General features: G+C 33.3%; 11 protein-coding genes, 1 long non-coding RNA gene and 2 pseudogenes across 18 annotated transcripts in view; 4 read left to right on the top strand and 10 right to left on the bottom strand.

Moving 5' to 3' along the window:
- Positions 1-22562: 22562 nt before the first annotated feature.
- LOC132803198 (receptor-like protein EIX2) lies at positions 22563-24006 on the bottom strand (annotated as a pseudogene).
- A 650-nt stretch (positions 24007-24656) lies between these two features.
- LOC132803197 (receptor-like protein 18) lies at positions 24657-25142 on the bottom strand. The gene has a single exon (XM_060815477.1). It carries the CDS (start codon positions 25140-25142, stop codon positions 24657-24659), a length of 486 nt encoding a protein of 161 aa, XP_060671460.1.
- Positions 25143-45773: 20631 nt separating this feature from the next.
- LOC107433511 (receptor-like protein EIX2) lies at positions 45774-48270 on the bottom strand. The gene is made up of 4 exons (XM_060815476.1): positions 47722-48270; positions 47392-47470; positions 46722-47109; positions 45774-46449 (listed from the first exon to the last, which is right to left on the bottom strand). Exons 1-4 carry the CDS (start codon positions 48268-48270, stop codon positions 45774-45776), a joined length of 1692 nt encoding a protein of 563 aa, XP_060671459.1.
- Positions 48271-58357: 10087 nt separating this feature from the next.
- Positions 58358-64524, bottom strand: LOC107433523 (uncharacterized; annotated as a pseudogene).
- Positions 64525-66182: 1658 nt separating this feature from the next.
- On the bottom strand, positions 66183-67510 carry LOC132803196 (receptor-like protein EIX2). The gene is made up of 2 exons (XM_060815475.1): positions 66845-67510; positions 66183-66334 (listed from the first exon to the last, which is right to left on the bottom strand). Exons 1-2 carry the CDS (start codon positions 67476-67478, stop codon positions 66183-66185), a joined length of 786 nt encoding a protein of 261 aa, XP_060671458.1. The 5' UTR covers positions 67479-67510.
- Positions 67511-67551: 41 nt separating this feature from the next.
- Positions 67552-70052, bottom strand: LOC107433512 (receptor-like protein EIX1). Its single transcript, XM_060815474.1, has 2 exons — positions 67705-70052; positions 67552-67558 (listed from the first exon to the last, which is right to left on the bottom strand). Exons 1-2 carry the CDS (start codon positions 70050-70052, stop codon positions 67552-67554), a joined length of 2355 nt encoding a protein of 784 aa, XP_060671457.1.
- Positions 70053-70662: 610 nt separating this feature from the next.
- On the bottom strand, positions 70663-76700 carry LOC107433519 (uncharacterized). The gene is made up of 10 exons (XM_016044804.4): positions 76464-76700; positions 75633-75855; positions 75169-75326; positions 74911-75056; positions 73742-73804; positions 73550-73642; positions 73222-73383; positions 72577-72668; positions 72036-72196; positions 70663-71398 (listed from the first exon to the last, which is right to left on the bottom strand). Exons 1-10 carry the CDS (start codon positions 76558-76560, stop codon positions 71097-71099), a joined length of 1497 nt encoding a protein of 498 aa, XP_015900290.2. The 5' UTR covers positions 76561-76700; the 3' UTR covers positions 70663-71096.
- A 284-nt stretch (positions 76701-76984) lies between these two features.
- Positions 76985-82074, top strand: LOC107433528 (probable zinc metalloprotease EGY1, chloroplastic). 3 transcript variants are annotated; one of them, XM_016044814.4, is made up of 10 exons: positions 76987-77657; positions 78256-78720; positions 78875-79015; positions 79500-79601; positions 79691-79902; positions 80209-80259; positions 80337-80406; positions 81256-81324; positions 81493-81543; positions 81628-82074. In XM_016044814.4, the coding sequence occupies exons 1-10, from the start codon at positions 77250-77252 to the stop codon at positions 81784-81786; spliced, it is 1728 nt and encodes a 575-aa protein (XP_015900300.1). In that variant the 5' UTR covers positions 76987-77249; the 3' UTR covers positions 81787-82074. The 3 variants fall into 3 exon arrangements, with proteins under 3 accessions (XP_048333532.1, XP_015900300.1, XP_024922840.1); XM_025067072.3 differs by having other exon boundaries at positions 77516-77657; positions 78202-78720; XM_048477575.2 differs by lacking the exon at positions 81493-81543 and having other exon boundaries at positions 76985-77657; positions 81585-81669.
- Positions 82075-82496: 422 nt separating this feature from the next.
- Positions 82497-89874, bottom strand: LOC107433525 (uncharacterized). Of its 4 annotated transcripts, none has more exons than XM_016044811.4 (11): positions 89715-89874; positions 88115-88714; positions 87371-87548; positions 87034-87262; positions 86449-86588; positions 85960-86249; positions 85534-85746; positions 84956-85444; positions 84007-84678; positions 83173-83697; positions 82497-82910 (listed from the first exon to the last, which is right to left on the bottom strand). In XM_016044811.4, the coding sequence occupies exons 2-11, from the start codon at positions 88388-88390 to the stop codon at positions 82683-82685; spliced, it is 3240 nt and encodes a 1079-aa protein (XP_015900297.2). In that variant the 5' UTR covers positions 88391-88714; positions 89715-89874; the 3' UTR covers positions 82497-82682. The 4 variants fall into 4 exon arrangements, with proteins under 4 accessions (XP_015900297.2, XP_015900299.2, XP_015900298.2 ...); XM_016044813.4 differs by having other exon boundaries at positions 87034-87259; XM_016044812.4 differs by having other exon boundaries at positions 88115-88749; positions 89715-89861.
- An 8083-nt stretch (positions 89875-97957) lies between these two features.
- LOC107433520 (binding partner of ACD11 1) lies at positions 97958-102041 on the bottom strand. 2 transcript variants are annotated; one of them, XM_060816014.1, is made up of 9 exons: positions 101848-102041; positions 101598-101707; positions 101209-101242; positions 100978-101053; positions 99760-99831; positions 99617-99679; positions 98818-99158; positions 98593-98716; positions 97958-98388 (listed from the first exon to the last, which is right to left on the bottom strand). In XM_060816014.1, exons 2-9 carry the CDS (start codon positions 101644-101646, stop codon positions 98368-98370), a joined length of 780 nt encoding a protein of 259 aa, XP_060671997.1. In that variant the 5' UTR covers positions 101647-101707; positions 101848-102041; the 3' UTR covers positions 97958-98367. The 2 variants fall into 2 exon arrangements, with proteins under 2 accessions (XP_060671997.1, XP_015900292.1); XM_016044806.4 differs by lacking the exon at positions 101209-101242 and having other exon boundaries at positions 101848-102040.
- Positions 102042-115044: 13003 nt separating this feature from the next.
- LOC107433522 (uncharacterized) lies at positions 115045-116795 on the top strand. Its single transcript, XM_016044808.4, has 4 exons — positions 115045-115597; positions 115752-115970; positions 116100-116189; positions 116451-116795. The coding sequence occupies exons 1-4, from the start codon at positions 115130-115132 to the stop codon at positions 116652-116654; spliced, it is 981 nt and encodes a 326-aa protein (XP_015900294.3). The 5' UTR covers positions 115045-115129; the 3' UTR covers positions 116655-116795.
- Positions 116796-116927: 132 nt separating this feature from the next.
- Positions 116928-118364, top strand: LOC107433524 (inactive protein RESTRICTED TEV MOVEMENT 2). The gene is made up of 2 exons (XM_016044810.4): positions 116928-117537; positions 117706-118364. The coding sequence occupies exons 1-2, from the start codon at positions 117429-117431 to the stop codon at positions 118131-118133; spliced, it is 537 nt and encodes a 178-aa protein (XP_015900296.3). The 5' UTR covers positions 116928-117428; the 3' UTR covers positions 118134-118364.
- Positions 118365-131854: 13490 nt separating this feature from the next.
- Positions 131855-132982, bottom strand: LOC132803195 (receptor-like protein 33). Its single transcript, XM_060815473.1, has one exon. It carries the CDS (start codon positions 132980-132982, stop codon positions 131855-131857), a length of 1128 nt encoding a protein of 375 aa, XP_060671456.1.
- Positions 132983-141846: 8864 nt separating this feature from the next.
- LOC125423338 (uncharacterized) overlaps positions 141847-144179 on the top strand; it is a 3755-nt gene continuing 1422 nt past the window's right edge. The window contains exon 1 of the long non-coding RNA XR_007241867.2: positions 141847-142706. This is a non-coding gene — a long non-coding RNA (uncharacterized LOC125423338). The remainder of the gene's footprint in view (positions 142707-144179) is intronic.

Raw genomic sequence — 144179 nt, 5'->3', positions numbered from 1 at the left:
CTACAAAGATTTTATTTTTGGTAATAAAACGAATCCTGGCAGGAGGAATTCTTTTCTCCTTATATGGCTTCTTTTTGAATTTTTTTAAAGATAGGATAAAAAAAAGGTATATAATAAAAGATATTTTTATTATTAAAAGACATTTTATACAAAAACTCCATACACTAATATATATATATATATATATATTTATATATTTTTTTGAAGAAATATATATATATTTATATTTGGATATGCAATAAACATAATTCATCATAAAATAATAAAATTAATATATGGTAATAACAAAATTAATCTTTTTATCAGATATTTAAAGTGGACAACGTATTTTTTTAATATTTTTCAAAAAATACTCAAAATGTACTTATATATATATGTATATATATGTTAAGAATTCAATAATGTGGAGCAATATAAAATCAATTTTATATAAAATATGGATTTCATATTTAAAAATGTATTTGAATATTTTTGTGTTTTTGGTTTAGGGTTTAAGGTTTAAGGTAATGTAATTTTTTTTATTTTTTTTGGTAACTATACAATGTAATAAAAATTGTATAAAACTAATGACCATCAATTTAATTTGTAAGTATGAATGATTTGATTTTTGTAATCTTATTTAATCATGAATTTTGATGCTATCCCATGCTAATTTTATTTTATTAACAATAATGATATTATTATCAAATTATTATTTTGCTATTTAATTATTTTTATAATTATATTATTATATTCTTGAATATAAGAAAAATGGATAAACTTTAACAATTATGATATTTATTAAATTTCAATTGAAAAATTATTAATTATCTATAATTTAAATGTTTAATATTCAATATTAAATTATTTAATATTTAATATTTAATATAAAAGATAATTAAAGATTTTTAGGAAAATATGTCTAGGCATAATTTTTATTAATAAAAATTAAAGATTTTTAGGAAAATATGTCTAGGCATAATTTTTATTAATAAAAAATACACATATTTATACAGGATTTGACTAATAACTATAAATTAAGATATTTTATGTTAGGACCCGTCCAGGATCCCTCACTGGAACCCTAGACAAGTCTTGATCCCAGGGAAACCCTACCAGATATTCCAAAAAAAATCCGGCAGCATCTCCCCGAAAGGTTGGACTTACCACAAAATTTTCTGTACAAAATACGCACTTCTAAAGATATCCCCTTATTCCTCCCACCTTATTACGATTCATTCTACAAATTTACAGCACTTTATAAATAATAAACAGGGGATCTGTGAAATACACTATTTAATAATATCCAATACAGTATACAGAGCATTTGAATTACAACACGAAGATAAAAATTGTGATAACAGAGAAAAGAAACAAATATTACAGGATGGGAAATAGGAAAATGAAGAAAGACAGAACTCCTCGAATTATCCGCAATGGAAAAGATGTCAAGCTCGCCTCGGATGTCAACGTCTACTAACCTGGGCCTAGGGGAACGAATTTAAAAATGTGAGAAGCTAATCATCTCGGTGAGTGATCCGATCTACTACCATAATATTAATAATAATAAATGAATAATAATAATAGTAATTATTTGAAGATGATGTTGCTCTCAAAATTCTCACAACTCACTCAGTTGGAAAAGTTCTCATTTTAAAGCATTTCTCAAAACTCAACATTTATATACCCCGAAAAGTAAGGACATCATAAATGAATAAATGCAAATAGCAACAAATATTAAGAATTGAAATTTACCTTAAGAATATATTAATAACAATTACTTGAATTTATAGTAAATTACCACAAGATAAATAAAATCACATCTAAATAAATAAATAAATAAATAACAAATTTCATATTAGAAGAATTCAGCACAATCAAATTAACCAAGCAAGATTTAACATAATATACACTATTTATTTCCATTATCATTTTGAAACATTTAACTTTGATAATCAGGTGGGAGAAAAATAACTTGACGTACCATACTATATACCAATGCTGCCTTATAGTGCCCAGTATCCCAAGGCACCGTTTGGCGAGAAAGTTATAGAGAGAAAATTGACATCCAGGCCGCCCTGGTGTCCCAGCAACGCCGATGCTATAAACTCAATCCCGGCCACGGAGGGGGGTGGCTATGGCTAATATCAAAACTTGCCTGCCCTTGGTCTGATGGCAACCACAGGAGAGTATAAACCTGCGTACTCATCACACTCCACCAGCGCACTAATTACATCCACAACTACAGAACACCGGTACTGTATGGGTGCTTCTAAAAAAACTATATATATATATATATATACCAATTCCCAATTTTTATAAAACAAGGGATAACACCCACAACTTCAATTCATCAAATAATCCATCATCTTAATATCCAATGGTATATATATATATATATATATCCAATATTTTTCAATACCATAAAATAATTTTCTCACCATTGTTTCAATGCGTGATAACATTTAAATAAATATTTTCTTCACATCCTTCAAATTTAATACAAATAAAACCGCATAGAAATCCACATGTGCATAAACTCATATAATACATTTGAAATAATCATGAATAATCCGCAATTGACATCAACAATAATTTAATAAAATTATACTCACCATTTCTTAGAATTCAACATATGGGTTTCATACACGTATATTTACTTCACTCTAAATTTGGCATCGAAATTTATCAATTAATCAATGCATAAAATTTCACAATTTATAATTGATTGACATAAAATATATATATATATATATATATGTTTTTAACACCCGAATAAATTTGAAGATGGATCACTCATCTGGAGCACGCGTAGCAATCATGATCCTCAATAGGATCGGTTTCACGACTCACACGTGCACCTAAAATATTAACAGTACCCAAGATCAAATAAATTAATATTTTATTCAGCTATTTTATACACGGATACCCAAGGAAGCTAACACAAACGGTATCCAAAATTTACAAGTAATATACCAAAACGAAGCTTACGAAGCGAGGATCACAGATTGAGTCTTACCTCCTGGAGATCGGACTTGAGACGGCCGGAATCTTGCCGGAAAGGCTTTGAGATTAATATGCTCAAATCTCTCAATCCGTCGAGAATTGGGGAAAAAGGATCCTGGATTTGGATTTCGGAGGGCCGAATTAGGTGGAAAGGATAGGTGGGGTGATCGAGAACTTGCCAAAAGAAATTTTTCACGGTGAGCCGTCGTGCCCACCGGAGGAACTCACCTCCGGTGGCGCGTCCAGTGAGCAGTAGCCATGAATTTTGGACAGGAGGTAGATTGGATGATGGGTAAGCCAATGAGACCGGTGGTGTAACACCCTGTCTTGAAGTACACCGAAAATTTCTCAAATTTGACCGAGGTTGACCAGGTTTGACCATCATTGATCGAGAATGGGTCAAATGTTGACTTTATGCTTCCGGTGGAATTTCACATTGACTGAGGTCCCTTACGAAGTACACATTGGCACAAGTTCATAGACTAGTCGCACGTCGAAAACGGAGCTACGGTTTGAAAGTTATGAGCAAAACAAGTTAAGGTGCCGGGTTGACTTTTTATTTTTGGGGATATGAGCTTTGACTCATGTACGAATGTGAATTACTCATTGATATGAGTCCGTAGACTAGCGGTACACCTGATTTGGATATTTTGTTGAAAAATTATGGACCTGTAAAATTTTTCAAATACAGTATTAATTTAATATTATTTTTAAATATGTAAACAGTATGCCACGTGTGACTTAATAAAGGGTGTCATGTGTCACAATGAGGAGATGCCACATGTCAACCATATTAAATACTATATTATATTAATATTATTTATTTATTTTATTATTTTATTATTTTATTATTATTTAAAAAAAACCCACGAAAATTTCTTTCTTTTTTTTTTTTTTTTCTTTTCTTCTTCTTCTTCTTCCTCTTCTTCGTTCTTCGTTCTTCCTTCCTTCTCCCTCTCGGCTTCACCCCGTTTCTCTTTTTTTTTTTTTTTGATCATATGAAGCCACACGCGCCTGACGGGGAGGAAAAGGGGGAAGATTCCGGCCAACAGCTGGAAAATGGCGGCCAACCGTCACCGGATGCGGCCGGATCGGGCTTCGTTGCCGACGATGGCAAGTTTGGCTCCGTCGGTGATCCGGCCACCACCCAGCCAAATTGATAATCCTTTCCACCTATTTTGGACCTCCAGAGCTCAATTTTGAGGTCCATTCAGCTCAATTCCTTGTCGTTTGGGAGATACGACAAGTTGAAGATCGACCGAAAGCTTCCGTCCACTTTCTGGCCACCTCCGGTCGAGTTGAGTCCAACGGAGATCGGTAACGTATTCCTCGTCCCCTTAGCTTTCCATTGATACCTTATTTATGAATTTTGGACACCGTTTGTGTTAAACCCCCGGATACCGGGTATTATTTACCCGGATAAAATATTAATTTATTTGATCCTGTGTAATATTGTTGTTTTAGAAGCACGTGTGAGCCGTAGAGTTGATCCTATGGAGGATCTTGGGTGGATTGCGTGCTCGTGGTGAGTGACCCACCTTCAAATTAATTTCGAGAATAAAATTTGTGAATATTTTGTATTAATTGAATATTTGAAATTGATATTCTATGTGATAAATATTTAGTAGATTTATATTTGAAAATTTGATGCTCAATTGAGTGAATCAAAATATTTATATATTAAGAAATATTTTGATCTAAAGAATTTTATGAAATTGAAATTGAAATTATTAATTATTAAATTAATTTGTTGGAATATTTCATAATTGAATATTTCAAAAATATGTTTATGTGTTCGATATTATGAGAATTTCTATCTAGAATTGTATTGCCAATTTATAATGTTTTTAATATATATTTTGGTACCAAAAGAATATAGTTGGGAATTTAAAGAAATTGTGGTTTTGATTTATTTTAATTATTGCTATAGTTATTATTCAATTATTGTGCACAATTATATGAATTAATTATATATGGAATTTATATGGTTTTCATATTATTGATTTAAATCAATTTTTGAGAATTTGAGAAAAATATGAATTTAAATTATGATATTTCAAAAATATTTATGCATTGAAATATTAATGGCTTGACCTTATGCCATTGAAAAATTTATATATTCAAAATTGATGGATTTGAACTTGATGGATTTATAATGATGATTTAAAAGAGAATGTGGAAAATTACAGGTTTAATTGGATGGAATAAACCCGATAATATTTATGAAATTTTAAGATTTTGAAAAATGTTGATTTATGATTTACGAGTTTTTAGATGCACCATACAACGTACTGGTGTTCTGTGTATATGAATATGATTAGTGTGCACATGGATGTGATTAGCGTGCAGGTGGGTGTGAGTGGCGCGCAGGTAATTTATGGGGTTGTCCTGTGGTTTCCATCGAATGAGGGTAGGCCGCCCCTACATGGCCGGGATGCCTGTTAGCAGCAGCGCGGTGGGATGCCACGCGACCGTATACCAGTTTCTCTCTTTAAACTCCTGTCTGGCGGTGCTCGGAACGCTGGGTACCGTTGGCACCATTGGTATATAGTAGGTGCATCAAATGGTTTTCAGAACATGGATTTCAAATCTAATATTTTGAAATTGTATTTAAATTAAGAATATATTTAATGTTGTTTTTATTATTGATTTCAAATGGAGGTTTTAATTTGATTTAATTTTTCCTTTGCTTAATTGTTCAATAAATTGATTTATTTTAGTTACTTAATTATTCTATGAATTGTTTTAATGTGAGTTTTATTAATATTTTGGTATTAATTGTTATGACATGCATTAATTATTTAGTAATTGTTACAAGTTATTTTTATTTCTATTTGTTTCATTATAAATTTTGGATCCTTGAATTTTTGTGTTTCATTGGAAACTTATTGACTAATTGTTTTCCTTGGTTTTCGGGGCATACAAATAGTGGGTTTTGTGAAAATGTTTTAAAAAGGAAAACTTTTTCAACGGAGTGAATGGTGAGAGTTTTGAGGGAAAATATTATTTTCAATTAATTATCATTTATTTATTCATTGATTATACTTAACTAATCAAGTATACTATGATTGTTATTATTACCATAATTGTGTATATAGATAGGGTCACTCACTGAGATGATTAGCATCTCAAGTTTTTAAATTCCGTTCCCCTAGGCCCAGGTTGGGAGACATTAATCTTCCGGGGCGAGCCCGACGTCTCAGTTCATTGCCGAAAGTCCAAGAAGCATTTCCTCCCTTTTTCCTCCCCATCTTGTATTGCTTCATCTGTCATTGTATTAATTTCATATTTATTTGTATAATGCTCTGTGTACGGATTGGACAGATATTTGTTTAATTACTTGCTGATTCCCTGTTATTATTTTGGAGTGCTGTAAATTTATGGAAACAAATTGTAGTAAGATGGGAGGAATAAAGGAATGTTTCTAGAAGTGTTTTTCGTGCAGGAAAATTTTGTGGTAAGTCCAATCCTTAGGTGACGTTCTGCTGGATTTTTCATTGGAGGGTCCGATAGGGTTTCCCTGGGATCAGGGCTTGTCTAGGGTTTCGGTGAAGAATTTTGGATGGGTCCTGACAGGTGGTGTCAAAAATAGGTGGCCAGTTTGGAAGAAATCGACTGAAAAAAGGGTCGGCACCGTCGATGGAAAAGCGGTCGATCCGGGTGCGTCGGTTGTCGGATTGCCGTGGGCTTTGGGTGGCTGGTCGGAAATGGAAGGCTGGTTGTGGTGGTTGGGAGTGTGTGAACGGAAAATGGCTGGAGGTCAGGCAACAAGTGGTGGCCGGTCGGGTTCTCTCACCTCACTCTCACCTCTTTCTCTTTCTCCTTTGCCATACACCGTCCCCCCCCCCCTCTTTTTTCACCAAAATTCAAAAATAAAAAAAATAAAATAAAAGTCAATTAAAAGCTAAATAAAAGCCGCCCGTGGGTGATACTGTTCACTCACGGGACTGGCTGAGAGCACGATACGTGGCACATATTGTTCACCCGTTTAAAATACTATTAAAATAATATTCGAAAAACTTTGCAAGTCCATAATTTCTCAACGAAATGTCCAATTTAGGCATGCTGCTAATCTATGAACTCGTCTCGATGAATACTTTACAATCATGCAAGGGTCAATGCAAAATTCTACATAAATAAAAAGTCAAACTTGGCACCCTCGGACACTTCGGACCACAACTTGTCTTGCTCATAACTTTCAAACAGTAACTCTGATTTCGACGTGCTACTAGTTTACAAACTCAGGACAACACGTACTTCGCAATGGTGATTCGGTCAATACAAAATTCCGTCCGAAACAAAAAGTCAAAATTCACTCATCCTTGGTCAATGGCGGTCAAACCCGATCAATCTCGGTCAACGTTAAGAAAATTCTGGTGTACTTTGGAATGGGATGTCACATTTTATATATGGTACACATAATTATAAATAGAAACAAAGAGCTATGAAATTTAATGAAAATATATGTTTTATTAAGAACATTTTATAATATATATTAAAGGAAAGATTTCCATAATTAAAAGAAAAAATATATTAGATAACGAAAGAGATTTATAGGAACACAATTATTCTATTTAAATCGAATTTTTCATCTAATTAAATTAAATATTTTATATAGAGAAATAAGATATATTTTAAATCTATATTTCTTGAAGAGATAAAAATATATTTTAAATTTATTTTCAAAATATAAATTTCAAGAATCAAAATTTAATACTCAAAAGTTCAATTAAAAAAATAAATTGAAATTCAAAGTCATGTTTTATCAAAAGTCTCATAACGAGAGAGAAACCAAAAAAGAAAAAGATGTTGGAAAAATAGTGAAAAAAGATTAAAAAATACATAGAAGAGAAAATGTTAAAAAAAAAAAGAAAAAGGAAGAAAGGAAAAGTACAGGAAAAAGAAAAATTCAAAGGTTCCTTGTTAATTTTTGAAGTGCTGAAATTTGTGGTAATATTTTGTAGTAAAGTGGGAGGAATAAGGTGGTGCATTTAGAAGTGTGTTTAGGAAATTGTGGTAAGTCCAACCCTTAGGGGAGGTTCTGCCGGATTTTCCATTGTAAGGTCCGGTAGGGTTTCTCTGGAATCAAGGCTTCTCTAGAGTTCTGGTGAGGAATTTTAGACGGGTCCTGACAATTAATCCGAAATTTATCCCAACAATAATTTAATAAAAATTATTCTCACAATTTCTTAAAATAAAAAATATGATCTCCAAGCACATATATTTATATTATCCCAACTTTGGAAATTATAATTCCAAATAGGCATTTATCAAATACTCGGCACATAAAAATAAAATTTCCACATATTCAATCAACACCAAATATATATATATATATATATATATTTTTTTTTCACACCCAAAATACAATTTGGCAGCAATATATCTCAATTCATCATAAAATTGGCATTATAAATTTGAATGGAAATTATTTTAAATAGCACACATCAATAATGTATTTTTCAAAAATTCAATTATCACAAAACATATTTAATTTAATGCCCAAAAATAAATTTTAAGGTAGTCACTCACCTCGAGCACGTAATTCAATCAAGATTCTCCATGGGATCGATTCCACAATTCACACGTGCTTCTAGAATATCAACAATACACAAAATCTCATTAAATTAATATTTTAATCGGATAAATTATACACGATTAGTCGGGGAAGCAAAGATGATGGTAACCAAAATTCACAAATAATATATTGAAATGAAGCATACAACACGAGGATTAAGGATTGATCCTTACCTTCCAAAGATCGGACCCGAGGTGGCCGAAATCTTGCGGGGAAGGTTTTGGACTTTAGGTCCTTGGATCTCACAAACCGCCTTGAATTGGAGAAAACCGACCTTGGATTTGGGTTCAGGGGGCTCGGGTTAGTGGGCATCCAGTGGCCACTAGCCGTGATTTTTGGTGGGAAGACAGATTGGGGGATGGATGACTCAACGGGACCAGCAGTGAGGCAAACGGAGGTCTAGTTTGGGAGGAATTGGCCAGAGAAAAACCCTCGATCCCGATGCGTAGCTGATCATCTGGTCGAGATTTTTGGGTGTCACGTCAGTTTTCAGGTGGGCTTCATGGTGGGGTGGTGCATGTGGTTTAACGTAGGCCGAAGGGTGGCCAACCGGTGGTGGCCGGTCCTTCCCCATTTTTCTCTCTCTTTCTCTCTCCTCCCTCTCCTTTTCTTTCTATTCTCTTCTTGCCCAATCAAAAAGCCTCCTGTGGGTGCCACTGTACACTCAAAGGTGGCTAGATTTTTGACACGTGGCATAGTATCATTGGACAATGTGCACACACAACATCAATGAATAGTAAACACTATCTCAAAAAAAACTTCACGGCTCCGTAACTTTCAAACCACATGTCCAAATTGGACATGCTACTAGTTTATGAAATTGTATCGATAAGTACTTCATAGCCATACATGAGTCAAAGCTCAATTTCACAAGAATAAAAAGTCAACTTAGGCATTCTCGGACCTCAACTTGTTTTGTTCATAACTTTCAAACCGCAACTCTATTTTTGATGTGCTACTAGTCTACGGACGCATGTTGCTGCATACTTTGCAACGGTACCTTGGTCAACCTAGAATTCTATCCAAATCAAAAGTCAAAGTTTGACCATTCTCAGTCAACGACGATCAAACCCGGTTAACTTCAACCAACTTGAGAAATTTTCGGTGTATTTCGGGATGGGGTGTTACATCTATAATTTTTTAAAATCTTTTAAAATCAATGACTTTTTTAATACCATTAGATTTCAAAAGAATTATACAAAATCCTAATCGAATACACTTGAATTTTAATGGACTTTTATAAAATCCATTAAAATCTGAATTGAATATTATTAAATTTGTATAAACTTCTTTAAAATCTAAATAGAATACCTCCAAACTTTTAAACACTTTTAAAATTTTTCAAACTTTTGATTGAATACAATCCCTTAACTTTAATTACTTATAGATCTCAACTTTCCTATTATTTACCAAACAGACCAAGAAAAAAATTAATTTTTAAGAATCTAAATCATGGGAACTGAATCTCATATGTCAACTTCCCTTTCAACTTTGATACTTCCCAAACGAGGCCTTAAAGTCATGATTTGACTCACCCACTCCTCTCTCTTTTATATTAAAATTGTATTATTGAAAAAATTCCACTTTTTAGATGTAGGGATGGCAACAGGGCATGCGGGCCAAAATTGCCCAGCTCCATAGGGACTTCCCATCCCGTTTTCCGTTTATTGGGAGTTAGGACAAGGCAGGATTCTCATTTTCTATGTCGTTTCTTTCGTCAATCTTTTTTTTTTTAATATAATTATTTTAAAAATTTTAATTTTTTAGAAATAATATATTTAAAACTTGTTAATATTGTTTTCTCCTTTTTAGGATCCCAAATATATATATATATATATATTATAAAAAATTAAAAAAAAATTAAAACTAATAATATTATTTTATTATATAAATGTAAACGAGGCAACTATGGGGCAGGAAATTATTGCAGTCCCTCACCCAACGCGGCCACAGGCAAAAAGCAATGGCGTGGCCTTAAAAATAAAAGGTTAAAACTACCAAATCAGAAATTTCCCAGCAACTACACAATGATGAAGTCCATAAACATGTAAATGACTCTGCACCAAATCAGCAATTTCCCCGCAATAGAGGCTTATTTTTACTTGTGCCGAGACCATTTACAAGTGCTTGACAAATCTCTATCGAGTTTATTATAAGGATCATACATGTATCTAGTAGATTCGATGTAAGCTGAAATAAGGCGTTCTTTATTGTAACTATATATATATATATAATATATAATTGTCCATTCTTAATCATGTTTCCGTAATTTGGTTAACAAACATTAATTTTATTTTTAATTCTTTTTTAAGTCTTTGTGATGTATTATTAATGTGATCTTGTTGACCGACAAAAAGTACAAGATTTCCAAGATACATCTCCTCCTTTTTCATATATATTTGCAAAAGTCTTTTTCTTTTCTTTTTTAAATTCTATAGTAGTTTATGAATTGTTGACTGCATTTACCAATTCAAATGAATAATTAGTATAACTTTTTATGGTATACTTGTAACACCCTGTACAAAGGTGTATTGAAATCCCTACATTTTGAACAAGTTTGATTGAATTAACTGAGTTTAACCAAGTGGGTTCTACAGTTGGTTTTTTGCTGTGATAGGAATTTTGCTTTGATTGATATATTGTAGTGAAGTAATCGTTGAGCTGAGTTTGTAGATTAGTAGTACGGCAAAATCGGAGCTGAAAATAAAAAGTTATGATCAGAACAAGATAAAGTTCAAACTGATCGAGTGCACACGAGATTGACTTTTAATTTGTACGGATTTTAGTTTTGACTGGTATACCATTGTATAGTACTTGTCGATACAACTTGTAAATTAGTGGCACGCTTAATTTGCACTTATACTTGAAACGTTACAAACCTATAAATCTTTAATTATTTTTTTAGGACTAGCTTTACCAAGAATGTTTTTTAACACATGTGTAACATGTGGAAGATTTGACTCTCACTGGCGTGTCCCACATGTTGCACCCTAGCCAATCTCGTGAGTACACAATGGTAACATAGGTGGCTTTTAATTGGGCCACCTGAGAAAGAGAAAGGCATGAAGAGAAAGATAGAGAGAGAGTTTTTCCAGTCACCATCGAGTTACCTTGCCTTCGACCATCATTCAACCATATGCACTGCCCCACCATGAAGACTACCTCGAACTCGGCCGGCCAACCCAAAATCTAGGTGAGATTGCCAGCCATGCGCTGGGGTTGGGCATGTTTTCAATGGCAGTAGCCACTGGCTTTGCCAATCGATTTCTCTCTCTCTAACCACCGTTTTGCTTCATTGCCGCCACCATCACCTTGCCCACTCAAATATCAGCCGTGAAAACCCAGGAACGAATCCTGTGGAGGACATGGAGTGACTCGTTTTTTAGGTGCGTGGTACATTTTATAAAATTTATTTTTGGATTAGTTACATAAAACATTGTACAAATTATTGCATAATTTTGTGTTGTTTAAATAAAAAGGGAATTGTCATTTATGTGAATTTCACAAATATATTTCCGTATACATTTTCATCAAATTGTTGGTTGACTATTATAAAATTTATTTTAATGAAAAAAAAAAAAATATATATATATATATATATATATACTTTGTAATGTATTTTAATACAAGTTGTAATTTTTATAAATTAATTTAAATAAATTAAATGGTTTATATGGGTTTAAACAACTTGGTAAAAGTTATAAAAAAAAGGTATTGTGATAAATCTATACATTTCTGTTATTTTTAAATACATCTTACTGTATTAGTGTTCTATACTGTCATATTCATTGGCTAGTGTGTAGGTATTATTCAGTTATCCTACTGGAGTAAAGTGGGACATGGTTGGAGATATTTTACATAGTTAGCATTAGTCGTCCTCCCCTTGGCTTTAAGATGAGATGTTGTTAGATTGGCGCTTTGAGATGCCAAGATATTCAATTGTAGGTATCTCTCCTTATCTCCTTGTCAGAGGGTGCTTGAAATGCCAAGTTCCATTTCACATCATTTGAAATATGGTGTGATGCATCATGTAAACACCTAATACATATTTTAAAAATGTTTTTAGAATATATTTATTTATTTAAATTGTTTAATTACTCATTATTAAATTTATTTAGTTGTTTGAATATAATATTCATTATATCATAATATTTTATTTTTGCAGTAATTTTACATATTTATTTTTTAAAAAAAAATTTGGACATTTATCTAAATAATATTTTATTCCATTTTAATCTTATTTAGATTTTGTTTTCTCTTTATCTTATTTTATTTTTTTATTTATTTTCTAAAACAATATTTAAATATTCTGAGGTATACATGATTATGGATTTTTGTGAAAATGATTTTGAAATAGGAGAACCTTTCAAATGGAGTGAATTAGTATGGGTTTTAAGAGAAAATCATAATTCTAAATATTTTCTTAAATTTCTTAATTTACTTTGGCCATTATTAAATTCCCAATTTCCCACTTATTGATTTTTTTTATTTAATTTTTTTATTTATTCACTTATCAATTTATTGATTTATTCATTTCTTTATAATTATTCTATTTTATTTATTTATTTTTTTTCTAATATTATTTTTAGTAATTAGATGGGTTCTATTCACTTAGATGATTAGCATTGCATTAGTTTTTTTTTTCCCCCTTTTTTCCAATCCATTCCGCTAGGTTCAGATAAGTAGTGGATCGACCGTCCGGTTGTGAGTTCGTCTGGCTATTTTCTTTCGCTACTACAACCAAAGTAGAACTCGTCTTTCTTTATCTCTATATTATTATTATTATTACTCCTGTATTTGTTACGCCTTTTTTTCTTAAAAATAATTTTTTAGAATGTTGAATACTAAGTTGTGGATATGGTAACTGGTTAAATGTTATTTACTTATTAATTATTATTTTGTGCCCCATTCCTTCATTTTTGAGGTGCTGTATTCTTGTAAAAAATACGAGTAGTAAAAGGGGAAGAGTAAGGTTGTTAAACCTTTGGAGTGTATTTTTTGTGCAGGGATTTATAAGGTAAGTCTAATCCCAAAAGAGAAGCTGCCTAATTTTCTGTAAAACTTCTAACAGAGTTTTCCCAAATCAGGGCTAGTCTAGGGTTTCAGTAAGAAATCCTACGGCCGACTAGCCTAGGGTTTCAGTAAGGAATTCTAGGAGGCCCTAACAATACTACTTCCTATCCTTGTGCTTCAATCCAACAATGACATACTATTGATTCTCTTTCTTTGTCAATTACTATTTTGGTTTATTTAATTGACAAAGTTTAAATTCTTAAAGCATCTCCAATAATAAATACCATTTTGGTATTATTATTTTTAAAATTTAGCATTACCTTGAATTCTCCAATGATAAATACAAACCCCAAACTTTAGCATTGTCTCTCAAATAACAAATGTAAAATATATATATATATATATATATATAGCAATATAAAATATTAAATCATATCAGTTAAGTTGTCTTTCTTTTATAATAGGATCCATTATCGTAAAATCAAATATATTAGCAAATCAATATTTTGACAATATTTTAACAAATGGGGTCCACTGCTATAAAATAGCAATGGCAAATTTATGACACCAGATTTGGCATTCCCACTCAAGAAGTCAAAATGAGGAGTAATGTAACACCCCGATCCGAGAAAATGCCCCAATTTAAATTTTTAATGAAGTTTGACCAAGGTTGACGGGGATTGACCAAATGGATTCTATGGTTGACTTTTTGGTATGAGTGAAATTTTATATTGACCGAGGTACCATAGTAAAGTACTCATTGACATGAATTCATAGACTAGTGGCATATCAAAAACAAAGCCACGGTTTAAAATTTATGAACGAAATAAGATACGATCCAAATTGGTCAACGAGTTCGGTGTTGACTATTTATTTACATAGATTTTGGTGTTGACCCATGTATTATATGAAAGTGCTCATTGATACGAGTCCATAGACTGGTGACACACTTAATTTGGACCTACGGTTGAAAAGTTACTGGTTTTTAAAGTTACTCATTTTTTCGAGGACTGATTTTTCTAAGCAATAGATTACTCAAAAGAGCCTTTAAATTACATCACGTGTCACCAATTGGTATGTGCCACATATCATTTTCAGAAAGTGCCACATGTCATCTTATTAAAATATTATTATATTATATTATTTTATTATTTTATTATTTTATTTTATTTTATTTTCCTTTTTCTTTTTCTTTTTCTTTTTCCTTTTTCTTTTCTTTTCTTTTTGGGCACGTGGGGAAAATTCCCCCCCTCCCTTCCCAGATTCTTCTTCTTCTTCTTTCTTCTTCCTCTCCCTCCTTCCTTCTCTCTACTTTCCTCTTGGGTTCCACCAAAATTGATTTTTCTGGCCACCAAGTTAGCGACGTGCCTAAATCGGGCCAGCAAAGCCGGTGGTGGCCAATTCATTTTTCTGGTGATCCAGCCACCATTCGATCAAATTGATACTCCTTTCCACTATTTTTGAACCTCATGAACTCAATTTTAAGGTTAATTCAGCTAATTCCTTATGGTTTGGGAGATATGACGAGTTGAACTTTAGCCAAAAATTTTCGTCCATTTTTCGACCACCGCCGATCGAATTAAGCCCAAAGGAGGTTGGTAATGTATTCTTCGTCTCTTTAGCTTTCTATTAATATCTCATTTGTGAATTATGGTATAGTATTTTGAAAGATGCCATTTTTTAATAAAATATTATTTTTTAATGTGGTAATATGAAAAATGTATCTGTTTAATATTTAAAGAATTATTATTTATAATGAAGATGCCAAAATGTATCTGTTTAATATTTAAATAATTATTATTTATACTGAAGATGCCAAATTTATGTTGAATTGAATAAGGATGCCCTTGAAATAATATTTTAGAAAATTTAGGAAACTATAATCTTAAGAACCATACCTATTGATTGGCTCACCTTGGACTCTCAAAAAAGTTACCTGGCCTAATATCTATTCACTTGCCTGGCCCAGTCGTATCCAAGCCGCTGTTAAATTATTGTTAAATTATTGTTAGATTTGACTGTTGAGGTTATGGCACATAATAAAATGTACTTTTATATTTTATTATATGTGAAATGTGTGGTTTTAAATGATGTTTTGGTATAAACAAATTTAAAGGTATGAGAACATAATGATATTAAATCAGTGTTATCAAGAATATATCTATGCTATTGATTATTTATTTATTCATGAATTTGATTTTTGTTGTGAAAATTAAAATATTTAAATTGGTGAATTTATGATGTTTTGTATAAATAAATTTTATGAATTTAGAAAAATATTTATATTAAATTATGGAATTCAAAATGTACTCATGCATGTTTAAATATTCGTGTATATATATCTATATATGCATATATGTATAGATACACATAATTATTGAAAAGTGGTATACGTGTTTGTGTATGTGAGATTATATTTTGAATTATTTAGAATTTTGGAAAGCATCATGTATGCTTTAAGGATTAAGAAAATTGTGATTTAATTTTATAATGCTCTTTTATATGGTTTGCATATATTTGTATAATATTTATTATATTGTTGGAGAAATTGAATTTATTGTTATATTTATTAGCATGTTAAAGTGTAATTATCTAGAATTAGATTATATGTGAATTTATATTATTTACTATAACTTTTGCATAAATAAATTTTAATGATTTAAGAAGATAGTAATTTTTGTTGTATAAAATACATTGTGCATTTAGATAATCGTAAAATTGAAATTATCGTGGGAGAAATTGTTTTATGAAATTATTGGATTGTTTTATTGATTTAAAAGAAATATGGAATTTTATGGATTTGGTAAAAGTGCATAAATTCAATCATATTTTATAAAAATCTAAATTGTATAATATTACAAAATTTTATTGATTTTTCGATGCACTATACACGTACCGGTATTCTGTATATGTAGATATGATAAGCGCGCAAGTCGGTATACTCTCCCGTGAGATGCTATGGACCTAAGAATAGACAAGTTTTATATAGTGCACATAAGCCACCACCCTCCATAGCCGGAATGATGGTTATAAACAGTGGCGTTGCTGGGACGCCAGGCGACCGTATGGAAGTTTCTCTCTTTAACCTCCCCGCAGGAGATGATTTGGGACACTGGACACCATCGGGCAACACTGGTATATAGTATATGCATCAAATATCTTTATATATATATATATATATATATGTGTGTGTGTGTGTGTGTGTGTGTGTGTGTGTGTGTGTGTGTATGCTATGTTTGTATGTATTACACTGCACGGGATGATAATTCGATATGGTCCATGAAGAGTTAGCCTTGTAACTGTGTTGCCTACGAGTTCAGGGAATCGAACGGCCAATCTAGCCTGCCACCCTGAACTGTATTGGTAGCAAGGTACCGGCGACATCTGGAATCATGGATCGCGCAGCATATTAGAGCGTATCATTCATACCTCCGATACAACATCTGGAATCATGGATCGCGCAGCATATGTTTTAAATTTTAAAATACTATTTTACTTATATTATCTTAACTATTCATAATCTGATTTTTCTAACATATTTAATTGCTTTTATTGTCATCACAACTGTTAATATTATTCTTATTGTTAATATTTTTGTTATTATTTATCATGATTTCATTACAATCATTTTCATTATTATTATTATTATTAGTATTATTATTATTATTGTTGTTATTATTATTATGGTCGTTATTAACGTGGTTGTTAGTATTATTGTATTTAATTATTATTATTACTTATTATTATCAATATCATTCGTTATTGTTTCTATTATTATTGTTAATACTATTTTTATTGTTATTAATATTGCTATTATTATTGTTGTTGTTGTTACTTTAATTGTTATTATTATTTATTATGATTATTTCAGTATTAATTTCATTATTTAGTATTATTATTACCAATACTTATCACTATTGCTACTATTTTTTATTATTGGTATTTTGTTGTTATTATTGTTATTAATATTGTTACTATGATTATTCGGGCAAGTGGGTAAGCTTATGAGCAAGTGTGGAAGCCTATAGGCAAGTTATGATGTTATTGTTGTTAATATTACTATTATTAATATTTTCCTATGTTCTCCTATTTACGTTATGTATTGGAACGTTGTAAAACGATATTAATACGTAGTACAGTGCTAAGTGGGTAGTGTGGGCGAACATAGTTAATTGAAGGTATTTCGTGTTTTTAAATCCTTTTTAATATATATATATATATATATATATATATATATATATATATATATATATATATGCATCTATAATTATATTTTGTTATTGAAGTTCTGCAACTGTAAAATTATTTGAAGTAAGGTGGGAGAAATAAGGTAATATCACATAAGAGTGCGTTTTCGTGCAGATAATTTTGGAGCATGTTCAACCCTTACGGAAGATGCTATTGGATTTTCTGTAGAACGGTCCCGTAGAGTCTCCTGGAATCAGGGCTTGTCTACGGTTCCGAGAATAGATCCTGCATGGGTCCTGACAAGTAGAGTAATGTCAAATTATGGCAATGGAAAATTTTTGGCCATTAGCTCCTTTTTCACTTTCTGGTTTTAAAAATAATAACAATAATAATAATTATTATTATTATTTCATTTTTTGGTTACCTGGACTTGTCCGAATTTGGACGAGGAGGCAAGGCCCCCATGATACACAATCATAGAAGGTTCCAATCAAACAATGACTTTGATATCAGTTGCAATGACCCTAGTTAAGTTATTTTCAATAATCTTAGAAGCCAATATGGTTAACTAATTAATTATTTTAACTTGCTTGGCTATGTATATTGTTGACATGGTACACATTGTTGTAACATCTCATCCCAAAGTACATCAGAATTTTCTCAAGTTGACCGATGTTGATCAGGTTTGATGGTCATTGATCGAAAGGGATAAAACTTTGACTTTTTTATTCAGAAAGAATTCTTGGTTGACCGAGGCACTATTACGAAGTATTCATCGACCCGAGTTCGTAGACTAGTAGCACATCGAAAATGGAGCTACGGTTTGAAAGTTATATGCAAAACTAGTTGTGATACGAAGTGTCCAAGGGTGTCCGAGTTGACTTTTTACTCTTATAAAATTGCTTTGACTCATCTATGGTTGTGAAGTACTCGTTTATATAAATTTGTGGGCTAAGTTACAAATCTGTGAAGTTTTTCCAAGACAGCTGTTACTATTCATCAATCTATGAGTGTGCATGAACAGCGATGCCACGTGTAACATTATAAAGGATGCCATGTGTCAGGACAAGAACATGCCACATGTCAGCCATAATTAAATATTACATTATTTTATTATTATTATTTTATTATGATATCTTATATTATTATTTTATATATTTATTTATTTTCTTTTTCTTTTCTTTTCTTCTCCCCCACGTGGGGCCCCACGAGGTTTCTTTTCTTTTCCTTCTTCTTTTCTTCTTCTTTTTTCTTCTTCTCTCTTCCTTTCACCCTCCCGTGGGTCTCTCTCTCTCTCTCTACTGCATCTCTTCCGGGCCCTGCACACTCATACTGGTACTAGTCGAACAGCGTGGTGGCCCATGGCTGGGCAAGCCCAGACGCTGAGTCACCTGCCATTTGGCCAGCAAACTTGCCAAGATTGCTACCCAAAGCCGGTGGTTTTCCAATTTCTAAACAGATTGTGAGATATGTGGATGGGGAGCTTGGCCAGAGCTTCCCGATCAAATTCCGACCACCACCGACGAGTTTGTGGTCAATGGAGGTTAGAAATGTGTTCTTTGTCTCATTAGCTTTCTATAGCTACCTCATTTGCGAATTATGGTGAAGTATTTTGAAATATGCCATTTTTGAATAAAATAATATTATTTTATTATGGTAGTCTGAAAAATGTATCTATTGGATATTTAAATAATTATTATTTATATTGGAGATGTCAAATTTATGTTGAATGGAATAAGTATAGCTTTGAAATAATATTTCCAAAAATTTAGGAAGCTACAGTTTTAAGTCGCTATTAAATTATTTTTAATTTTACTGTGAGGCTATGACACCTAGTAGAATATAATTTTATACTTAATTATATGTGAAATTGTATGTGGTTTTAATGATATTTGGTGTGTGGTTTTAATGATATTTGGTGTGAATTGATTTGAAGCTCGAGGAATTAATTGTATCAAGATTACCTCGATAACAAAAATATGTTTATGTGTTTGATTATTTACTTAGTTATGGAATTGAATTATCATGGAAGAGATTAATTTTATGAAATTAAGATTTAGATCTTATTAAATTTATTGTTGATTTTAAATGTTGAAACTTTGATGCATAAATAATGCATTTATGTTATTTTAATTATGTATGAATTTTTATATATTTTTCTTCATATTATTTTGGCCTTAATTTATTTTATGGATTTGAAGAAAATTATTTATTTAAATTTTAGTATTTCCAAAAATATATTTATGTATTAATTAATTAATTAATTAATTTATTATTCATAAACTTGATTTTTATCAAATTTTATCAAACTCATTATTTTAATAATACTATAAAATTTTAGAGTTTTTGTTGATGTGCCATACACGTACCAGTATTCTGTATATATAGATATGATTAGTACACAGGTGGTTGTGATTAGCACATAGGTTTATTTATGGGGTTGTCCTACCATTGCCATTGGACTGAGGGCAGGCAAGTTTGATATTGGCTATAGCCACCCCCCTCCATGGCCAAGACACCTGTTAGCAGTGGCGCTGTGGGATGCCATAAGACCATATGCCGATTTCTCTTTTTAACCTCCCTGTCTAGTGGTACTTGGGACGCTGAGTACCATCGACGCCACTGGTATATAGTATGTGCATCAAATATCTTCATATATATATATATACACACATATATGTGTGTTACATTTGTATGTATTACACTGCACGGGGCGACGATCTGATATGATTCATGAAGAGTTAGTCTCGTAACTATATTGCCTATGAGTCCAAGAAATTGGACAGCCAATTTAGGCAACCATCCCCGATTTTAGTTTTAAAATATTATTTTACCTTATATTATTTTATTAATTCATAATTTAATTTTCTAATATTACTATTATTATTATTGTTATTGTAATTGTTATTATTATTTATTATGATTATTTTTAGTATCAATATTTCATTATTTATTATTATTATTATTACTGCCATTAATTATCATGGTTGCTACCATTTTATTATTGGTATTTTGTGATTATTATTGTTGTTATTAATATTGTTATTATGATTATTAATTATTTATTCCTTATTATTATTTATTATTATTATTGGTATTATTATCATTTATTGTTATCTTTATTATTATTATTATTATTGATATTATACGGAAGCTCTTGGGTAAGTGTGTAAGCCTTCGGGCAAGTGGGTAACCTTATGAGCAAGTGTGGAAGCCTACGGGCAAATTATCATGTTATTGTTATTAATATTACTATTATTCATATTATCCTACTTTCTCTTGCTGATGTTATGTATTGGAACGTGGTAAAATGATTTTAACATGTAATATGGTACTAAGTGGGTGGTTTGGGCGGACACGAACATTTGAAGGTATATTTTTATTGTTTACTTACCAGTTCATTTCTATTGTGTACATTTTTATATAGTTTGATATCGCAGTACTGCAAAAAGTGTGGAATTATTGCAGTAAGGTGGGAGGAATAAGGAGATATTGCTAGAAGTGTATTTTCCGTATAGGAAATTTTGTGGTAAGTCTAACCCTTAGGAGAAATGCTGCCGGACTGTCCGTTGGAGAGTCCAGTAGGATTTCTTTGGGATCAGAACTTATCTAAGACTCCGGTGAAGAATTTAGACTGGTCTTGACATTGTGCACTGAAGAATTCCTCTCTATGTTATTATCTGTAATTGAAAGTGAAACTTCAAAGTTATTGATTAGAAAATAGTCATTAAAAGTTGTGTATTCTCTATATATCTTTTAGTTTTATTTAAATGGAATTGCAATTTAAAAGAAAAAGAGAATTGGAATGGTGACCTTAGAGGTGTCGATCCAAGCCACCAATCCTCGATCTCGTTAAGAACATTTTATTTGTCATGTGTTATAAAAAAAATTCCCCATTGGTATGTCATTTTGAATATCTCTTGCAAAGCAAATTAGTTAATATTTCCCACTACCACCAATAAATCAACACAATCAAAATGCTGCTTTGATACACATACTGACATTTTTGTAAAAATCTCCACCAAATATTTGAATGCAATAGTGCACGTGAATATTTACAGTACTTTAAATGCATTACCTCAAAAGTACAAAAATAAATTACATTTTGAACCATAGAAAAAAATAACGGAGAGTAATATTCCTTGTATAAAATCATTCCACTCTTTCTTCATGAACTTCTTCCAGTTCTACATCTTGTGGTTAGTTGAATTGTATTCTTTCTGATCTTGTCTCCGAGCAAATGGTGATTGCAAGCAGACCCAATATGCAGAAGATAGTGAATTTAAAGAATCAAATGACGGCTGCACTAGTTCAAAGCCTTGCCACATACACCCAGATAGAAAGCACATAAAAAAGAATCTACAGTTGGCAAATGCCTAATTTCCATACACAAAAAGCTTAAAAGCTTGTAATAACCTGAGAAATTATATCATCATCAGCTTACCAATATGAGTTGTATGTAACATCGAAAATATATAGTAATATAAAACAGTAGTTTATAAACAATATAATTAATTTCTAAAGTCTCAATTTTTTCATCCAAAATATATATATATATATATATATATATTTTAAAGTCTCATGGTTAAAACAATAAGTTAAGATGTATCATTCATATATAATTTAAAAAACAAAAAACCGAGTCAGGGTTCACATGTGTGGTAGATATACTCGTTCATTGCCATGACAAATTAACAGAAATATGTGACAATATATGCATGGTTGCAACTTGCAAGTATGTCATGTACGTGAGCACTCAACAAAAAATAAATAAGAGAGAGAGAAGTATTTTACCTTATTAACCTTTGAGTGTCTTGAGCAACTTTGCCTTGTACAGTGCAGCCATAACATAAATCCAATCTGCCAAATCGTTTAAGTGTTTGAAATATGCAAACCTCCTTGACTTGTTGAAGATTAACGTGTCCAAAACTCCCCAAAATCCAACAGCATATCCAACCCCCATACTTGTGTAAAATCCATGGCTTATAAACTTGTCTGCGTCTTCTCCATTAATGTTACCAGTGTCTTCTCCTAGACACATGTCAGAGAGTGGATCTCCGCAAAGTCTAGGATTCCCCATGTATGCACTTGCATCAAACCTTTGAAGCTTACCAGTATTGCTTGTTGGAATTTTACCCAATAAGTTGTTGTTTGACAAGTTTAGCACACCCATGCCATTAATCAGGGCAGGACCTTGAGGAATTCGACCCAACAAATGGTTATTTGACAAATCAAGAGCATTTAATGAGTTCATGTCACCAATCCTTGCAGGAATTCTTTCCACTTAGATTGTTTCTCGATAAATTTAAAGAAACTAATCCAATTAGCAAAGTGATTTCACTTGGAATTTCACCATTTAGCATGTTGCATGATAGATCAATGCGCTTTACGAGTCCCAAAGTTCTTCCAAATTCAGACTTTACTCCTTTCCATACAACTTCTATTTTTTCTTCCGACCTTAGAAACAAAGTTGCACTGCTTGTAGGAATAGGGACATAGATGAGATAAGAAATAGTTGCATCTATAGCTACAACTTTACACATTTCGGTAAAATTACCAACACCAGTGAGAAGATTTCCTGAGATGTTGTTCATAGACAAGTCCAACAGTTGAACAGATTGTAGATGACATATATTTGAGGGTATGCTTCCTTTGAAGTGATTGGATCTTAGAACAAGTATAGCAAGCTCTGTTAGACTTTCCCCTATCCAACTTAGAATTGGTCCTGACAAGTTATTCTCTCCCACATTAAAAGCTACCAACCTTAAGTAGTTTTTCCAAGATGAAGGTAGCCCTCTTATAAAATTATTATTGCCAAGATGTAATGCCTGAATTGACAACAATGGGCCAATGGAGGATGGAAGTTTCCCTGATAGATTATAATTGTGTGCCAAGTTGAGAATTGCCAAACTATCTAAACTTGACCATCAATTTGGAAGTGTCCCTGATAATTGATTAACTGAGATATCTAAAAATACCAAACTTGCTCAACCTTTAAAGTCACATAAAGAATTGAGGCTAGAGAATTTATTGTTGGAAAGGTGTAGTGCTGTCACATTGAAGAGAAACATTGGAATTTTACCTTCTAATTGATTGGAACTGAAATCTACGTCACGGTAAGCTCCCCACTTCAATATTGAAAGATTTGCAATACTTCCACTGATTTGGTTGTTAGATGCATCAATGTTAAATTCAATAGATGTGTTCCAAAACCATATGGGAATCGAATCTGAAATTCCCATGTTGGAAATCTCAAGCACTGAATAATTGACTTAAGTTTGAAGCCAATTTGGGAATTTAGGGCCCAACTTACAAGAACTAAGGGATATGGTTTCCAATCTGAAAGGAGGAACCCAAGCAGAACTTACATTGAAAATCAATAATTTGTTTGAAGATAAATCCAAGTACCATAGTTTGGAGAGTTTCAAATTCAGAAATGACACCTTCTAAAAGGTTATTTGAAATATCTAATTTCTCCAGCTGTGACAATTGACCAATACTTGGATGTACACTTCCACCTATTTGATTTGAGGAAAGATCCAAGGACTTCAAAGAGGAGAACAATGAACGATATGGAAAAAAAAAAATCGACGATTCAGTTGTCACGTAAATCCAACATCTCTAGAGAGTGATTTTTGCAATTGGATGATGTTCGACTAAGGTCAGGGAGGTCACCACTAAGAATGTTTGAAGGCATGTACAATTCACGCAAAGTGCATATGTCCCAAATGGATTTCAAAATTTCACCTTCAAGTGTATTATTTGTAAGATCAAGGTGCTCAAGGATAGACATATTCCCTAAAGCTTTAGGAATGCAACCTTCTTACAGATTCTGCTCCATGGAAAGATATGTTAACTTTACCATGTTACCAAAAGATTCTGGAATGGAACCTTATAAACTATTTTGGCTCAGGTCAAGGACTGCAAGGACAGACATCTTTTCCCCAAAACTCTTTGGAATATGACCTTCTAACCCGCTATTTCTAAGGGCAAGATATGTAAGGGTACTAGTCATGTTCGCGAAAACCATTGGGATGGAACCATTTAACTTGTTCCCGCTAAGATCGAGGTACGTACAGCTCTCTAGGTTGGCAAATGATTTAGGAATCGAACCCATGAAATCATTATATTGAAGATCGAGGTATGTAAGTGTCTCTAGCTTGGCAAAAGATTCAGGAGTCGACCCCGTGAAATCATTATAGCAAAGATTGAGGTGTGTAAGGTGAGTCATGTTCCCTAGAGAATTCAAAATGGGACCTATTAAGTGACCGAAACTAAGATCAAGGTATGAAAGGGAATTCATGTTGTTCCCAAAAGTTTCAGGAATGAGGCCTTCTAATTTAGTGTCAGAAAGATCAAGGTGTTGAAGAGAAACCATATTGTTTCCAATCAAACTTGAAACGTTGTTCCCACACGGTCAACGTGCACAAAATCCGATGTCCTTTAGGATAGGGTGTTACATTAATGGCATTTAGGGCTAGAAAAAAAAAAGAAAAAGAAAAAGAAGACCTACCTGATACCCTAGCATCGCTGCATTGAAAACAACGTAAAAGTAAAATAAATGGATTTTTTTCCTTCTTTTTTATAAAACAAAAAATAGAGTAAATACCCCTTTTTTTCCCAATTTCCTAATAAAATTGAAATATACTTATAACCAAAACCTATTAGGATAAAAAATCTATTTTTTAAAAAATAAAATGATAGTTATAAAACTTTTAAGAAAAATAATAATATATATAATATACCGTATATTACATAAGCTTTTGTAGTTTTTTGCATCAACTTTCTCTGCACCATCATCCTTACGCAACTTCTCATTTAATGCCATTCGTGTAGACATCGGTTTACTGTTGTCTATATGAAACTGTTTGAGAAAATCATTTAAATATTTTTCTTGACAACTAAATATTTCTCCTTTAGCATGTTGAACTTGGATGCCAAGAAAATATATCATCAGGCCAAGATGTAATTTCATATTCTTTCATCGTTGCACTGTTAAATTCTTCTATCATTTTTGGACTAGTACCAGTATAAATCGAATCATCAACATATAAGCAGACAATAAGAATATCTTGCATACCTTCTTTTTAGACATATAAGGAAGGCTCACTTAGACTCCACTGAAATTCATTATTTGTCTAAAGTATGAATCAATTTTGCTATTCTAGCTCATGGTGCTTAATTTAATCCATATAATGCCTTCTTTAATCGTAATACTTTGTTTGCCTTTTCTTTGGTGGTGTAACCCAAAGGTCGTTCCACATATACTTCATCTTTTACTTCTACATTCAAGAACGTGAATTTGACATCTAGTTGATAGATTGATACCTCTATTTGAGTAATTAACATAAGAACTGTTCTAATAGTTTCCATTCGAGTAAATGATGCAAATGTCTCATTAAAGTCGATTCCTAGTAGTTGCGAATATCCCTCGTGCTTTGTACTTTTGAATTATTCCATCTTCTTTATACTTGGTATTGTAGACCCATTTAAGTAGAAAAACATCTTTGCCTTTAGGTAGATCCATAAACTCCAATGTATTGTTTTTTTCAATTGTTGCAATTTCTTCATCCATTACTTTAATCCAGATATCTTCTTTTGCTGCTTTTTCAAAATTTTGAGGCACACATGCAAAAAGTGTCATATTAGTAGGTTCATAGATATCTACGATTGAGTGTACCTTTTTTGGCAGTGATTCATCATCTAAATATATATTCACTATTTGGATTGGACTGGAAGTTTCTTAACAACTTGTGCTTAGACTAGGATCTTGAACTAATTGAGGATCTGAATTATATTAAATAGGAATTTCTTCAAGTATTTTTGCTCCTATTTTAGGATTGCTTTTCAATTCCATAATGCTAATTCACCAAAGATAACATATCTAGAAATTACCAGTTTATTTGTTTTTGGATTATATAATCGATAACCTTTTGACTCACTGCTGTAACTAAGAAATATATACTTCTCTCCTTTTTCATCAAATTTTTTCTCTATATTGTGTAGGGCTATGTGCATAAGCTATGCATCCAAATGCTTTTAGAAGTTGTACATGGGGCTTTTGTTTGTGCCACGCCTCATATGGGGTCTTGTTCATGACCCCAATAGTCATTTGGAAGGCCTTTCTCCTTTAGCATGCTTTTGGCCATTTCTACAATTGTTCTATTTTACTGCGGAATGTGTCAAACAATCAGTTGTATCATAACTATATTTTTTTTGCAGCACTCCATAAAAGATGTAGAGATGAATTCTCCATCACGGTATGTCTGGAGTGTCTTTCAGCGGCTTCCCAACTTGTTTTTCTATGAGCACCTTGAATTGTTGGAAGACCGAAAAAGCTTTTAACTTTTCTTTGAAAAAATATACCCACATCAATCAGGTATAATCATCAACAAACAGAAGCAAAGACCTTCTTCCATTTAGAGATGAAGTTTGAGTTGGTCCAAAAATATCAGAATGTACTAACTCTAATGGTGCTTTTACTCTCCAATCATTTTTGGGAAATGGCAATTTATGCATTTTTCCATATATGCATCCCTCAAAGACTTTATTTATGTGGGCGATAAAAGGTAGGCCCAAATCCATAATTTTGTCTTTTAATAATTTTAGAGATGCCCATATCTTAGATTTCATAAATATAACTCATCCAATTTTTTACTTTGAAAAGCTAATTTTTCATCACGTGGCATAATAAGAAGAAAAACATTATTTTGATTCATTTTTATTTTTGCCACTATGATGTTCTTGTTTTTATCAATAATTGTGCTTTCATCTCCATCAAAATTTATAGGATAATTTTTTCAAAGTAGCTAGTCAACACTTAAGAGATTTGATGTTAAGCCAGGAAAATAAAGCATATCATGGATGAGTTTAGAGTTACCTCCTTTGGATTTTACATAAATTACTCATTTTCCTTGAACATCATGTGACTTTCTATCTCCAAGCATTACTTTGGATAAAAAAATTTTGTCCATCTTCATAAAGAGTTGTGGATCACCTATCATATGACTACTACTCCGCTATCCAAATACCAAGTATATTTTGATTCTTGTTTAATAGACATGTATGAATAAAATACTTGACTTTCAATCTTTCTAAAAGAGCTAACTTCGTTCCCTTCTTGCATATCTTTGTAACAACAATCTCTTTGTGAATGATTAGAACTTTTGCATTTTGTGCATTTAAAATGACATTCTTTTGACTCATGTTCAAGTTTTTCTCAAATAATTCAATAAATTTTAGAATTACCCAGGAAGTTTTTTTGCTCATAATTGTTTTTTACTCCTCTGCCTCAGCCTTGACTACCACATCTTCTTCTGAAGGAACCTCCTCTTCTTGTTGAGCTACTTGTTAAGCTTGCAGAATTTCTTTCCTGTGATTTTGCAATTAGATTTGAATGCTTGCTCCACAGGTAGATTAGAAAACCTGCTCATTCTTTTCTTAGGTGCTTCGTGAGAGCCAAATAGTTGTTCAAAGTATAAGTTTTCAAACCTTTGGACTTTTTTATGGCTCCAAAAATATACTCAAATTTTGCCAGCAAACATCCTAATATTTTTTCTACAATATTTTGATCAACAGTAGTACCTACATAACTTCTAATTTGATTAATATTTCCGAAAACTCTAGAAGAAAATTCTTAGATAGTTTCCTTCTCTTTTATTGCTAAATCATCAAACTCTCTCCTAAGAATTTGAAGTTTAATGGAGATTGCCTTTTCATGGCCTCCGAATTGTTGTTTCAAAATTTCCCATGCGGCTTTCAAATTTCGTTACATTTGATATTCTAGGAAGATACTTTTGCTTACCCGTTGTTGAGTGAAAAGCAATGCTCATGCATCTCTTTGGATATTTTGCTTGTACTCTTTCTTTGTTGCTTCTATCCATGACTGCAGTTGCTTTAGACATGTAAGCTCATTATAACCTTCTTCAACTATATCCCACAAATCTTGTGAGATAAAAGGGTTTTCATTTGGATACACCAAAAATCATAACTCTCACCATAAAAGATGGGAATAAGATTTTGGGCATAACTAAAAGTTGATTGATTATTGGCTGCCATAGGTATTTTATGGAAGGATTGAAACTGGCTCTGATATCAAATTTATTGGATAATATGTGAAAGGTATTTAAAATGGAGGCTTGGATATTCAAATGATAGTGGAGGAGGCTATATTTAATTAAAAAAATTAATGAAATAAGAAGTGAATGGCCGAGTACGATTGCAAAAAGGAAGAACTAAAGAAAATGGATACACATTAATACTACTTTCTCATCCAATTCATACATGCTAGGTAGAAAGCCCATCTATAAGGCTCAAAGGAGGTACAAAGAGGCATAATCACCATGTGCTTTAGCTGTCATTTACTTAATACATTTAAAAATCCAGCTAATATAAATTACATGTGTCAAACTAATATTAATTACATGTGTCAGCTTTCCAATCCATCCTAGCCAATAAAAAACTTTCTTCTATGCTAAGTATTCAAACACAATCTTTTCCTTCGTTATGGAATTCCTGACTCTATTAATTAAATTACAAATTATTATTATTATTATTATTATTATTATACTTTTCAGCAACTCTCACAATTTCAAAAATCTATGGATACATCAACTACTATGGGAATTACAACTTTATCATTCTACTTGCCTTGTTCTGTGGTGTGATAATATCAGTGCTGCGTCATTGGCTTTGAGTCAAGTATTTCACAACCACACTAAGCATATTAAACTTGATCTTCTCTTTTGTTTGTAATCACATTCTCCATCTTGATTTCAACATTTGATACAAGCCAATGCAAGATCAATTGGCAAACATCTTTCACCAAGCCACTGTTTTTTTTTTTCATACTTTCTGTCATTGAGACTCTATCTAAATGTTGTCAAGGCCTTTAGCTTGTGAGGGACGTTAATAGAGCAAACAAAAGCCCAAATGCTGATAAGACCAATAGCTCTACAAAACTATAAAGAAAATATGTTGTGAGCCCAATAACCGATATTGGAGATAGAAGTGTCTCAAAGAATCCATAAAAGATATTTATGTCAGTGCTATCATATAATCCCTTAGCTATTAGGCTATACGAAACTTCATTGTAACTTCCTCTATATTTTATATAATAATCCTAGACATGTAAATAAAAATACAAAATGTTGGAAAATAGAAAGTACCGAATCAATAATTGCAATACCTCCAAAATTCTATTGAATAGAAAAATGTACAAATTCTCTATTATTTTTAGTACAAAATTTATTTTTGGAAAGAATCAAAACTGATGTCCCATGGAATTAAAACATTGGTACTTCTCCTTTTAATTGATTGTAGTCAAATCTATTGCACTTGTAAAGATGGTCTGTGGAGTTGAATAATTCCCAATCTTCCCATTGAATTGGTTATTGGACACATTTGTGATAACTAGTGTAAGTGGATGCATGGCACTAGTAGGCTACGTAGTGTCCAATCCCACATCGTCCGGACATAGATCAAGGGATGATTCAAATGTAGTGATTGTCACTCACATAATGTTGAGGCTTTTTAAGAGTGGTTGGTTTTAAAGTAGTCCAAGGAAGAAAGAGTACTCCAAGGAAGAGTAGGCCAAAGAAGCCATCTTGAGGATTTGGGAACCAGCTTGCAAGATATACAGTATATTTCACCTAATATGAAAGGAGAACCCAATCAAAATTTCTTTGTAGACAAATTCAAGTTCTTCATTGCCCCAAGAAGAAAGAGTAGTGTCATTGTAAAAGACTTCAAGATTGTCCATGACCTTGAGGACTGCTCATCACTCTCCATCAATGCATTTGTTTTAAAGACTTCCAAATCTTTAATTAGAATTGGATACAGCAACACTTGTTAGCAAGTAAACCAGCAAAAGTGCTTCTAGAGCAATTTGAAGGGATAATCTACTCATGCTTGAACATTGCAATTCAAGCAAGATGATCGATTCTTTTTTCCTGTAAATATCTTCTTCCTTATAAGTAGAAAGATATAATTTGATAAATTCAAATGGCATATATAGAAATAGATGAATAGAAGTCCCTCTGCGAAGTTAATACATTTAAAAGGGAGCATGAAAGACTTGGAAAGTCTGAGTCATATAAATATTAGGTACATTTCATTACTTTAAGGATTTGCTTATTATGGTGGAAGTAACACCCCATCGTGAATCACATCGGAAATTTTCACGTTAACCAACATTGAGCAAGTGAGGTTAAATTTTGACCTTTTGCTTCGGATGGAATTTTCTGTTGACCAAGGAACCATGGTGCAATACACATCAACCTAAGTTCGTAGACTAGTAGCACGTCAAAAACGAGGCTACGATTTGAAAGTTATGGTCAAAACAAGAAGTGCTACGGATTGATCAACGAGTTTGGAGTTGACTTTTTATTTACATAGGTTTCAACTTTGACCCATGTATTATATGAAAAGTGCTCGTCGATATGAGTCTGTAAACTAGCGAAGTGCTTAATTTGGACCTACGGTTGAAAAGTTACGGGTCTGTAAAGTTGTATTCATGTTTTTCAAATACTAATTTTTACTGGGTAGCAAAATATTTGAGGGAGTCTTTAAAGTTGTTCCATGTCTCACCACTTGAAAGTTGCCTTGTATCATGGTTAAAGAAAGCCATGTGTCAAGATAGAAAACTGCCACATGCCATATTAATTAAATATTATCTTATTATATTTTAATATTATTTTATTTATTTATTTATTTTTCTTTTTCTTTTCTTTTCTTTTTCTCTTCTCCCCCACATGGAAAAAAACAACCCAGCCCCCCCATGCATCTTCTTCCTCCCTCTCCTTCTCTCTCTTCCTCTCTCTCTTCTCTTCCTCTTTCGGGTCCCCGCCGGAATCCAATTTTGCAGTCACCCATACGATGCACATGCCGGACAGGGGTGGTGAGCATGAAGTTTTTGGCCTATAGTCGAAACGGCACAGCAAGCCATCACAGGAAGCTCCCAGATCAGGCCTCCGCCACCTGCAACGGCAAGACCGATTTTTCGAAGATCCGACCACCACTTGGTCAAATTTATGCTCCTTTCCACCATTTTTGGACCATCTAAACTCAATTTTGAGGTCCATTCAGCTCAATTCACTACCTTTTGGGAGATATGATGAATTGAAATTCAGCCGAAACTTTTTGTTCATTTTCCGGTCGAGTTGAGCCTAATGGAGGTTGGTAACGTATTCCTCGTCTCTTTAGCTTTCCGTTGGTACCTCATTTATAAATTTTGATGGTATATTTAAAAGTTTCTATTTTTGGATAATTATTATATTAAATGTGGAAAGATAAAAATTTAAATTAAATTGTATATGTATATGTGTTCTATGTGTACATGTGTATGTGTATATTGTCAATAATATATATAGATATAAATATATATATATATATATATGTATATATATATACACATATGGATATTATGCTTGTTAACTCGTTTCTTAAAAGTTGCATGTATACATTTAAATGTATGAATATATATATATATATATATGTGTGTGTGTGTGTGTGTGTGTGTGTGAATATATGTATAGATATCTATGGATGAATATATATATATATATATATATGTATATGAATATATTGAATGCATTTATAAATGCCATACACACATACTTGTGTATATATATCATATATGTATGTGTATCTATAATATTGTGTTATTGGAATCTACGAAAAATATATGTGTTTAATGTTGAAATAAATTGTTGTTTAAATTAAAATGTCAAATTTATGTTGAATTGAATAAGTATGCCATTGAGTTAATATTTTCAAAAATTTAGGAAATCTGTAATCTTAAGTTGTTGTCAATTATTATCAATTTTACTGTGAGATTATGACACAATAAAATGTATCTTTATATATTTAATTATATGTGAGATTGTATGCAGTCCTAATGGTATTTTGGTACAAATTGATTTGAAGGTTTGAGAAATTAATTATATTGAATTATTGTGATCAAAAATATATTTATGTGTTTAATTATTTATTTATGCATGGATATGGTATTATGGTGGTAGAAATTTAAATATTTAAATTGTTGCATTTGAGATGATGGATTACAAGAAAGTATGGAATTTTATGAAATTGGTAAAAGTGTACAATTTGATTTTATTTTATCATAATTTAATATTTTATAATATTATAAAAATTTATAATTTTTAGATGCACCATACACGTACTGATGTTCTGCACTATATATGTGATTGTGATTACACGCAAGTTTATAGGATCTTCCTGAAGGAGCCATGGACCTAAGAGTAGGTAGATATAATGCAGAGTGAGCATCAGTCATCCCTTTCTATGGCCAGGATGATTGTTGGTTGTTTATTATGGCTATCCTGTGGGTGTCATAGACTTGAGGGTTGGAAAATGTATTGCATTATGAGTATTAGTTATCCCCCCTCCTTGGCCGCAGGTGGCTGTTATGGATCAGTGCGCAGGTTGTATGCAGGGTTGTTTCCGTGAGGGTAGGTAAGGTATAATGCAAAGTTAGCACTAGCCAACTTCGCCATTGGCCACCGAATGGCTGTCATTACAAATTAGCATGCATATATATATGGTCATCCTATGGGAGCTATGGATTCGTGGTATGGCAGGTTCTGTGCATAGTGAGCATCAACCGCCCTCTTGGCCAACTGTTTAGCCATGGCAGACTATTAGCATCAGCGCCGATGGGACGCCATGGTGACCAGATGTAGGTTCCCTTCTTAACCTCCCTGTCAGACAGTGCTTGAGACACTAAGTACCGTCGAGTACCACTGGTATATAGTATGGTGCATCAGGTATCTTATATATATATATATATATATATAAAGATGTATGTTATATTCTATTGTGTTTGTATGCATCACACCGTACAGGGCGATAATCCAGAATGGTCCATGAAATCTAGCCTTATAACTATATTGCCTACGAGTCTAGAGGATCAGACAACCAATCCAGGCAACCACCCCCGAACTGTATTGATAACAGGATGCCGGCGACAGTTGGAATTATGGATGACACAGCATGTTGAAGAGTATCATTTGTACCTCAGATACGAGTGCCTATTTCATAGTATGAATTTTAAAATATAATTTTAGCTTATATTATCTTATCTATTCATAATATGATTTTCTAACATTACACTTAATTGTTTTTATTGTCACTGCTATTATTAATATTATTTTTGTTATTAATACTGTTATTGTTATTTATCATGATTACGTTGACAATTATTTTCATTATTATTATTTATCATTGATATGGTTAATCATTATTATAGTCGCTATTATTAATTGTTGTAATTAATATTCTTGTTATTAATGTTGTTATTGTGAGTAATGATGTTTTTATTATCTATTTATTCACTATTATTATTATTATTGTTATTATTACTTGTTTATATTTTTATTGTCATTATTAGTATTATTACTATTATTATAATTTTTATTGTTACCATCATTTATTATTATTATCATCATCATCATATGGTATTTTCATATAAGTATCACAGTCTACGGGCAAGTATAATAGTCCTTAGATAAATGGTAGCCTTTGGGCAAGTGAGATAGGCCCTTGGGCAAGTGTGATTATGTGATAGCCTTTGGACAGGTAATCACCTTCAGATAAGTATCATAGCCCTCAGGCAAGTTATACATTATCGTTAAAATGGTTGTTATAATTATTATTGTTAATGTAGTGGTTGTTTTACTTTTCTTTCTATATTACGCATTGGTATATTTCTAAAACAATATTTGAAATGTACGACACTAAGTGTGTAACACGCCGTCTCGAAGTACATCGAAATTTTCTAAAGTTGACCGTCGTTGACTGAGATGGGTCAAATTTTAACTTTTTGATTCGGATGGAAATCAGCATTGACCAAGGTACTGTTGCGAAGTACACATCGTCCCGAGTTCATAGACTAGTAGCATTTCGAAAATAGAGCTATGGTTTGAAAGTTATGAACAAAAGAAGTTGAGGTTCAAACTGTCTGTGGGTGTCATAATTGACCTTTTATTCTTACAAAATTTAGCTTTAACTCATGTATGGTTATGAAACACTCATAGATACGAGTTCATAGAGGCATGGCATGCCTGATTTGGACATGTAGTTTGAAAGTTATGGACCTATGAAGTTTTTCTGAGACAACAGTTACTGTTCATCGATCTGTGAGTGCGTGAACAGTGTCACCACGTGACACCCATGGGAGGCATTTTGATTGGCTGAGAAGGGGGAAAGAGAAGGGGAGAGAGAGGAGAGAGAAAACGAGGGAAAAGAGGGTAAAATCGACCATCACCGGTTGACCACTTTTCGGCCATCCCCTTGCTACATGCGCCACACCCCCAGGAAGCCCACCTGAAAACCTACCGACCACCCAATTTTCATGGCCAACCGACCCCCGATGCACCCAGATCAAGGTGATTTTCGGCTGCGGTGCCGATTCCTTCTCTGGCCGATTTCTCCCAAACCAAACCTCTGTTTGCCTCACTGCCGGTCCCATTGGCTTATCCATACCAGATCTACCTTCCCACCAAATTTCATGGCCAGTGGCCGTCAAACAAGCCACCGGGGGTGGCGACTTCCTATGACCACTGCGGCTTGTCGGAAAACCCACCTCCGGTGAGTTTCCGATGACACTTCCTACCTTCTCCCACTAATTTGACCTCCCTGAATCCAAATTTGAGGTCCTTTTCCTCCAACTCTCGATGGTTTGTGAGGTCCAAGGGCATTAAACCTGAAATATTTCCTAAGCGATCTCGACCACCATAGGTTCAATCTCTCAAAAGTAAGACCTGATCTGTAATCCTTACGTCATAAGCTTCTATTCGGTATATCATTTGTGAATTTTGGTGAACGTTTGTGTTAGCTCCTTGGGTACCTGTGGGTAATATACCCGATTAAAATATTAATTTAATCGGTTTTGTGTAATATTGATATTTTAGGAGCAGTGTTGATTGTGGAATCGATTCCGTGGAGGACCTTGATTGAATTGCATGCTCGAGGTGAGTGATCCACCTTCATATTTATTTTCGGATGTTAAATTAATTATATTTTGTGATATTTTAATATTTGAAAGTTTTATTGTATGTTCAATATTAAATAAATTGCTAATTGACTTTTTGATGCCACAATATGAATAAATTGAATTATATACATACATTAAAGTATATTTTGATTTTGATAAATCATGGAAAAGTTAAATTTTTATGAAATTCAATTTTTAAGAAATTGTGAATTTAATTTTATTGAATTATTGTTGAATTTAATTGTGGATTACTTATGATTAATAAAAATGTATTTATATGAATTTATATATTTGTGAATTTTTATATTATTTTAATGAAATTTTGTTTATCTTGAATTTTGAGGATTTAAGGATATTGTTTTAAAATTTTATGCTTAAAGAATATATTTATGCATTTGAATATTTCTGGATTTGATCTATTTATGGTGGAATTGATGGATTTTAAAGTAATGGATTCATGATGATGACTTAAAAAGAGATGTGGAAATATTACAGGTTTAAAGGTGATGTGGATCAATAGATTTGAAAAATGGTATTTATCAGATTTCGAAATTTGAAAATATATTGATTTTATGATTTTTATACGCACTCATACAGTACTGATATTCTGTATTGTATATATATGGATATGATTAGCGCGCATGTTATAGGGTCCTTCTGTGGATGTCATTGGACTTGACGGCTAGCATGGTATAATGCATGGTAAGCATCAGCCGCCCCCTCTATGGCCAGGATGACTGTTGATAGCATCGGCCCGGTGGGATGCCATAGTGACTGGATGCAGGTTCACTTCTTAACAGCCTAGTCCACCCGCATGCGATATTGTCTGCCTTGGGCCCAGCCCGCATGGTTTTGTCAAAATGCGTCGCAAGGGAAAGGTATCCACACCCTCTTTTAAGGCATGCTTTGTTCCCCTTTCCAACTGATGTGGGATCTCACAATCCTCCCCCCTTGGGGCCCAGCGTCCTCGCTGGCACACTGATCCGGGTACTGGCTCTGATACCATCTGTAACAGCCCAGTCCACCCGTATGCGATATTGTCCGCTTTGGGCCCAGCCCGCACGGTTTTGTCAAAATGCATCGCAAGGGAAAGGTATCCACACCCTCTTTTAAGACATGCTTTGTTCTCCTTTCCAACTGATGTGGGATCTAACAATAATGATACGAACCTAGGACGACCTGCTCCTAAACCCGTATTATATTAGCCCAGATCTAATTATCTTCAAGTTCTAATGGTCACCTTGACCCCTAACCAACCTGTGATTAGAAACCTTGGTATATAATGAAGACGCCACAATAGGTGATGGAAGGCCTATTGATAAGTCAAACTAAAACACTCATTCACTAATGGTGTTTTAGGTGTTCAAAAGAACAAAGAGAATTCAATCTCACAAATAATTTTCTGTATAAAATTCAAGCTTCATTCTTATTGAAAATAAGCCTTTAAATAGGCTACAAAGCCATGAAATAAAACCCTAAAAACAAAGGGAAAACCGACCATACAAAGTAGTTTCCTATGGTGGCCGAAATTCTCACTCCTTTCCTAATCTAATTTAGATTAATTAATTCCTTTATTTTAAATTAGGAATTAATTAATTTACAATGAAAATAATAAAATAATAACTTTCCTAAACTTATTCTTCCATAAAATAAATAAATAAAAACTAAAAAGTAATGGTAATTTCCTAAAACAAAAAGTAGAATCAAATTAGGAAACTATAATACTAGCTTTTTGACTAAGTTGACTTTGATCAATCTTTGACCAAATTGAGCTCCAAATCAGCTTCAATATTCTTTCTAGGATGCCAAAATAAGCTGAATATGAAGTCCGACACGTTGCCATGCTTGGAAAAGGAAGAAAAAGCCAACTCAGCAAAATACAGTAAAGCCAGCACAAAATACAGTAAAAAATAGGCCAAATTTGAAGCTGTCCGTACAAACCCTTTTTGAATGCCTTTGAAGCTGCCTTGACTTGATTCCATATCCTATTAGACATATTTATTGAATCCATAAATATTTGGAACCATTTCATGCTGCCCGTTGTCCATATTTGCACCAAAACTGCCACCCGGGTCCGTATCGGCTTCCACCACTTGGATGCTTAGAATAGGCTTTGTATCTTCAAGTATGGACAAGCTCTGTTGAGAATTAATTACCCCCTGTATAAATTCTCCCAGGTTGTACTTAAATCTCTTAATTTGAGCTCTTGTGATTGGCCTAGTCTTCATCCGTGTCGGGTCAACGCCCCAGCGGGTTGTCAATTGAGCGGGCTTGGGCGGAATCACATAATTCCCCTCCTCTTGAAAAGGATTTATCCTCAAATCAAGATCATCACCTGCAGCAAAAGGAGTTAAATCAGCAACATTAAATGCAGCACTCATGTTATACTCACCCGGTAAATCAAGCTTGTAGGCATTCTTGTTATTCAGCTCCAAAACTTGAAAAGATCCGTCCACATGCGGCATAGGCTTGGACTTTTTTTGTTCGGGGAACCTCTTCTTTCTTAAGTGCAGCCAAACCAAATCTCCTAGTTCAAACACTATTACAACAAATACTAGAAATACAAGTTCATCACACTTTTTAATATTAGCAAATAATATCTCCCAAATTTTCAAATTTCCACTAAGTAAAGCTTTTAATAATGCAGATAAAGTTTTCTCATCATTTCTCTCAGGTTTCTCCATTCTTCTCACCCCACTTTCAGCCTTCTCAAGGTTTTTCCACTCAATTTGTGTTTTAAAATACTTACCTTGGACAGCAAGCTTGGACTTATCTTCTTGGATGGATGGTGAAGCCGTTAATGCCATATTAGCCTTCTCCTTGAGTGTTTCGGCCTCCCTCCTTTGTTGGATTAGTAATTGGTCTCTATATACTTCCTTTGGAGTTAATGGCTCCAGCTTGACCTTCTTGCCTTTGAATCTAAAAATAATACAATTCTCTTGACCAAAATGAATAGCATCTTTATCAAATTGTCATGGTCTACCTAATAGAATATGTCCAGCATGCATAGGCACAACATCACACAAAACAACATCCACATATTTATCTATGTTAAATTCTACCTTGGCTTGTTTATTCACTTTTATATCACCACTATCATTAAGCCATTGTAATCTATAAGGTTCTGGATGTTTAATAGTGGTTAAGCCTAATTTATCAACTACAAGATTACTAATTACATTTGTACAACTTCCACTATCAATAATCATACTACAAATCTTACCTTGAATTTCAGATCGGGCGTGGAAGATGTTCTCTCTTTGAATTTCATCCTCATGTTTGTATGCAGCAAGTACTCTCCTAGAAAGCAAGTTCAATTCGGCATTGGATGCTTGCAAGGTTTCAGGTTCATCCTCCAAGTCCTCCTCCTCTTGCTTGGCTTCATCCTCACTTTCTTCACTTTCCGATTCTATCTCGTCATTGCCCTTTAGCACCATGATTCTTCTATTCAGGCATTGGCTAGCGATGTGTCCTCCCCCCTGGCACTTAAAACACACAACATCATTTAGGATCTAATTTTACCTTATTCTTTGGTGCTTGGACAGATTCGGTTCTAGTCTCCTTCCTTGGCCAGTTTGAACTTTCTTCTTTGACTTTCAGCTTTGGCTTGCTTTCATAGATGGGATTGTTCCTCCAGCCACTTGAATTGGACCTTCCACTGTTGGAAACACCGCCAAACCATGAGCTTACACCCCTCCTCTTGAATTGATGCTCTAATTTAATAGCCACATGCAACATCTCCTCCAATTCTACATATTGTTGCAATTCTAGTTGATTGGCTATTTCACGATTCAAACCACCAAGAAACCTTGCCATGGTTGCTTCTCTATCTTCATTCAAGTTCAATCTCATCATAAGTATCTCCATCTCCTTGTAATAATCCTCCACGGATCCATGTCCTTGAGATAAAGATTGAAGTCTTTGATGTAGCAACCTATGATAGTGTGATGGTACGAATCGCTTCCGCATGGCTCCTTTCATTTGTCGCCATGTAGTAATCAAGTCATCACCAACTCTCCTTTGGGTTTTTTGCTCATTGGTCCACCATTGGAGTGCATAATGGCCAAACTCCATTGCTGCCAATTTCACCTTCTTAGCCTCCGAATAATTATGACAATTAAAGATCATCTTCATTCTCTCTTCCCATTCCAAATATGCTTCCGGATCACTTTTACCCATGAATGGTGGAATGTTTACCTTGATATTCCCTAGATCATCATCTTTGTTCCTTGCTGGTCTCCCATGGATTAGCCATTCTTGATGTTCAAAAATTTCATCAAACCCTTCATCCAAGTCATCTCCATAGTTACTTAGTCGCCCTCGGCCTCCTCGACCTCGACCTCCATGAGCATCTAACCTTATATTGGGCACTCCTTAAGATGTTTCTAACATGTCCATCTTTTGATTTAAATGGTCAAATTGGGCATTTATCCGCTGTAATTGCTCCAATATAGCCCTTATGTCCGTTTGCTCACCACTATAGTAGCTCGTGGATCACCATGAAATCCTACGGACTCTTTTTCATTAATTCTCAGTGGTGTGTCTCCTCTTCTTATTCTAGAATCTGCCATGTTAGTAAAATACTGAAAAAATAAAATAAATCCTCACAATATTCACTCCCTCACGTGTTTCACTCAAACAAGGTCTCGACACTCGTGTTTGCACACTAGTTTCGGCTTTTACCCTCTTTTAAGCTCACACACTCTTGTCTTTTTCCACTAAATGAATTATCTCAAAGTTCTAATTAAAACACCCAGAAAAACAACAATTAGATCACAAGTATGTTTTAATTAAATTTATCAACAAAACAGTAGAAACAAAAATAGGCAATACCAAAGGAATTCAACAAAACCTAGTTTTCAGCTTTTCTAGGTAAAATAAAGCAAATTAATGAGAAAACTTTGGAATTTTGAAGAACTGGACCAGATAGTAATAGATCATGAGTTCAAGAATAAAATTCTAGAAAAAGAAATTCAAATATGAACAAGAATCAAAGAGAACAAAAACATAGAAAAGTTGTTGGTTGTTATTCTTTGTAATTCAGGTTTTTGTATCAAATCCTTTAACTAATTTTAATCCAAATAATTTAGCACTCAAACTCAAATATCCAGCAGCAAAAATAACTCTCCAGAAACTCCAAATATGGAATAAACAATCAACACAGCAGCAGTTACAAGAAATTTCCAGCAACAAACTTCAACACCAATTTTCAACAAACCGATATATATATATATATTTTTAATATTTGCCTTTCTTCTTCTCTTTTTTTTTTCTTTTTTTTTTCACTCAGTGAATATCAGACACAACTGCAGTAGCAAGAATAAACAACAAATCTACAATTCCAACTCCAAAAATTCACCAAACCCGTGACCTCCAAATAAACACAAATGTGCAGTTTTTTTTTTTTTTAAATGTTGCCGCAAACTCTTTTTTTTTTTTTTTTTTTTGGAATAGATGAATACAAATATTTAAGACTAAAACATCAAATAAAAATCAACAAAAACCAAAATTAAGAAGAACAATGATGAAAAACAACAACCAACAAACTACGAAACAAAAATACAACAAAACTAGGAAATCCTAATTCAACTAGGAATGAATTTTTTTTTTTTTTTAAATGCAGAACATGTATGATGATATAAACAACCTTAACCTAATGCTAAAATTGCAGAATAATACAAAAACAAATAAAGCAAATAAAGATAGATCAAACCTGAATAAAATTTAGCTCTGATACCAAATGATACGAACCTAGGACGACCTGCTCCTAAACCCATATTATCTTAGCCCGGATCTAATTATGTTCAAATTCTAATGGTCACCATGACCCCTAACCAACCTGTGATTAGAAACCTTAGAATATAATGAGGATGCCACAATAGGTGATGGAAGGCTTATTGATAACTCAAACTAAAACACTCATTCACTAATGGTGTTTTAGGTGTTCAAAAGAACAAAGAGAATTCAATTTCACAAATAATTTTCTGTATAAAATTCAAGCTTCATTCTTATTGAAAATAAGCCTTTAAATAGGCTACAAAGCCATGAAATAAAACCCTAAAAACAAAGGGAAAACCAGCCATACAAAGTAGTTTCCTATGGTGGCCGAAATTCTCACTCCTTTCCTAATCTAATTTCGATTAATTAATTTCTTTATTTTGAATTAGGAATTAGTTAATTTAAAATGAAAATAATAAAATAATAACTTTCCTAAACTTATTCTTCCATAAAATAAATAAATAAAAACTAAAAAGTAATGGTAATTTCCTAAAACAAAAAGTAGAATCAAATTAGGAAACTATAATACTAGCTTTTTAACTAAGTTGACTTTGACCAATCTTTGACCAAATTGAGCTCCAAATCAGCTTCAATATGCTTTCTAGGATGCCAAATAAGCTGAATATGAAGTCCGACACGTTGTCCATGCTTGGAAAAGGAAGAAAACCCAACTCAGCAAAATACAGTAAAGCCAGCATAAAATACAGTAAAAAAAGGCCAAATTTGAAGCTGTCCGTACAACCCCTTTTTGAATGCCTTTGAAGCTGCCTTGACTTGATTCCATATCCTATTAGACATATGTATTGAATCCTTAAAGATTTGGAACCATTTCATGCTGCCCATTGTCCATATTTGCACCAAAATTGCCATCCGGGTCCGTATCGGCTTCCACCACTTAGATGCTTAGAATAGACTTTGTATCTTCAAGTATGGACAAGCTCTATTGAAAATTGATTACCCCATGTATAAATGCTCCCAGGTTGTCCTTAAATCTCTTAATTTGAGCTCTTGTGATTGCCCTAGTCTTCATCCGTGTCGGATCAGCACCCCAGCGGGTTATCAGTTGAGCGGGCTCGGACGGAATCACATCACAACCTCCTCGTCAGGAGGTGTTTTGGGATGCTCGGCACCGTCGAGCATCATTGGTATATAGTATGGTACGTCAAGATATTTTCGACATGAATTTCCAAAATAAAGATGTTTTAAAAAGTATTTAAATCAAAATGAATTTAATGGTGTTTTTATCATTTGTTCCAATTGATGTTTAAAATTGATTTAAATATTTCTTTTATTAACTAATTGATTTAATTAATAAGTTTTATAGGTTATATATCGAGTTAAATTTTGTTTGGTTAATTTGCTTTCGTACTAAATTCTTCTAATACAAATTCTATTATTTATTTGTGAGTTTATTTATCTTATGGTATTCTATTATAAATTTAATTTTTTGTTGTTAAATTATCCTCAAGGTTAATTGTAAGATTTAAATTATTTCTATTTTATTTATTCACTACTTCGTTGATTTTGGGGTATAAAATAGTGGGTTTTGTTGAAATGTTTTAAAAGGGGAACATTTCCAACTGAGTGAATTGTGAGGGTTTTGAGTGAAAACATTATTTTCAAATACTTAGTATTTATTTAGTTATTTATTTATTTATTTATTATTAGTTAATCAAGTGTATTATATTAGTATGATTATTATTACGACTATCGTAAAGTAGATTGGGTCATTCACTGAGATGATTAGCATCTCATATTCTTAAATTATGTTTCCCTAGGCCCAGGTTGTAGACATTGATCAATCAGGGGAGAGCTCGACGACTTTTCGTTACTAAAAGTTCAAGAAGTCTTCCTTTTTTCATTTCCTATCTTGTAATATTCTTTCTACTTCATGTTGTAATAACTATCATACTTAGAAATTTTATAAATGCTCTGTATACTATGTTTGATGTATTTATTTAATATTGCATCGGTTCCCTATTAATTCTGAAGTGCTGAAAATTTGTGGAAATTAAATTGTAGTAAGGTGGGAGGAATAAGAAGATATTGTTAGAAATGTATTCTCTATGTAGGGAATTCAAATGCTGCCAGATTTTCCATTGGAGGATCTGGTAGGGTTTCCTTGGAATTAGGGCTTGTGTAAGGTTTCAGTGAGAGATCTTAGATAGGTCCTAGCAAAATGGGTGGTGTGGGCGAACGTGATTAATTAAAGGTATTTCGTGTTTATTAAATTATTTTGAATGTATGGATATATATTTATATTGTTATAGAAGTGCAGTGAATTATGGAATTTATTGTAGTAAGTTGTGGGGATAAGGTGATACTATATAGAAGTGCGATTTCGTGTAGTTAGCTTTTGGGGCATGCTTTACCCTTAGGGGAGATGCTATCAGATTTGTCGTAAGATGGTTAGATAGGGTTTCCCCTGGGATCAAGGCTTATCTAGAGTGCCTAGAAGGAATCCTGGATGGGTCATGATAGTGGAAAAGTGGAAGAAGGAAAAAGATAGATGGAAAAGTGCAGGGTGGTAAAATAGTTTGGTTGTTTGTTACGAATGATAAGAGGATGGATGAAAAATTAGGGAATAGGTTTTCCATCCAGAACAATCCCTCAATATGTAAAGGGATTATTGGAAGGAAAAACATTCAATGAATACAAAATACCTAAATTTACCTAAATATTTTTCTTTCCATTTTTCACTTTTATACTAAAAGAAGGATGGAAAATAGTTTATCATTCGTCATGTCATACCAAACAACAACAGGGAAAATTTTGAATTTTCTCATCTCTCTAATTTTCCATCTCTCTTCCATTGTCCATCATTTTTATTTTTCATCCCTCCTACCAAATAAGGGCTAAATCTAATAAAATGTGGTTAATTAATTGTTTAACTACTTGGCTGATATATTTCACTTGATTATGGAATAGAAGACGACATTTCCAAGTTATTTTCTTTGAAAATACTCATTTAAAGTGGTGTATTGTATAGATTTCAATTTTGTTTTTTTTTTTGGTAGTATAGAAGCTTTAATCCAATGGTTTGGCAGTTAAATGAAACATAGAAATGGTATGGTGATTGTAAGGGCGTAAATAGTAAATATAGAACACCAATTCTCCACTTTAGGACATTTTATCATGTACTATAATTAAATCCCCATATTTTCAATATTGGTTGTAATTCAAAACTCATTTTCCGCTCATCAATATTGCTACCAAAATTAATATCAAATAACAATCAAAGTACTTAGGATGCTTAGTTGGATACATACTGGACTTTGCAAAAATTCCATCCGCCCAAATATTTTGGTTACAGTAGTGAACTCCAATATTTAGTACCAGAGCTTAAATGAATTGTCTCAAACTGTAAAATACATATATATAAATAACTATATTCGAACCACACAAAAGTAGCGACTGAAGGAGACCATCTGTAACACTATTAGCCGTAGGTCCGTAACATGATTACAAATTCAGGACCCTCCAAGCTCTGTAACATGGAAAGAACGATAACGAATTATAGGAAAACCAATAGACTACAATGTAACATCAAATATATTAATTTTGCTATGGTCGCAGGCGTATTCCATGTAATGGTGTGGTGCATACATCCCGTCAATTTCTTCTTTAACTTCCTGGCTAATATCGATGGGAAGAATAAAATATGTTATCCACAGCAAGGGATGTCAGATATAATCATAGTATTTGGGAACAAAAAGTAACAAAGGAAGAACAATAATTGTAAGCTACTGTTTTCTCGTATAATAATTTGAAATTAAAATTTTTATACCTTAATATCAAAATACATAAATTTAAAAACTGAAAATCAATAGATTCATTTAAAAATTAATGATGGCAATATAATATGTGTACGTATCTACTCAAGAGCAAAAATTTTATACTATTAACCTTGGACTGTCCTTTGGAACTTTTGAACATGGAGTGCAGCCATAACATAAATCCAATTTGTGAAAAGTTTGCAATATGACTCGTTGAAGAGCAATGTTCCAGCAACTCCCCAAAACCCAACCACATATCCAATCCCAATACTCACATAATAGCCATGTGATATAAGCTCGTATTTTCGATATTATTTTCCAGTAGATTCAGAAGGGGCACTTGGTTGCTCTTCTTCTCTGAGACATTTTTTAGGGAGTGGAGCCTCACAAAGCCCAACATTCCCTGTGTATGCATCGGCATTGAAGCTTTGGAATTGAGTGCTTATTGGAATTTTCCCTGAAAGTTGTTGTTGGACAAGTTCAGCACACTAAGGCGATCAATCAAACGGAGGGTTGGAGGAATCTGACCTGAAAACTGGTTATTTGACAAATCAAGAAAATCTAATGATTTCAGGTTACCAATCTCTGCAGGGATTTTTCCACTTAAATTATTTCTGGATAACTTGAAATAAATCAATCCAACACGCTCGGTGATTTCTGGTGGAATTTCCCCGTTAAGCATATTGGTTGACAGATCTATGCCCTTTACAAGTCCCAAAGTTTTTCCATATTCTGACACAACCCCTTTCCACATTACCTCTATTTGGTCTACATAAGTGGCACCTACTGAGCCCTCACGAAGGTTAAAGGTGTAATAAAAATGCTCAATGGTTGTAGAAGTAATCGCACTATAGCTATATCTCATTTCGAAAAAATTGTTGAGACATTTTGGAATGCTTCCAGAGATGTTGTTTACAAACAAATCCAACAATTGAAGATGCAGCAGATGACAAAGACTTGATGGGAAGTTTCCATACAAATGATTGGATCTGAGGTTAAGGATCACAAGATCCTGTAGTGTTTCTCCTATCCAAGCTGGTATTGCTCCTGATAGTTTATTGCCTCCCACATCAAAACTACCAAGTTTTCGCATTCCTTCAACGACAAAGGCAGTTGTCCTGTAAACTTGTTGTTGGTTAAACGTAAGGAGTTGATATTAGTCAAAGATCCAATGGAGGTAGGAATTTCACCTGATAACTCATAATTATTTGCCAAACTGATGATGACCAACTTATTGAACTGGGACCAACAATTTGAAAGCTTCCCCGCTAATTGATTGCGTGATATATCTAAAACTTTCAAATTCACATATGCAACACCACACATGGAATTTATGCTTGAAAATTTATTTCTGGAAAGGTTTAGTATTATTGCCTCTCTGAACAAAAACATTGGAACTGCTCCTTCTAATTGATTGGAACTCAAATCTATTGCATTTGTAGAGAAATATGAATGATTCCCAATCATTCCACTAAGCTGGTTGTTAGAAAGATTAACACTGTCAATTAAATTTCGGTGGTCCCAAAACCAACTGGGAATTGAATCTGAAACTCTAGTGTTGGAAATATCAAGCCAACTATATACATCCTGAGTTTGAAGCCATCTTGGGAATTTAGGACCCAACTTGGAAGAATTAAGGCATATTGTATCCAATCTGAAACGAGGAACCCAAGCATAACTTACATTGAAAATCAATTTGTTCAAACAAAAATCCAGGACATTCAGTTTTAATAGTTCCGAAAAATGAGCTTTGGAAATGACACCTTCTAAAAGGTTATCTGAAATGTTTATAAATACCAACTATGATAATTGACCAATACTTAGATCTACACTTCCACGTAATTGATTTGAGGAAATATCCAAGCTCTCCAAAGAAAACAATCTAAGAGAAGGAAATAGCCCTATGATTCGGTTCTCACATAAAATCAATCTCTATAATGAGTGATTTGTGCAGCTTGATGAGGACTGAGTCAGCTCAAGGAGCTGTCCACTAAGATTGTTTGAATTTAGGAACAGTTCACGTAATGTACATATGTTCCAAATGGACTTTGGAATTTTACCTGCAAGTTTGTTATTCTTAAGATCAAGTTGTTCGAGGGCAGACATATTCCCAAAAGCTTCAAGAATTGGACCTTCTAACTGATTATTGCCAAAGGCAAGGTATGTTAGCAACATCATATTGTTGCTAAAACATTCTGGAATGGAACCTTCTAACTTGTTTTTGCTCAGGTCAAGGTATGCAAGGGAAGTCAGGTTTTTGCCAAAACATTTTGGACTGGAACTATCTAACTCATTTTTGCTACAAGGGAAGATAGTTTTTTGCCAAAACTGTTTGGAATGACACCTTCTAACTGGTTTGAATCAAGGGCAAGATATGTGAGTGTACTAACGTTCTCAAAAGTTATTAAATTGGAACCTTTGAAATAGTTCATCCCAAGATCAAGGTATGTAAGGGTAGCCATGTTGCCAAAATCTTTGGGAATCGAACCATTAAAAGAATTATCATGAAGATCAATGAATTTAAAAAGAGTCATGTTCCCCAAAAATTTTGGAATGGAATCATTTAAATAGTTGGTGCTAAGATTGAGGTATGTAAAGGTAACCAAGTTACCAAAAGCTTCAGGGATGGAACCAACAAAATCATTATCGCAAAGATCGAGGTGTTCAAGGAGAGTCATGTTCCCCAAACATTTTGGAACTAATAAAAAGGTTTCCACTAAGATCAAGGTATCATAGGCTTGCCATGTTGCAAAAACCTTAAGGAATGGAACTAACCCATTCTTGTAAAGAATGAGGTGTGAAAGAGAAGTCATGTTCCAAAAAGTTTCAGGTGTGAGGCCTTCTAAACGAGTTTCAGAAAGATCAAGGTGTTGAAAGGAAACCATACTATTCCCAATCAAACTTGACAGGTTGTTCCCACTTATTGTAGGATCTGCCATGTAGACAAATGAGGTGTGCAAGCTGTTAGTCTTAACTAAGTGCTGAGATGGCTTTTCTGTTGTAAAATATTTAGTATGAGTCAGTTGAGTAGTTAGCTGTCATTTTAGTTCTAGAAGTTACTGATGCATAGTTTAACACTTGTATATAAGTTCCTTAATCAATGAATGAAAATACAAGAAAAATATTCCAAGAAAATTTCACTGTTTTCCTCTCTCTTTCTTTTCTCTCATATTTTCTCTAAGCCTTCTTACTGAACAGATTTCCTTGTTGTTCATCTTGTTCCTTAGTTCTTCTTCTTGTTTTATATCTTCTATATCATGGTATCAGAGCAGAGATTGTCGATCTAGTGAATACATGAATGGCAGAGTCAATCATGGATGTAATTATGCACAAAATAGGAGATTCTTTGGTTACGGTTTCGCCTTTTCCAACCAGTATACAGAAGCTTGATAATGAAAATTTCTATAGTTTGGAAATCTCAGATCTTGCCGATTCTGAGAGGACACAAACTTGATAAGTTCGTGCTCATTGATGAACCAGATTTCATGAAGGTTTTTGTCTCCAATGATGCAATGGTTACAGAAGAAAATTTGATGAAATATTCTACCGAGCAATAGTTCTGGATATTACAATATCAGCTTTTGTTAAGATGGTTGATTGCTGCAATTTCTACTGAAGAGCTTGGTGATCTGATAGGATTGAGGACTTCACGAAGAGTTTAGGTCATAATTGAGAAGAACTATGCTTCTCAATCAGAGGTAGTGATGCTTCAGTTACGAACTCAATTACAGACTACAAAGAAATGAGGTATGAAGGTTATCGATTATTGTAAGAAAATGAAGAAGATTGCTGATCAGATGTCTGCAGGGGGATTTTTTGTGTCAAAAAAAGAACTTATAATGAGATGGTAAGGGTCAATTACATAAGCAGGCCTCCATTACCAAGTTTACAAGAGGTAAAAAACTTCCTGTCTCACTATGAAACTACAATTGAGCAAAACAATACAGTAGCTATATATAGTACTGCAAATCTTGCCTCTGCGTTAAATAGTCAAATGCAACTTAGAAATAATACTTCTTCTTCATTACAACCAAGAAAAACCTCTTCTGGAAGTGCCAATTTATATTATGATAATGTTCATTCATATAATGATGTTTCAAATCATGAGGGAACTGGTTCTGGTAAGATGTATATGCATGATTATCAAATGAGAGGAGGTTTTTATGATAATAGAGGAAGAGGATATTCTGGAAGAGGTAGAGGCAAAGGCAAGAGTGGTAGGCCATGGAAGCCACAGTGTCAAATTTATGGTTTAATTGGCCATCTTGCTAGTATCTCTTATTATAGGGATTCAAACTTAGGGAATTCTATGTTTCAGAGTCAAAATTTTGGTTCTCAAGGTTCTTTCTTAGGAGTCAATCCAATGTTTCAGAATTCTCCTATGTCATCTGGTGTAAATGCTCATTTTACACAACTTTACAGACCTGGGTTTGTTCATCCTGCATTATTCAATTCTGGTTCTCAAGGTCAATATCCTGTTGGAGTGTTTGGAAATATTATGACACCACATATTAATCATGCATCTGGTAGTGGAAAATTTGGTTCCAGTTTATCACTTAGCAATGCATGGGGTATACACTCGGATGGTTTTTCTTTTCCTGTTAATACTAATGCTCACTCAGGTCAAGCTTCTGCACAATTTGCAGCTACTCCTATGCTGGTTGGAGATCCAAATTGGTATTTGGATAGTGGAGCAACCAATCATGTAGTTTTAACTGGAGATAATCTATTGCAACAGATGGAATATAATGGTAATAATAAATTGCTTGTTGGAAATGGTCAAAAGCTTGGTATTGCAGGTGTAGGTAATACACTTGTTTATTCTCTCACTTATCCCAATTTTGCTTTGGCATTAAAAAGTGTTTTAGTTGTACCTCAGATAGCAAAGAACTTACTAAGTATTTCAGAATTGACCTGTGATAATGCTATTACTGTTGAATTTAATGAGAATAATTGTTTGATTAAGGACAAACATCTGGGAGTAGTGGTGCTCAAAGGAACACTTGAAGATGGACTGTATAAACTACAAGTTCCATATCACAAGTCTTCTTTAAAGCCTCCATTTATTGATACTCAGCAGTTTTGTCCACGAGTTACAAATTTAAAAGCGCCAGTGAACACTGTTATGTGTGTGCTGTCACGAGTTGCTTCCACCAACACCAAAGATCGTGATTCAGTTTGTAGTTCAGGTGTAGAATGTTCAGACTTTGGTTTAGATTTTGGTTGTAAGAAGCATATTGCTTGTTCTGGTTGTGATAGTTTGTTAGTCTTACCAGTTAAGGATAGTCTCAATTTTCATGTTGCTAATAAAGATAGTCTAGATTTTGATGTTTTGCATCAAAGGCTTGGACATGCCTCAGTTGGAGTAGCTAATAAAGTTCTTTCCCTGTACAAAACTGATATGAATATCAATAAAGAACTTTCATTTTGTGAAACTTGTCAATATGGAAAAGGTCATTTGTGTACTTTTCCTATGTCTTCTTCTAAGGCTAGTGCTCCTCTTGAATTGATACATACTGATGTTTGGGGACCTTCTTCTACTATTTCACCAAAAGGTTTTCGATACTATATTCATTTTATTAATGACTACTCAAGGTATACTTGGATTTATCTTATGATAGTTAAATCTGAAACTTTTGGTATTTTTAAACAATTTCATGTCATGTTTGAGAGAATGTTTGATGCAAAGGTTAAATGTTTACAGTCAGATTCGGGTGGAGAGTATAGATCATTTCTTCCTTATTTGAAGAGTTTTGGAATAAATTTCAGACACTCCTGTCCCTGCATGCATCAACAAAATGGAAGAGCTGAGAGGAAACATAGTCATATTGTTGAAGTTGGCCTATGTTTATTTGCTCAAGCCCACATGCCCTTGTTATATTAGTGGGAATTCTAGGTTGAGTGAGGTACCGTTACGAAGTACACATTGGCACGAGTTCGTAGACTGGTAGCACGTTGAAAACGGAGCTACGGTTTGAAAGTTTTGAGCAAAACGAGTTGAGGTCCAAACTGTCCAAGGGGTGCCGGGGTTGACTTTTTATTCATGCAAGGTTGAGCGTTGACTCATGCATGGTTGTGAAGTGCTCGTCAATACGAGTTCGTAGACTAGCAGCACGTCCGATTTGGACATGTGGTTTGAAAGTTATGGACCTGTAAAGTTTTTCAAATACTGTATTATTTTAATATTATTTTTTAAACGCGTAACGATGTGCCACGTGTGACTTACTGAAGGTGACCATGTGTCACCATGGTGAAATGCCACATGTCAACCATGTTTAAAAATCAAGTTATTTTTATTATTATTTTAAATAATAATATTATTAATTATTTATTTTTATTTTATTTATTTTTCTTTTTCTTTTCCTTTTTCTTTTCTTTTTCTTTTTCTTTTTCTTTTTCCCCACGTGGGAAAAACTCTTTCTTTTTTTTTCTTTTTTCTTTTTTTTCCTTTCCCTTTCCTTTCCTTCTTCCCCAAGCCATCAAAAAACCAGAGGCAAAACACGCACAGCTTTTTCTCTCTCTTTCTCTCTCCTTTGACTCTCTCACCCTCTCTGTTTGACCACCGTCTGGCCGGATTGCAGTCGCCGGAACGCCACACGTGCCGGCCACCGATGTAGCCCGTCCCGCCGCGACCTCAGCCACCAAATCTCCCGGCCAGCCGCCGCCGGACGCGCCCAAATCGGGCCGGCGAAGTCGCGGCGGCGAGGTGAAATTTTTCCGGTGATTCCCGCCGTTTCCGACCAACCCAACCCGTCCCATACCTCTATCCCACTATTTTCGACCCCTCTGAGTCCATTTCCGGGGTTAGATTGCCCAAAATCCCCACCGTTTAAAAGATCCCTCAAGTTTAAAACCGGCCGAAGCTTCCCAACCAAATTCTGGCCACCTCCGGTGGAATTGGGGTCAATGGAGACCGGATTGGTAATCCTCGTCGTTCAAGCTTCAATTCGGTATATCATTTGTCAATTTTGGTTAACGTTTGTGTTTGACCCCCCGGGTACCAGGTATTATTTACCCGAATAAAATATTAATTTATTTGACTGTCTGTGAATTTTGTTCTAGGAGCACCGGTGAGTCGTAGAATTGATCCCGTGGTGGATCATGGGTTAATTGCGTGCTCCAGGTGAGTGACCCACCTTTAAAAATATTTTTAGGGTAATTAATTGTATTTATGTGGTATTAATTTGATATCTGTAATTGGTGCTCATGTGGCGTATTTTAAATATAATCGGGAAAAATATTATTTTATATATATATTTATCCATTGGTGCTAAATGAAATTTTGGGGTCATTAAGAAATTCCCGATCATTATTTTATTGTGATTAAATGGTATTTGTTACACATGAGCAAGTATTTTCAGTAATTAATTGCGTCTAGATTTTATATCATTTTTGGGCAATTAATTATGTTTAATTGGTATTTAAATTATGCTCATGTGGTACAATTTGGTTATGGTTTTATTGTGGTTTAATTTATTATGCATGAGCAAAGTGTATTTCGGTAGTATTGGTACGTGGTTTTCAGTATTAATTTTTTGGGCATAATTGGGTTAAATATTTTACGAAAATATTTGGTTAAATTTTATAAATTATGCCCGCAGTATTTTTATGGTTGCATCTCGTATTTCGAGAAAATTGTGGTTTGTTGTTATCGCTGTTTCGTACCGGGTTGTTAAATAAAAATATGTGGGATGGTAAGTGTGAGAATTTAATGTATTTCCCACGGTAATTTTGGAAAACGGTACGGTTGGTTATAAATGTTTATTTTTAGACGCACTCATACAGTATTGGTGTTCTGGCTGTGGCCATTGGACCGTGGGCAGGCAAGTTTGTTATTGGCCACAGCCGCCCCCCTCCTTGGCCGGGTTGATGGTTTCAGCAGCGGTACTATCGGGACGCCGAAGTGCCGTTGCAGGTTTCTCTCTTTAACCCCCCGCCAGTCGGTGCTCGGGACGCTGGGTATCGGAGGGCATCACCGGTATATGGTGTGGTGCATCGGTGTAAATTGCAAATAATGTTTTAAACCCTAAAGGTGTTCTAAAATTATTTTTTATAAGTTATTGCAGTTTATTTATATTTGGGGTATTTATTTATTTATTTATTTGTTGTTTATTAAATTATTTGCTCCCTTGGTTTTCGGGGAGTACGTACATTGGGTTTTGTGAAAATGTTTTTAAAAGGGGAACATTTCCAACGGAGTGAATAGTGAGGGTTTTGAGAGAAAGTATTACTTCAATTGTTTATTTATTTATTTATTTAATTGTTCGGTACTGGTTAATTAAATTCCTTTATTTTTATATTATTAATATTAAAGGTGTACAGTAGATAGGGTCACTCACTGAGATGATTAGCATCTCACACTCTTAAATTTCGTTCCCCTAGGTCCAGGTTGGAGACGTTGATTGTCCGGGGCGAGCCCAACGTCTCAGTTTGTTGCCGAAGGTTCAAGAAGTTTTTCTTCCCTTTTTCCTCTTGAACTTGTATTGTTTCTTTATTTGTCATTTTATAAATTCCACATTTAATTGTATAATGCTCTGTATACTATATTGGACGTGTAGTTGTTCGTTATGCATTGAGTTGCTGTTTTATTTGAAGTGCTGAAATTTGTGGAATCATTTTGTAGTTTTGTGGGAGGAATAAGGGGATGTTTTTTAGAAGTGTGTTTTCAGTGCAGGTAATTTTTGGTAAGTCCATCCCTTAGGGGAAATTCTGCCGGATTTTCCGTTGGAGGGTCCGGTAGGGTTTCCCTGGGATCAGGGCTTGTCTAGGGTTCCGGGGAAGGAATTCTGGACGGGTCCTGACACAACTAGCATCAATGTAGATCTCCAACTCTCAGCTTCCAGATTTCTTGAATAGTAAACCACGTCCTGGAGACATCTTCAGAAACCTCAAAATCTTATTTACTACTTCTAAATGATCCTCATTTGGATTATTCATATGTTGACTTACTACACTTATTGAATATGCAATATTAGGTCTAGTGTGAGATCAGTATATGAGTTTACCAACTAGCCTTTGGTATCTATCCTTGTCAACTGGACTGCTTTCTTCTATTCTGCTAGGCCTTTTATAGGGATCCATGTGTAACACCCCGTCCCGAAGTACATCGGAAATTTCTAAAATTTGACCAAGGTTGACCGGGTTTGACCGTTGTTGATCGAGAAAGGGTCAAATGTTGACTTTTTGTTCTTGATGAAATTCACATTGACCGAGGTACCGTTAAAAAATACACATTGTCACGAGTTCATAGACTAGTAACACGTCAAAAACGGAGCTACGGTTTGAAAGTTATGAGCAAAACAATTTGAAGTCCAAACTATCCAAGGGGTGCTGGAGTTGACTTTTGTTCATGCAAATTTGAGCTTTGACTCATGCATGGTTGTGAAGTACTCATCGATACGAGTTTATAGACTAGTGGCACATCCAATTTGGACATGTGGTTTGAAAGTTGCAGAACTGTGAAGTTTTTTCCGAGACAGCATTTACTATTCATGGATCTGTATGTGTATGAACAGTGGTGCTACATGTCAAAAAAATGGCCCCACCCGTGAGTGCACAGTGGCACCCATGGGCATTTTGACTGGCTAAGAAGGGGAGGGAGGAAAGAGAAAGAGAAGGAGAGAGAGAGAGAGAGCTAGAGAGAGAAACCTAACCGGCCAACAGCCATTCACCCATTTTCGGCCACCAAAACAGTACACGCACCACCCTAGCTTGAAGCCCACCTGAAAACCGGCCGACCAGCCAAAAATCACCGCCAACCGACCACCGACGCGCCCGGATCGAGACTTTTTCGGGCGGCGGCGCCGATTACTTCAAACCCAGATTTCTCTCCATTCTGACCTCCGTTTGACTCACCGTCGGTCTCGTTAAGTCACCCATTCCCTGATCTACCTTCCCACCAAAAATCACGGCCAGTGGCCACCGGACGAGCCACCGGCGGTGGCGGATTCCGGTGACCATGGCGGCTCGTCGGGAAATCGACTTTTCGGCGAGTTTCCAGTTGCAACGCCCATCCTTTCCCACTAATTCTAACCCTCTGAACCCAAATGCGGTGTCCACTTTCCTCAATTCTTAACGGATTGTGAGAATCGAAGGCCTAAAATCTGTGAGCTTTCCGGCGAGATTCCGGCCACCTCGGGTCCGATCTCTGAGAAGTAAGACCAGATTTGTAATCCTTGTTTCACAAGCTTCGATTCAATATATTACTCATAAATTTTGGTTAACGTTTGTGTTAAACCCCCCGGGTACTGAGTATTATTTACTCGAATAAAATATTAATTTATTTGAGTTGTGTAATATTGTTATTCTAGGAGCACGTGTGCGTCGTGGAATTGATCCCATGGAGGATCTTGGTTGGATTGCATACTCGAGGTGAGTGACCCACCTTCAAAATTAATTTCGGGTGTTAAATTATATTTATTTTGTGATAATTAAATGTTTGGATTTAATATTTATGAGTTAAATATTTAGCATAGTTATATTTGAAATTTTGATGGCACAATTTGAATAAATTGAAATGTATATGTGCATTAAATCATATTTTGATTTTGATAAATTATGGAAATTCATTTTATGAAAATTTGATATTTAAGGAAATTATGATTTTAATATTTTTGATTTATTTTTGAAATTATTGTGAGCTTATTTCAAGCAATAAAAATGCATTTATATGGGTTTTCGAATTTTGAAATTTTTATGTGATTCAATTATATTTTGAATTTTGAGGAATTGAAGGAATATTTATTTTAAATTGTTGATAATTTCATTGATGGATTTATTATGTGTTTGAAATGTATATTTATGAGAATTTTGATTATTGTGGCTTTTATGAGGATTAAATGACATATTTGATTCAAATTGGTTTTTGAATATTTGAGAAAGAAATATTGATTTAATTTATTATGTTTCATAAATATTTATGGCATTGGAAAATTTGGATATTTAAATTGATGGAATTGAGAGTTGATGGATTTGAAATTGATGGAATTTATGCGATAAATTTATGACGATGATTTATAAAGAAATTGTGGAAAATTTACGGGTTTAATTGGATGGAATAAACCCTGTAGTATTTATAAGATTTTGAGATTTGAAAATAAATACATTGATTTTATGATTTTTAGATGCACCATACATATACTGGTGTTCTTTATACATGGATATGATTAGCGCGCAGGTGGATGTGATGAGTGCACAGATGGGTGTGAGTAACGCACAGGTGATTATGAGGTTGTCCTGTGATTGCTATCGGATGAGGATAGGCCGCTCCTCCATGTCTGGGACGCCTGTTAGCAGCGGCGTGGTGGGACGCCACGCGACCGTATACCGATTTCTCTCTTTAACCTCCTGTCTAGTGGTACCTCGGGACGCTGGGTACCGTTGGCGCCACTAGTATATAGTGGGTGTATCAAGTGGTTTTCGGAACATGATTTTCAAAATAAATATTTTGAAATTATATTTAAATTAGTATGTTTTTAATGTTGTTTTTATTATTTAATTCAATTGGAGATTTTAATACAAATTTTATGGAATTTTATTATGTTTTAATTACCTATTTATATTAATGTTTTAACAATGCATTTTATCTTGATTTTACTATTTATATTGATTTGATGATTTTAAAGAGATCTTACTATGTTCTTACTATTTATTTTAAATGGAGGTTTTAATTTGATTTAATTTTTCCTTTGCTTAATTGTTCAATAAATTGATTTATTTTAAGTACTTAAGTATTCTATGAATTGTTTTAATATGAGTTTTATTAATATTTCAGTATTAATTGTTATGACATGGATTAATTATTTAGTAATTGTTATAAGTTATTTTTATTTCAATTTATTTCATTATAAATTTGGATTCTTGAATTATCGTATTTTATTAGAACACTATTGACCAATTGTTTTCTTTGTTTTTCGGGGCATACAAATAGTGGGTTTTGTAAAACGTTTTAAAAAGGAAACTTTTCCAACTGAGTGAATCGTGAGTGTTTTGAGTGAAAATATTATTTTTAACTACCTATTATTTATTTATTTATTTCTTATTAATCAATTAACTAAGTTATTTACCCTTTTATTATTATTATTATTGTATAGTAGATTGGGTTACTCACTGAGATGATTAGCATCTCATATTTTTAAATTTCGTTCCCTTAGATCCAGGTTAGTCGACGTTAATTGTCCGGGGGTGAACTCGACGTCTCAGTTCATTGCCGAAAGTCCAAGAAGTATTTCTTCCTTTTGCCCTTTTCATCTTGTATTGCTTCATTTGTCATTATATTAATTTTATAATTATTTGTAATACTGATTGGACACATATTTATTGAATCATATATTGATTCCCTGTTATTATTTTGGAGTGCTGTAAATTTGTAGAAATATATTGTAGTAATGTAGGAGGAATAAGGTGGTGTATATAGAAGTGTGTTTTCAGTGCAGGGAATTTGTGGTAAGTCCAACCCTTAGGAATTTGTGTTTTCCCTAAGAAGGACATGACAAGGGATTTGAAACTTTAGGACACAACTAGACATCCTATTGATAAGATAGGTGACAATAAGGATGGCTTCCCCCCAAAAGTACTTAGGTACATTGTTGGTGAACTTAGTGGCACGGTCAACCTCTAATGAACGCCTATATTTTCTTTCCGCCACCCCATTTTGTTGTGGTGTATCAACATAAGAATTGAACAATGCCATATTTGGACAGAGAAGAACCAATGATAGAATTAAAATAATCCCTGCCATTATCGGTCTTAAAAACTTGGATCTTGCTTTGAAATTGGATAGAGATCATGGAATGAAAGGATTGAAATATTGTGGATCTTTTTTTATTTTTCTTTCATAAGGAAGGTCCAAGTAGTTCTTGTGTGATCATCAATAAATGTAACAAACCATCGAGCTCCATTAATATTTATTAATATTTTTTATATAAGAGGCTCCCCAAATATCATTATGAATCACAGAGAAAGGGTGTGAAGGTTTGTATTGCAAACTAGGATATACTTTTCTGGTATATTTTACAAGTTGACAAATTTCACATTGATAAACACTGGATTTTTATTGATAAATAAATGAGGAAACAATTTCTTAACATAAGCAAAATTAGGATGACCAAGACAAAAGTGCCATAATATGACTTGGTTTTCAACTGAAACAGAATTGAAAACAAGCATAGAATTTGACTAGGACTTAGAAACAAAACTTAACTGTTGAACTTGTCTAAGGAGATTATTTTCTTTGAGTAAATAAAGACCACCATGCATCTCAGCACTGCCAATCACCTTCCCCGAATCCACTGCCTGAAAATCACAAAGATTGGAATAAAACTTAATCACACAATTAAGATCACAAGTGAGTTGGCTTATGGAAATTAAATTACAGTTTAGTTTAGGAACATAAAGGACAGAGGAAAGAAGATCCTTTGTCAATTGAACTGATCCGGTTCCTGCCACTAGTGAAAAGAATCCTCAGCTATTCGGACTCCAGAACTACTAATGCATAGCCGATAGTGTCTAAGTATGCTGATGTCTCCAATCATGTGATCTGAAACTCCTGAATCAACTATCCACTGCTTTGAAAATTTATTTTGAACAATGTGAGCATAGGATAGAATACCTTGGTGTGCATGGAGACTGGTGTGTTGCTCGGCAGATGATTGAGTTGCTTGTCAGGAGCTGGAAACTTGACTCAACATTTTCTACAAAGCTTCAATCTGCTCTCTAATGAAAGGATTTCCTTTTGCACTGCTTTCTATTGTAACAGCAGCATTTGCACAGTTTTCCCTGTCATATTGAGCATTGGATGGCTTCCAATCTACAGGTTTGCCGTGCAATTTCCAACACATTGCTTTTGCATGACCAAGTTTCTTGCAATAGTCACACCATGGTCGCCCTTTACTAGACCTATTGGATTGAGAAGAATTCTGTGTATATAAAGTCGAACCCTCAACTGTAGGTGTGTTGTCCATCATCATCAACTTTTTTCTACTTTCCTCTCTCCTAACTTCTGCAAAAACCTCTTTAATAGTAGGAAAGGGCTTGATCCCCATGACTCTCCCCCTGACCTCATCTAGATCTTTGTTAAGGCCTAGAAGAAATTTAATTGTCCGTTTTTGCTCAATAATCCGTTTATATAATGCACAATCATTGGCACATTTCCAAGAGTGATTCTCGTACAAATCCAATTGCAGCCAACAGCGTGTGAGAGTGTTAAAGTATTGAATAACACTCATGTCTCCTTGTTTTAGGTCATATAACCTCATTTCAACCTCAAACAATTCAAAGGTGTTTTCTATGTTTAAGTACATTTCACGTGCAGCCTCCCATATTTCCTTCTCTGTCCTATGAAGCAGAAAGTTTTCTCCAACGTTAGTAGTCATGGAATTTATTAGCCAAGACATGACTAGGTGATAATCAGTTTTCCAGGATCGATATTTAGGATCTGTTGCCTCTGGAACAACCATCTCGCCAGTGAGATGTCCGTCCTTCCCTCTACCACAGATATACATGAACACAGACTGAGACCATTTAAGGAAATTCTGACCATGGAGTTTGTGATTTGTGATAAGATGAGAAGAAGAATCAAGGATTGAAGGGACTGAAGAAATGAGTTCAGATCTGGAAGTGACTTCAGAGGCAGATGTTTGTGAAGCCATGCAACATTTGGTCTCGGGAAAGAAACTGCCAGATGGAGGAGCAACCAAATAAGAAGAATGAAGAAGGATTAGGGCATAGAGGTTGGCTCTGATACCATGAAGAAAGACTAAATATTCTTCTTCTCTAATTAGATAAATTATTTACAACCTATTATATAGGAATTGTGACTGGCATTTCAGATGACCATAAAAGAAAACAGAATTCCTATAAATTAGGAATCCTGACAAACTAGGAAAGTAAATAAAATATAATAACTGACAGCACCAAAAACAGCAACAAAAACTAATCTAGCTAAATAAGGAAAGTGAAATAACTATCTACTAAATTACAGGAAAAGAAAAGATCAGATCCTTTCTACAGTATATCATAATCAATGCCTCATAGATTCATAGCATCTAATGAGCACTCATAGAAATTACACCCACAGCATGGGAAACAGTCCAAGATGCTTTTGACCTGCTACACACAAACAAAAACTAAAGCAAACGTATATGTGGAACCTTACATTGTCCAGTATGACTTCAGGGAAGTGATTAGTTTGCATAAAACCCAGCAAGAAACTAAAGCCCCAATTGCTAAAGGAGTATCCAGTGTGCTCTGACAACAAATTATAAAAATCATTATGGAAAAAAAAAAAAAAAAAAAAAAAGGGTAAGAAACTAAATAGAGGATGTGCAATACCATTGCAGGAGAACTTGTAATTTACATAATATAATGAATACTGATAACACAATTGAATGCTTAGCATCAATACCAATACAATTCTCATAAGGTCTGCAAGACAATTTAATCAAAAAAAAAAAAGCTTTAAAATGACAAAATGACGATATCCCAACAGTTCAGGCTAGCAGATGGTAGATGTCATATATGTGTGAAATAAACATATTCATTAAACTAGAAAGGTTTCTAAACATATTCAACATTGAGACAATGTCTGCTACAAGGGATATTTTTTGCAAGAATCCATCTATCAAAGAGCATTTAAACTATAAAATTGCAGAATAAAAAATAAAAACCTTTCTAATCAACAAGCATAAGCCAACTCCAAGGGCACATACATCCCCAACATTCAGTTTCCATACACTAGCACAACAAGGAACAAAAAACTTTTCTAATTCATCAACTAGATAGAAGAATACAGCCAAAAGGAATGCTACCGACCTGCAAAATAAAGGTGGTTCCAATTATACGCATCGCCCATTTCACAAATTGAGCTACACCAGCATCCACACTCCCATCTTTTGAGATCACAAATTTCCTCACAATCCAGTACCCTAATGCAGCTCCCACAAGGAAAATTGCCACGAGTAAAAAAATTGAGACCTGTAAGAAAAATTAGGAAGAACAATTTCAACTTGATTATAGACAATACCAAGGGGGAAAAAAAAAATTTTAAATAAAAAATAAAAAATAAAAGGGTGTTCATAAAAACCAATATTCTAGGCCTTACTTACAATGAAGTAAAATATAAGGGTTTCATAGTTACCGGGTTGTGCATCTCTTCACTCAGCCCAAAATTTACAAGGATTGCATTTACCAACACCGAAAAATGATGTAAAAGAAACGAACCAGCTCCAAGCTGAAACAGTACATAAATTGTGAGGTTTTTTGTATTACATATCTAATGAAACTCTTCGAGAACTTTCAAGCAACATAAAGCTAAGACCAGTGAACTCACCAGAGATCCATATATGGTAAGATAGAAGACACTTTTTCTTCCAGTAGGCAACAATTTCATCCCCTACATTGGAATAATAAAATAAGTGCAAGCTTAAATAAATCAATAACAACACAAGCCAAATGTCTCAGAGTCCCAAACATCAAGATACAAATTGCATGTTGAATAACATATCCTTTTAGCCCTATCCACCATACCGAACCTATAAGAAAAGCAGACAAAGTTACAAAGTCAACAATATAAACAGTATAAATAATTGAGAAAGTATATAATTCAAATATGCAATTTGAATTGATAACTTGACCTGCCAATGTTATAAGGGCCCATTTGCTATTGCTTCTAGAGATATAAAAGATTGTTTTAGAATAATTTGTCAACTATTATAATTTGGTAACCCTAGGTATGCCTTTGTTTTATAATCATGGATAGTTATTTCGAGAAACAGGTAAATTACCTCTTCAGTTCTACTTATCTTATAATGAAATGCCTTTTGTACTACAAATGTTAAAATATCCACAATATCCTTCTTTAAATATCTAATAACAATTTTACCTTTATTAAATGTCATAGCAACTCTCCACAAAAACTATCTCTATCAATCATATATCATTATAAATGTTTAAACTCTTTCCAAATTTTATTATCAATCTTCAAAAACCAGCACAAGTATTGCATATTTTTCTTTTACAAAATTCACTATTTTAGGTTAAACTGAAACTTAAATATCACACACTTCAATAGTAATTATAGAAACAATAATATGTTATATCCATTTGTGTAATAAATATTGTCTTAATATTTTAAAATTGAAGGTTACGAGATGCATATTTCTTAGGTCAACTGCTTGGAAGTCACGTTTGATATTTTTACAGCAAAAGAAACAGTAATTATTGTAAGCTACAGCAATAGAAAATTGACCACAAACTCTATGAACTCAATTTTGCATTTTATGTATAGGAAAAAGTCCACAAATCGGTTTCGCATTTCACAAAATTCAAGAAAATATTTTTAAGAAAGGAAACTTCCATGCAATAAACTCATACATGCACAATCTCCAGCCCACAAGGAGTTAAAAAGATTAAATACCTGAAAGAGAACAATGATAATGACCAGCAAAACTCCTACTGCCATTGAACTGCTATAATAGAAAGGAACCCAACCGCTGACAACTGGGGCAAACAAAGTAAAGTGAACCCCAATGCTAAACAAACTAGGCGCCAACGCTGAAAATCTGTAAGTAAAGAATAAAGTCAATTGTCATAGTTCGCAAACAGTCAGGGAAAATAAAAAGGGAAAAAAAAAAATTTGTAGAGATTTTTCTTTTATATGAGGTGCGAGAGGAGACCATACCTTCTTCAACAGTGAGAGTAACAGGGCCAGATAGATCACCAATGAACTTGACATCAACATATTTAGTGTCATAAGGTGACATAATAGAGCTCCATAAACCTTTCTGAAGACTCCTCCACTCATCCTTCTCACACTCACAAAATCCAATTGAATCATTCCTACAAATACAGCTTGGTTATTAAAAGGAAACAAGAAAAAAAAAAAATCCTCCAACATTTTTGAATGTTGAAGATTCACAAAATATTGAAAAACCAAACACCAATTGCAGAACCACAAAGAGAAAGAGAATAAAGAGAAAGGGCTGAATCCTAATTAATCAGAAAGTCAAACGTAATCCTGAACCTATAATAAGTAGACCTACATTAAAATAACACATGTACAACCTCCATTTGTCTTGCAATGATACACGCATTAATAGTCATAAAAAACACAGACAAAAGTAAATACAACTTAGTACCCTCACCTGTGAAAACAAACCTGGATTTTGCTATGCAATCTCTCTGGGATTACTACAGACGGCAACAAGGTAACCCTTAGTGAACTTGCAAAACTTCCAAGTTCCAATCTTGAAATACCAGAAACTTGAACTCTCTCGCACGATAAAACAGCTTTAGAACCACGGGAACTTGAAAGCCCAAAGAGGGGTGATGGAGTAACATCTAGAACAGGATTTCGAATATCAACACCTGCAATTCAAAAATGCGATGTTATTTACATTGCAATAATAAAAAAAGTAAACTCAGCATCGGAAATATAGATAGACATGAAATAAAATCCTTTATAACTGCATTATCCACAGTATATGAACATCCATATGAAATATTTCCAATATATAGATATACTAGTTAACCTATAAGCCAAAAGGCACACCTGGAGAACGATTCTTACACAGATAAACATTCATAACAAATCAGGAAACACTCAAAGAAGTCCTATAGAATAGATTTGGTATAAAAATAGATGAATTTTATTAACCAAAACAAAAATCCGAACATTTCGAAACCCAAAAACCAAAGAAATTAAATAACAAAACCCAAACCATAACCACTCATACAAGTTTTAAACATAACACTGGCGGTACTGATACTAGATCGAATTTGTTCCCCATAAAACCTCAAACTGATAAATAAACTAATTACCCAATGAAGACCAACAAATCTAAAAACTTATAATAAGACCCATCAACTCGAATATTAAATAAAATAATTTGAAAAGATAAAAATGAAAGAAACGGATTAAAGAGAAGGAGAGGAAGGGGAAAGGTTGAAGTGTTAGACAGAGACCTCTGAGATCGTTGACATTGTTAGCGTGTGAAAAAACGAAGAGAGAAAGCCAGAGAGCAGAGAGAAGAAGAAAAGCAATAGAACCAAAAGACCCCATCTCTCTTCTCTCGCGTACTCTCTTCCTCTCTCAGAAGAGCAAAAGGGCGCGAGAGAGAGAGAGAAAGTCGCTCTGCCTAAATTTGAAGCTTCCTCTTTTATTATTTTTATTATTTTTTTATGGAATATTTTCTTACGCTAACTGAACTGGTTGTCATTTTATATATTTCTTAAAAATAAATTAAAAAAAAAAACTATTTTCAGATATTAAATACTTTTATAAATAAAACTTACTTAAAATGATTTTATTATCGGCAAAAAAATTTAAATTTTTAATTTTTGACCGATATTAAAATACTTTTGTCATATGGATAAATTAGACATTGTGATTTCCAGTCGGCGCCACCACTATTATTAACAAATGGAAAAATCGTATTCAAGTAAGAAAAAAAAAAATTTTAAAAAAAAAAGAAAATCCAAAACTCAAAAAAATAAAAAAGATACTTTTCTCTCTTTCTGAAAATCTTGACGTTGAAGATATTAACGCTGCCACAGCCAAGGAAAAGCTCCGAGCCTCTCTCTCTCTCTCTCTCTCTCATCAGCTCCGAATCCTTTCCATTCTACCAAACGCTTCTCTGAAGCAAACACCTTTCTGGGTGCGCTTCAAAATTCAAATTAATTGTCGTTTTTTCAGTGAAAGTTTTAGTAACTATTTTTTCAAATCAATTGAAAATAGTCATTCACAATTATGTGTTCTCTAGTCATGAATACATTTATTCCTCATTAGCTATAAATAAATTCCCCATTCGTCTGTCATTTTGCATGTTACTTGCCAAGAAAAGTAATTAATATTTCCCACCATCAATGAATCAACAAGAAAAACATGAAAAATCAAAGCTGCTTTGGATACGTAGGAGAATCTTTTTAAAGTGCTGTTTTTAATGGGGGCAGGCCCAGGTGGCCCTCCTCAAATCTTTTTAATGCTTTTTTGTTTCCATTTTTGACCATTTTAGCCTAGGATATGCCCACTGTACCCCTCTCAATTTCTCTACAGAGTCCAAACTGTGTGTCATCAATTTTACAATTACTTTTTCCCATTTATTTTCTTACTTTTAATTCTATTTTACACTTATCTATATCCATTTTCGGCCTTATCTCTCACTTATATACGTATATAGTTATAATACCTATTTATAATTCCTTAGGACTATAATACTTTTTTAATATATACTTATCAATAATTATGTAATTAGTTGATACAATTATTTAATAACATAAAAAAAAATGGAATTAAGATAAAAATATAATTATTTAGTTGCTATTTGATTGTTGTAATTATAGGTAAATTGAGCTGCTACTTCTTTCTTTGGATTCAATTACATTTTTTTTTAATTTATTTTGGTTTATTAAAATTTTCTAATAAAACCAAAATAATTTTATATTCTTTTACCTCAGTGAATATGTTTATGGTTTTTCTTTTCTTTTTCTCCTTTATAACGTATTTATTGTGAATGCAAAATCACATATACTAAAATCGCTCAAATTACCATATTTTTCTTCTTTTGTTTTGAAAAAAATAAAGAAATTTCCACTTACTTTATCACTAACCTAATTATCTAGACTATTATATAACTTAAGATATTGCAATTTTGTATATGTTTATGTCTTTTCAAAATATAAACTAATAACTACTATGCATTGGTGTCCCGGAAATTTTTCCCGGATCCGCCGCTGTTTGGAGAAATACTGACATATTTGTAAACATCTCCACCAAATATTTTGATCAATAGTGCACTTGAATATTACAGCACTTTAAATGCACTGCCTCAAAAGCATGAAAGGAAATTACATTTGATTACACAAAAACAATAAATGTTGCAGAGCATTGTATTCTTTGTGTAAAATCATTCCACTCTTCATTTGTGAACTTCTTCCGGTTCTGCATCTTGTGGTAAGTGGAATAGTATTCTTTCTGACCTCGTCTCATAGAAGATGCTGATATCACACCTGCAAGCAGACCAAATATGCAGAAAGTGAAAAACCTCGCCACATATGCCTGACATACTTATATAAAGTGATCAATATGATAAAAAAATATTAATAATAATAACAGAAAGAAGAAAAAGGGAAAAAGAAAGGTGAATATCAAACTGTGCAGCTCCAATTGTCAGTATCAATTTCTTCTTTAACTTCCTCCTTGGGATTAATTATTTTTTTGTCTTCTTTTGTTTTTGTTTTAAATTTATATGTTGGAGAAAATAATAATAATAATAATAATAAAAACATTGGCGGGAGGAATACAGGGATGTCAAATATATTATAGTATATGTGAATGGGCAGTAAAAAAGGAAGAACATTAATTTTAAGCCATTGTTTGCTCGTACAAAAGTTTTTAAATTCAAATCTTTATACCCAAAATAACAAAATATATAAATATATATATATATATTAATAGTTGCATGATTAATATGTATACATATGCACTCAAGAGAGAGAAAATTTTACCGTATTAATAACCTCGGAGTTTCCTGAGAAACTTTGCCTTGCGCAATGCAGCCATAACATAAATCCAATTTGCCAAATCATTTAAGAGTTTGAAATATGCACACCTCCATGACTTGTTGAACAGCAATGTCCCAAAAACTCCCCAAAATCCAACCACGTATCCAACGCCCATACTCACATAAAATCCTTGGCTTATAAACTCGTTGTTGTGATCTTCCTCAGCTTCGGTAGTACCGGGTTGTTCTTCTTCTGGACATTCTGCAGGGAGAGGAGCTCCACAAAGTCCGATATTCCCCATGTATGCATCCGCATTGAAGCTTTGGAGCTGAGTGCTTGTTGGAATTTTCCCTGACAAGTTGTTGTTGGACAAGTTCAGCACACTAAGGCGATCGATCAAACCGAGGCTTGGAGGAATCTGACCTGAAAACTGGTTATTTGACAAATCAAGAAAATCTAATGATTCCAAGTTACCAATCTCTGCAGGGATTTGTCCACTTAAATTGTTTCTGGATAAGTTGAAATAAATCAATCCAACGAGCTCGGTGATTTCTGGTGGAATTCCCCCGTTAAGCATATTGGTTGACAGATCTATGCCCTTTACAAGTCCCAAAGTATTTCCATATTCTGACACAACCCCTTTCCACATTACCTCTATCCGGTCTACATAAGTGGCACGCACTGTGTCCTCATTACTACTCGTAAAGGTGTAATAAAAATGCTCAATGGCTGTAGAAGTGATCGCACCATAGCTAGATCTCATTTCGGAAAAATTGTTGAGACATTTTGGAATGCTTCCAGAGATGTTGTTTATAGACAAATCCAATAGTTGAAGATGCGGCAGATGACAAAGACTTGATGGGATGCTTCCATACAGATGATTGGATCGGAGGTTAAGGATAACAAGATCCTGTAGTGTTTCCCCTATCCAAGTTGGTATTGCTCCTGATAGCTTATTGCCTCCCACATCAAAAACTACCAAGTTTTTGCATTCCTTCAACGACAAAGGTAGTTCTCCTGTAAGCTTATTGTTGCTTAAACGCAATGAGTTGATATTAGTCAAAGATCCAATGGAGGTAGGAATTTCACCTGACAACTCGTAATTATTTGCCAAATTGAGGACGACCAAGTCATTGAATTGCGACCAACAATTTGAAAGCTTCCCTGATAATTGATTGTGTGATATATCTAAAACTTTCAATATCGCATCTGTGACACCACACATGGAATTTATGCTCGAAAATTTATTTCTGGAAAGGCTCAATACTGTTGCAGCTTTGAATAAAAACGTTGGAACTGCTCCTTCTAATTGATTGGAACTCAAATCTATGACATCTGCAGGGAACATTGAATAATTCCCAATCATTCCACTGAGTTGGTTGTTAGACACATTGGCTCTGTCCATTATATATTGATGGTCCCAAAACCAACTGGGAATTGAATCTGAAATTCCGGTGTTGGAAATATCAAGCCGACTATATTCTTGACTTTGAAGCCATCTTGGGAATTTAGGACCCAACTTGCAAGAACTAAGGTATATTGTACGCAATCTGAAAGGAGGAATCCAAGCATAACTTACATTGAAAATCAATTTGTTCGAAGATAAATCCAAGTAAATCAGTTTGGAGAGTTGCGAAAAATGAGCTTTGGAAATGACACCTTCTAAAAGGTTATTTGAAAGGTTTAGAAATGCCAACTCTGATAATTGACCAATACTTGGATCTACACTCCCACTTAATTGATTTGAGGAAATATCCAAGCTCACCAAAGAAGAGAACAATCTAAGAGAAGGAAATAGCCCTGTGATTCGATTGTCATGCAAAAACAATCTCCGTAATGAGTGATTTGTGCAGCTTGATGAGGATTGAGTGAGCTCAAGGAGCTGTCCGCTAAGATTGTTTGAATTCAGGAACAGCTCACGTAATGTACATATGTTCCAAACGGACGTTGGAATTTCACCTGTAAGTTTGTTATTCCTAAGATCAAGTTTTTCGAGGGCAGACATATTCCCAAAAGCTTCAGGAATTGGACCTTCTAACTGATTATTGCCAAGGGCAAGGTACGTTAGCAACATCATATTGTTGCCAAAACATTCTGGAATGGAACCTTCTAACTTGTTTTTGCTCAGGTCAAGGTATACAAGGGAAGTCAGATTTTTGCCAAAACATTTTGGAATGGAACCTTCTAACTTGTTCTTGTTCAAGTCAAGGAATACAAGGGAAGTCAATTTTTTGCAAAAACTGTTTGTAATGACACCTTCTAACTGGTTTGAATCAAGGGCAAGATATTTGAGTGTACTACTCTGGTTCTCAAAAGTTATTGAAACGGAACCTTTGAAATAGTTCATCCCAAGATCAAGGTATGTAAGGGTAGCCATGTTGCCAAAAGCTTTGGGAATCGAACCATTGAAAGAATTATCATGAAGATCAAGGAATTTAAGAAGAGTCATGTTTCCCAAAAATTTTGGAATGGAATCATTTAAATGGTTGGTGCTAAGATTGAGGTAGGTAAGGGTAACCAAGTTACCAAAAGCTTCAGGGATGGAACCAACCAAATCATTATGGGAAAGATCGAGGTGTTCAAAGAGAGTCATGTTCCCCAAACATTTTGGAATGGAACTAATAAAAAGGTTGCCACTAAGATCGAGGTATCGTAGGCTTGCCACGTTGCAAAAACCTTGAGGAATAGAACCTCCTAACCCATTGCTGTAAAGAATGAGGTGTGAAAGGGAAGTCATGTTGGTCCAAAAAGTTTCAGGTATGGAGCCATCTAATAGAGTTTCAGAAAGATCAAGGTGTTGAAGGGAAACCATACTGTTCCCAATCAAACTTAACAGGTTATTCTCATACAAGCCGTTGCCACTGAGGTCCAAATAATTCAAATAACCTAACTCAATCAATGGAGGGCTCATATACTTACCCCTGGTTCTAAGACCCAGATGTGAAAGATCAAGCATAATGACATGTCCTGTTATGTTGTCACATCCAACTCCTTCCCAACTGCAGCAATCCTTCTTTTCTTCTTCATAGCCCCAAGAAGAAAGAGTGTCATTGTCATAGGATTCCAGATTATCCTTGAACTTGAGGAGAGCTCTCCTTTCTTCATCAATGCATTTGGTTTTGAGACTTCTAACTCCAGAATTGGAATTGGATAAAACAACACTTCTTAGTAAGTAAACCAGCAGAAACGATTGCACTGCAATTTTAAGCGATAATCTGCTCATGCTTGATTGCAATTTTTAGACAAAGATGTATGAGTTGAGAGATTGAGATGTCGCATTATCTTTGTTCTCTATTATAAACATTTATATACTGTCCTGCTATAGTATGCTAACATGTAAATATAATTTACCAATATATTATCTCATCGCATATAAACCATGGATATATATCCAAAATTGCAAGTAATTTAATGTGCATACCCACAATAATCTAGACGTGTACGAGTACTATAGCAAGATAGTACGATTTTAAAGTCAGTGAGGACGGCCACAAAGTCTTATAGGGAATGACCAAGTCATCGTCGGCAACTCAGAAATACGTAAGTTATTGGCTTGTATATTTGGTGCTATTATGCAACCACAAATAAAATAAGAAATAAAAACAAGAAGAAAAACAAAAAAGACTAGTAAAAAACGGTCGATTTATTAATTATTTGACTCGGGCGATATATTTGATGTTAGTACTTCCCGTAATTAATGAAAATTTATTGCCATATATTTGGTGTTACCATTTGGTGATATATTTGGTGTTAATCCTGTTGAATATCTCTTGCAAAGCAAAGTTAATACTTCCCACAATCTCACCCCGCCAACAAAAAAGCATCCTAAAAAATTAACAAATAAAAGATCAACATAATTAGGATGCTGCTTGATACATGTGGACATTTTGTAAACACCTCCACTAAATATTTTGAATACACTACTTAAAATATTTACAGCACCTTAAATGCTTTGCCTCATCCGTATAAAAGGAAATTACATTGAATATAATAGGAGTAAACGTGGCAGAGCATCTGTGACATTGTTAGAAAAGTTGTAGCAAAATTGCCTATTGAGGCTCTTACAACTACGCCTGAACGGTCAATAAAATGAAAAATGACTATCTTTTCCTTCCTATCCAACTTCCTAGCACTGATAACATGTGCACCTTCAATAAAAAAATCCCCATTAGTATGGTCTTCTATTTCAATCACTGTCACCATACCCCTAATACAATGAGTTCTCTTCACAACTGTCTGGTATGATCACCCATGCATGCTCCAGTTGTTACCAGTTAAGAAAACCAAACCGATTTCCACTTCCCACCACATTTTCGTCAGTAGAATCTGATCCACTACCCAGATCACCATCTGAGCTCTCACTTGGTACAAGTTGTATTCTATCAGCATGCTCAATTACCCAGTCAGTGAATTCAGGAGATGCTGCCCATTCTGCTAGAGCTTGCCGTGTCGATTGCTGTGTAAACTCATCCCATTCTTTCTTTGTGAACTTCTTCCGGTTCTGCATCTTGTGGTAAGTTGAATAGTATTCTTTTTCATTTTGTCTCTGAGAAGATGGTGATATCACACCTGCAAAGACCAACATGCAGATGGTGAATCAAGAGAATCAAATGGCAGGCTGCATAAGCGAAAAACCTCGCGGCATATGTCCAACATACTTATAAAGTGATCAATATGGATGCCTAAAAGAACGGATAAAAAAAAAAAAATGGTGATCAGTAAACTCTGCAGGTCAAAGCATTAGTATGTTGAAAATAATGAAGAATTTACAAGAACTTGGTACTATTGGAGAAAAAGTAAAATAACCCAATTTCTCCAATATTTTTTTGTCCACTTGGAAAGAAGCAATTTTGCTACCACACTTATCTGACAAACTACTGATTCATAGAAAATTGAGCTGTCAAGGTACTGCTAACAGCTCGAAACTTAAATTTAAAGTTGTTCATAGGTAGGCACTCTAAGAGATATCCCATTGCCTTAAAATAAAAACCGACAAAGCATTTGCAGAATTTACATCATTGTCTTCGAAAAGAAAACACATAATCATAATTTTTGGCATTTAATCAACATTAACAGATACAACCCAGTATCTCTCACAGTTTATGAGAAATACAGATCACATATGTTATTAAATATTGATGTTTAGAAGAATCCAATCATGTGCTCAAACGCACCAGAAAAAAGAACCAATAACTAGATATAATACCTTTAACAGGAGAGTAAGGCCAAGTAGATGGACTTCTTTGAGAGTTCCACAACTTTTCCTGTGGGCTGGACCTGCTAAGAAATTCAGCACGAGGATGCTTTTTCAAAGTCTGTCCCCCCTGCTGCATCCCAGGACTTCCATTTTGACCATCCGAAGGATGCCTACAAAATCAATGCCATGGCATTAAAGTGAAAAGTTTTTAACGAAAATGCCCAGACTAATATAAAGAAGTCAAAAACATTTTAGGTCGTGAAACAAATACGCTTAATCTTACAACTGTTGTAAAAGTAACTACAATCTTTAATTTGACAGACTAATTGTCCTAATTGATTAGCCTTTTCTACCATCACTTTCAATACCAAAGAACTACATATATATATATATATATATATGTATATTATAATCGATGCCTCAGATAACATTCATAGCATCTAATGAACACTCATAGAAATGACACCCACAGCATGGGAAATAATCCAAGATGCTTTTGACTTGCTAAATACAAACAAAAACTAAAACAAATGTATATATGGAAACTTACATTGTCCAGTATGACTTCAGGGAAGTGATTAGTTTGCATAGAACCCAGCAAGAAACTAAAGCCCCAATTGCTAAAGGAGTATCCAGTGTGCTCTGAAAACAAATTATAAAAAAATCATTAGGGATAAAAAAAGGGTAAGAAACTAAATAGAGAATGTGCAGTACCATTACAGGAGAACTTGTAATTTAAATAATATAATGAATAATGATAACACAATTGAATGCTTAGCATCAATACCAATACAATTCTCATAAGGCCTGCAAGACAATTTAATCGAAAAGAAGCTCTAAAATGAGAAAATGACGATATCCCAACAGTTCAGGCTAGCAGATGGTAGATGTTATATATGTGTGAAACAAGCATATTCAATAAACTAGAAAGTTTTCTAACATATTCAATATTGACACAATGTCTTCTACGAGGGTTATTTTTTGAAAGAATCCATTCATCAAAGAGCATCTAAACTATAAAATTGCAGAATAAAAAATAAAAACCTTTCTAATCAACAAGCATAAGCCAACTCCAAGTTACAAAGAGCACATACATCCAACATAAGTTTCCATACACTATAGCACAATAAGGAACAAAAACTTTTCTAATTCATCAACTAGATAGAAGAATACAGCCAAAAGGAACACTACCCACCTGCAAAATAGAGGTGGTTCCAATCATACGCATTGCCCATTTCACAAATTGAGCTACACCAGCATCCACACTTCCATCTTTTGAGATCACAAATTTCCTCACAATCCAGTACCCTAATGCAGCTCCCGCAAGAATAATTACCACAAGTAAAAAAATTGAGACCTGTGAGAAAAATTACGAAGAACAATTTCAACTTGATTATAGACAATAAAACATCACCAAGAGAAGAGAGAGGAAAAAAAAAAAAAAAAGAAAAAAAGATCATAAAAACCAATATTCTAGGCCTTACTTAACAATGAAGTAAAATCTAAGGGTGGTTTGTAATTACCGGGTTGTGCATCTCTTCACTCAGCCCAAAATTTACAAGGATTGAATTTACCAACACCGAAAAATGATGTAAAAGAAACGAACCAGCTCCAAGCTGAAACAGTACATAAATTGTGAGGTTTTTTGTATTACATAACTAATGAAACTCTTTGAGAACTTTCAAGCAACATAAAGCTAAGACCAGTGAACTCACCAGAGATCCATATATGGTAAGATAGAAGACACTTTTTCTTCCAGTAGGCAACAATTTCATCCCCTACATTGAAATAAATAAGTGCAAGCTAAAATAAACCAATAACAACACAAGCCAAATGTCTTAAGAGACTTAGAGTCCCAAACATCAAGATACAAATTGCAATGTTGAGTAACATATCCTTTTAGCCCTATCTACCATACTGAACCGATAATAACTACAGCTAAGCCAACTTGGCAGTTTATATAAGAAAAGCAGACAAAGTTACATAGTCAACAATATAAACAGTACAAATAATTGAGAAAGTAACGAAATTTTTATTCAACTATGCAATTTTTATTGATAAATTGACCTGCCAATGTTATAAGGACCCATTTTCTATTGCTTCTAGAGATGTAAAAGATTGTTTTAGAATAATTTGTCAACTATTATCATCTGGTAAAACTAGATATGCCTTTGTTTTATAATCATGGATAGTTGTTTTGAGAAACAAGCAAGTTACCTCTTGAGTTCTACTTCCCTTATAATGAAATGCCTTCTGTATTACAAATTTTAAAATAGCCACAATATCCTTCTTTAAATTATCTAATAACAATTATAGCCTTATTAAATGTTGTAGCAACTCTATACAAAAATTATCTCTTTATCAATCACATATCATTATAAATGTTTACACTCTTTCCAAGTATAATTATCAATCTTCAAAACCAGCACAAGTATTGTATATTTTTTTTTTACAAAATTCACTATTTTAAGTTAAACTGAAACTTAAATATCACACACTTCAATAGTAATTATAGAAACAATAATATGCCATATCTATTTGTGTAATAAATATTGTCTTAATATTTTGAAATTGAAGGTTATGAAATGCATATTTCTTTTTACATATCTAATTTCTCAAAATATATTCTACAAGCAAGTCAACTGCTTGGAAGTCACGTTTGATATTTTTACAGCACAAGAAACAGTAATTACAGCAATACAAAATTGGCGGCAAACTCTATGAACTCAATTTTGCATTTTATGTATAGAAAAAAGTCCACAAATTGGTTTGGCATTTCACAAAATGCAAGAAAATCTTTTAAAAAAAAAAAAAGGAAACTTCCATGCAATAAACTCATACATGCACAACCTCCAGGCCAAAAGGAATTAAAAAGATTAAATACCTGAAAGAGGACAATGATAATGACCAGCAAAACTCCTACTGCCATTGAACTGCTATAATAGAAAGGAACCCAGCTGCTGAAAACTGGGGCAAACAATAGTAAAGTGAACCCCAATGCTAAACAAACTAGGCGCCACCGCTGAAAATCTGTAAGTAAAGAATAAAGTCAATTGTCATAGTCCGCAAACAGTCCGGGGGAAAAACAGGAAAAAAATTGCTGAGATTTTCCTTTTCTATGAGGTGGGATAGGAGACTATACCTTCTTCAACAGTGAGAGTAACAGGGCCAGATACATCACCAATGAACTTGACATCAGCATACTTAGTGTCATAAGGCGACATAACAGAGCTCCATAAACCTTTCTGAAGACTCCTCCACTCATCCTTCTCACACTCACAAAATCCAAGTGAATCATTCCTACAAATACAGCTTGGTTATTATTAAAAGGAAAAAACGAAAAAAAAATCCTCCAACATTTTTGAATGTTGAAGATTCACAAAATATTGAAAAACAAAACACCAATTGCAGAACCACAAAGAGAAAGAGAATAAAGAGAAAGGGCTTAATCCTAATTAATCAGAGAGTCAAACTTAATCCTGAACCTATAATAAGTAGACCTACATTAAAATAACACATGTACAACCTCCATTTGTCTTGTAATGATACACGCATTAATAGTCATAAAAAACACAGACAAAAGTAAATACAACTTAGTACCCTCACCTGTGAAAACAAACCTGGATTTTGCTATGCAATCTCTCTGGGATTACTACAGACGGCAACAAGGTAACCCTTAGTGAACTTGCAAAACTTCCAAGTTCCAATCTTGAAATACCAGAAACTTGAACTCTCTCGCACGATAAAACATCTTTAGAACCACGGGAACTTGAAAACCCAAAGAGGGGTGATGGAGTAATATCTAGAACAGGATTTCGAATATCAACACCTGTAATTCAAATATGTGATGTTATTTACATTGCAATAATAAACAAATTAAACTCAGCATCGGAAATATAGATAGACATGAAATCAAATCCTTTATAACTTCATTAACGAACATGCATATGAAATATTTCCAATATATAGATATACTAGTTAACCTGTAAGCCAAAAGGCACACCTGGAGAATGATTCTTACACAGATAAACATTCATAAGAGATCAGGAAACACTCAAAGAAGTTCTATAGGATAGATTTGGTATAAAAATAGATGAATTTGTTCTACACGTATCCAATACCACATAACTAGAAACAAAAATCCAAACATTTCGAAACCCTAAAACAAAAGAAATTAAATAGCAAAACCCAAACCATAATCACTCATACAAGTTCTAACATGACACTGGCGGTACTGATACTAGATCGAATTTGTTCCCCATAAAACCTCAAACTAATAAATAAACTAATTACCCAATGAAGACCAACAAATCTAAAGACTTATAATGAGACCCATCAACTCGAATACTAAATAAAATAACTTGAAAAGATAAAAAGGAAAGAAACAGATCAATGGGAAGGAGAGGAAGGGGAAAGGTTGAAGTGTTAGACAGATACCTCTGAGATGGTTGACATGGTTAGCGTGTGAAAAAACGAAGAGAGAAAGCCAGAAAGCAGAGAGAAAAAGAAAAGCAATAGAACCAAGAGACCCCATCTCTCTTCTCTCGCATACTCTCTCTTCCTCTCTCAGCAGAGCAAAAGGGCGTGAGAGAGAGAAAGAGAGAAAAGAGAGAGAGTCGCCCTGCCTAAATTTGAAACCTCCCCTTTTATTATTTTTTTATTTTTTTATGGAATATTTCTTACGCTAACTGAACTGGTTGTCTTTTTATTAAAAAAAAAAAAAAAAAGAAAGTATATTCAGGTATTAAATACTTTTATAAATAAAACTTACATAAAATTATTTTATTATCGGCAAAAAAATTTAAATTTTTAATTTTTGACCGATATTAAAATACTTTGTCATATGGATAAATTAGATATTGTGATTTCCAGTCGGTGCCACGACCATTATTAACAAATGGAAAAATCGTATTCAAGTAAGAAAAATAATTATTAAAAAAAAAAAAAGAAAATCCAAAACTCAAAAAAATAAAAAAGATATTTTTTCTCTCTTTCTGAAAATCTTAACGTTGAAGATATTAACGCTGCCACAGCCAAGGAAAAGCTCCGAGCCTCTCTCTCTCTCTCTCTCTCTCTCTCTCTCTTCTTCTTCTTCTTCTCATCAGCTCCGAATCCTTTCCATTCTACCAAACGCTTCTCTGAACCAAACACCTTTCTGGGTCCGCTTCAAAATTCAAATTAACTGTCGTTTTTTCAGTGAAAGTTTTAGTTTTCTGAATTTCGATGGGAACGCTATCTGGGTTGTATAGCTTCAGCAACACTTTGGATTTCAGTTTCAAACCCCGAGAAATTCATAAACCCAGACATACTAACAGACCCAAGAACATATGCTTGTTGTACTGCGGAGGTACTAGTTTAAGGAAGAAGACGGAGAGAAAGATTCAAATTGTGTGTTTTAGGAATTTTGGTAGAAATTTTAGGTGTTATAGTACTAGCAATGGTAATAATGGAAATGGGGATAGAGAGAGAACCAGTACGGCGTCGTCTAATGACTCCAATGCTACAAATACAACGACATCGACGACCACCACCACCACCACCACCATTGCTGAACCACATGAAGAGGCTGAAGAGAGACAGAGAAACGACTTTGAGTCGGACAAAAGCACGCCCCCATCGGTTTCCTCACCGGTACTTATGCGTTTATTTTCTATATATGTGTAATATGTGTGCGTGTATATTCTTGGGATTTTAAAAAAGTTGTAGTTTAAAAGCTTAAAATTTTTATCGGTGTATTAGTTAACAACCCAATTGCGGTTCTGGAATTATGACCCCAACGATTTTCTTTCTATGCTTGTAGAGGATCTCCCTTTTTATGGTAACTAAGAGCTTGTTAGGGAATAGAAGGACTATAAACAGAATTGTTTTACTTGAAAGTGTAAAATGAAGCATGCAAGAACATAAATGGCTCTAGCATTTCAATCAATTTTAGGCTTTTTGTTTTATCACATTCTGGACGATAAATTAATATGGCATTTAATCATATATGGTATTAAGTGTTTTCTTGGGATTTGGGGAACCATAACGGCAAACAGCTATTGATCTTTCAAATCCCCTGATTATTTCTCGGAAGTTATCTGACTAGCACTGCGCTTTCTCTATGTAGTCTATCATTGTAGGATATGAATAATGAGAAATACTACTGAATTTACTTGCAAACACCCATCTGACGCAGTAAGTGACATTGTCACCGCATTGACTTTCTAATATGATCAAATTCCTCCTCCAGCCGCCAACTCCTACACCTCTCGGGCCAGCATACAACAATTTCCAAGTTGACTCTTTTAAACTAATGGAACTTCTTGGACCTGAGAAAGTTGATCCTGCTGATGTGAAGCTGATTAAGGATAAGCTTTTTGGATATTCTACCTTCTGGGTAACCAAAGAGGAGCCCTTTGGAGACCTTGGTGAGGGCATTCTTTTCCTTGGTAATTTAAGGGGAAACAGAGAAAAGGTTTTCGCCAAACTCCAGAGTCAGTTAGTGGAGCTTACGGTTGACAAATACAACCTTTTTATGGTGGAAGAACCCAATTCTGATAGTCCAGACCCGCGAGGCGGACCACGCGTTAGCTTTGGCTTGCTGCGGAAAGAGGTCTCAGAACCGGGGCCAACAACACTTTGGCAATATGTAATTGCTTTCTTGTTATTCCTTCTTACAATAGGCTCATCCGTGGAGTTAGGAATTGCATCTCAGGTATGCTGAACACACTGATATTTTGGTATTGGTTTATAGATATTTGTGCACATCTTGCTTTATTTCTCGCAGGATAACATATATGGTTCACCTATTACAGGACTTCTTTGTCATTTTTGAAATTTATTCTAACCATATGCATTATATTGAACAGATCAATAGACTTCCACCAGAGGTGGTGAAGTACTTCACAGATCCAAATGCAATTGAACCACCTGATATGGAGCTACTATTCCCATTTGTGGACTCTGCTTTGCCACTAGCTTATGGTGTCTTGGGGGTCCTGCTCTTTCATGTGAGTGAGATATCTTTTCAAAGGTTTTAGCTTAATGCATGGGTTTCACTTAGGAAAGAAAAAGCATTGCACTTCACAATATTTATGGCTTTCAGGTAATCCACGAGTAAGATGAGAATGGAGCAGATTAAAAATAATGGTATCTTATAATGTTACCTACATTATGTAAAGTTAAAAATGGTCATGGTTATTATTTAAACTGATTTAACCTGAGACAAATTATTTATGTATATCTAATTTAAGATTTCAGCTGATTAAAAACAGTGTTACCTAAAACATGACATTTAAATTTAAGAATTCACCGGTGCATCCTTCTTGTTTGAATTTTCATTATGTCTGCTATCCCACTACCATCCCCACTAAATGGTTACAGGCCACATTCTCATACTAGAGAAATGGTAGAGGTCCTATGCAAATTGTATGTATTAAGTTTCATCTTTTGACTTTACTTCTATATTAACATGGCGAAGCTAATTACGTGCAGGAAGTTGGACACTTTGTGGCTGCTTTTCCAAAGAAAGTAAAACTTAGCATTCCTTACTTTATTCCTAATATAACTCTTGGAAGCTTTGGCGCTATTACTCAGGTAAGCATATGTAATTGCCCTTGTACAGAAATTCTAATCATGGAAATAGTAAATGGCGCAAATTTCCCATTAACCATTCATTCTTTCAGTTTAAATCTATTCTTCCGGATCGGACAACCAAAGTTGACGTATCGCTTGCGGGCCCATTTGCTGGTGCAGCACTGTCTTTCTCAATGTTTGCTGTAGGTCTGCTACTTTCATCTAATCCCAATGCCACAGGAGACTTAGTTCAGGTTCCAAGTATGCTGTTTCAAGGTTCTTTGCTTCTTGGACTCATAAGTAGAGCCACCCTTGGTTATGCGTATGCTCCTTCTCTACTTCCTTTGTTTCCATATGCTAAAACTATAGATTGTATTTGAGCTAACAAGACACTTCGAAAGGAAAAAAACACAATGCCATTTTTTATCAATCTAACAATTGTCCAAATGTGGGACTGTCCGAGTCTTATTTCTGCCGCGATAGAATTGCTTCAAGTTCTTATGTCAGAATCTCATTTTAATCTTTCAAAATTTGAGTAGTGTCTTGGTTCTTTTATGGAAGTTGTAATTGACACCTTATTATTATGAACATGTGAAGTAATGGAAATCTTACCATTGTGAACATGTAGAGCAATGCACGCTGGGACAGTTTCAATTCATCCTCTAGTCATTGCTGGCTGGTAATGTACAACTGCTGTAGAATCCTGTTATCTATATTTTGATCTATAGCAAGGATGTGATCCGTGTTCTATTACAGGTGTGGCTTAACAACTACAGCTTTTAATATGCTTCCTGTAGGGTGCCTTGATGGTGGAAGAGCTGTTCAGGTAACCTTTCTCTGTCCTTTCGGTCTGCTGGAAATGTGAAAGTTATTATTCTTGGGGATAGACTACAAATAAATGGTGGTGGTGGAGCTTGAATCCTTGACATCCTCAGAAGTTTTAATGTTTTTAATGTCTCTATGAGCATTACAACATCCTTAAGCTTTTTTAAAATCAGTCTCCACAAAACTGAGAAGAAGCATAGTGGAGCCACATACTGAATGTATTCAATCTATCTACAACTCTTGGTCTTCTTTAGTAACTAATCACCCCTCACGCCAATCTATGCATGACAGCGAGAACACTGAACCATGAGAGAAACTAGTGTGAACTGCCACAAGCCAATGAAATAAAATTATTGTGCATATTTTTGGGCATGTGATTCCAACTCAAAACCACAATTATACATCTTTATTCAAGGTCAAATTTCTCCTCATACCTGTTGTCCAGGTAGAAAAGCCCAACTTTGCTTGGAGATTAAGCATGGCAAGATACTTTTCCAAGGACAATTCATTAATTGTGATATTGAGAAGCTTGAAGTAGTTATATTTTTATGAATTCATTCGTGGTTTTATTTTTCAAATGAATATTTTGTCAGAACAATCTTTTTTCCCCCCTCAAATTTGTAAAATTTGGTTTATATTAGCTAGAAGTTAGTTTTTTGTTTGGACAAAAAGAAGTTAGTTACTATATGCTATAAATTGTTCTTTTACATTATTTAGATAGGTATAATGTTGTCAATTTTCCTTTTGAAAATGGCATCATTTTCTATTGATCCCCATTTAACGTAATTTGTAAAATCATTTTCGAACATGCTTCTTATGTGAAATTCATGTTAAGTACATGTATTTGCAGGGCGCTTTTGGAAAGAATGCACTGATTGGATTTGGTTTGACAACTTACACACTGCTTGGACTGGGAGTGGTATATACAACTTTTGACAACTTTAATATAGCATTGTTATTGTCTCCAAATCTGCGTGCTGTTATCCTACTAATATTAGAGAGCAAAATAGTCATTTTCCGCCTAGCAAATACATTGTTTCTATTACAAATTTCACTAAATACAATATTTCTTTATGTATTTTTTCAGCTGGGTGGGCCTCTTTCGCTTCCTTGGGGACTCTATGTTCTTATTTGTCAGGTATATAAACACGAGAAAGCTAATTTTTTGCTGTTATCTAGGATCTGAATTTCATCTCACAAGGTAATGTTGCTAAATGATCAGAGGACTCCAGAGAAACCTTGCTTGAATGATGTGACAGAGGTTGGTACATGGAGAAAAGCATTGGTTTCGGTGGCTATTTTCCTGGTTGTGCTTACACTTCTTCCTGTATGGGATGAGCTTGCAGAGGAGTTAGGTATAGGTCTTGTAACAACATTTTGATGTATATAACACATGAAATAAATATTAAAAATTAATCATTTTGATAATTTCATAAATGAAGTGATTATCAAAGTCTACAATTTTCAGTATGCATTCAATCTTAGTAATAATTATTCTTTTCTTTTTTCTTTTTACCTTTTTTTTCTCTATTGATGTTTACATTTTTTTTTTTTTCTTTTTTATGATACCTTTATAAGTCATTTGTCCACCACTTCAAACATATTTGATTGTAATCTTGTAAGGCACAGTTTAATTTAGTAATAAAGACATTCCTATTTATTATTGGTATTTTCATTATTCATTTGTCACCTTCTCTTTTTCAGTTGTTTTGTCTCAGAAACATATAATGTCACAGGATAATGACCATACCTTTACTGTTATTCCTTTTGGACTTGGATCCAGTTGGCTTATGACCCATCCACATAGATTATGAAGGATAAGGAAATACAAGTTGCTTCCATAGCAAAGACGATAGAGGTGAAAGGTGAAGAATGTTAACAATATTGGGTTAAGAAACCAACAAAAAAACAAAAAAAAGAAAAAAATTGCTGGATTCTAATGGTTCATGCTGCTTCACAAAACAAAGGATGAGACGCGTAAAAATGGCGAAAAAATGCGCTATGCAATTTAAGCGTATATGAAATGCCAGAATTGCATAAGGATGGTACAAGCATAGCAAGCAAAAGTACTTTTAAGGAAGCGGAAGAATATGGACAAGAAAATTAAACTACTATATTTATTTGAGGGGCATAAAATCTACACTGAAATCCTCTGTACAGTCAAATTTACAGCAGCTCATTTCAACCAAAGAAAAAATGAATGTTGAAATTTTAATTAATAAAAGAACAAGAAAGAGCCTTAATTGCTAACTAACAGAGCTCTATAATATGTCCCTTTTAGGACTGGTTTCTGATTATTTTAACACTGCTGTAGAAACGCTTGAGGTCCTTCATAGCCTTCTCCTCCGTCTGAATTGAACGAATTGACGAGGGTGCATCGGGCTCTGGTTTGAACCAACGGTTCATTCCAGGAGAGTCGGATGGCGAGCCCTGACCAGAATTAATTGAAAATCCTGCTACTTTGGTCTTTGGACTATGTGAAAGATTTTGTTGGTGTTTTCCCTTCTGCATTGTGGAGAACAAACAAGAATTGAGTACTACAAGATCTTCTAGAAAGCAGAATGTGGCAGACTAGAGAAGGAAAACAGACATGCCTACTTATTGGATGAACAAGAAACAAAAAATAGACATGCCATCTTTAAGAAAGTGTAATATCTTTGTTTTTTTGGGTCGTGGCAAGTTAAGAAATCATGTTAGGTGATCCCAAATGCATATTACAAGGGGGGGGAACACACACAACACACAAGGGTGATAAGAGGATTGTAACCTGCTGCATTTGGATGTCCCTGAGAGATGGTCGTGAAAGTGGAGGAGTTCCTGAAGCAGTCCATGGAGGAGTACATTTTTCTCCATCAGATGCCTGTGGTGTACGGGGTGACACCATTGGTATTGGCTTCGATGTTAAAAAAGAACTCAATGGGATTTTCCCATCATTTCTACCTTCAATAACATCTTCCACCTGATCTCGGCTCCTAGATGGCTGAATCACCTTAATTTTGCTTTGCTCATCCTGAATTTCACGAAGAGATGCAGATCCTTTTGAAATTTTAGCCCCACCCCATGCAGGACCCTCACTTTTAGGTGTTGGTGCAGGGGGAGCAATCTCTTTGGGAATGTCGTCAAGTGCACCACTCAAGAACATGGAAAGACCACCTTTCTTATTTTTCTTCTTGGAGGCTCTTCGTAACGAACTCTTATTCTTTGGCAAGTTTACATTTTCCTGCTTGACAGAGAAAGCTGACTCCTTTAAATCCTGGTTGGCCGAAGTCTTTCCAATTGTGTCACTTGCATCCTATTAAAAGTTGGAAATTAAACAAATATATATATAAGAAATCTATTTTGACTCTTTCTAAATCATGACTAGTTGACTAAACTTGAACAAGCAGTGTAACAGACATGAACATATTGGAATTTGCTTTTAAGAAGACAGCCAATCTATCTTGGAAAAACCAAATGCAAGAAGCCCTACATGGATTTAATGCCTCCGGACATTATAAGGGGACCAACAGAAATCATGGAAAGTTTATTTGGTCGTATAAGAATCATGAGCATTCTTTTTTATTAAGGAATGTTACAACCAGTAAAGGGATGAGAATCTCACCTCGTTCTTTGAGACCTGAGAAATTTCAGTATCTAATGAATCCTTTACCGGTTCATTTTCTAGTTCAGTTCCACAAATACCAGATGCTATGCCCATTTGTGCTGCCCTATGTTTGCTCTTTCTCTTCTGTTTCCTTGATTGCTCAGTCCTTTTATTTCCTTTTCCATCTGCCAAAACTGAAGAAGAAGCCCTCATCTGCAGCGACTCAACTGGAGCACCAAGCTCAGCAAGTGAACTCTCAAGAGCTGATCGTGTTTGAAGCTTTGCAATTTGTTGGTCATCAAGAAGATGTCCTTTAGACTGCTTTACCTCAAGCATATCTATCTGCTGCAACTTTTTCCGTAAAGCACGAACTTGTCTACAGATGCCTTGATTGGGATCATCAGTAGGCAGCAACAAGGAATCCATCTTCTGGATTAATTCATTTTTAGATGTGGAAATCTTTGCGTGATTGTCTCGAGTCCTTTGGACCTCATTTTCACCATCTTCCTCTTCACTGTAAACAATTGCAGGAAAAGTAGCAGTTGGAGTTGGGAGACGACGATAACTCCATGTCTCAGATGACCTTTGGTCCAGTAGGTTTTCAAGGTTAGCCAGAATATCTGGTGCAGCACTTGCCATAGCATGTGTTGACATGGTAAAAATATAGTCAAGGTTGCGAATAACAATTTCCTGGAATAAAGCAAGCAAAACATCTCGATAAGTAAAATTAAAATGTTCCTTCCCCTCCTTTAATCATCTCTATCAGATGCAAGCATAAAAATAAAGTTTTGGAGACAATAAGAAAAACTCTGAGATTAGACAAAGATGCAAACTAAATCGATAAATAAACAAATATTGGGTATAATTCCAACCTAAGTACGAAACTTAATGTCTCTATGATTCTATCATATTTTAAGAGCTAGAGTTCCTATTATTCTATCACATTTTAAATCATCAAGGAAAATACCTCACAATACTTCCTTAGATCATCTGCTCCAAGAGAATCAGCAATTTCCAGCAACTGTATAGCATTTCGTGGCTCCACTAGATTCTCTGCAGCCACCTTTTCACAAAGGCTTTTTAAGCTCGGTACAGGCCTCAGCCCTGAATCCTCATTCTGGATGGTTGGTTGAGTACAGGACTCCATATCATCAAACATAAGCTCTTCTTCACGTTCATCCAGTTCATCCCTCACATTTGACGTTTTCTTTGAAGGATTCTTAAATAAGTCAGAAGGATATTCTGGATGGTAGAGAGAACCAATAACCAATAGATGTGTTTCACCAACAGAAACTGAAGTGGCCCGCTTTACACCATGCAACCGAGTTGCAACAGGTGGCTTATCATGGCCTTTCTTCCCATCCCACATGTAAACATCACCTGTTGCTGTCACAGCACCAGTCCAGTACTTCCCTGCTGAAATGTTTACCATACTTTGTCCACACAGTGAACACAGCTACACAGAAAGATAAAAATTGAAAGTAACTAACATGTCCAACTTTGAAACAAGAAAAAGACGAAACCACAAATGGAGGTGTATGAAACCTGTTGGCATCTAAGATCAGGATCTGAGGAGATCCAATAAAATAATGCACCATCATCTGTGAGAGCCATGCTATGTACCATTCCGGCAGCTATGGCAACCACATGAAGCCGTTTCATGCAGTGAAACTTCAGAACGTTATTTCCACCTTTCTTTAAGTTTCTAGCAATCACTACACGTTTTGGGGTAACATGTCGGTGACCCCAAGTGTACACCTGTTACAAATGGTGCATAAGTGAAACAAACTTTAGTTAATCACAGAATTAATATTCACATCATTAAAGCCCAATTAACAACCATATAAAAATAACAACACCAGTATTCAACGATTCAGAGATAAATGGGAGAAAGGGCTTCACATTTATGAGCCTGTGGAATGGTGACTACTTTAAGACCTTTTGTGATCATCTATATTTGCCTATCATTACCTCTCCATCAGCTCCCAATACGATTGTATGACATTTTGCTGCTGCAACGCTAGTGAAAACCTTGCCTTTCAAATACTCAACCACTCTTGGTGTGTAATTTGATGCTGAGTTAGATGTTCCATAACCAAGCTGACCCTCCCTGTTACAGCCCCATGTAAAAACTTCACCCGCCTCAGAGACAACAGCAGTGTGCTTATTTGCTGCAGCAACTGCAACAATTTTTGACCGCAAGGAACTAACTCTGCGAGGTACGGGTTGAGTATCCACAGAAGTGTAGCCAAGCTGACCCTCTGCATAACACCATGTAAAAGCAATTAGTACTCCTAAAGACAACAATAACAGTAATCCAATGACTTAAATAATTCATTCTCCTAAATTTCACTTCTACACTAATACAATTTATGTTCCATATATAGATCTAAAAGTAGTTTGCAATCGTAAATATATGCAAATTCAATATTTAATACTCAAAACACCCATACAATTTACCTCGGTTGGACCCCCAGGTGAACACTTCCCCACCCTCAGTAGCAACAACAGTGTGATGTTTGGCTGCAGCAACAGCCTTCACCCGACGGGACCCTAAACCAGAAGTCACCTGACGGGGTGTGATAACTGCAGCTTGACCACTGCGAAGAATATAATAGAACACATCTGATTGGACATAAATAATCATAAACAGCTAAAACATGAAAATTTAAATGCAGTTCCTTAATTTTTAAGACCAGGACATAGTTGAAGTAAACTTCAATTTTAAGCCGTAACTAACAAAAAAAAGCGGGTTTTAATTTTATTCATAATGCTCTGCCAGTTTATGATGTTATACAAACATCAGTATCAAGTACAAAGTTAACCATCAGTTTTGTACATATTCTCAAAACTGTTTTTGAATAAATATAAAAGATTAAAAAATAATTAAATTCCACAGTTCAAAAAATTTTAAATAACCACTGTAATTGCATTCACCAAGGTCAACATTCATATAAATGAAAACATACAGAATCAAAAGGGAAAGTACTACTTTTGACTTATCAGCAGCAACTCCTATGCATACATGATGATTCATAAATTCACCTGTGTATATCAAAATCAGGATGGCCAAGTCGACCACCTCTTCCAAATCCCCAAGTATAGACTTCTCCTTCAGAAGTGACTGCTATACTATGGAACTTAGCAGCAGAAACCAACTTCATCAACGAACCATGAAATGATTCAACTTTGCAAGGCAACTTCTGAATGTGAGCATTTCCAGTTCCAAGTTGAAAGTTAGCACCACTACCCCAGCTAAAGACTTCTGTAGCTACTAAAGTCATGAATAAAATTTTGATCATTCCCTAGGCAATCACAATCAACTCAAAAGAGAAAACAATAAAATCCATAATAAAAAATTTCAAAACACAGCAATAGGTACCTGAATTATTTCCATTCCCAACAACCTGCACCACAGGTCCAGACAGGAGATCCACAGGAGTTCTAGATTTAGAGTCCTCCAGCATAATAGAAGCACCAGACTGAAGAAGGATACTTGCAACAGCAAGATGACCAAAATGCAGAGCCCGGTGAAGGCTACTCCATCCTGATTCCCCATCCTGAAATAAATGATGTGAAGAGTCATGCAGGGAGAACTAGAAACTAGCTCAATCAATAACAATTAAAACAATGTAAGAAGTGACACTCAGAACCTAGATTCTCATCAATTTTTTATTGACAAATCAAAATCCCTCCAAGTCAATATAAAAAATTTTCACATTTTATGGTGGCTTGAGTATGTATCAAAGATCATATGTGCTCAAAACTCAACCATCCATCTAATTCAAAACTCCCAATGTTTAAGATCCAGACAGTGAAGAAGTCTTTGCGGTATGAACATGAGGTGGAGGATTAATTCACAAGGCAAAGTTGCCATTTCTTGACACCTTAAACTTTGGTAGAAGCAGTAATTATCACTTGCAACAAAGATGTAGAAGCATTAGACAAAGCAATCTCAAAATGAAAATAAAAATAAGGTGTAAACTAACTTCAAGTTTCATCAACAAATAAACCAGCAATATTAAGAATTCATATAATATATATTCAAAACTAATCTAAAAACATGCCGAGAAATTTAGCACATAATCATTTGCGTAATAAAAAAAATCATGGATCAATAACAAACCCTAGCATCTGGGTCAGCACCAGCAGCAATAAGCCTCCTAACGATGGGAATATGGTTTCTCCAAGTTGCAATATGAAGAGGGGTGAGACCAAATATGTTTCTTGAATTAACATTACCCCCTTTCTTCTTCACTTGTGCCAATGCTGAATCCACATCAGCCAAGGAGCCTTCCCGCACAGCAAGCCATAGATCTTTGTGGGACCCAGAAGAAAGAATTTTACGAACAGGTGTATGTGAGTTCTGCTTTTGCCCTTGAGGTGAAACTAAAACTTCCATAAATAAAGATCTCAAGGCTGATTGCTACTACTTAACAAAAAATATTCTGCACGGTTATGTCAAAAGCCACATTATCCTACCTCCTTGTGAGATGAAACCAGTTGATTTAGCTGAATTGTCTACTCCATGTTAAAGTAGACAATCCAAAACTAAAATAAAAAAATTTCTTTCGTCCATATTGATGCCTAATCAAATTAACAGCTTAGTATTCCACCATCTTTATCACCATCATAACTTAAATGCCAGCCAAGTTCTGCAGCCACCACAATCTCCAAGCGCAATTCATGGGACCAAAGCAAATCTTGGGGGATGAGAAGATAGACACTGCATTTGCAGTTTCTCCGTCAGTACCTTTGAAACTACTTTCCAAAATGAAATTTACCACGATGATCAAAAGTAAGCTAAATTAGCTCCATATATTCAGACATACAAGAGCGAGGATATCAATGAATATACTGGATTATATTCCCAACAATGCTAGAAATGCAAGTAGAGCTTTTTACAAATGAGTAAAATACTATAAGTAGATTATGTGGCTAGAGTATAAGAATTCCCTCTATAACACTATATAAATCGATGTTCTTCCTCTTATCAATAGAAAGGAAGCAGCCACACTGCTTAATTCTATAATTACAAGAATAAAATTACAAGATCTATATTACACTTTCACATTCTTAGATTTGTGAATAAGAATTGCATACATGAAGCGAAAAATGCAATTTTTTAAAATTTTGATGCTAAAAAAAAAGACCATGTTAAAAACCAATTAGATTACATTGAAATCAAAATACCCAAATCGCTAAAGAACTAAATTTAATATCGAATGAGAATCAAAAAGTTGCAGCAAATAAGCAAACAATGGCTTGTAACTACGCGACTGAATCAGAGATCAAAAGCATCAGAGACTGAAACCTTGATTCCACCCACAGGTTCAAAATGCAAACTTTTACACAAATTTGACATGACGGAATCAAGGACCATAGATCAAGATATGAATTTGATCATTACTGATAAAAGCAAATCATACCCAGAACCCAAAATCAGATTAAAGTGCTAAAAAAACATGACAAAATTGAAACTGAAGCCACAAAGCCAACAACAGCAACGACAACGATAAGAACTACCTAACAACCTCAAATAATAATAACCCAAAAATACCAACAAACCATAAAATGGAATCCCACATGAAAATGCTCAAAAAATATAATAATCACCAAGTATTCTATGGAAACCGTAGCACCAAAATCAATGGCACAACATCCCCCAAAAATAATAATAATAATAATAATTTTTAAAATAAAAAGAAACCCAAAATAATAATTACCTAAAGTTTTCAGAGAGAGAGAAACACAGAGAGTCGGAGCTGAGAAAGAATGTGGGAAAAAAATATAGATGCTCGTTTCTGTGACGAAGAGTATCGAACCCGAGAATATACCTCTACATAACGGAAAACCAAAGGCATAATGCTTCAGAGAAAAACCGAGCATTTTCTACTCCAAGGGCAGTTTGGGGATATAAAAATATATTAGGACAAAAACACCCTTGTACTTTGACGAATATGACGTGCGATAGAGCTGGGTCTGAAAAGGCTCTAAAGCCACGTTTGTTGAGGTGAGTGCTTCTGTGATGAACACGTGGCGACACATACGCATACGTGTTCGTTGATAATTCAGATTCACTTTTTGTTTGTTCTAATTTTATAATTTTTAATTATTTCTTTCTCTTTTTGTGGAAAATCTTCCTCCTCATTGGTGGTTGAAGAGGAGTGTCAACATGGGAACCGTCGGACATTGGCGTGTTTAAATGACCAATATCACCCTAATTTTTCTTCCTTTCTCACAAAAATAAATAAATTGTTTGGGTTTTGTTATATTAAACACAAAAAAGTGTTTCATATTTTTTTTCTGTTTTAAAAAAATTGGTGATGAGAGATTTCATCATTTTTCTTTTGATAAATTGATCATAAACTTATTAATTGTTTAGGTTTTGCAGGGAAACATCTTTTTGTTAGTATTAAATTTTTAGGAGTTATAGTTAGTATTAAACTTTTAGAAGTATGACATTAACAATGGAATTTATTTATCATAATATTTAATGTTATTTCTTGAATTCGGCAATTAATCCACCATTATTTCAAAATTTAAAAAAATAAAAAAAGATTTATTATCATTATTAGGTATCATCCTCATCCTATATCTTATGGGCGTCTCACAGAATTTTATGTCATTTTGTTAGTTACTTGTGATACATGAGACATGATACAAAATATTGCATCTTTGGGGATGCATTTATTCACCAAAAATAAGCTTTTTATCTTTTTCTAAAAATGATTAATTGGATTGATAAATATCAAAGAAACATTAATTCAAGTGGATGATTAGATTATTATGTTTGTTCGTGGACTGGCCTAATCAATAAGAAAGTGTATCTTTACATTTTATGTTCTGTTTTTTCCTAGCTAATAGTCATTGTAATAAATAATACCAAAAAGATTCTTCTAATTTTTCCTTTTATGTTATTTTTAACAAGGTATGATTTTTTTTTTTTTTTTTTATGAATTGAAACCTTAAAGAATAAAATGAAAAAATAAAAACAAAATAGAGAGATAAAAAGGGATGGTAAAAAGAGATAGTGTATCATTTATGAGTTCTGGTTTTATTTATTTATTTATTTTTATTTTTTTGCCCTTTTTGATGTCTACGACCAAAAACTATGACCAAGTATGTTGAATGGTACTCCAAAATGGATAACGTGCCCCAAACAATTTTTCCCAAAAAGATGACTCCAAGAGATGTTGCGTGATCATCTTCTTCGCTAGTGGTCCTTTTTTCGTTTTAAGTGGTACTGGTCTTTTAAATATTTAATTAGGATCAAAATTACAAAAGTTGGTCTAATTTTGCTTGCTTTTCTGTCATTTTTTTCCCAATATATATATATATATATATTGTGTGTGCGTAATATCACAAAGTAACTTACGTAGCATGGAAAACAAAAATGATATGATGATATATAACTTTTAAATATAAGAAAATTGCAAAAAAAATAATTTTGGATCATATCTCAATTCACTTTAATTGGGGTAATACTTAAATTGTGAAAGTCAAGTAAATCTTGAAATTGTTCCAATTGGAAAAGTTGATGGCTCAATTTGAAAATAGATTTTGATTTTAAGTTATTCCTTTGAAATCCTAGATATTATTAAGGTTTTCCACACCTGTCTGTGTCAAAAATAAAAAAGCCCAACAGTGACTCCTAGTATTTGTGATTTTTGAATTTACGTCTCATAACTTGATGATTGCACTGGTCTGTTATGATATTATTTTTGTTTTTTTTAAAGGTGAAAACTCTCTCTTTTAAGTGTTAGAGAAGCCAAAAACTCTACAAGAACTTTTAGTTATTTTTTTTTTGACTTTTTGACACTTTCATACTTTACCCTTTTTTTCAAATGCATAATTTACCCTAAAGTAAGATACTCTTTAACATATAACGTCATTCATAATCATTGTTGGGTAGTACTTTCTAATGTACTTTACAATCAGGAGTACTTTTCTTCGGTATGAATGGCACATGCAACAAAATTGTATAATGATATATATATTACTACTATTTGGACACTCAAAATACAGATAAAATAAAAATTTTATAATCAGGAGTACCGTTCTTCGGTATGTATGAGGTATGCAACAAAATTGTATAATTATATATGTTAGTACAATTTGTACACTCAAAATACAGATAAAATAAAAATATTAGGTTACTTTCAATTTTGCTGGTATATATATATATATATATATACATATATATCATGACAATGGGATATTAACTCAAATACATTCTAAAATTATATTTTAACATTTTGTATTCTAGTTTTAACAATTGATATAATTTAAAGGTTAAAAAAATATTACATTAATAATGATATTAAAAGTTTGGTTGCATATATTAAACAGCTAGTTGAATCATTCCAGCATTTCTTTCAAATTTTAGGGTCAAACATATTTTATAAAAAGGGGGGAAAAGTGGAAATGTACACCTATTTGTTTTTGAAAGAGTAAATCTTATTTAAATACAAATCTTGTACAAATGAAAATTCTCTGTAGGAAAAAAAAAAAAAAGAATGAAATAAGATAACATAAAATAAAATTCAATACAATACAATAGTAGTGGTAATTCATTTTAAAAGCTTATGAGAGAGCAAACTATAATTACTAATGCTTCAGTTCCATCAGATGGTACATATTCATAATTTGAGATTCTTAGTAATCACTCTAGCTCTAGTGATGATGAAGATAACTTTAATAAATTATCTGAATTAGAAATTAGAAGAAGTAGTGGCCAAAAGAAATCATCAAATCAAGAAGCTAGATTAAGCTCATTTACTGGTGAATAATATTACACACATGTAACATAAGATGAAGATCATGAGAGTAGAGATGTAGGTCAAGGATCCAGTGTTGTTGGAAAAGAATATATACATAAAGAGAAATTTATAATGAAGATATCACAACAAGAAGAAGATTCGTTTTCTATGAATTTAGGATCTATAAGGGTTGAAAGTTATTTTCATAACCCTTATTCAATGGATATTTATGGAAGTCATCAAGTAGCAACTTATGTGTATCATCTCAAACTCAATCATCAGAGAATAGTAATTATACACATAATCAACCAATAATGCAAGATGCATATGGTTGGCATATTAATAATTATATGCAAAATTATCAAGGAAATACATTTTTTCATAACTACTTCTCACATTCACATTTTAAAATCAAAATGAGAAGGAAACCGATGATTTTCAACCACTCAGAAGTTTTATATTATATTAAGATGATATTTATGAACTACAACGTAATTGTAATAATTATTTTATATATTTTAGTTAATAAATAATTTTATCATATATGTATTTTTTGATATATTTCTATTAATAATAATTCATCTATGGTAATTAATGCTTATTATAAATTATTTCATTAAGAAGAATATAATATCCATTTAATATTTTAGCAAGTTTCATAATCAATTTGACAAATGATGGATTAAATAAGCTAATTCTAAATTTTCAATAAAAAATTTCATTTTTTAAAACAAATTTCCATAATTTCTTATAATTTTTTTTTTGATATTCAATATTATCTGATATTTTCATGGAAATTTTTGTATTTTAAACTTTTGATCTTTTCATCGATATCGATTTTTTGAACCTTGAATACAATTACAACTATTATTTGAATTGAAAATAACAAAATAAAAGAAGTGTAAATTTATAACTTTCTTAAATATTTTGGTATTTAAAAAAAATAAAAAATAAAAATTTGTGGTTGTTGACTTGAAAAGCCAAGGATATAGCCTTGGAATTGCTCCTTCAAAGTCTAAACAAGAAATTAATAAATTTCTTAATTATTATTTTACGATATCTGCAATAGCCAATAAAGTTTAAAGGGTAAACACATGGATGTGTGTGCAAATTCGTTGAAAACAAAATAGGTTGGGGCCTGTCTGGCATCAGTCATTGAAACAAGAAAAGAAACACAAGGAAATATTCACCCATTTCTTCTTTCACAAACAAGAACAAGAAAGTCTAAAATTTGGAAGCCACAAAAAAAAAAAAAAAAACAAACTCTAAAATGTTTACTTGGTCCCCAACCTTACCTGCCCTTGTTATCCATTTGCTCTTAATTTTCCACAAAATGGAAAAGCTTTTCCTAACAAAAATAATATGATAATACCATTTAATTTGTTTCTATCTTTTGAATTTTATTACAAGCAATAAATAGAATCATATAAGTATTTATTTTTATTAAAAAGAAACATTTCATTATTAATAATTAATGCCAAAGATAAATGTCATATTCATGTACTACTCAACCAACTAACTTCCAAATGCTGCTTTTCTGATTAAAAGTTTTAAAAGAATACAATTTAAAATTTTTACCTTTTGTGTTTCACCTACACTCCTAAATAAATCCAAAGCATCTTTATGTGAATTTTACGATTTCAAAGTTATAAAGTTTAAAAAGTCCCTATTATACAAATTTAATATTGATTATTTGACAGGAATAATTTAAGACATTTAGAACAAGTTTTAGTTTTAATCCCCGTGTAAATATAACTACAAATTGCAAAACACACACACACACACACACAACAAAAAAAAAAAAAGAAGAAGCAATTATCACCCCTGTATTGTTTAAGACAGATTTTGACGCATCACTGCCACATCATTGCCTAGAGGACTTTTATGACACGTAAGGCATTAAAAAAGTGAAAAAGATAGCCAAACGGTGCGTTTAAAACCCCACTACGTCCAAAAGGAAAAGCAAAAAAAGGAAATTGTCCTGCTTGCTAGCTTGTAATTGTTATTTGGGGAGGTGTTTGGAGCATTAATGGGAAAAAGCCAGAATGCTTCTCCTTATGGGGATGCCTCTTTATTTCCTTTCTACTAAAGGACTGCTAATTTCTAAATCCATGTATTTCCCTTTTGCTTTTCCAAATCAAAACCATGTTTTTTTTTTTTTTTTTTTTTTTTTTTTTTGTCCTTTTAAAGTTTTTTCAATGTCTACTATCCTGTTTCTTGCTGTGATTTTATGGCTTTCCTTTCGAAAAACAACCACAGTTAATTATTGAATATTGTTCAATGTGGACCAGGGGTTGATTGATGTGTAATTTATTGAAGTTATGGTTAATCTTATTACAAAAGCATTTAAAAGAGGTTACTTGGCAAGATGGAAAAGGGAAAGCTCAAAGCTGGCTTTTTACTGTTACAGTTTCATGCATTAGTAAGTTGGCTTGCGAGGTTGCTTACTTTGTAAAAGAGCATCTATGAAATTCTTTATTTTAAATAGCATAATTTTTAGAACAAAGAATACATTAAAAATTTTATAAAATAAAAATTTTGATTTTTTATTTGACTTGATTAGTGCTCTTTATCATCCTTTTTAATTTTTTTATTTTTTAATAAATAACTAATATTTTTTTTAATCAGTGACTTCTCTTTTTATATATATATATATATATATATAAAGTCAAATAATTTATATTAATCGTTTTTTAATAATAAATTATATTAATTGTGTATAGAAAAATATTGGTGTAACAAATTAATACATTAAAAACTTTATAAAAAACTGAACTTGGCTCTTTATATTTAAAGAGTTAAGCCTTATTATTTATTTTAATTTTTCAATTAAAAAAATAGATTGGAATTATGAAAAATAGATTTGACTCTTTAAAATAAAAAATAAAAATAAAAATTTAAAGAGCCGCTCTAAGAAGTCTAACAGGTTGAGCAGTTTAGAATAGTTCAGTAAAGAATATGATGATTCTAAAATGTTAACAAAATTTCTGTTTGTTATCTTTCTTATTGAACTTTTAACAGATTCTCATATATTAGACTTATTTTTGGGTGTATTAACTTGTATACCCTTGTTGGGAAATTCAAATTCTTCTTTCGATTGGAATTTGTGATCCGGTTGGGAATATATTGTATAGTATATTATATATATATATATATATTTCTACAGTATAGAGTATTAGGTTCACTTGGTAAAGAGAAGAAATTAAAGCTGAGCATCGTTTTGAAAGAGTCAATTTTGCTACAGAGCAAATATTCCTTCACAAAAAAAGCCTTTACAGTGGATTTATCAACTTCGGTGCAAAATTAACCTTTTCAAAATGAATTTTGATGTTAGATTTTCATCTTATAGGAAAAATTTGATCATTTTTATTGCAAAATCATATATATTCTAGCGCAAAATTGATCAAAATAAAATTTGACATTAAATTCTCTTCTTACAAAATAAATTTAGTGTTTTTTATTATAAAATCGTGTATATATATATATATAATAAATTTTAAACAAGACCTACCTTATTAGATCATATCAAAAATTAAAATTTAAAATTTTAAAAAATTATTAGATATAAATTTAGAGATTAAAATCCTATTTAGAAAAAATAAACCGAATCCTATCAAGATTCAGTGAATAATAAATATAGTTTTAAATCTTAATCATATGATTCAATTCAAAAGTTGAAAAAGAAAAATTTTATATTAGTATTTATATTAAAGATTTTATTTTAACCTATATGTATATATATACATATATACTGCATTTCCTTCCTTATGCTGATTCAACTCACTTGGCTTCTTTATGTTATAGGCATTATTGGTTCTTGGTGCCTTTTCTCTTCCTGTTACTTAATGGTTGCTGCACAGCTCTACTGCCTTGGCATGAAATTATTTATAACAAATAATCTGACTTTATTTTATTAAATTCTTATCATCATACTAAAAATTCGTTTTATTTTCCAAGTTATATAAATATTAAGAATAAAATTATGAAAAATAATTTCCTCCTGTTTATTAGAAATTAAGGATTATGGCTAGAAGGGGCATTCAGACCAAACACACATTTCAACCTTCATCTAATTAATTCTTTCAACTAAGAAATTTGAAACTTAAGAAACAGGTAGTTGAATCTTCTGAGTACTTGTGTTAACCTGTTAAGGTCAAACAAGTTTTATAAGAAGGAAAAGAAAAAAAAAATGAAAAAACCAATAGCTTCCAAAGTACTTCTATTTGTTAAATACCGAACCATGTGGAGATTATCTATAGAAAAAAGAAAAAAGAATAAATAAAATAAGATAACATAAAGTAAAATACAATACAATTACAGCTATTATGTACTTGAATATAATATCAGAGAGGAAGTGTAAATCTATAGCATCCTCAAATATTTTGATACTTTTTTGAAAAAATTCAAAATTTTCAGATTGTTGACTTCAAAACTCAAAAGCCCAAGGACACGATAACCTTGGCAATGATTCCTTTGAATTCCAAAAAAATAAATTATCAAAATTCCCTAACTTGTTATTAATTTATGGCATCTTCAAGAGCCAATACCCTTTTAAAAGGATTAACATAGGGATGTGTGCAAATGGATTGTAAACAAAGAACAGGTTAGGGCTTGTCTGGCATCGGTCGCATAAACAAGAAACGAAACACATGGAAATATTCACCCATTTCCTCCTCCACAACAAGAAGAACAAAGTCTAAAATTTTGAAGCCAAATAAAAATACATAAATAAATAAAAAAAGAGAAGTGTGAATTATTCACCTGGTCCCCTGCCTTACTTTCCCTTGTTCTCGAATTTGATCTTAATTTTCCACAAAATGGAAAAGCATTTCTAACTTGATAATCTCATTTTGGTGAAATTAATGGATAGCCATACTGATACACGATAATCAAATGAGCAAGGAATTCATCATCTTCTTCCTAACCCAATGTCTTTCTGTTTTCTTATTTGATTTTATTAATGTGCAATAAAATAGATTAGCACATCTATTTGCTTTATATTAAAAGAACATATTATCATTTCAAGGTCACACATCTTTTTCTCTGTCTTTCTATTTTTCGGTGATCATCTTAAAGGCAATTTCAACCTCGCTACGCTTCTAAAACCAAGTGGTTTTAAAATCCCTATCATATATAGAACAAGTTTTAGTCCTTTTATTAATATAATTACAAAGTGCAAAACGAAAAATAGATAGAATCCTTCAAAGGGCACAAAAGAAAAAAAGATTCTTTCTGACATTTTGAATTTCTTTATGATTCAATCAAATGATTTTTCTTCTGTTTTTTCAAATATGTCTCTCCACAAAATCAATATTACAGCTGCAAAATTACAAGAACCCTCAGGCACAATAAACCCAGGAAAAATAACAAATAAAAAATTTTAGAGAAAATTTTGAATTACGGGAATAGAGCAGAGCACACATCAAACCATGGAGGACATAGCACACAGGGAGACTGATCAAATTCTTCCCACTTTGAAGCTGCACCAAATACTTTCGGAGACCCATAAATTGATGACCAAAGCAACAAGGTTGTTGAATGTATTCATGAGAAGTGATTCATTGAGGCAAGCGATTCATTGAGGCCTACTTTTTCTGTTACCACCACACTCTATGGTTTATGCAGCGATTGGGGGTTCCTGCAAATAAGGTCAAAATAGCGTTGTTACACAGGATTCGAATGATTATAAATACAGCTTTATGGACATTAGCAGATACAATAAAAACTGATATAGTATAGGTTTTCAACAACCAAACAATCATGATATCAAGATAAAGGAGTCAATACGCACATGGCACTTGTAACAGCATGATGATAATAAGACTGAGTTTAAAATACCCACCTTCGCAGTCAAGTTTGACACGGCCATATGGAATTTTTCTCTGGTTTTCGAACCTGCAACTTGTCCAGCCTTAGCAACCTTAGTAAATGCACCATTTAGCCAGGCTGCTCCTGCAGTTACGTACCTGATCAAAACCAAAATTAGTTCATCATTCAGATTGCTTTCTTCCAAGATGCAAGCACTCCTAAGGCTAATAATTAATTTTTCAAGAACAACATCTCATACCTGCTAGTTTTAACAGCCGATCCTGTATCATTAATTTTTCTTTCTGCAGCAAATATCGCAGCCATCGTTTTATCTGAAACATGAAGCCTCTGATCAACAGACTTCACTTTCTCATTAACCACTGAAATCCCAACTGTAAATTTCTCCGAAAGCCCTACTCTCCTGTCAAAGGAAATGACCTTTGCAGATGCATTTGCTGTCAATTGATGCTTCTCATCAAATGCTTTGGCTTTGTTCACTGCATCTTGTCTGATAGCTGAACCTTTTGCAAGCATATTTGCAACTACATCTTGAGCTCTGCTAACATATATTTTTCCATTGTTGGGCAAGCTACTTTTTTCCTGCTAACAGAAGATTATCTTGAGCCCAGAACTCAGAAAAATTCAGAAGCTGCAAATAACCAGAGATATTGAAGGCTTTCAAGAAAATAAAGGTGCCATAGAAAATCATTAAATGTATCGGCAATTGTTGGCATATCATGATAAGCATAGACAATCACATGACAACTACAAAAATGGCAGCCAAAATTGACTAAAACTCATCAAACTTTCCTCAGGACAATTTTCGTTTGAGGAGCGATACAAAGACAGGAGGGCATTGAGATCAATTACTTGGCACTGGCAGAGGTAATAAGGCACCCTTGGTCCCTGACTTCCTAAAGGCATCCAATAAATCACAACACCCAGCGTATGAATTTAAGGGTTCCACATCCATGCACCCTCCATTACTGATGAAACAAGAATAATTGAACTATAGATAACGAATATATTTTCATCAATATGTGATATATGTCAGCTACCTCAGCATTTGATAAGACATTTTCAGGAGCAACACACACAGCATTTTCCACCATCCTTACTTCCTGCAAGAATCACACTACTGAGTTCAAACTTCTGACCGCAAAAGTGAAAAAGGATTGAAAAAACTAGTTGATGGACTTACATGGGTCTCACGTCTTGGTACATAATTCTCAACAGGAGTTATACTCACAATCTGATCTACTATCGTTGCTCCCTGTGACACACACACACACACACACCAAAAAAAAAAAAAAAAAAAAAAAGAAAAAAAAAAGTATTTTTGTAAGAGATATTAAAATCCATTTGGATGTGAAATGCAAACCATGGACAATTAATGTGATATACAATGATAAAAGAAAGCCGCCAAACAAAGCTAGCAAGAAAATGGAGAAATTTTGGTTTCACATATTCAATTTATTAACCAATTTATCAAAACTCATATCTAAAGAGAAAAATAATACTACAGATATAAGACACACTGATCAAATTAATCTTACATCTAGTGTCAATATGAAGCCAACATAGACACTGATCAGAGAAAAAGCAATTTCTTTGGAGAAAATCCTTGGATCAAAGACTAATGTTAGTAGACTTAGATCTAAAAATACATCCTAGATGATGGTAATAGAAAAAATTAAGATATAGGCATAAAAAAGAGAAACCACCTGACTTAAACAAACGTAATGTCCAAAAATCCTTATTCTAATTGAAAAGAGGGAGAAGATTAACATATACATTGGCCAAGTGTGCTAAATGCTGGTCACAGGGGCCAGAACACCAGCAAGCTTCTTATTAACTGAAAGAAAATATAAGGCCATATTGATCTTTTATCACTTTTTTTGAACATTGATATGATTATAAGAATACAGTGTTAAACAATATGTATAAGAAAACATATATCTAGTCACTCTACATCAGTGTAGTCTCCATAGAAGTTGTACACATCATGTACAAATTATGCAATTTGGAGAGTTTTACAGGCTCCGATGACAGTAAATGAACACTACCACCGTATGAAGATTAACTTTGTTTGCATTTACTGATAAAACCAATATCTTTATTTCACAATTCTATTATTTTACTCAGCTTATGTACTGTAAATTAAACTAACCAAATTTGTCTCGAAGTATAACACAATTACAAGTTCTAAACAGTGTCATGCTTGCATGAAGTTTCTTTCAATTACACCACTAGAGAAGAGATGGTTTATACTTGGGGAGTCATCAATTACAATCACTTCCAAGTGCGAAACACGTGAAAACCATAAAAAGAATAAAGCATGATCATTGTTTCCAAGGTCGATTGAATAATCAGGCATTTTATACACGAACAAGAAAGTGAAGCAAGTTTGAGGAATTACCGATAACAATAATGCAATTTCAAGCGCTTTTGGATCCTTGAACGTAACAAATGCCGTCTTTGACTGCCCAGGTTCACTGCAACCAAAAACACAAATACGCAAACAACATTACGACACCAGTTTACCCTATCCTTCCAAGGATTGCTTTTGAATGCACCAAATATAAGAGGAAGGGAGACGAAGACCACAAGCTAAGCTTTTTTACTTCTACAGTACAAAACCCAATATTACTTTTGCCCTTTTTGTTTGAATTTCTTGATTTTCTCTGCAACCAACCAATGGGTTAAAGTCATATAATTGGCGGACGTATGCATATCTAAACATATATCTACACATGTGGCTGAGTTTATCCTGCCGTTCGACTTTTTTAACCTTTTTTTTTTTTTTTTTTGGGGGGGGGGGGGGGGGGGGGGGGGAAATTACAAGTCTAGACTTAAAAAAAGGAAAAAGAAAAAGCAACCCAGAAATTGTTTTGTTTCTTTTGTTTACTTTTTCTGGCGTTTTCTTAGAAACCAAACAGAGGGCAAACGAAACACAAAGAAACCCAAGATCCAAAAGCAGAAACTAGACCTCAGTGCACGCATACTGCACAAATAAAAAAAAAAAAAAACAACGCATACCGTCGGATCTCAATCTGTTCGATTTCTCCGGAGAATGAGAAGAATTCATGAATCTCTCTCTCACTAGCTAGATCTGAAACCTGCTTTACTTGGACTGTTCTCGTCTGAATCTATTATTATTTCCCAAAAAGAATAGAAAAATTGCAAAACAAAAAAAAAAAAAAAAAGAAATCAAATTTTGAAGAACGTAGAAGGATTATCATTAACTTTTATCTACTAAATTTTGATGGGTGGGGAATGGGAAACCGACCTGCATTGTGGGCAGGAGCTCTGGCGTTTGTAGTTGCTTTCAATGTGAATGAAGGGAATGTGTTTGTAAAAAGTCTTGTTAGAAGAGACAGCTTGGAATGAATTCAAAGAGTGGCAGCCACCAGACAAATTTTGACAGAAGAGAGAGAGAAGACAAACAAGAGAGAGAATGTGAGTATTTGAGTAGGAAGAGGGAGGATGTAATATTATTTTAATATTTTATTTAATGTTTCTTTGCTTCCACATAATTTCCTACAATCTTCCCATTTTGCCCTTACAATATCACCAATTACTTCCACATGTTTTTATTTTTTTTAATTTTATTTGGGGGATTTTATTTTGGAAAAAAGCACAATAAAGTTCCATATATATATATATATATATATACATATCACTTTGATTTTAATCGCTTTTACATGTTTCGTTGGTTAAATTACTAACGAATGAAAATTATTTTTTCCTAATAAATTTATAAATTTATACTGATTTTCAAACAATTGAAGAGAAATATTTACATCACATGTAAAATATGGGAAACGCATAAACTTCATAATAGAATTTGATAACTCCTCAGGCTACCCAACCCTTTAGAAAATAAACACTAATAGATTTGTGGGCTCTTATCTACTAGAAGATAGAGAATATATATATATATATATATATATCATTGTTCACAAATTTTGACTTTGTATTCTTAGGAACTAGGAATTTTTTCATTAACAAACCATATAAAATTATACGTTAATATTTTTAAAAATATTGTAGATATTAGTAGAATATATATTTTATTTGATTCTAAATTATAACTCTGTTATTTTTTTTTAAAATTATTTTACAAAATAATGAACTAATTAATTTTTTCTGTACTAAACAATTAGTTGTGAAAATTAGACCTGGTATTAAAGGAGTTTCCATCAATTTATCAAATGATAAATTGAAGATTATCCTACTTAAGGATTATATTCAGTTTTTTTAATTTTTCAATTCAGATTAAATAAAAATAAATTCTGTACGATAAGATTTTTTAATTTGATTGCAAATTTCCTTGCAAACTGTTTAATTTGACTAGACAACAAGACTTTTTCCTATCACATATTTGTTAAATTATATAAAACTTTAAATTTTTGATGGGTGAGAAAAATAGTTTGAGGGCTTTAATTATTATATCAATTTAAAATGAGTGAGTTATTTGGTATTATTCTAATTCACAAACAATATAAAAAGACATAATTAATTGTCAAATAAATGTCCAATCAATCTCAGTTAAATTTCAAACTTTTAAGAAAGAGTGATAGTAAGTGGGTCTGTGTCTAGTCGGAATTAATGGTAGGTCATTAACGGGTTGGCTTACTATAATTTCCCAAATGATATGTTTGAATAAAGTTTTAATTGAATCAATATTTATTAAACAAAAAAAATTAATTTAAATTCAAATTATATATTTACAATTACTTAGCCCAAAAAGAAAAAAAAAAAATTGTAAATCTATCTTGTTACAACTTCAGTCCATGAATATGATAAAGCCCTTAGTTTAGATCTAGTGGCCAAGCAAATTATATATAGCTCGTATATAATATATATATAATATAAACAATATCCTTAATTTAGATGAAGGAGAAAATTGCCAAGAATATATCATGTAAATCCAACAAGAACATGTCATGGATCTTTCAAATTATTTATCAAACCAACAAAAGATCAAAAGATTTCATTTATTTTAATGGAGAGTATGTTGGCTGTCGGACAGTTTGGACCACACTGAAGAGGCTTGTTTGGTGTATTGGGTGAACAGAGAGGCTAATCATTTTTGGATGAGATTTTTTTTAGGGTGTGTTCTAGTTGTTTGTTCCTGTGTTCTAGTTGTTTGTTCCTTCTTTGTTGCTCAACCAGCCAAAAAAAATAAAAAATAAAAAAGATTTCATTTATTTTTATTTGTCAAGGGCATGGAGAGAATTTCCTTTTTCCCCTTTCAATTGTTTCAAAAAACATATTAACAAATAGCCAAATGATATATGTTAATTTCAACAAACAATTATTTTGCATCTCCTCAAAAACAAATATAATATATATATATATATATAAATATATTATAATCCACTATTTTCTTCCAAAACATCTTTCTTGTCATTAATTTGTTTTTTCATTTTTTTTTAATTTCCAAAATGTTGTTGCTATTATAATATTATTATTATTTAACAATTTCACCAAAAATATCCAAGAAAAATGGAGGGCAAAAGAGTAAAAATATGAAAAGGTAATAAAGTGAAAAATAAATAAAATACAACAAAATAGGGGCTTTGATAATTTAAAGAGCTAAAGCCGAAAAGTAAATTGATTCTTTTCTTGGTCAATATGTGTGTGATATGGGACTTTGAGCGCCGATTTAGAGTCTAGTCGGACTGGTGACCTTTTTTTGGTTTCTTTACTCTATTTTAATTATTACTTTTCATTTATTTGTGGGTTAAAAATTATACTTATTTTTGTTAGTAATTGGGAAGAGTGCTCATGCCACATTAATAAAGTAAGGCTGAGCCATAAGATTATAATAAGCTCAAAATTTGGGACAAAGTGTCGAAATTTGATAATATTTTAATCTTACTCTAATCTATTATTATTGACAGTAACTTTGTCAATTGATTATGATGTCTATATATGCGAACAAAAGTTTGGCCGCTTAATTATTCACTTTATGAACACTCATGCGATTATATATTATTTTAAGAAATTTAATATAAATATATATTATATTGATATGCATGTGTATGTATTCGAATGAGTTCAATCTCATATCTTTACAAAACGATTATGTATATAGAGAGCACTCAATATAAACAAGATAATAATAATAAAATAAAAGCATTTGTAGAGAGAATATACAAAAATAATAATAACAAATTGATACAGTAATTTCACTCACCTCATATCAACGAATATATATATATATATATATATATATTTATAATAACTGAATATAGATATATAATATATACAAAAAAAACTTGTCTTTAATGATCATATTGTTGGGATAATATACATTTTATAATTATGAGAAGATTATAATTTAAAAAAGATACAGTTATAAATTTTATAATTTAATATATCTTTTATATTGTCCTCAATTAATCAAAAGTATATATTTTCTTTATTAAAAAAGAATCGGTAAGTAATTTAATTTGATATTTAAATATAAATTTTGAAAATGACAGTAAGAAAATACAAAAAAATTCATGTCATAAACTCTAAACATGTTTGAATTATTGAAAAGAAAATACAAAAAAATTCATGTCATAAACTCTAAACATGTTTGAATTATTGAAAATATTTTGACTCCAACAAAAATGTATCAATATCAAATTATTGTATATCTGCAAATTTATAATAATTCTAAAAAGTAAATTATTGTGACAATTTGATATAAATATTTTATATTATACTAAATTTATAAACATATATTATTTTGTAATATATAAATAATTATTAGTATATGGAGGCAAAATTCTTTAAAATAAGATTATAATTTATTACAACATAAAATTTATTTTTATTTATAACTAATTTAAATAAGGATTGAAATTTTTTATAACTAAATGAAAGTTATTTCAATATAAAATATTATTATAAAAAAGTTTAACCATATAATATAACTATATATATATATATATATATTCCACCTTCATTGGTTTATTAATTGTAATATATAAACTACGAAGTGCATACATTTACTAGAAAGAACTACTTAACACTGATCAAGTAAGTGTAACGTTTTTAAATGTTTTCTTTATTGAATGATTTGGGTTAGTGGGGTTAGTGGGGAGTTAATGGGCTTTAAGTGGTTTTTACGATTTGGAAAAAGTGAAAAAGAAAAAAGAAAACAAAGGGTTTTCATATTTTAATTCATTTTTGAAAAACCTCTCACTCTCCCTCATGTGTTTTGGGAAAAAATAAGAAAAAGGTGTTTTTCTTGCATATTGTTTTTTTCTGGTATTTTTTACATAGGAAGAGTGGAAAAGATCTAGTACACTAAAATATTCAAAGAGAAAGCTTCGGAGGTGCTAAATCCGAGAGTTTTTCGATTTCGTTGTATCCTTGGAGACAATCGTCGGGAAAACATATGCACCGGTGGGACGGAAATTGTCTTAAGGACACTGTGGTACCACACAGGCCTCGGATCAATTTATTCTTCATACATAGATCAAAGCTAAAGGACTTTCAGGTTGTATTTGTATTTATTTTGTTATGTTTCATACTTTATTTGTGTTTTATTCCACACATATATTCATATATATTATGCATATTCTAATATTTTTGTATTACATTCTTAAGACAATTTTCCCGTTTAATATATATGTTTATATATGTGGAATTGTGAATAATTGAATAGTTTTGTTTTGATTATGCTTGTTGATGGAAAAATATATATATATATATATATATACATGTTTTTATTCTTTTTGCGTTCAAACCCGTATACTTTTTGTTGAGGGGTTTTTATTTTTAATTTATAATTATTTTGTATTTAGTTCTATGTTTAAAAATATATATCTAGATATATATGTATATAATGTATATAGATATATATATATATATATATATATTTGTTTGGTCCCATGGGTTTGAGAATTCTTGGGTAATTCTTTATTATTGTTTAAACTTTTTTTTTTTCTAAAATCGAATTACCCACGAATTTCTAAATTTTTTGATATTTTTCTGGTATTTTTTGGGTACTGAAACAGTGCAGGAAGTAAGAAAAATGCAGGAAGTAAGAAAAATGGTGAACTGGGTCAAAAAAATCCGTTTACCAGTGAAACGGGTTGAAAAAACCCGGTTGGACGTTGAAGACGGGTCAGAAAACGGCTACTGGGTCGGAAAAACGGGTTTGGATAGGTTTCTGGGTCAGTGGACCTGAATTTTAAATCCTGATGGATCTGGCCCAGCTACACAGCCCAGCCCGCGGTAAGAACAGATTACTGTTCAGCCAAGGCCCAAGCCCAAACAAAACAAGGCCCAAGAGAATTTAGCCCGTTTTGCTCGCCACGTGTCTCATCCAGAGACAGCCACGTGTCGCAGGCAAGTGAGGCCACATGTCTATCTGATTCAGGTGACATGTGTCAGACTCAGATGCCGCCGTGTGTCATAAAAAGAAAGAGCCACGTGTTAACCTGTTACAGGTGAAACGTGGCAAACAGATATAACGACACGTGGCAGCGAACAATACTGTACGAAAATGTACGGATGAACAGTAAATGTATGAATGAATAGTAATCATGAACAGTACATTTATGGTGTATACAGAAATCACATTTTTTGTGTATTTTTTTTTTGTTTCTGGGTTACTTTCAGATTCAAAAATGGCTAGTGGAGATGTGCCTGTTGCACAAGTGCCTTCACAGACTCTTGTTTTTCAGGTGCCTCCTCCGATAGGTCATGCAGAGAGACCAGAGAAGTTTGATGGAGTAAACTTTAAGAGGTAGCAGCAGAAAATGCTGTTATACTTGACTACGCTGGGCCTTGCGAGGTTCCTGACTGAGGATGCACCACCAAGCAATGACAAGAGTAATAAAGAGACTCTAATGGTGATGGATGCATGGAAGAATTCCGATTATTTATGTCAGAATTATGTCCTGAATGGCTTATCCGATGCGTTGTACAGAGTGTACTGCGGCACGAATTCAGCAAAAGAGCTGTGGGAAACTTTGGACCGAAAGTACAAGGCTGAGAATGTAGGGTCCGGAAAGTTTGTGGTAGGCCGATTTTTGGACTACATAATGGTGGATACCAAGCCACTGATGAGTCAAGTACATAAGTGCTCATCCAAGAACTTCTTGCAGAAGGGATGTTCATTAATGAAGCCTTTCAAGTTGCTGCAATGATTGAGAAGTTACCTCCTAGTTGGGGAGATTTCAGGAACTATCTCAAGCACAAGAGAAAGGAAATGAATATGGATGCTCTTATCGGAAAGCTTCGAATTGAAGATGACAATAGGAGGTCTGACAGAAGAGCCATGAAGGCCGGGATGAAGGCTAATATCATGGAGCATGGAAGTAGCTCTAAGAACAAGAAGAAACATGGAAAAAATCCAAGGTGGGCCCTAAAGGAGGCATCTCTAAGAAGGCTAAGTTCCAAGGGAAATGTTTCAATTGTGACAAGATGGGTCACAGAGCGGCGGATTGTAGACTGCCGAAGAAAAAGAGGAACATGAAGGCACAGATGATGGAGCACATCACAAGAGAGGTTGATAATATTGACCTAAGCGCTGTTGTCTCTGAGGTGAACTTAGTGGGTTCTAACCCAAGAGAGTGGTGGATAGATACAGGTGCAACCAGCTACGTGTGTGCAGATAGGAACATGTTCACCTCCTTCGAACCAAAGGCAAATGGGGAGAAGTTGTTCATGGGTAACTCTGCCACATCGGAAATCCAAGGAGAGGGCAAGATTGTCCTGAAGATGACCTTTGGGAAGGATCTGACTCTAAATAATGTATTGTATATTCCAGATATTACCAAGAATTTGGTATTTGGATCATTGCTAAGCAAACATGGTTTTCGCTTAGTGTTTGAGTCAGACAAAGTAATCTTGTCCAAATGTGGAATGTTTGTGGGAAAGGGCTATGTAGTCAATGAAATGTTCAAATTAAATGTAATGACTGTAAATCCAAAGAACATGAATAATAAAGCTAGTACTTCTTCTGTTTACTTACTTAAGTCTTCCATTTTATGGCATGGTAGACTAGGTTATGTTAATTTTAATTCTCTGCGAAGATTAATTAACTTGAATCATATTCCCACTTTTGATATCGATAACAAACGTAAGTGTGAAACTTGTGTAGAAGCAAAATTAATGAGATTATCATATCAAACAATTGAAAGAAATAATGAACCTTTGGATTTAATACATAGTGATGTATGTGATTTAAAGGTTGCACCGACTAGAGGTGGTAATAAATATTTTATCACCTTTATTGATGATAGCATGAAATATTGCTATGTGTACTTGTTTAAAAGTAAGGATGAGACTATAGAGAAATTTATTCTCTATAAAACGGAAGTTGAGAATCAACTCACCAGCAAAATTAAAGTGATCAGAAATGATCGTGGTGGAGAGTATGTAACTCCATTTGGAGAGTATTGTGCTCAACATGGCATAATACATGAAGTTACTCCACCATATTTGCCGCAATCGAATGGTGTGGTTGAATGGAAAAATAGAACTTTGAAAGAAATGACGAATGCAATGCTGTTAAGTTCTGGAGTACCTCAGAACTTGTAGGGGAAGCCATTTTGTCGGCAAACGACCTTTTAAAAAAGGTGCCCCGTAAAGATCAGGTGAAAACACCGTATGAACTTAGGAAAGGAAGACAACCTACCTATAAATATTTACGAGTGTGGGGGTGTCTTGCCAAAGTTGTGGTACCTACTCCTAAAAAGGTAAAGATAGGTCCTAAGACAGTAGATTGTATCTTCATAGGATATGCACAAAATAGTAGTGCATATCGGTTTCTCGTGTATAAGTCAGAGATTCCTGATATACACAAGAATACAATAATGGAATCGAGAAATGCATAATTTTTCGAACATATTTTTCTGTATAAAATTGAAGCAGGACCGAGTACGTCTAAACGAACTTATGATGCTATCAGTGATGATGATCATGATAGTGATCAAGATCACGAGACCGAAGTTGAGACTGAAGTTGAATTAAGACGAAGCAAAAGAGTAAGAACCGAAAAATCCTACGGTCCGAATTTTCTTACTTATATGCTAGAAAGTGAACCTCATAGCTTTCAAGAAGCTGTTAGTTCTCCTGAAGGAAATTTATGGAAAGAAGCCATAAAAAGTGAAATTGATTCCATCTTGCAAAATCATACCTGGGAACTAGTAGATCTTCTTCCAAGTTGTAAACCGTTAGGTTACAAATGGATATTTAAAAGGAAGATGAAAGCAGATGGAACAATAGATAAGTACAAAGCAAGGCTTGTAATTAAAGGATACAAGCAAAAGGAAGGCCTTGATTATTTTGATACTTATTCTCCAGTTACGAGAATAAATTCCATAAGGATGGTACTAGCGATCGCTGCACTACGGGATCTAGAAGTACATCAAATGGATGTAAAAACAACTTTTCTTAATGGAGACCTAGATGAAGAGATCTATATGGAGCAACCCGAGGGTTTTTCTGCTACAGGACAGGAAAAGAAAGTCTGTAGATTAGTAACGTTCTTATACGGGCTTAAACAAGCTTCGAAGTAATGGCATCAAAAATTTGATTGTGCCATGCTTAGTGATGGATTTAAAATAAATGAGTGTGACAAGTGTATTTATGTTAAAAATACAGAGAATGGATATGTCATTCTTTGTTTGTATGTAGATGACATACTCATAGTAGGTAGTGATGACAATATGGTCAGAACTACAAAAGCGATGTTGAAATCCAAATTTGATATGAAATATATGAGGCTTGCTGATGTGATTTTAGGAATAAAAATCACTAGGGCTTTGCATGGAATCATTCTTAGTCAAATGCATTATGTAGATAGAATACTGGCTAATTTTAGTAAAGATGATACTAATATAGCCAGAGCACCCATAGATGTGAGTTTACACTTATCTAAGAATAAAGGAGAGAGTGTATCTCAAGTAGAATATGCAAGGGTGATTGGAAGTCTAATATACTTAATGAATTGTACAAGACCAGACTTAGCCTACGCTATAAGTAGACTAAGTAGATACACGAGTAATCCAAATAATGATCATTGGAAAGGAATCGTTAGAGTATTAAGATACTTACGATATACTCGTGATTACGGATTGCACTACACAAGATATCCAGCTGTATTAGAAGGATACAGTGATGCTAACTGGATATCAGATGTCAAGGATTCTAAATCCATTAGTGGCTATGTATTTATATTAGCAGGTGCAGCCGTGACTTGGAAATCCTCAAAACAAACAGTAATAGCTAGATCCACGATGGAATCTGAGTTCATCGCATTAGATAAATGTGGTGAGGAGGCAGAATGGCTACGCCAATTTTTGGAGGACATTCCAAGGTGACCGAAACCTGTGCCAGCAATAAGTATACATTGTGATAGTCAATCTACAATTGGCAGGGCACAAAATGTGATATATAATGGAAAGTCTAGACATATTCGTCGTAGATATAATTCCATTAGGCAACTAATCTCAACTGGGGTTAGCTCAATAGACTATGTAAAGTCGAAGGATAACGTTGCGGATCCACTAACCAAAGGGTTAAATAGAGAACTAGTTGAGAAGTCATCGAGGGGAATGAGATTGAAGCCCATGAATAAAGTCGATACGATGGAAACCCAACCTAGTTGATTGGAGATCCCAAGATCTAGGTTCAATGGGACAATGCAATTGTAAAGACTGGTATGAATCACTGTGGGGGTTAATCCTCTACCCATTCATATGATGAAACAGTGATAGATAAAGGTTATGCATGAAGTACGCTTTTAATGATTCCTAAAAGTGTGTGTTTAGTAATCTATGCATAGTTATGCTGATTACATTAGAAATAGGAATCACCTATGTGAGAGAGAAGAGTGGCCGCTTCAAAGGAGAATTGTTAAGGGCACAATTCTTTAGAAACTCTCGCAGAACCAGGCAGGTGTTCAAGGCCAAAATGAACACAACAGTGAGAACTAAAGTGTATCAGGGAGGAATCTGTGTGAACTATGTTATCATTTACACAAACAACAAAATGGTTCAAAGATATCGCATCTATCATTGGTCAGTAAAGAAGATATAGTTTCACAAGGGAAGATTCAAAGAGTAACATCTACCTATCCTATGCAGGTTCCAACTGCAGAGCTTCACCACCAGAGTCTTGTATAGTCCTTAGAAGTCAAATCATTCATGTGGAGGATTGTAACGTTTTTAAACGTTTTCTTTATTGAATGATTTGGGTTAGTGGGGTTAGTGGGGAGTTAATGGGCTTTAAGTGGTTTTTACGTTTTGGAAAAAGTGAAAAAGAAAAAAGAAAACAAAGGGTTTTCATATTTTAATTAATTTTTGAAAAACCTCTCACTCTCCCTCATGTTTTTTGGGAAAAAAAAAGAAAAAGGTGTTTTTCTTGCATATTGTTTTTTCCTGGCATTTTTTACATAGGAAGAGTGGAAAAGATCTAGTACACTAAAATGTTCGAAGAGAAAACTTCGGAGATGCTAAATCCGAGAGTTTTTCGATTCCGTTGTATCCTGGGATACAACAGTCGGGAAAACATCTGTACCAGTGGGACGGAAATTGTCTTAAGAACACTGTGGTACCACACAGGTTTCGGATCAATTTATTCTTCATACACAGATCAAAGCTAAAGGATTTTCAGGTTGTATTTGTATTTATTTTGTTATGTTTCATACTTTATTTGTGTTTTATTCCACACATATATTCATATATATTATGCATATTCTAATATTTTTTTATTACAGTAAGTAGAGCACAGTAAATCATGATTGGATACAACATATATCATATCAGCTTGCCATATCACTAGATTTCTGATAAATCAAAATTTTATATGTATATCAATACTAATTTTAAATTATTATGTGTATATGTATATATAAATTTTATCATTTACGGTAACATTATTTTATAACTAGAATTCATGATTTTTCATTTCAATTATAAACTTATAGATGTAAATAATTTACCAAATTAAGTTAATTTCATTTAGCATATATTAATAATGTAAGTTAACATTATTTATTTATTTATTTTTTTGGGTGTCATTGAGTTGGGTTCTTAATTAGTGGTTGACGCAGCTGGTGACTGTGTGTGGATACGACCATGAACTCCGACAAGCCTTTGTATGTGTCGTGTATTGAGAAGATCAAAGTTGATCACCGCAACAATAGGAAGGTACAGCGGTGGTATTTATCGGTTGGAAGAGTCGATAGGAGGTAGGAGACAATTCCATGGGGACCAAAACCTGTTTTTAGAGGACCACTATAATGTGCAGAGGGCGCACATAATAGAAGGGAAGTGTACGGTGCATTCATTTAAGAACTAACCAAACTTGAGTATGGGAGCTGATTACTTTTGTAGGTTCGACTTCGAGTACAAGGCCACCATTGAAGGGTTCACTCTAAATCGTACGCTTTGGTTTTTTTATTTGCCAAGTGTGTTCTTCAAATTTTTTTTTTTTTTTTTAATAGGGTTGTAATTGTTGTTTGAAAATTTTTGTGGGCTTTTGTGGTTTGAGTTTTCTGTAAATTTGAGATGTCATAAAACTCAGATGACCTTATGATGCAATGTAAAGCAAGTATTGGTGAATTAGTTGTGTGCCATTCAAGTTTTTAATGGGAGTGTAAGAAAACACCATTATGGTCGACGAAATGGAACATTCAAGTTTGGTTTGATGTAATCGGAGAAGAGAGGGTATGAGGAAGTGAGCAGATGAAGAAAGAAGAAGAAGAAGGTAAAAGGGCTATCAAACGGTGCCGCTTGGATTAAAAGTGTGGACATATTATATTTGTTTTTAAATAATTCAAAAAATAAGGAAAAAATAGAAAAAACCAATTTATTAATCACATGAGTAGCACGTGACGTATTTTTAACGGTTAACATTTAATAGATCCTGTTGACATTTAATAGATTTGATAATAAAGGATATCAAAGTGTTAAAAGTTTTTTTACAACCACTTAAATGAATTTTTATAAAAATAGAAGACATTTTGGTCATAATTTAATTTAGTTTGGATAAGTATTTATGGAATATGCAAATAAAAAAATTGAATTACTTTGTATAAGAAAATTTTGTTTTTTGGAGTCCTACCGATAATTGTGCTTACCCTACCGTGCCCGGAAATCAACCAAAAAAAAAAAAAAAAAAAAAAAGGCAGAAGATATTATAATTAATTGAGTGAATTTTTTTTCCCCGAAATAAAGGAAAAAGAATTAAGCAAAGATCATAGTGAAATAAATCCGAATTATATATACAAAGATAATTATAATTATTATCTCCATTGTAGTAGTAAGTTCATCATCAACCTAATAAGTATATACATGGATTACCAAAATAAAAATAATTATATATATGATTGACACAGTAGTTTGGGAGATAAGACTTTGTTTGTGTGGGCTTCCAATTAAAGCTTTCTCAAAGGCGCGTTGGGACTTGGTATTAACGTTAGAAAGAGTAGCAAGAAAAATGACTTTTCGTATTAATATTAGAAATTTTTTTATATAATTAGTCATTCATTATTAACATGTTATATTAATGTATAACATAAGTGTAATTTTGTTGCGATAATTTATTATATACTGAGTCTACCTTTCTCTGACAGTATTTCAATGAACAATAATAATTTTATGTTAACATCTGAAAGACTAATTAGTTTCTTTTTGGGTAAAAGAAAGACTCATTAGTTTAGGTGATCAGTAATTGGCAGCATTGTTATTTGCTGAGGTTGATTATTTCAATATTAATGAAAAAAGAACAAAAGCAAACTTGGCTGGCAATCTGCAATCAACCACTCACTTTTTTTATTTTTTTATTTTTTCCCCCCAAGAGAAATCAGTTTACCACTCAAACTGGTTAGCTTTTTTGTTTGGTCCACAATGGCCCCAGCTAGCATTACTATATAGTTTACCGTATATATATGTATTAGTTATGTACCATGTCAGGACCAAACTAATAGAAGAAAATTGTGGACGTATATGGGCATTGAATTCAGCAACTAGACAGAATTCGTTATCCAGAATTGGATAGAAGACTTTAATATACCTTTAAATACATTATGCTTGAAGTCCCCAAAATTCAATTATGTACTAGCTAGGAAGGTTCATCCAATACTAACTAGTACTAACTTTTCTCTTCCGTAATATGAATGGTATTGCTGAAGTTAATTCATAACCACAAATGGGAAAAGAACAACTTGAAAAGAAGATGTATAATGAGCAAAAAAAAAAAAGTAGGATGGGGTTTTGGCCAAATGGGGTGCCCTAATAGTTGCTACAAAGAGATCTTAGTTCATGGTCATAGTCTACTAGGAAATCCATCAACTTTTCACTACAAAACAAAACTCACATGCATTTTGTATGGGACTCCTACCTGTTCCACATCACTATCTCCTCAAAATGCACAGAAGCTTCTCCTTTACACTTTGAGGCTTACATATTTAAACCTCCTTTTTAAAAGGCAAAATCCCTTCCTTACTTTCCAAGCTTCCTACTCATGGGCCATGGCTGCTGCTATATATAAATAGATACATATACATACATGCGAATGTAGCTTACTATGCTCCTCTTTTGGAAATCAAAATGCTAACCATGGCAAGTTATGGATTTGAGAATGAGTGCAAGGAGATTCATGATTCTTGGGGAAGGATAAACCAGCTGATTCAATCTTTGGCTAGCAGAACCCAGCTAGAAAGGCAGCAGATTAGAGAGACTTACAAGGCAATTTATGGGGAGGACTTGGTGAACAGGTTTCAAGAGGCTGAAATGATGAGTAACAACACAAATGATACTGCAGCTGCTGGGATTTCTCCAAAACTATGTGCAGCCTTGTCCTTATTCATGCTTGAACCACATGAGCGCGATGCAGTTGTGGCTAGGGAGGCACTTGAACAAAGTCATCATACCAACTATTGTAAGGCTCTTGTAGAGATTTTCGTGGGGCGAAAATCGAGCCAAATCTTCCTTACAAAACAAGCATATCATACACGATATAGAAGGCAGTTGGACCAAGATATTGCCAATATTGAGCCTCCGAATTCATACCAAAAGGTATAAACTTGTTGAAGGGTGACAACAAATTCAGAAGAATTTGCTCAAACAAAAAAAAAAAAAAAAAAAAAAAAACTTAGAACTTCATGTAGCTAGTTCACTGATCTTATAAATGTCATCATGACCTGAAGTTGTGAATTTGGGTATTGAACAGATTCTTATAGCATTGGTTACATCGCACAAGGCGCATCATGCGGATGTCAGCCAGCATATAGCAAATTGTGATGCTAAAAGGCTTTTCGAAACAGGGGAAGGAAGTCCAGGGGCCATCGAAGAAGCTGTGGTATTAGAAATTTTGAGTAAGAGAAGCATTCAACAGATGAAGCTCACATTTTCTAGCTATAAGCACATCTATGGGCATGATTATATAAAGGTAGCTATGTATCATTCTTCTAAAATAGTCATGCATTCTCATATATATAACTTCCTAGATCTCTACTAGTAGATGTATAGATAAACTTTGAAGCATATCTAGCTTACTGGTTTGTTCTTCATTTTGCAGTCACTCAAAAGGGAACACTCCGGTGAATTCGAAAATGCTTTGAAAATGGTGGTAAAATGCATCCACAACCCACCTTACTATCATGCAAAGGTGATCATACTTTTCTTTTTTCAATTATATATTTTTTAGGCTGCCTTTTTAGCTGCTGTGGTTCAAGAAAGTATCAGTAGAAACCCATTTATAAATTTAGGAGTACAAAGAGGAGCAATTAACATTCATGATTTTTTTTTTTTTTTTTGCACAAACAGAAAAGTAGGTTAATTAACATTATAATCCATTTTCTTAATTCTCGCAAGTACATTGGGAAAAATGTGGCAAATTGAAGGCTGACATTTTGGCAATATCATTTAGCAGACATTGTATGAAAGCATTAAGGGAAGGACAGAAGATAAGGGTGGCTTAGCACGTTTATTGGTTAGCCGGGCAGAGGTAGAAATGGACGAAATTCGAACGATATACAAGAACAAGTATGGGATTGAACTTAGGGATGCAATATGTGAGAGCATTCCTTCTGGGGATTACAGAGACTTTCTTGTTGCATTGGCCACAAAATGAACTATGTCTATGTAGTTAATTTATATACTACCAAAGCCAAGTTCAACTCAACTTTTGAATTGTTTATTTAATGTAAATTTCCGTTTTTAATCAGCATAAGAAAGTATAATACAATATATAGCAGCTACTGAAATACTAAAACCATATCTCTCTTTTATTTAATATACATATATATATATATATATATATGTATGTACATATAAAAGAGTTTCGTCTCAAGTATGAAGAAATATGTGACTTGATCATTACCAACTGTGTTCAAAGAACTTTTACAGTCCATTAAGTTTTTTTTTTTTTTTTTTTTTTTTTTCTGTCTCTGTAAGTTACTGCATTGAAGTCAGAGTATAAAAGAGGAAAACTCTCATTAATTCTTAATGGTCTGCTTAAATACCAAAAAAAAAAAATATCCTAATGGCCTTGAAAGAAAACAAAAATCATTCTTTAATTTACTTGGTTAATATGCTAAAAGTAGTTTTCTTGAGCATAAAGAAATGTTACCTGAATACACAAAGAAAGGAAACTTTAGCATATGAACCAAATAATAAAAAGAAAGATTCCTCCTTAAGGAGGAAACCTAGAAGAAACCCTTAAGGCCAACTTTCAGTCCATTGATTTCTCTTTTGGATGCATATATATATATACATATATATGTATATATAGATACATATATGTGTAATATATAAGAGAGAAAGGAGAAGCTTTTATTCCAGTCAACAAAAACTTCACACCTGTTTCAAAACCTACAAGAAGAAAAATTAACAAAAAGCCTCTCCAATGGCAAACAAGATTCAACCTGATCTCAAGCGCTCTTATGAAGATTTTGAGCCATTTTGCCAGTGGAAAAGAGACAACGAACGTGACATTCTTGAGGTTCATCTTGAAGGTAAATAGTCCTGTTTTTATGAATTTATTTAATCTAGTTAACCATTTTGCTTCCTCATATAGTTATTCTCTTTCTGGGTTCAATATTATCTTCTTTTGCAAATAATATTCGAAGACTAATTCATTTATTTATATATATATATATATATATATATATGTTGTGGTAAAGGATTCAAAAAAGAACAACTGAGGGTTCAATTCAACAACAGTGGCATCCTGACAATTACTGGAGAAAAACCTATTGATGAAACTAAATGCAGCAGATTCAAAAAAGAGATTAATATCGCTAAAGACAGTGATTCTAATAAAATTCGTGCCAAGTTGTCCCGCGGTGTTCTTCTGATAACTATACCTAAAATAACTTCAATGTCCTCAAAACAAGCTGCTGTTGATCCTGCATCTGCAGCCACTGAGGAGAATATTCAAGCCAAAGAAAATGCTTTATCTTCTGGCTTGAGAAATGCAATCTCGAGTCTAAAGTTGAGCAGAAAAATGGCTTTGAATGTTTTGGTGGTGGCCGCAACATTTGCTATAATTGGTGTTGGAAGTTATGTATCATGGAAATGTCTAAAACCTGCTCCTACTGATGAAACATGACTAATGAAAACATGAAAGTCATTTCTGTTCCTTGATTTAATGTTACTATTAGGAATGAATCTGTCAATATGTAAATTCGTACATATTAATATACTGTAATTTCTTATTTAAGTAGCTATTAATTAATTACAGGACAGATTTTATCTGTATAAATGTTAATTACAACATTTATGAGAATTGTCTAAGTTTGCACCACATTTTCTTAAACGGTATCAGAGCCACACGCTTAACAAGCAAAGAGCTAAAACCTTTTCCACCACTCTACCATCCTCATGGCCGGCGACGAGTCAACAGTCACCATTGGTTCTTATTCTTGAAATGGATATGCTTTCTCTTAATCAATTAAGATGCTTTTGGAAATCGGAATTCATTCTCATCCTTCTTATATATCTTTACTTGACTTGCAAAATAATATACATAACTATATACTAATAATGGTCAAACTATTTACTGAAAACCCCCCCAAAACACCAAAAAAAAAAAAAAAATAATAATAATACTGTCAAGTCTTTCCTATAATACAACATTTGAAAAGATTAAAGCATGTGAATGTGAGAAGCCCATTTAAAGTACGAGGGCCATGGTGTAAAACATTGATTATTGACTGCAGATTAAAATCAATTAGCCAAACCATGGCGAAGATGAGATCCTATTAAAGTGTAACATTAAAGTAATAAGTACAAAGGAACAATCAGGGGCCCAAGTTTATTTCCCTTGGGCCTAAAGAAAAATTAAGGGGGAATTTGGCCCAATACCCTCATAGGACCGAGGTTAATGAATTTTGCCCCCTCACTTCATATCTTTTTTGTTCTACCCCTCAATATCCCTTATAACCTTCAAACAAAAAACAATTACTTATATATCCTCTTATTTTTGAAACCAAACAAAAATCAACTTTTCCTTTCTAAACGTCTTTACACTTTCATACAAATACAAAAATACAAAAAACCAAACGGCTTTACACGAACACACAAATACAAAAAACCAAACCAAAGCTGTCGTGGTTTAGCCAAACATTAGGATCTCATCTCAGCACTGTCCGAGGTAATTGGTTGAATCTTTTTGTTTATTTGTTGCCGTGGGACCGATGTGGGTTGCTTTGTGTGGATTTGGCTTTGTGTTTATTTCTTTCGTTGCCGTGGAGTGTGGGTTTTTATTTATATTTTTTGTGTTTATTTGTTGCCTTACCTTACCGTTAAACACTTACAAATTTAGTACAATGAGACATTGAAACTTGTGGTTTCTGTTTAGTGTTTGAGAACCGGTTTAAAATGTGAAATTTTTGAAGATTTAGGTTTTCGTATGGAAGTGATTATAACCTAGATTTTAGGATAGATTGATATTGGGCATTAGTAGGAAATGAAGAGAGGAAAAAAATGGGACCGGTTTGGCCTTGAACGGTGGTCGGAGGTGGAAGAAATAACCGGGTCAAAAATCGGGTCGGGACTGGTTTAGGCGGGTTCGGGTCGACCCGGACAAGGGTTGAAGATGGATTGAACAACATGTCGTCTGGGATGAACGACACCCAGACGACACGTCGTTTTTTAAATTTTTATAAAAAAATGTTTTTTTTTGGGTTCCATCGACAGACATCCCTGAGCATGGAAAATAAATAAAGGATGAAGGCAGGGAAATCAATGAATTTGATAAAGAATAATGTTAGTTTGTAATAATGTTAGTTTGTAATAAAAAAACATAACATATGTATATATATGTATTTGTTACAACTTAGGGATATAAGGATTTTTACCCTGATCAAAGTTTAAATCCTTAAGCTAAAGGTGTTATCTCACTAGTGCATGATACTCAAACTCTGTCTAGAAAACTGCTTTTGTGGGTTGAAAAGATGAAATTTTTTTTAAAAACGTACTTGACCCTTAGGAAACTAATTATATTTCTTTTTGGATTTGTATACAGATAAAATAAATATGAAGTGAATGATTTGTATAGCATATATAGGTGTCGGTAGGTCTGAGCTTTTACAACCAAATCAGGTTAAACACAAGTAGTATGGGGAAGAGATGTAGCTACATTAGTTGACATACTCATATAGAAGTGGTGGACATGTTGCAGTCCAGCTTAACCTATATGTTCAGATTATAGTCTGCAACTTTCTGTGCACATTTTTTAGACATATATTGTATGGTAAGAAATAATTAAATATAACATGAATATGATATGTATATATACAGTCTAAGGACTGCTTTTGATTGGCTTATAACAATCTGTCTGTTGCGTTGCTTCTATCTAGTCTTCCACTTCTATACTTCACTTTCTTGTTTTTCTATTTTGGGTGAATTGACTACTTCCTCTCCAGTCATTTCAATATTTCACTTTATCTGCTTCTGCATGTAGCATCATAATTGGCCACAATTGTGGGTTGCTCTATTAAAACCTCACTTTAGACTATAGCTGCATTAGAAATCTTAGTTGCTTTTCAGACCTTCTTTTTTCTTTTAAGTTTTTTCTTCTTCCTTTTTGCTAGGGTAATTTATTACTAAAAATCAGAACATGGAGATAAGAGAAAAATACTTTATGATTAATTAGAATTGAAGTTGAGAATTCCAGAGTTAGTACTTTCTAAAGGTATATATATATATATATATAGAGAGAGAGAGAGAGAGAGAAAGAGAGAGAGAAGATCGATGCATAAAATTTTAGGTACATGGTTAGCTAGAAGCAAACACGCAAACACTTTATCCCCAAAACAGAAAAAAATAAAAAATTAAAGAAGAAGAAGATAGAAAGATTTAGATGGCATGCACACTGCTATACATTAAATGTTCAGTAAATGTTATGGCATGCACAATATCCTTAGGAAGAGAGTGTATGAAATTGAGGATTGCGGATATTTATACATGTATGTATACATAGTTGACAATGTTGTTAAAGGTAGATAAAAGTTTATTAATGTTGTCAATGTACATTTGTAGGTTGTACTTTATAATGGCACCAAAGAGGAACTTGTGACATCAACCGAAGAAGGGAGTTAAGAAGGTGGAAAGTAAGAGACGCGGTGGTAGCACAGCAGCACCCGACTCTAAGGGTCAACGTACTACTAGGCAGAAATCCAAATCTGGGACGGAAAGCACCAAACTTCGAGGGCACGTTCCACTTTCCTCTCCCCCATCTGATATGGTAAGTTTTATATTCATTTATGTTGTTTTGTGCGGTAAATGATAAGACATGTGACAATATTTATTCATGAATGTGAAAACTGAAGAAAAACTTCACCCGATGGCCATCGGTAATTGCCGATAGGCCATCGGGCTTTTTTTTAGTTCATTGTAGGTTGATTACCAATGGTTTCATCGGTAATTACCACTTGTGCAAAAATGTGAACCCATATGTCTTAAGATTTAGTTGGAAATTATTATTATCAAGTTAGGGTGGAAAAATAGGGTATGATTAAATCGTTGATGTCAGTTCCATTTATGTAATTCATATTGCAGCCCATCGATGCTCCAAAGGAACGGATGTTGCAGGATGCCGATATAAATAAAGTTAGGGCACATTCATTTGGGAATCCAATAGAGGCGAACAAAGTAATTACAAGTGTCCTCACAAGTGAGCAGCTTGAAAAGTATAGACAAACATGTTTTGGACACTTACTTGACATGAAGATCAGTTAGTGCATCACCTGCTTTGCAGACAAGTTGTGTCCAACAATCCAGAAGTACTGGAGTTTAACTTCGGTGGATCTGCAGTGCGGTTTACGAAGTGGGAATTCACACTCATTAGTGGGTTAAAGTTTTGTAGGTACCCTTTGATGTATGATATGCAAATTTCCAAAGGAAATGAGCAGCGCACGAGGTTGCTAGATGACAGGAGTGACTTGAAACCGCCCGAACTGGAACGACTATTCAAGGATACACTTTTTGTGGATGATTGGGATGCTGTTAGAATTGCGTTACTATATTTCTTAGTTCATGGTGTACTCGGAATGGATCCGAAGGTTCAAATAAAAAAAAAATTCATTGATTTGGTTGCTGATCTCGACGTATTTAATTCCTACCCTTGGGGCATTCTGAGCTACAAGGAGACGATCAACTCATTCCACAATGCATTCCAGCAACGAGGACGAGGACGTGCAGTAAAGAATATATCACAGTATTATGACCTAAAAGGTTTTCCATTGGTGTTTCAGGTATGGTAATATATTTAATACATGTAGCGTTTACTTAAAATTTATATTCAATGACCTATAATTTGTATTTTGTAGGTGTGGGGGTTTGAAGCAATCCCTGATTTTGGTAACCAATTTGCCGACCGGTTGGAAACCCGTTGTCCGAGGATCCTTGGATGGCATACTCCAAGGCAACCGAACCATTTTGCTGTCCATAATTGGTTCTCCTCCAATAGCAATGTAAGGCAAATTTTGTTTAGACTACATGGTACGACTACATTCAAGTTACATTACCATAGTTAGTTTCCAAATTTACTTTTTTTTCCTTTCTTCATTGCATGTAGTATGTTGTGCACTGGAGGTTAGATGTTACCAATGAGGAGAAGACTATGGATTACTGGCGAACAATAGCAGTTGACATACATGAAGTTCGCTACACGTCACCTCCAATTGTAGCACCAATAGTTGGCGCTAAAGATGTTGGCGCTAAAGATGTTAGCGCTAAAGATGCGTCCAAAGCTGAGGAGCATTCTAGTGGCCCTCCAAATTCTAATTTCAGGGTATGCAATTGTTACGTGCACGCAAATTTGTATTTCATATGTTGTACTAATATATGTTGACTTATGTTTTGGATATTGATATTGATTAGCTTGCTTGCTTGGAGGCAAAATTTGATGAATTAAATAAAGAGATGGCAGCGTTAAGGAAGATGCTTAGTTCTGTTATTGACCAACAAAAGCATCAGGTATCATTTAGACAACTTAGTATACTTTACTTTAGTGCTTCAGCATTATTAAATTACATATTGTAATTCAGCAATTATTTGTTGTTAGAGTTTGGGAACTGCAAAAATAATCATTGTGTTTTGCAGGCTGAGCATCATATGCATAGCCATTCACCGTCATCTTCGGTTAGACCATCATCCCCTGTGGCACCGTCTGTTGCAGAGCAAGCTGAAGAATTTTATGCACCCATAGACGGTTCCAATGGTAGGAAGGAGGATGATGATTGTACTACACCGTTTAAGCCTATCGTACCTGGAGGACCCTATGTGGAGGATTCCTGGGCTTTGGTGCCATATCGGCCTTTGCATTTCGGGTGGGATATTGGTGCTTCAGCTGACAGTCCACATCATGACCAATCAGCTGAGATTGAGGTGGAAGATCGGACGCATAACGTTGGTGATACAAGCCGATTCGGTCGAGTTTACCACCAGTCACATCACGTCATCTCTCCTTACACTGACCCGTGTAAAAAGAAGGTTAAATTTAATCTTACTCGACCTATTGATGCATCAAAGGAGAGGGCGTTCGATGAGTGGTATAGGGTGGTACCGAAGGAAGCAACCGTGTGTACATCTTATATGACGGTGGGAAAGGAATTTTTTGCTGAGCTACTGACCAATGAAGGATGGTTGAATTCCGATGTAAGTTATATGCTTTATGTTCATGTAAAATCATTGTGGTCCTACGTTTGGAATGATGTTTTATTTATCACCTCGCACTTGTTACTTATTTCCTTTAATGTGGTTTTGCAGCATATTGACACTATTTTGTATTTCATACGAAAAAGGCGGTTTGATAATGAGAAGATGTTCACCAACACCTGTGCCATATTAGACGTGTTATTTTGGGTAAGATGATGGGATGTTACTGCGTTGCTTAATGTTATGTTGATGATATTTTATATTGTATATATTTCATTATTTGGCAGTCATCCATCAAAGGGCGTTATCCCATATGGAGGGCATCTCGTAGCACATATTCATGTGATGCGACCCTTTGTAACTATGTGCGTGGGAGGTCACCCAAACCTAGCGTGTCGTGGCGGATATGTGATTATGTAAGTCCATACATATATTGAAAAAAATTCTCACTAAGTTTCCCATTTTGTGGATAATGAGGTTATGTTCTAATTTGCAGGTGTACATCCCTATCAACAATGGAGGCGCGCATTGGTTGGCATCATGTGTGGACTTGAAGGCCCAGCATATTGATTTATACGATCCAAATATGGGAAATAAATATGTCCAGAATAGAGAGTTGAAGAATGCGGAATGCCTTACGTATATGCTGCCTTACCTATTGAGGGATGGGGGATATTACGAGAAGAATCTGGACGTGCCTCCCACTTTAGATCCAATCACGATGACCATGATCAAAGATGCACCCCGCCAAGATAATGGGTATGAATGTGTTGTCATTTCAAACAACTTGTATTGCTGCTGTTTTTTATTGTGGTTACGTGTGAAAATATACGTGGTTGGTTTTCATTAATGCTATTCTGTAGGGGTGATTGTGGCGTCTACGCTCTGAAATTTATTGAATACATGAGTAGTGAGGAGAACCCATCATTTGGTCTGCAAGACATTATGTTTTTTAGAAAAAAATATGCTGTTGATTTGTACTTTAATAAACTTTCAACGTAGATCGTATGTTTAATGTTATGACGGTCTATACTAATGTTATACTAATGTTATCTTAATATGCTGAACCTATCTTTACTAATGACAACCGTTGAAAAAAAAAAGAAAAAAGAAAAAAGATAAAAAAAAACCCTCGGTTGTGGTAAAAATTAAAGCAAAGATGATTATCGAATGGTGCATCGATAATTCCCGATTCACCATCGGTAATTACAGAAACGCTTTTCGTAACCAACAAATAAACCCTGAAAAAATTACCGACGGTTTTGTCGGTAATTTCTGAAGGTGTACAGTCCATCACGTTTTACCAATTTGTTGGGCCCCACAAGTCCCATAATGTGTGTTGAATGCAAAAACATGGCAAATAGGGATTCTAAAATTATAATAAGTGGAGAAAATCCCAAAATTTAATAAATGTGTATCAAATTTTGCCAAACAATGGGATGTCTATTCACCCTCGGTAATTCCAGAGGAAAACGTCGGTAACCATCAAATTCCCTCAGAAAATTACCGATGTTTTCGTCGGTAATTCTCGAGGGTGTACAGTCCATCACATTTTACATGTTTTTTGGGCCCCACAAGTCCCATAACAGGTGTTAATGCAAAAACATGCAAAACAGGGATTCTAAAATTGTACTAAGGAGAGAAAATCCCAAAATTTCATAAAAGTATATCAAATTTTGCAAAACAATTGATGACTGTTCACCCTCGGTAATTCCCGAGGAAAATTGTCGGTAACCACCAAATTCCCTTTGGAAAAATTACCGACAGTTTCATCGGTAATTCCCGAGGGTGTACAGTTCATCACATTTTACATGTTTTTTGGGCCCCATAAGTCCCATAACGGGTGTTAATGCAAAAACATGCAAAACAGGGATTCTAAAATTGTACTAAGGAGAGAAAATCCCAAAATTTAATAAAAGTGTATCAAATTTTGCAAAAAAATAGGATAACTGTTCACCCTCGGTAATTCCCGAGGAAATCGTCGGTAAACTCATAAATGCCCTCTAGAAAAATTACCGACAGTTTTGTCGGTAATTCCCGAGGGTGTACAGTTCATCATATTTTACCAATTTTTTGGGCCCCACAAGGCCCCTAAGGTGTGTTGAATGCAAAAACATGCAAAATAGGGATTCTAAAATTGTACTAAGGAGAGAAAACTAACAAAAGTTCATAAAAGTGTCTCAAATTTTGCAAAAAAATGGATAACTGTTCACCCTCTGTAATTCCCGAGGAAATCGTCGGTAAACTACAAATGCCCTCTGGAAAAATTACCTACAGTTTCGTCGGTAATTCCCGAGGGTGTACAGTTCATCATATTTTACCAATTTTTTGGACCCCACAAGGCCCCTAAGGTGTGTTGAATGCAAAAACATGCAAAATAGGGATTCTATAATTGTACTAAGGAGAGGAAATCCCAAAATTTAATAAAAGTGTATCAAATTTTGCAAAAAAAAGTATAACTGTTCACCCTCGGTAATTCCCGAGGAAATCGTCGGTAACCACCAAATTCCCTCTGGAAAAATTACTGACAGTTGCATCGGTAATTCCCGAGGGTGTACAGTTCATCATATTTTACCAATTTTTTGGGCTCCACAAGGCCCCTAAGGTGTGTTGAATGCAAAAACATGCAAAATAGGGATTCTAACATTGTACTAAGGAGAGAAAACTCCCAAAAGTTCATAAAAGTGTATCAAATTTTGCTAAAAAATAGGATAACTGTTCACCCTCGGTACTTCCCGAGGAAATCGTCGGTAACCTACAAATACCCTCTGGAAAAATTACTGAATGTTTCGTCGGTAATTACCGAGGGTGTACAGTACATCAAATTTTCCAGAGGGTATTACCGACGAAATGTCATGGACTGTACGCACTCGAGAATTACCGATGAAACTGTCGGTAAATGTTCCAGAGGGCATTTGTGGTTTACCGACGATTTCCTCGGGAATGACCGAGGGTGAATAGTCATCCTATTGTTTGCAAAATTTGATACACATTTATTCAATTTTGTAATTTTCTCTCCTTAGTACAATTATAGAATCCCTATTTTGCATGTTTTTGCATTCAACACACCTTAGGGGCCTTGTGGGGCCCAACAAATTGGTAAAATATGATGGACTGTACACCCTCGGGAATTACCGACGAAACTATCGGTACTTTTTCCAGAGGCCATTTGTAGTTTACCGACGATTTCCTCGGTAATTATCGAGGGTGAACAGTTATACTATTTTTTTGCAAAATTTGATACACTTTTATTAAATTTTGGGATTTCCTATCCTTAGTACAATTTTAGAATCCTAACAAGTCTCATTTGGACATACTACCATGGAGCCATTCATGTAAAAGTGATTGATACCATCCATTTAAATTATCATCCTTCTTATTTATTGCTTCTCCACATATCAAATAATATGGAGAATTTAATAATGAAATTGGATCCTTACACATCATATTGACACGAGAATCAAGTACAAAAACTAAAAACAAAATCTGAATTAGCAAGAGGAAATTGTACAAGTGTTTTATGAATAAAAACAAGAGAATATTACACCTCCTAGAGAATGTTACAGCTCCTAGATAATATTACAGCTCCTACAAAAGCCTCTGTTGGTATCAATCCCAACTTGACCCAATGTTCCCCATCAGAAATGGAAAGGCTTGAAATTGTCACAGCAATTAAACATCAGCCATGGTAGTCAAGGATCACCTCCTGACAACACGATTAACTGTTGGTTGAATAAATATATGAACCCTGCAGATAGCAAGTAGCTGTCAATAAGCAAAAAATACTATCTAGTTTGCATGAAAAGAATCATGAGAAGGAAACTCCATATGAATGATAAACTTTCGGGTGTACCATTTTCCAGGGAATCATGAAAAGGAAACTCCATATGAATGATAAACTTTCTATGTACTTTCATGATTTTCTGCAATGTAAGGCAAATTCTCCTTCCCTGTATCAGACTTCTTATCTGCACAAAAATATATGAACAACATAAAATAAAAGTGAAAAATATAATGAGCACTGGGAAATAAAAACCACCATAGCTGAATATATTACCCTCGGTAGAAATGGAGGTTTCTGTTAACGTATATAATGTGCAACCATGGAGTTTAAACAGTAAATTTCCCTTATGATTCTCATGTTGATAATGAAGTAAATGCAATAACTGACAGTTTGCATTAAACATTAAGGAAAGCAAGAATTATAGTAATAAAATAACTATAACTACAATTATATTAAAACACAAATAAGCGTGTAAATAAGCAGCATTCAATAATGGAAAACACACAATTACCATCTTTAGAATAACCTCCACAGCACCTTTGCCATCACCAAGAGCTCCATCTATTTCATCAATCACCTAGAGAAAAAGTAGTTAACTTGTTTCTTCTGCATACATTCTAGAATAAGAAGGGTAACCATAAAAAATAATGCCAACCAAGCACTTTGGCCTCGACTCAACAGTGACAGAGTTCATCTGCACTACATCAAGAAACTAAACTGTTGTATAAAGTAACCTATAACACAAAACAATACATTGTAAAAGCTAGGGAAAAAAAAAAGAAAAAAAAAACACAAAGTAACTTTATACAAAATTTCCAATCTTGAAAGAATATAATATTCAGCAGATAAAAATTAATGCAGATCCATGTGAAAAAAAAACAAAAATGAAAAAAAAAAGAAGAAGCATATATATACAAATACATACATCAGGGACCAAACCCATGGATTTCATTTGGGGGGGGTGGGGGGGGGGGGGTGGTGGAGGCGGTGTGGAAATTGGAAGCTGGATGAAGAAGCATTCACTTGAAAAGACAAGTTGAGCATCATTTTCACATTCACAGGTAGGTTACTAATTTTACATTTTACCCATGTGTGATATTCAAAATCACAATTTCACAGCCACAATTTTATGCTTTGAAAATAAATTAGAGACGCATAGTACTTAGAAATTGAAGGATATAACAGCAGAAAGTTTAACATGACAAGAGTATTACAAAACATTTCTACCAATTGTATATGTTCATTGGCACTGTTGACTCCATCTATGCTTCAAAATTTTTAAACAACCATGGCAGCTTTCAGAATGCAAAAATCATATGCACTATAAAATGGAAAATGGATTGGAGACACAATAGAAAAGAAGATATGGTACTTGTAGGGCCAAACCATAACCGCCATTCACATCTTGCTCGAAATAAAGTAACTGGAAAATAAAGCAATTAGATTATAAATTTAATGTCACATCAGCAACACAAAAGAAAATGCAGATGCACAGAGAGAGAGAGAGAGAGAGAGAGAGCGAGAGAGAGAGAGAGAGAGAGAGAGTTCGTAGTCATCAAACATGGTATATAAAAAATTTAAATGCAAAAATATGAAATATACATACCTTAAATTTGCTTTGTGCATTTGAAGTAACTCTTACTACAATACCACACTCGGCTTGTTGCTCACTGATCGTAACACCAAAGAAATGAGCATTTTGCTTATCCACCTGCAACAAAACAAAATCAAGCAAACGGAAAATTCCAGAAAGAATGAAAGTCCATGATAACAAACATGAAAGAACCTTTCCACTAACTGATGACAGAATGGAATGTATCCCTAGTTGGTTGTACTCCATCCAGCATCATATCATCATACATATCTCTCAGCAAGAAATGCCTACCACCACCGTTATTAAAAAAAAAAAAAAAAACAGAACACAACTTTCACAATTTCTCCCAAAAAAAAGAAAATCCCAAAACCAGTAAAAGAAAATCAAAATTAGAGACACTGCTTGCGTAGTTCCTCCGTCCCAATAATAATCTAAAATATATTATTTATTTAAAAAAAAACTATTTCATTATTAGCGAAACAAGTAAGAAAATGTCTGGGGAAAAGCTTAAGACTTTGAAAATGGAGAGGAGAAGATTACCAGTGATTGATCGAATGAGCCTCATGCTTTCCTACTTCACTGTTGCCTACCTGTTGCTTCTGCTTCTGCTCCTAGGGCTCTCTAAAACCCTGCAGTTTTCTCTCTGAGTCGCCTCTTCACCATCTCCTTCATAATGCACAGTCTCCACACTTACAATCCGGCCGATGTGAAAGGAAACAGAGGGCTCCTAATGGTCTGGTTATGGATAAAGACATGGAGGAGAAAAGTCGAAGAAAGGAAAGAAAACAACATATATAAAAAAAAAGAAGGGTATTTTGGGATTATAAAAGATTGAAGGGGTAGAACAAAAAAGATATGAAGTGAAGGGGCAAAATTCAAACCTCGGTCCTATGAGGGTATTGGGCCAAATTCCCCAAAATTAAGGAGTATTTGGTCCAATATCCACCAAAATTAGAGGTTAAGGATATTTATTCCTTCTTTCTTCTGTTTTTTTATCTATCCTCTATTTCCTATTTCACCCTTAATAAACTAAAAAATTCCTTTATTTTCCTTTCCTCCTTCCCAAAAGCCATGCCTGCACCTCTGTTTTTCCTTCTTCTTCTAGAAAATCCACACACTATTGAAAAGAAAAAATCCCTGCTCCACCTCTGCTTTCCTTTCCTCCGTGAAAAAGCATCCCACAACTCTCCATGAAAAAGCATTGAAACAGCATTGCAAATCCTATCAAAATTCCACAGAATTGAATTTTTATAGGAAAAATAAAAATATAGCTATAGAAATCTAACAAACAAACAAGAAAAAAAAACTAAAAAAAAAAAAAAGGAAAAAAAGAAAGAAAGGAAAAAAAATAGTCTTCTAAGCCCACTTGGGGCCTGACGCTGCCATCGGCGAAAGGTCGTCGGACGTGGTGGTGCTGGCGGCAAGATAGCTAAAAGGGTTGTCGGACATGGTGGTCATGGTGGCAGGAGAGCTAAATAGTGATTTTGGTAGACTTTTTTTTCCAATAATTTAGAAATCTGCCTCTGATAGGAGGGTAAAAATTTGGGAAATCTTTGTGCTCCGTTCAAGTTAGGGGAAAAATAGCAAACCCTTTCATTAATTTTTTTTTCCTTTTCTTTTGATATTTCATAAGTGTAATCTGGGAATGTTAGAAAATGAAAGAGCAAAATAAAAAAATTTAAAACGGAAAGGGTGAATATACTTGGAGCCCTTCAAAAAGGGGTATTGGGCCAAATTCCTCAAAAATTAATTACAATGTAATAGAAGCTGATCCAGTCCTCATAAACTTTACAAGCTATGTTTTCTCTATTAATTCTGCAACTTAAAGCCATATCTAGCTTCCTGCTATTGAATTCAAGGATAGATCATTAGTGGGGAGACCCAAAAAACCATCCTCTCCAGCTCCTCATCACCTTGATTAATTAAGAGCTTTCAAGCACTGTTTTTCCTTTTTTGTCTTTATGGTAATTTTCCATTTGAGAAAGGAAAAAAAAATACAAAATGATCATTTGAAATGGAAAGTAATGATTGGCTAGTCAGAGGAGAGATTAATGCATTTTTCCCTATTATAAAATTTTACAAGATAATAGAGTAGTTAATAATTTATTTATATATCTTATTTCTAAATAATATTATGCTGAATTGCAATTTGAGATTCCAGCTGGTACTACCATCTTATGACCCTAAGTTTGTTTGATGTCACAGTGGGATATTGATTGTGATTAATTTTCAGTACAGTTTGAGAAGACTTAATATTGTACTTCTAATCAAGCTAGCATCATTCTTGCAAATAGTATGTCATACTAATAAATTACAAAATTATGATGAGATATACACACACTAGGCTACAATAGATACAATATACAGCTTAATGCTAATTATTAACATTAAACACAATATCCTAAAACCCTTACCAATAGAACTTTTTTTGAAAGAAGAATACATATATATATATATATATATATATATATATATAAACACACACATTCACTCCTAACTAGTTCCTACAAAACATCCTCTGTCTCAACTTGTTTCATCTTTCAAAGCCATAACTTAGGCTAACATTTTGCAGGGATCTTTTGCAATTTCCACATACATTTTTATGTTCTCCTCCAAAAGTCCATTCTTGCAAGGAAAATTGGGAAAGCAGTTCTTTATCCCAAAGCAGAACAGATCCCATAGCCATCCCAAGTACCATTCCACATCCATACCCCATCAATACAAACTTCCAGTCAAATATATGTGAATTCTCAGGATGATTACCTTCTTGTTGAAAGTTTGTTGGTGAAGCTTATGGTGCCTCGTTATTGCTGCATGTTTTAGACAATGGCACTCCACATAATCCCAAGTTTCCAAGATAAGATTTATTCTCAAATGTGTCAAACTGTTTTCCATGCGGTATACGTCCAAACAGTCTATTTTCTGAAAGATTTAACATGGAAAGAGATGTCATATTTGTCAGTTGTTGAGGAATCTCACCGACAAGCTCATTTGATGAGAGATCGAACCATTCAAGATTGCTCAAATTTGCTAAGGATGATGGAATGGAACAATTAAATCTATTGTGCGAAAAATTGAGCCCTTTAAGTGACTTGAGCTTCCCAATCAGCTGCGGAATCTCTCCTTCAGAAACATTATTTGAGAAATCAATGGTTGTGAAAATGGTTTGAATTATTTCCATATCAATTAAAAGGCCTTTTAGTGTCACAACTACAGAATCTTGATAATAGTTTTCTCCCATGTACTTCAACTTGTCTGCATATGTAATATTTGTCATGGCCATCAAATTCTCAAAATATTTCTCTGGCAAAATGCCACAGAACTCATTGTTAGAGATGTCCATGATTCGCAAACTTTGGAAAGGAAATGTGGTTTTGGGACTTCCTATGCTACCATGAAATCTATTAGATCTCAATATAAGAACCTGTAGCACTGGAAGAGATTCCAACCAATAGGGAAATGTGCCGTTTATCCTGTTATTTCCAACATCCAAAACTTCAAGCCATAAACAATTGAGCAAAGATGGAGACAAAAACCCTTCAAGTTGATTCCCATTAAGGTTCAGATTCCTTAAGGAGTTTCCTTTGGAAAATGTCATAGGGATCACGCCATGCAACTTATTCAGCCCCATATTCAACACCAACAAATTGTAACTGAAATTCCTGATGCAGGGAGGAATTTCCCCTGTCATACTATTATTAGAAACATCGAGGACATTAATGAAGATAGAATTGCAAATCAAAGCAGGATTCTCTCCAGTCAATTTATTATTTGACACTGAAAAGACAAGTACTGAAGGTGGAGGAATTGGAAGATGTCCTTTAAGCAAGTTGGAGCGAAGGTAAAGATATTGCAGTGACTTCCATGGAAGATGTTCTATGTTTGTCAGAAAATTGTGAGAAAGGTTTAGATAATTCATTGAGTATTTTCCCACATCCCACATCCAATTCAGAACACTACCTTCAATTTGGTTGTGAGAGAGGTCTAGATAGTCTAACCTTTCTGAGGTTCTCAAGAAGTTTGGGAATTCTGATATGTTGCATGAAGACAAGAACAACCAAGTGAGGTTGGGCAAAGTATTGTTAAGAAAGATCTTGGAATTCAGTGATAGGTTATTAAATGAAAGATCAAGAAATAAAAGGTACTTCAACTTTGAAAACTCATATAACCCAACAACATCAGTCAAGTTATTGGAAGAAAGGTTCGTCCAAAACAGATTTTCTTGTCGAAAGATTGATCTTGGGATGGGACCTTGCAGTTTGTTATAAGACAAATCAAGCTGCTTTTTAGAACGATGTTGAAATTCGTTAATATAACCAGCGAAATGATTTTCACTTAGGTGTAGGTGTCTCAAAGATGGCACGGAATATAGCCAATGAGGTATCGTCCCATTCAGCAAGTTATCATACAAATAGAGAGTTTCTAAATGCAATTGAATAGGGGCCACAGATTGATTTTTTGACGACTCATTAGGTTGAATGGAAATTTGGGTTGAGTTATAAGTATAAATTTCAAGAAGTTGACCAATGAAATTGTTTCTTGAAAGATCTAAGAATTTGACACTTTTAGATTTATAGATAACCATGGAATTTGACCACTAAAATTGTTAAGTGAGAGGTCTAAGGAGGAGATTTGTATACGGTTAGCAAGCACTGTGGGATTCCATCCAATGAATTTACAACTACCAAGATGCAAAGTTTCTAAAGACTTGGAATTTTTAGTGAGAATATGAAAATCTATTGGGATGTTAGTCCCATAAAGAACCAAGAACTTGAGTGAACTGCTTCAATTAATTTGAGGCAGGGAGCCAGTTAGATTGACATTGAACTCTAGACGAATCATTCGAAGGTTTGGTAGCTGAAAGATGTTTTATGGGAAATTACCTTTAATCCAGAATCTAGAAGGTTAAGAATTGTCAAAGAAGATGACAGGTTCATTAACAGAACGGGTTCCACAGAAGACATATCAACTTGAATATAATAAGAGAAAGCTCTTGAAGGTTGGTTAGGTTTGTGATAATTATTTTCAAGGTAGATGTCTCTATTCTCAATCCTCCATTCGAAGACATTTTAAATGTGAGCAATTTGGATAAGTAAGAGATTTCTTCTGGTAGTTTCCCTGAAAAGTTGGAATAAAAAATTTCAAGGTGAACCAAATGCATAAACTTACCAAATTCAGGTGATATTATGGAGCCTTTGAAATCATTGTATGTGAGGACAAGACTGTGGAGATGGCGAAGGATGAAAAGGCTGCTGTTAGAATGAATGGCTCCCTGAAGCATACCACAACTAACATCGAGGCCGATCACATGACTTGTAATCATATCACAGGTTATTCCTTTCCATACAGTACAACAGTCTGTCCCATTCTCCCAAGAAACTGTAGGACTGCATAGCATCACAGTACTCAGAAAGTTCAGAACTATTATCAATAGAAAACCGGTTCTTGAATTGGAGCAAAGCAGAGCTGTCCTCAAAGTGGCACAATGGAAGAGATGGTGATGGAGAAGGGGAAGGAGAAGCAGAAAAAGGAGAGGATTGAGATGATGAAGAGTTGGATGAAGAAAGAAACAGGAATAGAATAAGATGTATCCTTGTAAACCAATCCATCATTCCCTAAGAAATTGAATTGTGAAAATGAAATTTTATGTCTTTTCTGATCGATTACAAATTAGATTGAGATTGCTGTGAGTAGTAATGGCATTCCTACTGGGGGGGGTATTTATTTGCTGCAATGTCATTAATATCCTTTTTTTTTTTTCCCTCCCTACTTAGCTTTGTTTTGACTATAGATTAAGGAAAAAGGCAGTGAACTTTCGCCTATTTTTATATCACATATGAAAGTTTCAAAGGTCGTCATACACAATAATTTCTTAGAGTTTTCGTTCCTGAGGCTCTATCTGAAACTTGGAACTAGTAAACAAGAAGATTTCAGTTTTATCATAATTAAATCGAAAACTTATTTATATGACAAAAGGAGAAGAAATAAAAGATTTATTTTCATTTCAAACCACAAAAATGATGTTTTTTTTTGGGGTAAAATATACAAACATTATGTTTATTTCGCTACATTTTACTCTTCTCAACTATACTCTTTTTGCACTTTGTCCTTAAATTCAAAAAACCCTCACTTTGCCCTTGGAACTATTATTCAAACGTAAAATAAAATGTAATAAAACAGCCTTAAACAAATTAAGTTATATGAATTTAGTTATTCAGTCTTAAACAATCTGAATAACCGATAATCTCATAACATATTTCTTTCAAATTATATGTTTTATCATAATAAGAACGTACCAGATTGCTAGATCATTTTCCATCGGATGGTGTTCTATCAGATATTGTTCCATCGGATGGTGATCTGCTAGGTATTGTTTCACTGGATTTTCTAATTTCTTAATAGCTTCAATTTTCAGAGGATCTAGAAGATTGTTTTTTATCAACTCCAATTAGTCATCATAATCGATCATTCAAAAAATTGTACAAGAATTTGATTTGGGATTCGAAATTCGATTTGAGAATTGATTCAAAACTTGAAATACGAAATACATGGATACAATATTCAAGATAAAAAGATTCATAGTTCGGATTTCATTCATATAAAAACATTCTTTAACATTGAATGTTTAGAGTGAACATGCTGTGGATACGATATTTGAGATATGGATCTTGGAAAAACAAAAAAAAACAAAAATTTGATTGAAAATTAAAAAAAGAAAAAGCCTCCCAGGTTGGAACTTTGATTCAAGATGAAACCTTTGGAATTGAAACTTCAATTCATATAAGAATGCTCTTCAGGATCGAACACTCTGATACCATATAGAAACTAAGAATTTCAAATAATATTTTTATGATTTATATTTTTTTTCATCCTGGAATGATATAAATTAAGATACAAAATTATACAATTTAAGGAAACAAAATAAGAATGTTGGTACGGTTGCACCCTCGTTTACGTGGATTCTTACACTTTGCAATTCAAATTATTTTTTAGCATTTTACACTCAAAACTGAGCTGAATGTTGCATCGTTGGTCCCTTTTTCAATTTCCATAAAAAGCATTAACAGATACACCATGTGCACGACACATTATTGTAAAGCAAAAGGCATTTTATATCTTTTTGCACTTCATCCCTTCCTTACTCTCAAACTAGCATCTCTTCCAAAGGCATCACTGTCATGGATATAAATATCTATGATATTATCGACATTTCTATTGATATTTTAATATTTTTTCATATTCAATAACGACAACAGGAGTAAAATATATCAATCGATATGTTCGACAATGATAAATTGTAAATTTATCCATTGCCAATATCAATGCGAATATTCAATCTATCGGTAGTTGTCGATGATGTCATTCATTATTGATGAAAATCGAAAGAAAAAAAATGAATTTTTATGGAAATATTAGAGAAATAATGTATTTATCAATAGTCATCGGTAGATGTGTCATTGATGTCTATATCTAATGTTTTATTACCAATTATTAATAGTTTTTCTCTATTTTTTAATAAAAATAAAAATTAACCACTATAGTTTAGAATTTATGTATTTTAGATAATATTGGTTTGCATATTTTTTACAATTGTATAGAAAATTTCTTTAAAATGATGAGTTGGAATGTCTACTGTTATATTTGCGAAACATCTGGATATGATTATGGATTTAAAGCACTAAGAAGTTTTTTTTTGGTTTTGATGATGTATTATGAATTATATTTGAGAATTTTATATATATTAGTATTATTTGTTAAATATAAACGTGTGTATTATGAATTATATTTGAGAATTTCATATATTTTAATATTATTTGTTAAATATAGATGTGCTAACAAATATAGTATTTTTTTATTTACAATAATTTTTAATATTTATAGATTATTTTATTACTATTATATTCTAATTATTATATTTTTTTATATTATTTTACTATATCAATTATCTCATATGTGAAAATTTATATTTTAAATTAAATATTTACAGTTTTTGTAATTTTATCGAAATTTTTATCGATATCTACATTTTTATTGATATTTTTATAAAATTATATTTTTAATTTTTTTATTAATACCAGTATTTTTATCACTGTTTATCACTGTTTAGTATAACACTTAACCCCGGTATCTCAGCTAGTCTTTACCTCCCGTAATCCCATTCTCAGATCTCACTTTGAACCATAACCAAAAGCTTCCCATTTTGATGTACTTCCATGCCAGTGCTTTTGTATTGATTCTTCTTTTTGCATCTTAACCCATTGATTCCTTCATTGAAAGAATATTAAACGGGTTTGCTACATCTTTTTTTATATTTTTATATTTTATTTTTAATTTTTGAAGGAAGCTGCATCCCTTGATAGAGAAAGGAAAGGAACAAACTAAATTACAAAAAAATAAAGTAAAATAAAAAATAAAAGATTTGAGGATTATTGCCTTCTTGAACCAGTTAAATAGAGGATTTTTGTCCCCTAATTTCTTTTAAACTCCTCTATTAATGCTGAAAATATATATTGCCTATGAATTCTCATTAACATTTAAGACATTGAATATACAGAAACTTCAGTAGGTGGAAGAAAGATGAAACTGATGGTGCCAAAGATGACAGTGCCTCGAAATCAATCCCAATTTATTTTACTAGTATTTTCATCGGATCTTTTGTAGAAGACCATGAAGATGAAAGAGCTTTGTGGGTCTTTGGGAGAGGAATTATAGAGATTCCGTTTCTTTGAAGGTTGGCCATGGCACCTAGACCTGGCAATTTGGATCATGACACGGCGACACGACTCGAAAACGACACGGAATAAATGGGTTTGGGTTTATTATAAATGGGTTCGGGTCATAATCGGGTCAACCCGTTTAACACGATTATTAATCGTGTCATTTTCGGGTTGACCTGTTTAACTCGAAATTGACCCGTTACGACCCATTTATTAAACGTGTCAGTTTCAACCCGACACGATTATATACCTATTACAACCCATTTAAATTTAATTTTAAATTAATATTTTATCACTAATATAATATTTAATAACTAAAAAATATTATAAATTAAAAATTTTATAAAAATAATTTTCTATTACTAATTTTTTAAAAACAAAAAATACATCTTTAATAAAACAAAAACATAAAAATAAAAAAAAATTTCGGGTTAATAGGTTAATTTTCGGGTTAACGGGTTAATAGGTTAGTTTTCGGGTTAATAGGTCAATTTCAGGTTAACGGGTTAATAGGTCAACACGACCCGTTAAAATAATCGTGTTAAACGGGTCGTGTCGTGTTGACCTGTTTATAAACAGGTCGGGTTAGTGTTTTAGGTACCTGACACGATTAATAAATGGGTCGTGTTCGGGTTAGGCATTTTTGACACGATTATTAAACGGGTTGACACGAACACGACCCACCAACCCGAATTGCCAGGTATAATGGCACCCACGGTCGTCTACAGTGGTGGTGAAATTGATGAACAAAGATGACGAAGAAAGAGAGGCAAAACAAAATGACATAAGATGCCCCTGATTTACCCTAACGTGCTGTGCACATGCTAGGATCTTTTAATATTTTTAACAGAATCTCTATATATCAGTCAATACATAGTTCATTAATTACTTACTAATCACTTCCAAAAATAAAAAAATAAAAAAAAATCAATTATTTACATAAAAGGATATTGATACCTCATGTAGACAAAAACATACTTGTTTTCTTTTACATTGTTGAATTAGGGATGGAAGAATTCAAGATTTACCTAATATTTAATCAAATATTAAATAGTCTCACATTTAATTAACACTTAAAATTTATAGCTTTATAAGTTTTTATGTAGTAACTTTTTTGAATTTAAAAACCTACTTAATGACCTTTTTTTATTTATTGTATTTATATATATTTTAATTGTACATACAATTATTTTTCTATGAATTTGATGATTATCATTCCATGTATTTTATATCATAATTCTATATATTTATTACTATAATTAATTTGTTTACATTCAATCTTTTTTTTTTTTTTTTGGGTTAAGTTTCTTCCCAAAAAAAAAAAAAAAAAAAACTATTTTTCTAAATAATATTATCATTTTAAAAGAAGTCCTTGACATTGTTTAAGTTAAAAGGCCTACATATCTAATTCATTTTTAAGCTTAGTGGCCACATTTTACATCCAAGGCCATTTTCAGCCCATATTAAATTCATTTGACAGTTCATTAACCTAATCCCTTAAGTGCATCTTCCTTTTCAAACAATTTAACCTAGCCGCCGCCCCTCACACATCCAAATCTAAAGTGCAACTTGAAGATGTCAATATTTGACCTGCGATCCAATATATCTGTCACATTTCCATTGAAATTTGATTTGACTCTGATTTTTGGGCGATACTAAAAAATTGTTGTGAAAAAATCGACCATACAAGGAAGATATTTCTCACACCTCCTTATCGGTATCGTTAGCACCAAAACATCCATATGATTTTGTCAACATTTGCATCCTTGAATTCAAGACATAGGTTTTATCACCAAAACGTAGAACCTAGAAAGTTATCCTAATGTCATATTGTCATTGTCAATTGTGCTATGGTAATGCGACAATTCTTCATTTCCATGTACTGGGTGGATCCACAGTCACATCCTGCCTATATCCGGATAAAGGACCCATATGGATTTTCTATTTATGGTCCAATCCAATTGAATTGGACTGGACCAAAGTTGAGTAATATAATTTTTTTTTTTTTGAATCTTTTTCATATATGGTTCAATCTAAATGGATTGGGCTGGACCAAAGCTGAATAATTTAATTATTTGTTTTTTGTTTTTCTGATTATAATAATATTTCTAATTTAAAAGGAAATATGCATTCAAGTCTTAATTGTCATATATATATATATATATATTTGTAGGTTTGGTCTAATAGTAAAATATATTTAAAGTTAGGAATCAAACTTCAATATGGATGAAAATGCTCCTTCTCTCCAGTGGTAAACTTGTAATTAAAGACCTCTTTGTCATAAAATTTTAAGGTATTATCACCAGATGTCCGTAAGCTATAATGCTAGTGACAGTTAAATTCTCAAATGATTTTGTTTTTTTTTTTTTTGACAAATTAGTTCTTAAACTTGCAAATTTGTTTCACTGTTAATCTCTAACTTGCCATCCAAAATTTTGTTATTATGAGGGACTAAAGTGAAATTTTATATAGTTTAGGGACCACATATGCAATAAATATTAAAAAAAAATAATATTTTTAAATATATTTTTCAACAAAATAAATATTTTATCAGTAATTATTTTTAAATCTAAAAATTATACTTTTTATACAAAATCATATCCTTTTTTTTTTTTTTCCTTTTGGACAAATTTGAGTATACAATACTATATCTAGAAACTGAAATGAATATTAAATGTTTGAAATTTATCAAGAGAATTATGTGGCAATTATCCATTTACCAATTACGTAGCAATTTTATAATTGTATTAAATTGATATTTTCTTATATTTATGAGAAGGTAAATTATTTAAAAAAGTCAAATCATGAATACCAAAATTTTGGTAAAAAAATTTGATCATTCTAGATTTATCCATAAAATAAAAAAACCAATATAAAAATTCAAAAATATTAGTAAATCATTCTCATAAATAAAAAAAATCTATATTTTATATAAACAAATGAAGGACGTAAATGAAAGGTTACTAAATGACATTTGATTTTAAAAATAAAATTATTATAAAAAATTTATATATTTTAAATTTTCTATTTTTAAAAAATATTCCAAAGCAAAAAGTACTTTCCCAAATTTTTTTCATGATTTTCTATAAAAAAAATAATTTTTTAAAGATTTTTAAATAATTATGAATAAAAAATATTTATTTTATCTAAAAAATATATTTAAAAGTATTATTTAGATATTTTGTGGTGTTTATTATGTATGTGGTTCCTAAACTATATAAAAGTTTAACTTTGATATATAAAAGTTTAAGCTAGGGATTAACAGTAAAATAAATTTGTAAGTTCAGGAACAAAGTTGTTAAAAAAAAATTAATTTGAGAACTTAAGTGTCACTAACAGTATAGTTTAAGGATCTCTGATGATAATATCCCTAAAATCTTACTAACAGAAAAAGTGAATATAAAAAAAATAAAATTTAATGAGTTATAGTGTAATTTTAAATACTAAAAAGTCATTTCTATATCATATATAATAAATTACAAAATGTAGAAGGCTATGTAAAATTTACCTTTTCAATTATTTACCATTATATATGAACAATCACGTTGTTGGCACTACCAATTAAATCTATTTATACTTTATTTTCTTGGAATATACAGTAGAGGATGTTACTCTATATCTATGCATATATAGTACGAAAAAATAATCGATGGGTGATGAATCATATATGGTTGGATCATGGGCATTAAACTTTTTAATCTTGACAATGGAAACATATATATATATATATATATATGCACACTTTCCCTTAATGTGACCCCAACAAACAAGCAAACTAAAATATAAATTAAAAAAAGACCGAAAATATTATATAATAGTATTCAGATTAATGTAGTTGTTGAGGTCCATGTCCCTTAGCCATGCTTTTTCCAATATTGGTCGTCCTCGTTATTTTCAGTGCTGGCTACTTTTGCTCAGAGGTAGCCTGTAAAAGCCTCTATGACCACTCTCTTTTTCTTTCTTTTTATTTTATTTTATTTATTTATTTTTTTGGTCTTGTAAAAAAGCTTTTAGAACAAGACAACACTCCGTCCCTCTCCAAACCCCACCTGCACCACCTTTTTTATTCCATTATTTTATGCTTGCAATGACCTGTCTTTCCATGTGATTTTCCATATTTATCTCTCTCTTTTTATTTTTCTACCAAAAAAAAAAAAAAGAAATTAAAAATAAAAATCACTCTCTTTTTTATTTATTTACTTGTCTCTTCTGACTCACCTCTCTTCTCGATATATCATTCTGCCCTGTGCGTGTATAAGAGAGATTATTGATCATTGTGAACTTGAGTACTTTGCAGCTTTTACTTTGATTTGATTGTTGAGCCATGAGAGATAAATAGAAAAAGAAAGTGACTGAGTTCTAGCTAGGGGAGATAGGGAAAAGAAGCAGTTGGAATCTCATATGGAAATTTAAGTTTCCATCCAAGATCGATTCAGCTAGCTTGTTCTTTTTTCTTTTTTTCTTTTTTCTTTTTTTCTTTTTAACTTTGATGAAAGATTCAGCTTGTGTGTTTCTCTAGTTATTTGTTTTTATGGACATGGGTTTTGTATGAGAGATCTTAGTTTTTAGGTCTGATGAATGAAAAAGAGAGATCAGGAAAGGAGGTGTTTGGAATGAAGTTTGATCCGAAATCCCGTTTGTCTTCTCCAATAGTGTATTTTATGTTTGGAATTTTTAAAGAGAGAGAGCTTTGGATCATATCTATGTTGACTATATATAAGAAATATATAGAAGTTGAAGGAAAGGGAGTGTTTGGAATTAGGTTTGATCCAAGATCACTCCATATTTATTCTTTTATTTTGATCTCTCTCCCTTTTTTTCATTAATTTCTATTGAAGTTGATGGAATTAATGATCTCGGACCAAGCTTCATTCCACACACCATTCTTTTCCTTGAAGAAGGCTAGCTAACATGGTGGAATTCAGGGTAAGATCTCTATCTCTTTCATATGCATATATCTAAAATATATTTTCATGATCAACTATTTAGATGTTATTTACACACTTTGATCTCTTCAGAGGAAGTACTTTTTTTTTTTTTTTTTTTGCTCTGGAAACAACGGTTTAAAAGCAACCAAAAAACCCCTAGGTTTCTGCCTTCAGAGGAAGTGCTTGCTCTTCAATATTCATGTAGTTTACATTCTAAGTAATTTCTTGTTTTATTCTTTTTTTTTTTTTTTTTTTGGGGGTTATACGATTTTATAAGTAATTATAATTAACTAATAGCCTGGTACTTGTGCTCTTAATAATTGATGGGTTTTACCCATTGACTGGTGCTCCAAAACCAAGGTCTAACGAGATTAAAGTTTGAGCGAGGATGTATATACCAATATTCTTAAGTGATGGATTTATAAAAAATTAAATAGTAGAACTTGAGATGAGGGTTTCACATAGGTTGATTCAGTACTTGTAGTTACTGGCTTTAATTTCCATCTTTACAACATGTATGTAATACTTCTTTGACTTGTTCAAGATCAGATTTATAGTACAACTCCTGTCCCATTTCTCAATACATGATCTGATCTGCAAACAAATATCATATATACAATTTAGAATTTGCATATGCAACGCATCAAGAGATCTAATATAATACTAACATACATAATCTATATATATATATATATTTTTTTTTTTTTGCTGATATAATCTATATATATATATATACATAATATGTTCTCTTTTATGTTTTATTTTTTCCTTTGGTTCGAAAAGGAGCAGTAGAAAAAGAATATATAGAAATGATCAACGATAGGCAAAGGGAACAAACACGTGGAGACACGCAATAAATATATATGACGTCCATCATGTTCATTATTAATTGCAAATTAAATAGCAATAAATAAATAATGAATATAGGGATTAAAAAAAAAAAAAAACAGTTATACGATGAAGTGCTATTTTATTTTTGGTGAATACGATGAAATGTTATATGTTGTTCATTATTATGTTTTGATCTTGTCATATATAATAAATGGTTTGGACATAGTTTTTTTTGTAGAATACATAATTTGATGATGAAGTTTTTTGTTTTTGTTTTTTTTTTTTTTTTTCAAAAGACGTTGAAGTTGTTTAATTATAATATGATATTATTTAGTAAAATGTATGCATGTTTTTATATGTGCATATGATGAATCAAAACTTATTTTCTCAAAGACAAATTAATTTGTAGTATATATTTGATGATGAAGTCATTTAGCTATAATATGATATTACTTAATAAAGTGTATGCATGTTTTTAAATTATGCGTATGATAAATCAAAACTTATTTTCTTAACAAATTAATGAATATTAATATTCCAAAAAAAATTTACATGAATAGTAATATTTAGCTGCATTCTTCTACTTAGTGATCTGTTCTTACTTAAGCTACATGTTTTGCTTATCTTTACTTGTAGTTCA

Source organism: Ziziphus jujuba, chromosome 3 (genome assembly GCF_031755915.1).
Source record: "Ziziphus jujuba cultivar Dongzao chromosome 3, ASM3175591v1".
NCBI classification, from domain to species: domain Eukaryota; kingdom Viridiplantae; phylum Streptophyta; class Magnoliopsida; order Rosales; family Rhamnaceae; genus Ziziphus; species Ziziphus jujuba.
Note: the sequence above shows the minus strand (reverse complement) of the source record. Positions and strands in the feature narration are given on the sequence as shown.

Coding starts and splice junctions, on each gene's coding strand:
- LOC107433528 (XM_016044814.4), top strand. CDS start 77,250: ATGGGAACGCTATCTGGGTTGTATAGCTTCAGCAACACTTTGGATTTC. Junction 80,260..80,336: donor CCTCTAGTCATTGCTGGCTG/GTAATGTACAAC, acceptor GTTCTATTACAG/GTGTGGCTTAACAACTACAG. Junction 81,544..81,627: donor TCTATGTTCTTATTTGTCAG/GTATATAAACAC, acceptor CTAAATGATCAG/AGGACTCCAGAGAAACCTTG.
- LOC132803195 (XM_060815473.1), bottom strand. CDS start 132,982: ATGAATTATCTAAACCTTTCTCACAATTTTCTGACAAACATAGAACAT.
- LOC107433524 (XM_016044810.4), top strand. CDS start 117,429: ATGGCAAACAAGATTCAACCTGATCTCAAGCGCTCTTATGAAGATTTT. Junction 117,538..117,705: donor TCTTGAGGTTCATCTTGAAG/GTAAATAGTCCT, acceptor GTTGTGGTAAAG/GATTCAAAAAAGAACAACTG.
- LOC107433519 (XM_016044804.4), bottom strand. CDS start 76,560: ATGGGGTCTCTTGGTTCTATTGCTTTTCTTTTTCTCTCTGCTTTCTGG. Junction 72,197..72,576: donor CTGAAGTCATACTGGACAAT/GTAAGTTTCCAT, acceptor TTGATTTTGTAG/GCATCCTTCGGATGGTCAAA. Junction 71,399..72,035: donor GCCTTACTCTCCTGTTAAAG/GTATTATATCTA, acceptor TGGTCTTTGCAG/GTGTGATATCACCATCTTCT.
- LOC107433525 (XM_016044811.4), bottom strand. CDS start 88,390: ATGGAAGTTTTAGTTTCACCTCAAGGGCAAAAGCAGAACTCACATACA. Junction 87,549..88,114: donor GTGCTGACCCAGATGCTAGG/GTTTGTTATTGA, acceptor CATTTATTTCAG/GATGGGGAATCAGGATGGAG. Junction 85,445..85,533: donor CTGATCTTAGATGCCAACAG/GTTTCATACACC, acceptor CTTTCTGTGTAG/CTGTGTTCACTGTGTGGACA.
- LOC107433511 (XM_060815476.1), bottom strand. CDS start 48,270: ATGGCAGATCCTACAATAAGTGGGAACAACCTGTCAAGTTTGATTGGG. Junction 47,471..47,721: donor ATTTAATAACTTTTGAGAAC/GTTAGTACACTC, acceptor GGCAATAATCAG/TTAGAAGGTCCAATTCTTGA. Junction 46,450..46,721: donor TTAGAAGGAGCAGTTCCAAT/GTTTTTGTTCAG, acceptor ACAAGTTTACAG/GACAACTGCCTTTGTCGTTG.
- LOC132803197 (XM_060815477.1), bottom strand. CDS start 25,142: ATGGTTTCTCTTCAACACCTTGATCTTTCTGACACTAAATTAGAAGGC.
- LOC107433522 (XM_016044808.4), top strand. CDS start 115,130: ATGCTAACCATGGCAAGTTATGGATTTGAGAATGAGTGCAAGGAGATT. Junction 115,598..115,751: donor CTCCGAATTCATACCAAAAG/GTATAAACTTGT, acceptor GGTATTGAACAG/ATTCTTATAGCATTGGTTAC. Junction 116,190..116,450: donor CACCTTACTATCATGCAAAG/GTGATCATACTT, acceptor AATATCATTTAG/CAGACATTGTATGAAAGCAT.
- LOC132803196 (XM_060815475.1), bottom strand. CDS start 67,478: ATGTGGAAAGGGGTTGTGTCAGAATATGGAAATACTTTGGGACTTGTA. Junction 66,335..66,844: donor GTTTCTCAGGAAACTCCGAG/GTTATTAATACG, acceptor GTCTGCTTGCAG/GTGTGATATCAGCATCTTCT.
- LOC107433512 (XM_060815474.1), bottom strand. CDS start 70,052: ATGAGCAGATTATCGCTTAAAATTGCAGTGCAATCGTTTCTGCTGGTT.
- LOC107433520 (XM_016044806.4), bottom strand. Junction 99,159..99,616: donor ATGTCTTATCAAATGCTGAG/GTAGCTGACATA, acceptor TTCTGTTAGCAG/GAAAAAAGTAGCTTGCCCAA. Junction 98,389..98,592: donor TGTCAAACTTGACTGCGAAG/GTGGGTATTTTA, acceptor CCTTATTTGCAG/GAACCCCCAATCGCTGCATA.